The sequence below is a fragment of the Colletotrichum navitas genome (assembly GCF_030913465.1).
Source record: "Colletotrichum navitas strain CBS 125086 chromosome Unknown LY79scaffold_122, whole genome shotgun sequence".
In the NCBI taxonomy this organism is placed as follows: domain Eukaryota; kingdom Fungi; phylum Ascomycota; class Sordariomycetes; order Glomerellales; family Glomerellaceae; genus Colletotrichum; species Colletotrichum navitas.
The window spans coordinates 1-102,707 of record NW_026850668.1 but is presented as its reverse complement, the minus strand read 5'-3'; the positions used below and the strand labels follow the sequence as shown (position 1 = coordinate 102,707).

The 102,707-nt window shown below is 45.7% G+C and overlaps 24 protein-coding genes across 24 annotated transcripts; 11 read left to right on the top strand and 13 right to left on the bottom strand.

The window, feature by feature from the left end:
- Positions 1-16,953: 16,953 nt before the first annotated feature.
- Positions 16,954-19,127, bottom strand: LY79DRAFT_584479 (uncharacterized protein; the record flags this gene model as incomplete). Its single annotated transcript, XM_060560406.1, has 4 exons — positions 16,954-17,431; positions 17,471-18,134; positions 18,720-18,865; positions 18,952-19,127. 4 exons carry the CDS (start codon positions 19,125-19,127, stop codon positions 16,954-16,956), a joined length of 1,464 nt encoding a protein of 487 aa, XP_060408028.1.
- A 2,352-nt stretch (positions 19,128-21,479) lies between these two features.
- LY79DRAFT_674422 (uncharacterized protein) lies at positions 21,480-22,536 on the top strand (the record flags this gene model as incomplete). Its single annotated transcript, XM_060564300.1, has 3 exons — positions 21,480-21,623; positions 22,128-22,457; positions 22,513-22,536. The coding sequence occupies 3 exons, from the start codon at positions 21,480-21,482 to the stop codon at positions 22,534-22,536; spliced, it is 498 nt and encodes a 165-aa protein (XP_060408027.1).
- Positions 22,537-23,043: 507 nt separating this feature from the next.
- LY79DRAFT_478826 (uncharacterized protein) lies at positions 23,044-23,260 on the bottom strand (the record flags this gene model as incomplete). The annotated part of the gene is made up of 2 exons (XM_060553253.1): positions 23,044-23,124; positions 23,156-23,260. Coding segments are annotated over 2 exons (186 nt in total), but the record flags the coding sequence as incomplete, so codon positions are not given.
- Positions 23,261-23,540: 280 nt separating this feature from the next.
- On the bottom strand, positions 23,541-24,348 carry LY79DRAFT_584476 (uncharacterized protein; the record flags this gene model as incomplete). Its single annotated transcript, XM_060560405.1, has 2 exons — positions 23,541-23,957; positions 24,238-24,348. 2 exons carry the CDS (start codon positions 24,346-24,348, stop codon positions 23,541-23,543), a joined length of 528 nt encoding a protein of 175 aa, XP_060408025.1.
- A 4,204-nt stretch (positions 24,349-28,552) lies between these two features.
- Positions 28,553-33,457, top strand: LY79DRAFT_674421 (uncharacterized protein; the record flags this gene model as incomplete). Its single annotated transcript, XM_060564299.1, has 6 exons — positions 28,553-29,282; positions 30,558-30,947; positions 31,065-31,269; positions 32,358-32,472; positions 32,499-32,552; positions 32,603-33,457. 6 exons carry the CDS (start codon positions 28,553-28,555, stop codon positions 33,455-33,457), a joined length of 2,349 nt encoding a protein of 782 aa, XP_060408024.1.
- An 861-nt stretch (positions 33,458-34,318) lies between these two features.
- On the bottom strand, positions 34,319-36,147 carry LY79DRAFT_66909 (uncharacterized protein). The gene is made up of 4 exons (XM_060563595.1): positions 35,416-36,147; positions 35,073-35,356; positions 34,616-35,006; positions 34,319-34,524 (listed from the first exon to the last, which is right to left on the bottom strand). Exons 1-4 carry the CDS (start codon positions 35,935-35,937, stop codon positions 34,372-34,374), a joined length of 1,350 nt encoding a protein of 449 aa, XP_060408023.1. The 5' UTR covers positions 35,938-36,147; the 3' UTR covers positions 34,319-34,371.
- A 535-nt stretch (positions 36,148-36,682) lies between these two features.
- LY79DRAFT_674419 (uncharacterized protein) lies at positions 36,683-38,032 on the bottom strand (the record flags this gene model as incomplete). Its single annotated transcript, XM_060564298.1, has 3 exons — positions 36,683-36,694; positions 36,963-37,426; positions 37,741-38,032. The coding sequence occupies 3 exons, from the start codon at positions 38,030-38,032 to the stop codon at positions 36,683-36,685; spliced, it is 768 nt and encodes a 255-aa protein (XP_060408022.1).
- Positions 38,033-38,107: 75 nt separating this feature from the next.
- On the bottom strand, positions 38,108-38,701 carry LY79DRAFT_674418 (uncharacterized protein; the record flags this gene model as incomplete). Its single annotated transcript, XM_060564297.1, has 1 exon — positions 38,108-38,701. The coding sequence occupies one exon, from the start codon at positions 38,699-38,701 to the stop codon at positions 38,108-38,110; it is 594 nt and encodes a 197-aa protein (XP_060408021.1).
- A 2,969-nt stretch (positions 38,702-41,670) lies between these two features.
- Positions 41,671-42,682, bottom strand: LY79DRAFT_679386 (uncharacterized protein; the record flags this gene model as incomplete). The annotated part of the gene is made up of 5 exons (XM_060564519.1): positions 41,671-41,699; positions 41,910-42,210; positions 42,255-42,277; positions 42,343-42,567; positions 42,628-42,682. 5 exons carry the CDS (start codon positions 42,680-42,682, stop codon positions 41,671-41,673), a joined length of 633 nt encoding a protein of 210 aa, XP_060408020.1.
- An 8,264-nt stretch (positions 42,683-50,946) lies between these two features.
- On the top strand, positions 50,947-53,126 carry LY79DRAFT_528020 (uncharacterized protein; the record flags this gene model as incomplete). The annotated part of the gene is made up of 3 exons (XM_060555984.1): positions 50,947-51,462; positions 51,608-52,086; positions 52,154-53,126. The coding sequence occupies 3 exons, from the start codon at positions 50,947-50,949 to the stop codon at positions 53,124-53,126; spliced, it is 1,968 nt and encodes a 655-aa protein (XP_060408019.1).
- Positions 53,127-55,175: 2,049 nt separating this feature from the next.
- Positions 55,176-55,958, top strand: LY79DRAFT_679384 (uncharacterized protein). The gene is made up of 2 exons (XM_060564518.1): positions 55,176-55,452; positions 55,510-55,958. The coding sequence occupies exons 1-2, from the start codon at positions 55,218-55,220 to the stop codon at positions 55,632-55,634; spliced, it is 360 nt and encodes a 119-aa protein (XP_060408018.1). The 5' UTR covers positions 55,176-55,217; the 3' UTR covers positions 55,635-55,958.
- Positions 55,959-56,559: 601 nt separating this feature from the next.
- Positions 56,560-57,552, bottom strand: LY79DRAFT_674416 (uncharacterized protein; the record flags this gene model as incomplete). Its single annotated transcript, XM_060564296.1, has 1 exon — positions 56,560-57,552. One exon carries the CDS (start codon positions 57,550-57,552, stop codon positions 56,560-56,562), a length of 993 nt encoding a protein of 330 aa, XP_060408017.1.
- A 1,063-nt stretch (positions 57,553-58,615) lies between these two features.
- Positions 58,616-60,161, bottom strand: LY79DRAFT_679380 (uncharacterized protein; the record flags this gene model as incomplete). Its single annotated transcript, XM_060564517.1, has 5 exons — positions 59,957-60,161; positions 59,245-59,279; positions 59,080-59,198; positions 58,878-59,019; positions 58,616-58,817 (listed from the first exon to the last, which is right to left on the bottom strand). The coding sequence occupies exons 1-5, from the start codon at positions 60,014-60,016 to the stop codon at positions 58,616-58,618; spliced, it is 558 nt and encodes a 185-aa protein (XP_060408016.1). The 5' UTR covers positions 60,017-60,161.
- Positions 60,162-60,973: 812 nt separating this feature from the next.
- LY79DRAFT_528017 (uncharacterized protein) lies at positions 60,974-61,589 on the bottom strand (the record flags this gene model as incomplete). The annotated part of the gene is made up of 2 exons (XM_060555983.1): positions 60,974-61,244; positions 61,300-61,589. 2 exons carry the CDS (start codon positions 61,587-61,589, stop codon positions 60,974-60,976), a joined length of 561 nt encoding a protein of 186 aa, XP_060408015.1.
- A 2,007-nt stretch (positions 61,590-63,596) lies between these two features.
- On the bottom strand, positions 63,597-64,424 carry LY79DRAFT_584464 (uncharacterized protein; the record flags this gene model as incomplete). The annotated part of the gene is made up of 2 exons (XM_060560404.1): positions 63,597-64,181; positions 64,416-64,424. The coding sequence occupies 2 exons, from the start codon at positions 64,422-64,424 to the stop codon at positions 63,597-63,599; spliced, it is 594 nt and encodes a 197-aa protein (XP_060408014.1).
- Positions 64,425-64,934: 510 nt separating this feature from the next.
- LY79DRAFT_594676 (uncharacterized protein) lies at positions 64,935-65,501 on the bottom strand (the record flags this gene model as incomplete). Its single annotated transcript, XM_060561711.1, has 1 exon — positions 64,935-65,501. One exon carries the CDS (start codon positions 65,499-65,501, stop codon positions 64,935-64,937), a length of 567 nt encoding a protein of 188 aa, XP_060408013.1.
- Positions 65,502-66,790: 1,289 nt separating this feature from the next.
- On the top strand, positions 66,791-67,944 carry LY79DRAFT_584462 (uncharacterized protein; the record flags this gene model as incomplete). The annotated part of the gene is made up of 2 exons (XM_060560403.1): positions 66,791-67,460; positions 67,703-67,944. 2 exons carry the CDS (start codon positions 66,791-66,793, stop codon positions 67,942-67,944), a joined length of 912 nt encoding a protein of 303 aa, XP_060408012.1.
- A 1,389-nt stretch (positions 67,945-69,333) lies between these two features.
- Positions 69,334-69,924, bottom strand: LY79DRAFT_653761 (uncharacterized protein; the record flags this gene model as incomplete). Its single annotated transcript, XM_060562615.1, has 2 exons — positions 69,496-69,924; positions 69,334-69,436 (listed from the first exon to the last, which is right to left on the bottom strand). Exons 1-2 carry the CDS (start codon positions 69,684-69,686, stop codon positions 69,334-69,336), a joined length of 294 nt encoding a protein of 97 aa, XP_060408011.1. The 5' UTR covers positions 69,687-69,924.
- Positions 69,925-70,231: 307 nt separating this feature from the next.
- LY79DRAFT_528021 (kinase-like domain-containing protein) lies at positions 70,232-71,368 on the top strand (the record flags this gene model as incomplete). The annotated part of the gene is made up of 4 exons (XM_060555985.1): positions 70,232-70,332; positions 70,397-70,671; positions 70,734-70,954; positions 71,009-71,368. The coding sequence occupies 4 exons, from the start codon at positions 70,232-70,234 to the stop codon at positions 71,366-71,368; spliced, it is 957 nt and encodes a 318-aa protein (XP_060408010.1).
- A 3,392-nt stretch (positions 71,369-74,760) lies between these two features.
- LY79DRAFT_584460 (uncharacterized protein) lies at positions 74,761-75,418 on the top strand (the record flags this gene model as incomplete). Its single annotated transcript, XM_060560402.1, is given in 3 exon segments — positions 74,761-74,811; positions 74,828-74,970; positions 75,088-75,418. The coding sequence occupies 3 exon segments, from the start codon at positions 74,761-74,763 to the stop codon at positions 75,416-75,418; spliced, it is 525 nt and encodes a 174-aa protein (XP_060408009.1).
- A 5,818-nt stretch (positions 75,419-81,236) lies between these two features.
- On the top strand, positions 81,237-82,927 carry LY79DRAFT_707771 (uncharacterized protein; the record flags this gene model as incomplete). The annotated part of the gene is made up of 2 exons (XM_060565060.1): positions 81,237-81,789; positions 82,194-82,927. 2 exons carry the CDS (start codon positions 81,237-81,239, stop codon positions 82,553-82,555), a joined length of 915 nt encoding a protein of 304 aa, XP_060408008.1. The 3' UTR covers positions 82,556-82,927.
- Positions 82,928-84,492: 1,565 nt separating this feature from the next.
- Positions 84,493-85,355, top strand: LY79DRAFT_571147 (uncharacterized protein; the record flags this gene model as incomplete). Its single annotated transcript, XM_060559219.1, has 2 exons — positions 84,493-84,624; positions 84,792-85,355. Coding segments are annotated over exons 1-2 (308 nt in total), but the record flags the coding sequence as incomplete, so codon positions are not given.
- Positions 85,356-93,099: 7,744 nt separating this feature from the next.
- On the top strand, positions 93,100-93,264 carry LY79DRAFT_528026 (uncharacterized protein; the record flags this gene model as incomplete). Its single annotated transcript, XM_060555986.1, has 1 exon — positions 93,100-93,264. A coding segment is annotated over one exon (165 nt), but the record flags the coding sequence as incomplete, so codon positions are not given.
- A 2,699-nt stretch (positions 93,265-95,963) lies between these two features.
- Positions 95,964-97,431, top strand: LY79DRAFT_584457 (uncharacterized protein; the record flags this gene model as incomplete). Its single annotated transcript, XM_060560401.1, has 3 exons — positions 95,964-96,193; positions 96,991-97,086; positions 97,353-97,431. 3 exons carry the CDS (start codon positions 95,964-95,966, stop codon positions 97,429-97,431), a joined length of 405 nt encoding a protein of 134 aa, XP_060408005.1.
- Between the last annotated feature and the right edge of the window lie 5,276 nt (positions 97,432-102,707).

Genomic DNA, 102,707 nt, shown 5'->3' with positions numbered 1-102,707 from the left:
GCACACTATAATACTAGATTAGAATAGGATATAGTAAATAAAGAAAATAAGGAGAGCCTTAAGCTAAAAAAAAAGAAGAAGAAAAGTAGTAGGAAGTAATTAAGGGTTAATAAGTACTAAATTAGGGTTAGATTTTTAATTTTATATATTTTCTTCTCTTAGGGACTATAAAAAAGAAACTAGGGAATAATTAAAATAAGGTAAAGTAATTTAGAGATTAACTTAAGCTAATTAGAAGCTAGAAGATAAGTTAATAAGGAAAAAGTAGTTAGTCTAATTAAGTAAAGAACCTATATAAGAGAGACTAATTATATAGATAGAATATTAATAAACTTTCTTTTTTTCTTCTTAGACCTACCTTTTAGCTAGATTAGACTATAAGCCTTTCTTCTATAAGCTAATTACGTGTAATAACATAAGATAATTAGGAGCTTTTACCTTTCTAATTATAATAAGCCCTCTTCTAATTAGACGCTTTCCCCTTGTGATTAAGACATTGTTTATTACTAATCTAAGGGATTTAATGCTCTAATTAAGGCAAGTCTTTAACTAATTAAGGAAGTATCTTGTGTTACCTTAGGGGTTATTAGTGTTTCTCTCTAGATTACTGCACTGCTTTAGTCCCTCCTACCCTATATTTTTCTACTATAAAGTAGTAAATATTTATATAGTTCTTTATATTTTCTAAGGTATATTTTAATTTATATAGCTTTATTTTAGCTACTTTATAAAGAATCTTAAATTATTTAATAAGTAAGTATACTTATAAGTTAAGGCCTTTTTATAGGTCTATTAAGTCTTAATAGTCCTTATTATCTAGATCTCTAAAGTACTATTTATTAGCTATTCCTCTAAGATAAAGGTAAAGATTATAAGTAACTACTAGCTAATAGCTAGTTAATATTTATATATAATATTTAGCTAAGTCTAGAAAATAGTATATATTTATTTATATTATTTTAGTTTTAACTAAGTAACTATTATTATTATTTATAAAAGAAGATAGTAGATTAAACTATTTAATCTTTTTTATCTAAAATCTAAATAAGCTAGAATTATAACTTAAAAAAGCTTTACTTAATTTTTCCTTTAGTAGTTTATTTACTAAGGAATTACTAGAATTATCTAAGGGAAATATTAGTTTTTTCTCTTAGGGATCTTAGGCTAGCTAATAGCTACCTTTTCCTTTATATTTTTTACTACTACCTCTTTTATAGCCTATTATTTCTTAACTAAGGTACTTAAAATATTAGTCCTTTTATAATTGTTTTAGTTTTTTATAAATAAATTTAAGCTTTATAGCTAGGATTAATATAGTAAAATTCTATATTTCCTAGTTCTAGGCCTATAATTTACCTTTAGTAATATATAAAGAGGCTTTTAGATTATTCTTAACTTTCTTATTCTCTTCTCTTAGTAGTTAACTTTATAGAAAGTTCTAAATAATAGTTTTAGGTTATAAGGATTTATTTATAGAATTCTTTAGTATTTTATTTATATTATAAGATTCTAATCCTTTAGGATCTTTATAGCTTTTACTCTCTAAAGTAGACTATAATTCTTTTTCTTCTCTTAAGATTAAAGGAGAAGTATATTAAATTACTTTTAACTTTTCTTAGTCCTTTTACTATAATCACTTTATTTTATTATAAATATTTAGTTAAATAGATTTTATAAAAGATTTATTCTTTTTTACTTAAGAATTAATACCTTCTTTATATTACTTTAGATTCTTAGGCTAAGTAATAAGATAATTCTATAAATTTACTAAGAATATATACTTACTTTATAGACGTTAATAGGTTATTAATAAAAGTACTTATCTAGCTAAAGTAAGTAATTTACTTAGAGATTTAAGGTATTATAAATAAGTAGTAGTAAGCTAGGTAGCTTAAAATAAATCTAATAAAAAGGACTAAGGTTACCTTAGTAGTAATTAAGAAGTACATATAGGTAATTTTATCTATAGTAACAAGAGATACCTTAGACTTATATAGTTTTATATAGTAAAACTGTTAGTACAACAGGTAGGCTTAGGTCTCTTAGAGAGAATAATAGCCTAAGAGTATATAAGAGAGTATATCTCTTATATAAAGATATATCCTATAGAAGCAAGAATATAGGATAACAGGGGTAAATATAGAGATATAAGGATATAGATATAAAGAAAGTATAATAGTTAGTCTTATTATTTTATTACTAACTATTCTATTTTACTTACTTACTTAGAAAAAGAATAAGATAGACTAGAAACAGGAAGAAATCTAGCCCTTATATAGATATATCTAGCTTACTAGAATATTCTATACTTGCGTAAGCTACTTATAAATTAACCTAAGATTACGTAACTTAATAACCTTAGTTAAATAACCCTAACTTAAAGCAGTAACCTTGTTAAAGAGATAGTGTTAAGAGGAGGTTTCTTAGATATTCTAGTACCTTCTCCTATCTTCTAGTAATTATATAATTAGACATGCTTATATAATTAATATATATATTAATCTACTAAGTTAGTAGATTATAAATATATATATCTTGTATATATATAACCTCTATAATAGAGGAAATATAAGATAAAGAAGTATTAAGAGTATAAGAGATACTCTTAGTTCTTATACTTCTAACACTCCCTCTTTTACTCTATTATAGAGTAAAATAAGTAGAAAAAAGTACCCTAGACTAGAATATAATATCTAGATACATGTCTTAATAAGTATAATAACTTATTAAGAAAAATCCTAAAAATATTAGAAAAATATACCTATATATAGGTATATTATATAGGCTTATTTTTATTATATAAGCCTATTAGCTTAATAAATTCTTAAAATTTAACCCTAGAAAGGGGCTTTATTAAGCTATTAGTAGATATAGAAGAAGTAAGTATATATTCTACTTCTATATTACTTTTTTAACCTCTTGCTAAGTATAATAGTAATATAAGGCAGTATACTTAGTCCTCTAATAATACTTAGGGTTATAGGCTAAGCTTAAGGCTACATTATTATCTGTTTTAATAGTAATAGGAGTTATATTATACCCTATTTTAGATAATAAGCCCTTTAACTAGACTACCTCTCTAATAGCTTCCTATAGGCTATTAAATTTAACCTTAGTAGTAGATAGAGAGATAGTTAACTGTTTTTTTAACTTCTAACTAATAGGCCCTCTAAGTAAAGTAAAGAGATAACTAAAAGTAGATTTTCTAGTTTCTTTATAACTTGCCTAGTTAAAATCAGTAAATCCTACTAGGTTAAAGGTATTATTAGAGCTATTATTATTTATATTACCTTTATAGGTAATATTATAATTAATAGTCTCTTTTAAATATCTTAATATACTTTTTCTTGCTTAAGTAGGAATTCTGTAGGGTTATAAAGGTAACAAGAAGTAAAGGATACACTATAGGCTATATCTAGCCTAGTTATAAATATAGCGTATATAAGAGAACCTATAAGTTATTAATATTCCTTTAATAGGTCCTTAGAAGGAGTATATCCTTTTATTTTATTACCTAGAGGGCTATTTAATATACCTATTAATATAGGTATATTATTTATTTTTGCTTCTAATAGGTTAAACCTTTCTAGAAGCTATTAGATATAGTAGGCTTAAGAGATAGTTATAGACCTTTTAGATCTATCTCTAGTTATATATAGCCCTAAAAACTTAGAAACTTCCCTTAGGTCTTGTATCTCTATATATTTAGAGATTTTACCTTTAATATTTTCTATATACTTAATATCTTTATTAAGTATAAGAAAATTATTAACGTAGGTAATAATATAATAAAGATTATGTTTATCCTAGTTATAATAAGTGGCTTTATCTAACTTTAAAGATATAAAACCTATATTCTTTAATATAGATTTTATCTTTAACTACTATTACCTAGGAGCTTATTTAAGACTATATAAAGCCTTAAGAAGTAATAATATCTAATCTTTATTTTCTTAACCTATAGTATTTAGATTAGGATATTTAATAAAGAAATTAGATAAAGGGATATTAGAAGGTCTATATAGACCTCTTCTTCTAAGTCCCTATATAAAAGGCTTTAACTATATTTATTTATTAGATTTCCTAGTCTAGGGCTACTGCTAGAGCTAATAATACCTTATAAGTAGTAGGGTTACTTTCTGTAGTAAAGGTTTAGAAATAATTAAGCCTATATTTTTGCTAGAAACCTCTAACACAGAGGTAAGCCTTATATTTATTAATATTACTGTTAATATTAAATTTTTTCTTAAAGACCTACTTAGTAGTTAAAGGTACTCTAGAAGACTTATATACTTCTTTAGGTTCTACTGCTTTTAAAGTGCCTCTTTAGATAATAGTAGCTAGTTCTTTATATATAGCTTCTAGCTAGAGGTCTTTTTAGGGCCTTCTAAAGCTTGTTTTAAAGTAGTAGGCTCTAGAGGTTATATACTATAGTTATATTCTATAGTATTATTATAGGCCTTATATTTATCTTTTTCTTCTTTAGATATAGAAGGTATATTAACCTCTATATTAGAAGAAAGAATAATTTATTTATTTATAGAAGTACTAGAAGGAATAGTAGTTTTTTCTCTCTCTCTTGTAGTACTTTCTATAAATTTAATATATAAGGTCCTTACTATAGAGGACCTATAAGGCCTAGAAGGAATATATATAGTATATATATTATTTCCTTCTATAGATAAATAAATACCCTCTTATATATAGGTATTTAGTTTATTTAACTAAATACACTTTTCTTTAGGTCTATATACTAAGACCTTAGAGCCTATTTTACGTATATTAGATAAGTCTAGCTTATTATCTTTATTAGGATAATAATAGTCTAGAAAAGCCTCTATAAGGGTCTTATCTAGGCGTTTTATAGTAGTATAATTTAATAACCTAGTAGTTTCTTTAAGAGTTATATCCTATAGAAACTTAGGTAAGTTATTTACTACTATAATAGTTCTAGACTTATCTAGAATAGCCTTATTAGTTCTTTCTGCTATACTGTTTTATTCTAGTGTATAAGGTATAGAAGGCTCTAAAATAATACCTTTTTCTTTAATATAAGTAGTTAATTCCCTTATATTAAATTTAGTTCTATTATCTAAGCGTAAACGCTTAGGATAATTATACCCCTGATTTTTATAGTATTCTAGCTTATTTTTAAGGATATTAATTATATCCTCTTTAGTTTTAGAGAATTCTATTTCTCTAAGGCTAAAATAACTATCTATAAACAAAATAATATAGTTATATTTGTTAATAGAAGTAGAGGTTATTTTAAGAGTATTTATATATACTTTTTCTAAGGGAATAGTTACCTTATTATAGTTAATTTTAGGCTGTTGCCTAGTTAACTTAGAAGAAATATAGTTAGGGTAGTTTAAGTCTTCTTCCTTTAGTTTATCTAAAGGAATTCCTTTAGTTAACTTAGCTATTTTAACTAAGTAAAGGTAAAAAGGATAGGCTAGTTTTTAATACTATTCTTTTATTATAGTAGTATATACTTCTTCTTCTGTTTTTAAAGAGGTATTATCTTCTATTTTAGAAGATATATTATCTCTAGTATCTTCTAGAGATAAAGAAAGGCTTTTTTCTTCTATATTATATAGTAGATTACTCTTAGGAGGTCTAGTAATATTTAGATAGAAGCCTCTTTTTACTATATTAATATTAGTAAAGGGCTCTCTATTACTATTATAGAGATTCTAGTTAATAAGAAATCTGCCTCCTTTATAGTGTAAAAGGCCTAAAAATATAGATATAGAAAATTCTAGTATATATAAGGTATTATTTAACCTTATATAGTTAATTTCCCCTTTAAAGTATATAGGAAGTATTATAGTTCTTATTCCTTTAGGTCTAATAGGTCTTACACCTATATTAACTATAGGAATATTTTCCTTAGTTAATAGGTCTATAAAATAGTCTTTATTATTTAATATATAGACTATTAAACCTATATTATATAACTAGTTATCTTATTAACTTAAATAGTTAAGATAGGCCTTATAAGTGTAATATTAACCTTCTTAGTTGTCCTCTTCTAGAGGCTAGTTAGTCTAATAGGTTATAGTAAAAGTTGCCTTTTTTCTGCCTTTAATAGGCTATAGGTTTAATTCTAGGTTATTAACCTTCTCTTTAGGTCTTTTAAACCCCTTATTTCCCTATTTATAAGGTTTCTTGTCCTTATTAAAAGGATACTTATATTCTTTAATAGAATTACCTTTATTAGAAGAAAAAAGGCTTTTATTATAGTTATTAAATATAGGTGTATTATTTTTACGCCTATTTTTATCTAATATATTATTAATAAAGGCTTTTAGAGAAAGAGGCTCTTTAGTTCTTAAAGTACTTCTTTATTTTTCTACTTAAACAAAAAAATAACTACTTAAAGTAGCTATAAAGACTGTTTTTTAGTCTATATCTTCTATTTTAGCCTTTACATTATTAAGCTTAGAGATATAACCCTTAAAAAAGCTAATAAACTTGTTTAAAGTATTATAATTCTTTAGTTTAATAGCGTAAAATTCTAAGTATAACTGTTGCCTTAGAACAAGGCTAGTTCCCTTATAGGAAGACTTTAGTATATTTAAAGTATCCTTAGGATTCTTTAAGTTAAATACTAAAGATAAGGGTTCTTTTTAAAGGTTTTACCTTATAATTAATAAGGACTATGTTTTCTATTCTTTAAATATATCTTTATATTTATCCTCTTCTTTAAAATAGATATTTAACTTAAGTAGTTTAAAGAAGAGATAAATAGAAGTAATCTAGGAATTCTAATTATTAGTTCTTTAGAGACATTATTCTTAAGGTATTAAATAGCCTATAGTAGCCTTAATAAGATCTACTATTTTCTTTTAGTATTTTTACTAGAAATAGATAGGTATTTTTAACCTATAGAATAAAGGTCTTACTTTTTCTACCTCCTTAGATAAATATATATCTTTATAAGATATATAAGGTAGTTAAAGGGTTTTATAACTACTGCTAATAGACTTATATAACCTTTGTTTAGTAGATATTAAATACTATCTCTTAGTTACAAGAAATACTAAGGGCTTACTTTTTTTACCTTAATATTTTTATAAAGAAAAAATAGTATAAAGGATCTACCTTATAGATAAATAAATAGGCTACTAAAGAGTATATATAGCTCTTATAGTAATAAAAATACCCTAGGTATATAACCTAGGCTTATAACCTATTAGTATAATAGGTAGGCTTAGGTCTCTTAGAGAGAATAATAGCCTAAGAGTATATAAGAGAGTATATCTCTTATATAAAGATATATCCTATAGAAGCAAGAATATAAGATAACAAGGGTAAATATAGAGATATAAGGATATAGATATAAAGAAAGTATAATAGTTAGTCTTATTATTTTATTACTAACTATTCTGTTTTGCTTACTTACTTAGAAAGAGAATAAGATAGACTAGAAACAAAAAGAAATCTAGCCCTTATATAGATATATCTAGCTTACTAGAATATTCTATACTTACGTAAGCTACTTATAAATTAACCTAAGATTATGTAACTTAATAACCTTAGTTAAATAACCCTAACTTAAAGCAGTAACCTTGTTAAAGAGATAGTGTTAAGAGGAGGTTTCTTAGACATTCTAGTACCTTCTCCTATCTTCTAGTGATTACGTAATTAGACATGCTTATGTAGTTAATATATATATTAATCTACTAAGTTAGTAGATTATAAATATATATATCTTATATATATATAACCTCTATAATAGAGGAAATATAAGATAAAGAAGTATTAAGAGTATAAGAGATACTCTTAGTTCTTATACTTCTAACAAAAACTAAGGTAATAAAGAAGAAAACTAAATATTAATCTTATTTTATTTTATTTACTAAGATTACTATAAGGATTAGATAAAATCTTATCCTTTTATAGTCTTTTAGTACTAAAAAAAGGCTAAGGTTATACTCTTAATTTACTTTCTTTTTATTTATCCTAGAGAGTTATAAGTAAAGATAGCTTCTTTAGATAGTAATAATAGTTATACTACTATTTATTATACTTTAATATAAGTATATTAATTATAAATTTAATACCTCTCTTTTTTCTACATAAGTAAAGGATTTATTTATAAATAGTAGTAATTTCTAGGTATAAATAGCTAAATAATTCTCTAAGAATTCCTAGAGAATTCCTAGAGAATTCCTTTGCTAATGTTCCTAATATTCCTAAGGCATTAGCTAGCTAATAGCTAGTTAATATCCTATATATTATAAAGTAAATCTTTTATAGAATAAGTATTCTATAGTGTAATATAGCTTATGTTTTACTTTTATTATATTAATAACCTTTTAAATCTTTTTTTACTAAGTTTATTAATTTCTTTTAAAATTACTATTTTTAAGAGGGTATAAATATTTTCTAGTAGCTTAAGTATATCTTTATAAGCTTTTAGTAAAGCTAGAAGTTTTAATATAATATATTTTTTACTTAGTATAAGTGTTTTCTAGGCATAAGATATACCTTAAACTACTTTAATAACTATAGTATAAAAGGTTTAATATTCTTAGTCTACTTTATTTTTAGCTTTTTACTAATTAGGTAAATATATTAAAAAGAAGTTATTTTAATCTTTATTTATAAAGTAAAGTATAGTTTTTAATTTATTTACCTAAAGTAAAGTATTATAAGTAAAGTTAGATTTAAGTAAGGTTTTATATTTTAATAGTCCTATATTTTATCTTAGGCTAGTAAAGAAGTTTTATATTCTACTTTTTACCTTTTAAGGTAACTCTTAGTTATCTTTAGGTAGTAGTCTTTTAGCTTTTTTACTTCTTCTTACTAGTTAAGTATAGTCTTTTATATCTTAAGCTAAACTTACTTAGGATAAGTATTTTATAGTTCTTTTATTATTAAAGTATAATAGCCTATTTACTTTAGCTATAAAGTCTAATAAAGTTACTTAACTAATAACTTTATAGTCTTTATTAAGAATATTAGTCTTTATATAAATAATATTTTTAATTTTCTTTTTAGTTAAAGATTAGTTAGAATTACTATTTATATATATAGTAGTATTTATAGTGTTATCTTTTTACTAAAAATCTTATAAAGATTACCTTTTTAATACTCTCTTAGTTAAGGTAGTAGTTTTTAAATATACCTTTAGCCTAAGTATAGATTTTAGTATTAAAAGCTATCCCTTAGGAAGCTTACTTTATATAGTAGTTTTAGTAATAAGATTAGCTAGTTTTATTTTTTCTAGGCTAACTAGTGCTTCTATAAGGTCCTTTATTAAGAGATCTATTAGGTTTTATATACTTAAGGCTTTAAGAACTAAGTTTAAGCTTATAAGTAGTATCTTTAGTTTAATAATCTCTTTTATAACTTATTATTAAATTATTAACTTAAAGTCTATAAGTAAATAGAATTTTATTTTATTAAATATTATATTTCTAGTAATATATACTTAATAAAGGATAAAAACCTAAATCTTATATAAGTTATATATATTTAGTATATATTTTACTAAATACTTAATATACTTTTAAAGAACTACTTTAAAAATTCTTTTTTTAAATTTTTTTTTTCTTTTTTAGAGGGTATATATAATACCTATATATATAAAGTTAACCTTAGTATAGTTATAGATCCTTTATTAAACTTAATATATAAGAAAGTATATATTATCTAAAATATTAATAGTACTAAGCTTTTTTTACTTTAACTAAAGATTTTTAACTATTATATTTTTATAAGCTAATACTAATTATATAGGCTACTACTATAACAGCTTTAAACTATAAATTAGTTAGTAAGTTAGCTATACTTATTATTTTAATTACTTAGGTAATAAGTTCTTAGCCTACTTACTTACTTCCTCTTACTAGTTCCTTAGCAGAGATTTAAAAGTGTATTTTATATAGAATTTGTATTTTTTTTAAAATACAAGGCTTTTTAGACTAAGTTATAATTATTAAATTATATAATTAATATATATTATAGATCTTAAAATTATTACAAGGGTTATCTAATATAGTTTCTATTTTTAGTAATTATATACTAAGATATACTAGTAAATACAACTTGTATTTATATTGTATTTTTTGCCTAGTACTATATAATACATGTTAGTGCCTATACTAAAAATAGATTTCTTAAAACTAGAATAGAAAAGCGGGGCTATTTCCTAAAAAGGAAATAAAAATATTAATAAATTAAGAAAAAAAGCTTTATCTAAACCTTATTTTACTTTATCTTTATATAGCTTATATAAGCCTATATAATTACTAATACGTTTTTACTACACTATAAAGGTCTTAACACTTGTATAGAAACCTTGTATCTTTTTTTAGAACTCTATTCCTTAGTATAAGGTAAAAAAAGCTTTATATTAATACTAAGTTCCTAAGTCTAGAGTTTATAAGTAGTATAGCCTTAGATTATAATTATAGTATATTTAATATTTTATTTAATCTTATAGATTACTAGCCCTTTTTACCTTTATATCTACCTTTTAAATAGGTACAGTACTTTTAAAACCTTATATAAGGTCTTTTATACTTAAGAAAATATAAATAAATAGCCTAAATATTTATCCTTAATAACTAGTATTTAATAGGCTTTATTAAAGCTTACTAGGTAGTTAAAAAGGTCTTATAAAATATAGTAGTAAAGTTATATTAACTTTACTTTTAATATCTATTTAAATATAACTTATAAGGTATATATTATTATATAATATTTATATTCTAAGTAAAAAAGTACTTAAATTTTAACTTCTTTTATATTTAGAACTAATTACTAAAGTATATCTAGTCCTAAATACCTTAGATAAAGGTACTAAATATTTATATTATTTATTCTATTACCTTATATATTATAAGATAGTTTTAGGTATTAACCTTTTAATTTTAAGATAAAGAATATACTTATAAGGCTATAAAGGATAAATAAAAAAAAGTATAAGGAATAAATATTATATTAGAGGAAAACTAGGTTAAACTTTTATATAAGGTAAATAACTACTTTACTTTTCTTAATAAGACCTCTTTAGAGAGTATAGTTATAACTATAGTACTAAATATTTACTTTTTATAAATATACCTCTAAGATAATATTTATATAGAAATTCTTAATATAATAAACATTAGTTAACACTAGGTTAACTATATTAGGCCTTTTTAGTCTTAATAAAATCTTCTTAAGAATATACTTTTTTTTCTTAATAACTAGAAATAAGGATAATCCTAATTTAATATACTTGTTTATCTTAGGATCCTTAAGTAAATCTAGCTTAAGGAGGCTAAGATTATTTACTAGGTAAGTAGTACTATAATTATTAAAGACTATATACTTAGAAAGTATATATAGACTATTATAGCTATAAATAAAGACCTTATATAATATAGTTTTTACTTAAAGTTCTTTTTTAATTAGTAATAGGTTAATTAATATATAAACTACTAAGTTTTTAGCTCTTTAAGTAGATCTTAAATTATTCTTATTCTTAGCTTTATTCTTCTTAGGTAAAAATTATTTCTTATTTAAACCTTTATTTAGTAGCTTTATTTAACCTTTATTAATAAGTATATATTATACTAACTACTATTTATCTTTTTTAAGTTTTTTTTTTAATTTTTACTAACTTTTCTTAGGTTTATTTAAGGTTTATTTAGTATAAAATACCTTATATTACTATTTTAACCTATAAATAGTTAGCTAGGTTATATATTATAAAGACACTATATAAATATTTCTTTATCTTTAGTAAATTAGCTTTAAAGTTTTTATTTAAGTAGTCTAAAAGTATTATATAAACCTCTAATACTTTTTTTTTTTTAGTTAAGGTTTTTTTATAATAAAGTATAATAAAAATTACTTTATAATTATTTAGTAAAAGGTTTTTTTATTAGCTATTTTATTTTTTACTATATAATTTATTACTTTTTTTTTGATATAAGAGCTAGGTAGTTTAAGATAGCTTTAAGAAAAGATTTTATAATAAGATTCTCTTAGACCTTTAGAATATTATACTATTTTCTTTAGAGATAGTATTTTTACTATTTAGTATACTATAAAGTAAGATTAATATTTATATTTACTTTTATAAGTACTATAAGGTACTTTTTATAAACTAAAGTAAGTATAGTAAAGTTATTTAAAGTATAGTATTATTTAAGAACTTTAATTAAAGCCTAAAGTAATATATTCTTTTAGTTTAAAACTTTATTATTAGTTATTTTATTAAGAATCTTTATTTAAGCTAGGCTAAGTAGTACTAGGTTAACTATAAATTAAACCTAAGCCTTAATCTTTTTATATACTTATTTTTTATTAAAGAATTTATTAATATTCTTTTTTTTATATATTTTTAATTAAATAAAGTATAATAATATTTATAGTTCTAATTATAGCCTATTAAGATAATAGCTTATCTTTATTATATTTTACTAGCTAGTTATTAAATAACTAGTATTTTAGCTTATCCTTAAGGTTCTTTTAAGAATTACTATCTAAGTTAATATAGTCTTATAAATTCTTATTATAAGTATAATATTTAAGTATAATATACTACTTAGGCTAATTATACCTAGTAACTAGCTTAATTAACTTATTAAAGTTTATTAGCTTCTTAGTTTTTATTATAGTAACTTAATAGATTAAAATTAACTAAGAAATAGTTCTAAAATAAGAAATTAAGAGATATAAATACTAGATTTAATTATAATATCTAAGGGGCTTTTTATATAAAAGTAAGGCTTATAACTATAATAAACTATAGTGTCTTATTATATAAAAGAAAAGTAGTTTACTTATTAAGAAACTATATATAGACTAGAGAAGCAGTAGAAATACCTTTTTTACATAGTCTCTGCAGGTGGTATGCTATATCCTGTGGCAGCGCTGCTAGCACTAGCTACACAAAGCTATTCCAGCTTTACGACAGAGACACAAAACCTTGACGGCAAAGTTGGCAACAGTACTCCTGGCTACAGCAAAGTCAAAGGACACCCGAAGCCACAGGAGCATAATCGGCCGCGTCGCCTTTTCCTCCGTTCTCCTGGCCAGGGAAGCGACGTGGTGGTTGCCAGTCCTCCAATCGCTACGGGATGACGACTTTAGGCTTGACGCCCTTATCATGAACGGTCGCTTCGACGTCGTTGGGGGGAACATGCGGTTGGCTACAGCGGCATTAAAAGAGAGATCGGCTCCGGAGGATGACGGAAGAGAGACAGTATACTGCCAATGATCACAGGCTTAGAAGATGGTTGCGTACTGAGGCGTGCAGTAAACAATAATCTAGGGGTTCAGCCTGTTAAACATCCTTGATATATGCGCAGGTAGTGAATAATGGCGTTGCGGTGATAAATGGGGTTTTATTGTATTAAGTTAAGTGAGAGTTGTGACAACACCTGTAGGTGTACCTTATGTTGTGAAAAGTCTAACTAAGCTTTATTACTTACCTCCCTAGAACCCCTACTCTCCACTCAAACCCTAGGTTGATATAGGTTTTAGGTGAAGTAATAACAGAGAAGGCAAGAGGAAGAATACTGATATGCTATTGCTGCTTATTACCTGTGATGGATTCTCTCATGGAAACATGATGAAGTTGATCTAGACAACACAAGGTGCGACGGTCAGGTGAACTTGACTTTGGTATATTTCGGACAAGTCGCAGACTAGAAGACCATTCAGGCTGCTTACAAGAGGTTATAAGTAAGGAACAATGCAGGGCCTATCACTTGGGCTGAGTGGTGGCCTCTGGAGGAAGGCTGGCGCAATGAGGGTGCAAGGTTGCCGTATCTCTGAGAAGCTGCAGGCTTGTGGTGTTGGACATGAAGATGTAACAACCGCTGGGATTGACTGGAAATCATGGTGAGAATGAAGCGGGTGTGTCCTAAGGTGGGATGATGGATGAGTTCCATCAGAGCCCCGGGGCTTTATGCTAAGTACCAACCTACCGTATCTACACAGCTTGAATTTCAATCAATTCACATTGACCGGTACACTGGGAATCTATCTTTTCTGCTTCTCGGTCTAATCAGCACTCTTCAAATGTGGAACCTACCTTGTCTCCTCTGCCCCTACCTTCTATGGGCAGAATGTACACAACTCTAGCTACAACAACTCGGGTGTGGGACTGTTGAGGGCATATAAGCTTAATTATTTGTGTAATATGGCCAAGCGTTGCTCATCCCAACCAGACTTCTCTAAGGGAGATTTAAGCACTCTAAAAAGGGGTGTTTCGCGCACAGGATGTCACAGGATGTCACAGGATGTCCCGTCATCAATGTTGTTCTTCCTTTTGATCTTTCTACCATCGGTCAATGTAACCAGCCCTCAGCCAACAGAGAACTTGTTCTGAAGCGGCTCTGAGGCAACTGACGCCTAGTAACAGAAGCCGGTGCCTCCCATCTGCTGCTTTTCCATCAAAAAGTGTTGCAATGTCCCCGGCCTTTCATCATTATGGTGAATACCGCTGTTGGTGTGCGTTGCTAATGTAACCGACCAAGCCTTTCATTCACTAACAGGCTTGATGCGTCCTATCAGACGCTGGGGAAAACAAAGCTTCAAATAAACGCAACTTTGTGAATTGGTACTTAATCACCAGAACCAACACATATTCCTCGGTTCCTGGTGCTCACACTCTCGGGCCATCTAATACAGACAGAATAGACAATACTGGTTGACATGCTGCCTGCCACAAGATCACTCGTTATGGTTCTGAAGCAGGCTCTCGCGACTTCAACAACAAAAGTGGAGTCAACAACGCCGTTAGATCATGTCTTAAGCTTCTTTAAAACCGATTAAAGTGTCCGCCCGGCTTACCAACGCCACATATGACAAGTTCCGAGCGGTACGAAACGACCGGGGCTGACGGGATAGAAGGGAGGTGGTAGGGGCTTAGATGCCTACAGCAGAGATGATGTGGATAGAAGCTCAAGAATAACACGGATGGCTTTGAAAAGTCATGGTCGTCACCATCGATGGCGGTGAGAGGGTAAGGGAGAGAGAAAGGGGAGAAGCGGCCAAGTATGACGGAGAACTTTGACGAGGACTCCTTCGGCCGGCTGTTAGTGGTTCAAACCAGTATGATGTTCAAGATCAGGCAGAAGATGAGTGCAGACGTACCAGATGCGTATCAAGACCCAAGTACTCTCTTACCTATGTAATGAAAAGAGCAATGGATTTTATGAGTGCGAATATACTGTCACTTTTCTTCTCTGCTGTCATCCCGTCGTCCTTCGTCCGTTCGTCTCATCTTCTCACGTTCTCCAACTCCACGTATGTTGGCCCTGCGAAAGATGCTCTGTACACAAACAGGCCAAAACCCGCATCACCAAGATGTACCTACATAGTAGATAATCTTGAGTAGTAAGTAGAGCTGGTGATGTAGAGAGCGATGTATAGATAGAATTAGTTCCGACAGCTTCACCTCCTGCAGAATACATTCTAGGTACGCAGCTTGGTGAATGCAAGCAATATTATCCCTCAGCAGCATGTATAAATGCGTCTTTTCAGTAAGACGACAATCGCGCGCTCCCCTGGAGGCTTACAAGTACTTATAGCTCAGTATTAAAAGCCTGGCCACGGCTTCCCGGCGTCCGCGACACGAAATTGCCATCGGCATCAACATCAGTACCGGGGCACGTTATCGGTTCTTTTGCTGAGTCATCGCTTTCTTGTTTTATAGGCTATCTAGAGATAGTTGGCTGACAAGGTTCTCGAAACATAACCAAAAGGGTTATTTATGTTCCGGATGAAAGGGCCTAGTGTACTGGGGATGTATGGAGGTCTGTTGGTCAAGTAAGTGTTTGACTCGCTCAAGGCAGAATGAATTAATTATCAACCAAGCACCTATGAAGAATGAAGTGCAAAGAAAGTCACCAAGTTGTTTGAACAAGATGCTCAAAAGGCGTCGCAATACGTTACAGCATTGTGACTCTCAGCTTGTGACTCTCAGTCACTATCAATAACAAACAGCTGTTCCACTCGTCAACATGACTATAATAAAGCTAGGGACAATACATAAGCCCCAAGAGTACACCTAGGACTGCCCGTCATGTCTCGACGTCTGTTCCTTCATCTTGCGACCAAGTAAAAGAAAAGCCAGAATTGTCACCTAGGGTCTAAGCCCTCCCTAATCCTCTTCCTCTCCTCCAACACCTGTGTCGACATCAACCACCCATCGACAGACAGCATGTCATATTCTCTCACCTCAGCGGTTCTCACCGATTTTATGGCGCCGCTATCCGATTTAACCGAATCCCCCCTTCTCCCATGTGCGGCGGCGGCACCATAGTCTGGACACACGTCCCACGCTTTTGGCCGCTTCGTGTATGCAGACGCCTCTGCCCTTAGGGCGGCCACCTCAGCCACAGCATTGGCTATGTATATGACACGACCGATGCTAACAGTGGTCGTAGTGGTCGAGGTTCTGTCGTCTTTTTCATTGTCTTGGTCCGTTCCAGGGGCTGCTGGTGGCAGGGTGATGACACCGCGCCGCCTCAAGCATTCGTCCAGATCGGCGATAACAGCATGAAGCTCGACCAAGTGGCGGAGCAGGACACTCAGGTCGCTCTCGACATCAAGGGTATCAGATATTACGGCGTCAGCCTTGTAGAAGAGATGCTGGTTGATTAGGTAGAGGGGCTCGTCGTCAACGTCCAAGCACGCGTCACAGAGAGCAAAAAACCAAATTACAGACTGCCGCCGGCCCCAGTCGAGAAGGATAGGCCCTACGCACGATGGCAAGGCTGTTTGGAATATGGGATCAGAAGCAAAGTGCCAATAGAACACAGCTACGCCGAGGCTGCTGGCCGTTATGTTGTTGCAAGTATGCTGTTATTCCTGTTGACCTTGGTCACGAGAGACGCCGGATGACTGAGGAGGAGGACGTGATGGCAGTCTGGGCGTGGGACAGAGGCGGCACGCAGCAAGTCAAGGAGCGCGGCTCGGGTTCAGGATGCCTATCTATTACGCGCGGGCAATAGCCCTATAATTGGCACCAGCCTCGGTAGCGTCACTCAGCAACGATGCAGTAAAGAGGAGGTTTGTGTTTGATGAACGGTTGGGGTCGGTATTAAGCAGTCGGCTCCAGGGGAAGATGGCGTTGTGTATGTGGATCTGGACTGAGTAACAGAGAAGTCTGATGTCAGCATCTAGGTTCTCTGACACATTCCCAGCAGCAGCAGCAGCAGCAGCAGCAGCATAAACGGGCCGAGAGGCCATGTAGACTGAGGCGTCCTGGCACGTATAGCCAGCAACACGGTCAAACTCGCCGAGGAGCGGCGGCAGCCCCTCATCGGCGAAAACATTGGGGACTTGAGTCGAGAGCGAAAAGTTCTTACTTTCGATAGGCAGGAGCTCGTGATGGAGGTTGACAGGCTCGATCGAGGTGCCTTCAATGCGGACGAGATAGGTTGAAGAAGGGGGGGCATGGCCGGCAATGCCGCTATCGGCGGTGATGACGAGGGTCGTTTGGGAGGTTTACAACGAGAAGGGGGAAGAAGAGATGTAAGGTGAAGGGAAGCCTAGTAGGTAATAGACAATCAGACCGATGAGGAGGAAGTCGGCAGAGGGTATGAAAAGCAGCAACAGGACAGATGGTGATGATGCCTTGGTATCTTTGGCATCGGTCAGGTTGAGGAGTTGGGGCAGTTCGTGGATGTAGAAGGGCGGCGGCGGCGTCTTCAACAAGGGCGCCGGCTTATATCGATATAAGACGACACTTCTGGCGTCGGATATGATGGAGGACGGGGATAAGATGGGAGAGGAAGAGGAGGAGGAGAACAAGTGCAGTGAGATGGGGTCGGGCTTGCCGGCAAAGTCGGCATGGAAGCAGAGTTCAAAGCTCTGGCTACGGGACTCTATTTGGACGTCTTCGTCGTCATGGTATTCAGGCGGGGGCGAGAACGAGGTAGAAGACGAAGGGGGACCCCGGACAAGATGAAGACGTAAGAGACTAGCGGAGGCCGGGAAAGCGAACCGAGAAGCGGATGACGCTGAAGTGCTCAGCCAAGTGGGTAGAGACGAGCGGACGGCGACGAGTAGTCGAGGACAAGCATGACAGTTCCATCGTCTTCTGTCTGTCTGTCTGGTGATAAAAGGGTCATTGGTCACCATGCCAGGGACCGCGCATGAGGCGAGGGCGCGTTCTAGAGATTACATATTGTTGGCTTAAACACATGTTGTCATCTCCTTTTTCCGCTGTTGTCAAGGGGACAACAAGGTACAAGCGCCCGCTTAGTATAATAAAGGACAGGGGGGCAACACGGCTGATAGCGTTTCCCTTTGTTTGTTTAGTAGTAAATCAGCACCGTTATCATTACACAAGCAATTAACAAACCCTGATGCTCAACACGCACGGCCTGTCTGCGCGCCCACAGGGGGAATCACTTAGTTTGCAATCAGACAGATAGATAGACAGACAGACAGACAACAAGTCTGTTTAAAGGGGCTGCCCAGAATGAAACGAAACCAGGCCGTCGTCTTGATATGGAGCCAACGCACAACATCTTACAACCTAGATCCCCGCTTCTCTTCCTTGCAAGCTGGATGATGGATGTGCCTGTACCAGTCTAGCCAGGCCTGCCGCTCAATGGGTGTTATAGCACGCCGAGGCCCACTGCCATCGGTTGCCGCAGGCTCAACGGCATAATTAAGCAGTGCTGTCTGCGTTGTGGGAGCCGGCTTTCATGACAGAGGCATCTATCTCGACCGTTGGGCCCAAGTCCAAGAACCAGGAACCGCAGGGTTCTCATCCGTCGGCGTGTCGTCGCCTTGGATGAACCTGCACCTGGGCTGATGGCCGTCAACAGGCACCACCACCGTCTCCGTCTCTGGCAGCATGGGCTCGGCATCAGCATGAGCGGCAGCTTGTCTGGAACTAGTATTGACCCGGAAGTCTTTGGCTCCCTGTGGCGCTGTTTTGAACATGTTTCTCTCTCCTCGTCATCCAACTCCTTGCGCTACTTCTTTGAATTGGTGGATATCCAAGCCTTAAATTGGCCACCGCTGTTCCATGTGGGGATCCAGGCTTCTTCGCCAACCTCGCCCTCATCCCTCCATCCGTAGTACTCAAGAATCTTGTGCACGGGTTCGACATGGTTAACATGCTTGGCTAGCCCCTTGGGGTCGTCTGTGCGCATGAGCTTGTCGCATTGTCGTCGGACCTACCGGCAGCGGAGCCTGAGGCCGACCTTCTTGCCAAAGTTGAGGGGTTTTGGGGCCAACGGTAGTGCCATGGTCGCCTGGAGTAACTGATGCTCTGCGGCCAGTTTGTGGGTGCTGCCTATCAAAATTAAGGACGAAGTGTTGTATGGGTTAGCTGGGCTTATAATTAAAGTAGTTAAGCAACTGCTGCCTTGCTTGCTGTATAATATCTAGGGACTTGCGAGCGAGCGACCTTCTGGTCTTTTCTGTCACGAGACGCGTCCTTAGCTTCCTTGATATGAAATGCCACATCTGGAATGGAGAGTCGTTTGTGTGTCGATGTAGCGGTAGTAGATGTTCTCAGCGCTGGCTGGCGGCATGGGGACGAATGTGGAGACAAGTCAAATGGATGGCCCCCTGTTGGAGAGGCGAGGAAAAGAAATAAATGAAAAGAGGCACGAGATAGAGAGAGAGAGAGAGGGGGGGGGGGGGGGGGGGGGGGCTTGACTACTTAGATAGATATTGGGAAGAAACTGATTGTATCTAATCACACTCAACAGTGTTTCCCGTCATATTTACCTGTCTGAAGTAGACCAGACTGTGCATCAAGACAAAGGAACTCGGCGGAATACAACGCGAAGAAATTCTGATTTCAGATAAACCCTAGGCATCCTCGTGGCCGTTTCTAGTTACTTTTTGCTATTTGTTTGATATACATGCAACAGCTGGAACTATGAGGAACGCCGGCTGGATCATTCTGGGACAGAAAACAAAATCCCCGTTGCCGTCCTGGGACAGGAGCCCCCTGTGCAAACACCATACTCTTCCATCAAATCAAGGACTTGCCTGCCAGCCTGTTTCCTCCCAATAAGACCTGCAGAAGCCGTCCACGGCTCCGGCCCGGTACTTCCACGACGCCTTGGGTCCGAGCCGGGGCTATACGTAGCAGAGGCATTCACCCCGCGCCACGTCGTCAAGCAGTATGTTGGCCACGAAGATGCTGGCCTGGATGACATAGCTAGTTTCGGCATCTCCACCTTTGGAGCGGTTCTAGAGCGGTGCCCGTACCGTCTCGCCGGCTGACAGAACTACGTCGTGCACGCTCTCCTCCAGAACGGTCGCCACATAGCAGGGCCAGAAGGCATTCTCGTCACCAAGGTTTAGTAGTCCAAGGGATGTAGGCGCCATACCTGGGTGGACAGCCTTGATGTGGCGGACGCTAAGGAGGGTACTGCAGATCTTGTGAATAGAGGCGTCTGTTGGTGGCGGCGCGGGCGGACTGGACGGCCTGGAAATATGGACGGCTAGGAGGCCAGCACCTGCAACCCCGGCGAGAACCCAGGGCAGGCTTGCGAGAAGAGACAACGACGAAGATGACCATCTTTTAGGTCGGTGATGTTCCACTTTTACACACAGCGTGAAGAAGCGTGAAGAAGAAGCGTAGTTTGAGAAAAAGTGTGTACACGAGAGAGAGATGGGCTTGATAATGCTTCGCTGGCTTGTGGCTGCTCTGCTGTGCCAAGGTCCTAGAAGCTCTTGATCCATACGCAGCCAGAAAAGATGACAAGAGAAGACGAGACAAGAGAAGAAACTGAGCTAAACAACATCCAACACATAATCTCTTGATTGCAAGCACACATGGGGCGCTGGCTGGGTGACGTGTCATGAACGATAGGATGTTTCACGAACATGGCCGACCCTCACCGATAGGTCGCGATACTTGATCGCATTTGATGAGTCACATACGTTTTTGCAGCTCTCTATACACGGATGTCGTAGTACATAAGGCGTTAACTGCTGCTTGCGATTAACGGCGTCATTTTTGCGACAACTTACATGTGCGGTTACCTTTGCGTTGGTGAAAATACCCATAAGAATGTCTAGCGGTCCTCAGCTTCTCAGGTCAAAACGAGTTCCATCACCACCTTTCATCTCTTTAGCCAACGTCAGAGCAAACACACAGCATTCATCACCATGAGCAGCATCAACCACAACGGCCGCCACAAAAGCAATGACGATGAATACCAGAGATCCGGGTGTGTGTTTGTCTCTTGCGATGCTTCTGGTCCATCGTCTCGTGGTGCGGTTCCCGTTGCTGGGTCCGTGCCGTCGCGTTCCTCGTCGTCTTCGCGTGGCTACTCGCCGTCGTGTTGGCCGGGTCGCTACACCAGGCGTGGGATATCACGTCCATCTTGTGGTTATGGCAGCCCATCTCCGTCGCAGCGGCTTGGATGCCATCCTGGCGGGCGGCCCTCCTTACAGATTCCCGAGACCCGGCAGTCATACAAGTCGCCATACCAGTCAGCGACCTCCAATTGGGAACAACGTCCTTCTCACATCTGACCGACATGGAGGGGCACATCAGCTCGCTTGCGCAGATTCAGTACAGTTCAAGCGCCAACGGAGATGTGGTGGCTCACCTCGTCAACCAGGCGTTTCAGGCCTGGCGACCGACAGGCGGTGGCGGTGGCGACAACGACGGGTTCGTCGCGGTACAGCGGCCAGAGTGGGATGACTTCTAGCGGGGGATGGCGGCAGGGGCCAGAGCCATGAGTTGCCAGAGCAGAGCGTGGCGGGTCTCCGCTTACAGCAAGAAGCAGGCCGTCTTCCGGCGAGCCCGTCTCCTTTTACGTAGGATCCAGAACAATCCGGCCGCTGGCGGCCTATCGAACACGGGAACCCCAATAGCCTTACTGCTGCGGCCTGGAGGCTGGGCGGGTGCTCTCTGTTCTTGGATCGAAAGGCAATGGGACATGTTCCATTGTTGGCTTTCTGGAACCGTCTGGACAACGTGGCCACAGCGGAAGCTGCTCGCTCGGCTGGACGAGTTTGGCCGTATCATCGACGAAGATTCGGCAGAGGGAATGGAGCTAGGTATATTAGGCATGATAAGTGCTACTCAAGGGAGACAGGCGCAAAGGGACAACAGCAGCAATTGCAGCAACAGCAGCAGCAGCGACCTGTCTGCGTGAGCGGATAATGAAGCGCTATGCAAGGTCGAATCCGAGCCCCCAAGCAATGGTGGTCCTGTCGAACGGCTGTGCGGTATTGGGATGATGTTCAGGGACGCCATTGATCTTGGCGACTATGTGTGGTCCATCAAGCACTGGAGCACGAAGTGGGCGGCGCTCCAGGGAAACAACCAAGTCGCCACCATTGCCAGAACGAACCCGCAAGCACTGACTGAGGCCAAGACTGCGCTGTCAAGCTACCGGGCGTCTGGCGCCATGCTGTGCAGCCAAGCGAGGAAGATGGCGTCTTTGATGGAGGAGAAGCTGAGGGCTGTCATTGAGTGGGACCAAAGGCTCCGTGACATACGCCAAGACGTGAGTGTGCTGCGAAAGAGAACGGTGAGCGTTGGTACAGATAACGCTGAGGTAGAGAGTGTTGAACAAGAGCTTGTAGAGCTTGTAGAAAGCTACATAAAAAGAATGACCTATGTCGTTACCTAGGAAATGGTGAATGATTAGATGGACATGTTTTTCTTGTTCATAGCATCAGTAGAATTAGTAACATGACATATAATCAACAAAGAAAGACACTTGGGTCAGACCGGAAGACAAACGAGAAAGGTTGTTGCAGCTTTACTTACCTCCATCAACAATCGTGGTGTATGCCCACTAGACCAAGGATACTTGTGCAGATAAGATCGTTTGGCGCGGCATCCTTGGATCCCAAACTTTGTTGTACGCCAGGTTTCTAAGAGCAACAGAAATCGATTGCATCTTTGACTTGAACCGAAGCTTTGCTTCCTGTAGGCGTAACAGACGCCGCAGCGGCCCGCATTCGCCCCGATCTGGAATGACGGCCGGGGTGCCGAAACGGCGACGTCGGCGAGGTTACGCAGAACGGCGGCAGTGCAAGACAAGCGTGATTCCTCAGTTTATGGGGGAGGGTGATGATGATGATGATGGTTGTCGTTGTCGTTGTTGTTGTTCCTGATATTCCTTGGACAGAGGAGGGATTGAACGGCGTAGCGAGCGTTGGTTTACTCTTTGTAGATGGAGACGAGGTGGGTGCATACGCGGTCCAGGTTTCGAATTAGGTCGAGGTTCGTTCTTGCCTCACGCGACGTCTGTTGAGTGGTGACGACGGGACAGAGACACGACACACCGGGCATGTCATCCATGACTGTTGTTCTTAGTACTCGGGTGGGCGTATGACGAGATTGGCGAATAAGAGGGGAAGGCGGCGATGGGGTGGAGGAAGACGAAGGAAGAGGGGAGGAGGGCGAACGGGAGGGAGGAGACGAAGGAGGAGCAGACGAGCGACGAGACGAGCGAGGAGACGACGACTGAGAAGGGCGATAGGAGGAGGACGATGTTGACATGGACTGCGTGGACGGGCTGAGGATAGCATCGTCGTCGCCAAGCCAGGTAGAGCCAGGTCTGTCTCACGGTGTCAGGCCATCACAAACGCCTAGCCCAGGCGGCAACGTCCCAGTAGTATTCAGGACGGAGGTCTCTTGTATTGACTTTGAGAATGTATTGCATACAAGAATACATCTTGGTCTTGATGGTGTCCCACTTGGCGTCAGAAAGGGAGGCGAGGTCGACATTCATACGGGCGGCAAGAATGTGGAGGTCGGGGTCGGCATCGGCATCAAAAATATCTTGCTTGATACGACAAAGGACATCTCGGTATTGGTCAACGGATGAGGGTGTGGAAATAACTGATCGCAGGTTATGGGAACCAAGGCGGCAAAAGGAGAGGAAGGATTTCATAAGGACGCGGTCGGAAGCGCGCCATTGGAGTCGAGGGGGTGGAACTGCGTGTAGTAGTATCTCGCCAAGGGTGCGGCCGGGAAAGAAGAACGAGAGACGTTCCTGAAAGGGTCCATCATCATGTTGTTGGTTGATGTTTTTGACATGTTTTCGGTGGTGGTGCAAGACGGGAGGGAGGAGGCAAAGCCACAAAGCACAGTATGAGCAACAGTGTACTGCCACCGTACTTGCCACAGTGCCCACCCACTCACTCACTCACTCACTCACTCACTCACTCACTCACTCACTATGAATACTCACTCACTTGTTCGTCAACAAGAAGAAACTAAGGAAAAGAGGAAAAAGACAAACAACAACTGTAACGTACACCACAGCTACTCACCTTGACATTTCCCTGTAACGGTGGGACCGGCTCACGGGGCGCAAGTGCCACCGCATCATCTTGGTCATCCAAGTTTTTGTCGTCGCCTTCGCTCTCTCGGGATGTCACCATTGATGATTTGTGTCTGTCAATTAATCAACTATACAGGCAGAAATACGATCGGATCGTCCGGGGGGAGAACATGGTAGACGAAATTTGATCAAGATGCAAGAGATAGCAAGCTGAGACGAGATCTGCAGAGTCCGTGAGCCGCGGCCGAGATGAGAAGAGATGAGGAAATCCGAAAGGCCATCCATGGACGGGAGAGGCCGATATTCTATGCATCTATCCACAGCAACCGGGATACCAGAGCGTAGTCAGTTTGACTACAGTATGACGTCACACTTCGGGCCGAAGGGAGAGAACCTGTGCAGTTCGTTGCGCCCAGGAGGTGATGGAATCCCACATCACCAGCAAAAGTTTGTTGTAAATGCAGTCGTTCTTGTTTTGCGTACAATGACACAGGGCATGCTAGACAAGCCCCAGAGGCAGGCGTGGCAGGCTTTTGCGGCGGCGCTCGTTGCTGGCGTCGGCTGAGCGCAGAGGGATCTTCCTCCCTCAACCAGCATGTTTCGCCAGCAGTAATAAGTAGAGTACAGATTAGATGCGGTCCCTTAGTTGCCTCTGTTCGCCTCGCAGTGCGCGCACACTCATAGTGCGTTAATTACATACCCAGTGCTTGGCCATGCATGTCGCCAGTGATGTCGCTAGTCAAGATTTAATTGAATCCTCAGTCACATTGCCCTTAAGGGCGCACCGAGTTGGTAGGTGTGTGTCACCACTATTGGTATGTGCGGCTGGGCGGCTGAGCCTGGGTGCTGACTTATACTATGGGCGGGGGAGTTTACATCACAAAAAGTGATGCAAATTTAGTCGCAAGGTACATAGTACATAGTGCACAGTATTCGAGGTACATACCCCCACACTGCCTCAGTGCGGGGCTGCTTATGTCATTTTGTGCTCCGTAGGCAGCTGTTGCTAAAAGCAGCATGTTGCCCAGTGTGGCTTAACTGTATCCAAGACTCTGATCCCGCCCACCTAACAACCGCTGGAAGGACCGGGCGTCCACAGCGAATTTCCCACGCACAACGCGGTCGCCCGTCGCCGTCGCTGTCGCTGTCAGCGCACTGAGATTTTGCCCCACCTTCGCTCATCGTCTTTTGCCACACTTTGACATTTGTGATGCGGGGCAGAGGGGGGTGCGTGCGGTTGCGCAAGGAAGGCACGACATCATGTGACTGTCTCAGGTATGTAAGCCGCTACCCGAGAGGAAGGAACGACCAAAGGTAGATATTTACATGGAGGTCCAGATGATGTTCGCAGCGTGCAGCGAGTGCATATCATAGCTTCATTACTGTTGGCATTAGAATCGATTTATTTAATAGGCTATCGCAGTCGTTGATCACGGCCTTCATGGCGACACTTTGGATGTGGTTGTGGCGGTCGAAGAGGTCATCAATTTCAGAGAATTGATGAATTGAGTTACGCAGACAGACATACTGGCCGGTTCGCCGGTAGGGTTGGTCGTGGTCGTGGTCGTCACATCGTAGGCGACCGCAGTGTGCACATACAGGCCGTGAGCAAGACGGAGCGGCGGACCGTGTCATTAGTTGTGATAGTCAATTGATCGAATGGATGGGAGTATCTGGGAGAATTTAGGGTTGGAACAGGCTTGGACACAATCATGACCAAGTGCATGAAGCAAGGCAAATCCATCTTCATGCTGGAAACTGCCGGTTGCAAACAGCCGGAAGAATTACGAACCTATGGCATGAGATGATGCTGTGGCGGTGCTGTTATAATACACCACTTTTTGTGATGTAAAGCCCCCCCCTGTTTGGGCCTGAGGCCAATTGGAGCCTGAGGCATGGAACCCACGGCCTCCAAAGTGACTTTTCCCTCCCATCATTACGCACAGAACCTAGTTTTAGACACACCACAACTTATCCGTTTTTCACAGGGTTTTGTCCCATTCGTTTTGCTCCGATCGATTTTCTCCCCCCCCTGCCTATCTGAACCGATCAGAAAGTTGGAGTGGGGAGCTGCAGGGGGGAACTCTCTGGCAGTTCTCCACAACAGATCTAGATAGGTATGGAAGGTGGGGACGTTGTGACCCCCACCGCCATAAGCCCGATGAAAACCGGCCGGTGGAAACTGATGCTAGCCCAACTCACCACTCACGCCATGCAATGCCATGCTATCTATGTTCGCACTCTCTCGCTTGACAGCACAAGCTGTGCAACAACTTGCCAGTTGAGGACGGCACATTCAACGACATTAGCCAGATGTAAGTTTGGTGGAACACAGTGATTACCAGCTGCAACAGTCAGGTCACTGGAGATTCTAACGGGGACAAGATTTATAAAGCGGTTTTTCAGAATACTAAGCTATTCCCTCAAGGCGAGCCTTTCTTCTAGGTGTACAAAACCCAACACCATGAGAGTCAACTGGATATGGGCGTTAGCAAGCTTCCGACGACCATAAACGTTAGTCTGTGTCGCGAGGTGGCTCTATGCCTGATTCTACGCTATGGGGTCGACAAGGGGGGCATTGTTGAGAGCGAATACCACGATTTGCCAGCGGACACCCCGAAGCAGGCCATCGAAAATAATGTCCAACCGCCCTATCCCTTCGACCAAGGTGCTACGAAAGTCTTTCAACTGTTAGAAGAGAAGATACTTAACATCGAACGCGGAGACAGCCATGAATGGGCATTTGTCGACGTGAAGCTTGCAGACCAGAATAAGTCCAAGAAAAAGTACTGATCCCATCTGACATGGTTTAGCCGCATTTCTAATCATAAGTTGGCAGAAGGTTCTTTGTACTGCAACTCAGCCCGGGCCATCCACAGATCCTTCGAGTGTTTCGATACAGGTTGCTATGTTGTCAGCGCAGACTTCACTCATGGACATTCTTCTCCCGCCACTCTCATAGGTCTCGATGCGGCCCTACGTCAGAAGCAGCCACCGTCAACACCCGGTATTGTATATGACAACCGCAGTTGCCTCGACGTGCCTGCAATCGAAGAATCGGGCCGGCTTTTCAATAAAGACGGTAAGGATCTCGTCCTTGGAGATCATCTGGACTCAGGGTTCTGAGTCAAGCCACACGGTTCACTCTCGACAGTTCAAACGTCTCTGATACGCGTAGTACGGATGGCACGACCGTGGAAGCGTTGACTCTATCGGCAGATGGCAGAGCGAAGCTCAAGGGAAAGCTGCAAACTAACCCTTCCAAGATCAGATACGATGCGCTCACTCATCTTCTGGACGAGAATTTTGCATTCAGAGTCGTTGACGCGAGAGAGGGAAACAAGCATTATTACCTCGCTTTAGAAAAGAAAAGTCTGCAGGATGAGGAAAAGAATTATCGTTTTGCACCTCAAATCAACGATTACGCTGGGAAACAACCCCCCACCTTTCGTATTACCGAAGTATGGATGAACGCCAAACTTGATCAGACGCCCAAGCTCATCATCCAAAGAGGAGTCTACAAGCTCTAACTGAATGCCGAGGCTCTTGAGCGCCCCGAGAAAACTCTAACGGATGGAGTTTCAAGTTGAGGTTCAACGATAAGCAATTGAAAAGCAACCCCACATCAATAGACTCAGCTGAGCTCGACTCTAGGCTTTGGATATGATACACAATATTTTCCTAAGCGTTTAAGCTACAAGAAACCCAATAGAAATGCTAACAATGTCAACAATGTTGAATTTGAGTTCATCACGACTACAACGCTGGCTCTCGGAGCATTCAGGATGGCATCACCGCCTCTTAAACTGCCACTATGCGATTATCTCAACAACAGCCACATACCCGTTGATACGAATTCCACAATCTCAAATGCCATCGAAGCTCCGAGTGGCCCTGGGGCACCAAAAACGCTCAAGTTTCAAAGTCCCTTTGACAAAGCACTGTTACTGTCGCTTATGAACTGGAATATTTCTGATGCTGTGGCATCTGATGACACAATCGCCCAACTGAAGGCGACTGCTAGTGCACAGCTTCACCCTGATGCCCCAGTGACGTTCAAGGTCAACGACGAACTAATCACAGTAACGGAAGCCTTGATCAAACTCACATCTACCCAAGGCTTTGCGACGGTTTCTGCCGACAACGGAATGATGTTACAGCAACCCCTATATGGTAGTAAAGCAGGTCTTATATCGAACTTGGATTGTTACCTAAGAGCATTAGCAATGGTGGATGCCTACAAGATCTCCAGTCTTTCTGCGCTTGGAACTTTGGCAATCATGCTACAAAATAGAACAGCCCCGATGTCGCCAATCTTCGATCTCATTCCTCAGTTTCTTGTAGAGGCTAGTCTGGGGACGTTGAAGCCTGACTTCGCTGAAACCACTGTCAAATGCTGGTATGTGCCTCCTGGCATCACTATTGTCGAGACCGTTGGCATCGTTTGCGATCTCGCAAAAGCCGACAAATGGAGCGCAAAGTCAACGATGGCGAACATTATTGGCTTTGAAATTCAAGGTGTTGTCATGAACGTGAGGGGAATACGTTCTAGCGACGTCTCCGTCACTATCTCGGCTGTATTGGCTTTCAGCTCTGGAGGACAGGACCATTTGGGCATTGATCTGAGATGTCATCTTGTGGGAAGCCTTCCTCCGACGCTAGAATTCAACGTCCACAGCTCGACAGCCTTGGCCGATCTACTGTTTGCCGTCAATGTCAAGTGCTATCTTTCGAAGGTGGCCGTTCCCTTGACTAAGGCGAGTACTCTTGCAAGCCTTACGACTTCGTCGTTCGGTTTCATATTGACTCAGCAGTCTATGGCAGTAAACCGGTATGATCTCTCCAATATATTCGCCTCGAAGGGCCCACTAGACGAATGGAAGAAGTATATTCCATGGATCAAAGCTCCTTTGCGTCCCTCTTTTGGCATCTGGGTCGATAATCCTTTGAGAAACTCCGACCCAACTGTGTCTGCAAGCGTCAACTTTGAGATTGCTGTCCAAAAGCCTACCAACCAGCCGGGGGACTTAGTTTGTAAGAAATGCTAACAACACTGGGATTGCATAGTGCTGTGTCGGAGATCAGCAGTGATTTCCCTGTGGTCAACAAAGCCCTAGTCACTACGACAGTCCAAGCAGTGTAAGCTCATGTGGGCAACTCGAGCAACAACTGGGCAATAACAGAATGGAAATTAGATGTTACATTTGATTCCATTGAGATTGTTGCAGGTCTCATTGCAATAAAGAAGTCTCGGACGATTATCGAGAAGATTGACGGCCATATAGAATGTCGCGTCAACGCGTTTGTGGAAGTCGGCCAAAAGACCCTTAGCATTGGAGGACTTTTACCAACTGCAAGTCGATACGGAGTCCTCAAAATGCAAGACATCGACAATGTCAGCTCTTAAGGTCTCTTATCAGCCTTTTGATCACGCCTATTGTTACGAAGGAGGTTTAAGATGAGAGCTCTGATGTTTCGATATTGGAGATATCTCTCTAAAATGCGGAACTGGTAGTGTGCAGGGTCGATTCTGGCTATACTGTCACCGGCGCTGCTCTATCAACCTACATGGAAGCTTTGATCATCCGACCCTTTGGTTTGAGGAGCCTGAGCCTCGATTTCGCTTTCGGAACCGCAAAAGACCCGGACGCAACCGATAAGCAATCTATTCAGCCTTTGACATCTCGGTCACACTTGCACCACTGGGAATGAGAGCTTCTGTGAGTTTTTCAACGGGCGAAAGCACCCTTAAAGCGTCACTGAAGCCAGTCTTGTTCGGGAATCGTGTCAACGTAAGCTCGATTCTCGATACCTTTCTCATGGGTGTGCCAGTGTCCCTGCACGACATCATCAGCAATTTGGAGCTCCAAGACATGGGCCTCACCTTAGATTTTAAAGCGAACGGTACTACCACCCTACAAATTCAGGTCTCATGCATATCCCGAGATCTAACGAAGCGAGACTCTTTGGACTTTGAGGTCACGTCCAACACACGAGATGGCGTCTCGCTTCAGAACGTCGTGACGATACTTGGCCTCAAAGAATCCCACAAAGAGCCCCCTACCGGGTTTCCCCAGGACGCCTATAAGAGGAAGCAGATACAACTTCTTCTTAAGGGTACCGTCATACGGACGAATGCTCCAGACAAATCCACATTTGAGCTTTTAGAGTTCGCATTCTAACTGGATGTCGATGCCCGTGTCAATGTCTTAGGGCCAAAGGTTCAGCTGGATAAGTTACGAGTTGCTGTCAACTATCAAGCACAATGACCCGAAGCTGGTTTGGCGATAGCATTCACGTGCCGTCTAGCAGGATTGGCAGCTGAGTTATGGCTGGCCTACGAGAAGACCTCCGCTAGTGATGATCAGTTCAGTGGCGAGTTCGACTACGGCATGAGTTCTGGAACTGATTTCATACACCCCGGTAAAGCGGCGGGTATGACGCCGGGCCAGTATATCACTCGCGATGTGCCAAACTTGCCCGGCAATTGGGTCTTGGCAAAGGTCGGCGCCACCGTGATCCGGTCCAAGAGCATATCCCTCTGGGGCCTGAGCGCCGCTGAGGACACGAACGCCCGATTGTCGGTCGACGTTGAGGAGATTTACATCACCACTGCTGCTCTCGGTGTGGATTTAGACGTTCAGAAAGCCCCAGCGGACAACAACAAAAAGACCTACTCTGCCGTTGTCACTGGCATGTGTACATTGGCAGGACTTCAGTCACATCAATCGCTATAAGCTTGCGTAACCCTCAGCGTGATCTCTGGGGGAAGCAGGATCCTCAGCGGAGCTCTCATTCCAACTGACGACAATTCAGGCGGTGGGTTAGACACCATCACCACTGCTACAGACGCAACGCATGCCTTCAGCACTCTCTCAAGCGATACAAAGCCAATAGGCTTCGAGAAGGTGACAGATCCCTCTGCTGCCGCCAAGAATGGCCTTTACTTTCACGTCAACTTCACCTCGGACCATTCATCCTGTATTCTCCTGGGCCACCTTTCGGGTATTGGAGACGCCCTGTTTCTTTCCAAACCACTAAATATCGGGGAAGCAGGACCATTCCAGTCCTATGTGATGGCCATCCAGGCACAAGATCTTTATGCCGTTTGAACAGATCTCAGAGGTGTAACATCCAAATTTGTCTTGGGGAGCCTTTCAGTACACTTCAAAAGTCACGACTTGCTTGCCGAAAAGCTCAAACAAGACATGTCCCTGGCCAAATCCATGGCTCGGGACAAGATGAGTTGAGTTGTGTCATATCCGTTGCGAACGACATAGACAATTCCCTGCAAAGTGTAACCGAACAGTTGGTTATCGCTGCAGGAGGCTCTTTTCACACACGCATTGCAATTAAGAAGGATGACAAGAGGCCCTCAACAAACACTATGGACTTCACGACGGAAGCAAAGCACCAGGATCAAGCCGTTGTCACTCTTGATGCGTTAATAACTAAAGATCGCACGAAAAGATCTTTCAATATTTCGCTATTGAATCTTCTACTTCTTGGCGGTACTCTTCTGGTCGATGGAACTGGTTGGTACCTGGCGGCCTTATCGCCGGATCGACTGTCAGCTGTTGCAGTTGTGCGCGTGAGCCTGAGCTTGTCGGATCTTACAGCCACTCCTCTTACCTTCAGAACGAACTTCGTCATATCTACAGATGGAGTAACAGCTTCAGTAGAAGGAAAGAAAGACCAAGCTGCACTCGCACCGGTTTCCGCGTTTAACATTGAGATTTCTGAATTGGACATCAACGTGAGTTTTCTCAAGTCGAAGGGGAACTCCGTCACTCTCAGCGGCCTCGTCAAGATGGGAACTGGCGGAGGCGGCAATTCTGCCCTGTCAGGCACAACTCACTTCGACGATAGATTCAAGCCTCTGTGTGCATTGTGCTTTGTGGTCTAATGGAACAAAGACACCGCAGACACGGAAACAATATTCCAAGAACTGGTTAACGGACCTAATCCGGGGGCCGGCAACGCGTCATGGCCTATTGACTTTAAGAACTTCACGTTGAAGGAATGTCGCCTGACACATTGCAACGACCCCAATGGATACAAATTACGCGAAGGAGACGTTGTTCCAGAGGGATAATACGCGGGTGCTAGGCTTGATCTCTTTAAGCAGCCCTTCACCGTCGCTTTGACTATTCCCGCGAAGCGTAATGGCGTTAAGATCTTGGGCACTTATGATAAGAAGATTGATTTGGATGTTGTCAAGATTGTTGGTTATACTGATCATCGAAACAGCTGGTCCAGAACAGAGTGATTAAAATTGAGATTGAGACGACGAGCGACGACGTGGTATATGCCCCAAAGACAATTCTCTCATAAAGTAGCTAACAGTGTCACAGCGATTTTCAATCAGCGCAGGTTTTGTGCTCTTCGGTAAGCCAGGCTTCGAGCTTGCTCTGGCATACAGACCAAATGATCATGTCATCAACGGAACTGTAATCTATCAACCGGAGGACGAATTCCTCGGTATCAAACACATCAAGGTCGACGTAGCTTATAATGTGTCCAACCAAACAATCGACATCAAGAAGCTTCCAATCATTCGGGACTTCGCTAAAGCATTAGTCCTCCTGGAAGATATTATTCAAGCCGCCAACGCAGCCAAAAACGGCGCCTGTGGCCCTCTTGTCGGCATGGTGTTTAAGAATACTTTCTCTACCCGCTTTCATTTCAGCTTGAACAACTGGCGTCGGCAGCAGAATGGTGGCTTTCTCGTGGACACAGACTGGAGATTTGATGTTTTTCTTGGGAACGAAAATTTTCCAAAGTTGAAGGTATGCACGGTTCCTATCCTAAGGGTGCAGAACTGGTGGTTCGGACCTTCGCTGGTCGCGACGCTGCTTTGCAAGGGCGTCCGCACCAAGAGTCGCAATCTTGTCAATAAGGGTGTAGAACAGGCCGCCGAACAGGCCGCCGAAGAGGCCGCCGCTGCAGAGACTGCTGCAACTGGTGCAGGCTCCGCCGCGGTAGCGTCTGCTGCTACGGCGGGTGCTGCTGTCGGAGGGAGTCTTGAAGCTGTTCTCAGGGTGCTTGTTGTGGCTGCCGGGACTCTCACGGCCACAGACAAGATGATTGGCAGTGTTTCGGCACCGTCAAGTGTGCGGCAGAAGTTCAAGTTCAAGCCCGAAGACTTACCATTCGATCAGCTACAAAGAATCAAGGAAGCAGAGCAGAAGGCTAGAGATGCTATGTAGACCCTAGCCTTCCAGGACAAAATGTGGGTTTATGAGAAGCTTCATTGGGCTGGCTCACCGAATGCTACGTTCATCAGCAATGAAGAGATCGTCGTGGACTAGTCCAAGGTTCTTCCAAGTTATGGACAAGAGCCAGAGAAGTGGTACAATCACTACAGCAAATTTACTTAGCGCGTCAAGTTCTCTCTCACGGGAGGTGATGCGGCTCGCGATGCGGCCATCGAACATCTCGTTGCTGGCAAAGAACACAACTTCACTTATAAGGAGCCGGCATGGTCATTAGCTTATACTGTCTGTCCGGGTTCGTGCAAGCAGAACGTATGGCGAACGAACATATGATTCGGACTCTTGGTCCGAAGTCCAGGTGACACGCATATTATTACGGCCGCCAACCCTCATCGTCGACAGATCTTTCGCACGAGTAGAGGCACAGCTGGGAAGCTCTGTGATAAAGGCCACCATCCGCGGACGGAAGCCGAATCGAAACTATCGGCGAAGGAACTTCACCCCAAAGTTCGAAAACTACTCTGGCGCCCGTCACCGTGGTCAGTGCCTCTCTGCTCGGGCTACAAGCAGACTGGATGGGGGTGTCTCAAGCGGAATACCTCGTTATCAAACCGTCATCCACTGACATAGCCGGTAATTCGGGACATCCTGTGCCTATTCTCCCACAACGGTCCATCGTCGCCGGCCCGCGCCTCGCCGACTCTGACGCCACGAGAGACCAGACTTTCTTAGCCACACAGTCTTGTAACAGCTCCCAGCCTTTTATTTTATTTTATTTTTCTTTCTTTAAATGCATAACATAACCCTTCCTTAGTTGCGTGCCAGTGGTGCCTAGGTAGAGTGAAGGGCAAATGACCAGCGTTGAACTTGTGTCACTATGAGGAACGACAGGTGAAAGGGAGAAAAGTTCAATCGTCCCCCGAGAACCGCAGAACAGCCTGCTTGAACCATGGCCAGTACGTGTTCTCGATCCACCGTTTCAGGTATTGCAGTACGCACACAATCTGATAAACCCCAGTGACCTTGGCGCTGGAGCCAATGTGCTGGCTGGTCCATAAAGTCTGCTGCATGTCAGCTCCAAAGGCCGGGCAGGGGAGCCTCTCTTCGGGACGGACACGGGGAGGCCGGAGAAGAAAAAACGACAAGACTCACCACCTGATCACCTTGTTTTGTGCTCGCCACAAAAGACCAATCGTGCCCCTGGATAATAATCCCCGGCAGAAACTCTGGCAGCTGCATCTTGGGTTCCGCCCGGCTGACCAGCCGGTCCAAAAGACGCCACTGGGCAGCATGCCATGTTACCAGCTGGGCCTCGGCATTGTTCAGTCCTTCGCCATGGATCTTAGTCTCGATGGAGAGGGCGATTGGCCGGGCCTGGAGAGGAGGGAAGTCGGTGTGGTTTATAGAGACGCTCGCCATCACATCCTGATCGCGGATGGCTTGGATAGCAATGGAGGATAAGGCATCAGGGCGGATGCACACACAGAAGTCAACCTTCCGGCTGACAGTATCGGTGTAATTGCTCATGATGGTCGCGGATGTGCTGTGACAGCCGTGTCAGTCAACACAAGCTAGATCTAGGCAACGGTGATGAGGGAGAAGGACATACCAGGGACTAAAGACGACAATCTCGTCATTCTTCCGCCACAAGCCGGCGAATGCAAGCTCCAGAATCTGGCCATGAACGATTTGGTTCCATCCGGCTTCGTCCATCTGCTCGTCACGGCAGCTAATGCCCCGTTCCATGATGTCGAGGACGGAGGCAACGGAGGGAGTGGGGCCGAGTGCACTGCGCGCACCCTCCCCGACTTGTGGCTCTTGCTCGTAGAAGAAGCTCTCGAAGATGTCCTGCTCGTATTCCGGCGACGTTCTTTGGGCGGCTTCGACTGCGTCCTGCACACCTGAGTCAGTATGTAAAGAAACGGAGAACGGATTTCGGATTTATTAGTTACCTTCTCTGCGAGGCCGATGGTGCCGATTCCCTTGTCGTATCGGTCAATGTCCCTCCACATGCTCTTGAGCGAGGTAGGGATGTCCTCCTTTATGGTAAACTGCCGCGAGAAGGCCTTCCTAACAGCCCAGTTCTGGGCCAGCTTCTTGGGCGACACGGAAGCGCTGCGCCGTGTGGACACGGTGGCAGAAAGAGTTCCCCATTCTGGCACCAGCTTTGTCTTTTTGCTCTTGGGAGTCTGTTCATCGTCTCGGTATGAAGAGGCGACGCTGGAGGAAGCCGCGCTGGGGGTATTGGATTTGTCGTGCGACCGTTTGGTTGGCGAGGCGGACATGATGGTCGATGCCGGCGGGGTGAGGTGGCACCGACGTTTCGGTGAGGGCTGCTCAGCGTCGAAGCCTGGAGCTCGGCTTTTGCTGCGTTTTCTGCCGAACGAGGCGCGACAAGATGGTGGATCCGGGCGAGACGAGAGAGTATCGAGCCAGGCCAGAACGTTCTGTCGCAGGTGGCAGGGTGAGGTCATCTGGCGTGCGTGGGTTTTGGGGTCGCGCTCGTGGCGTCGGTTTAATCGTGGGTTTAATCTTGAGTAGGATTTGGATTCCTTTAGTTGTAGTGGTAAGGGGGCTCGGTTCGGGTTCTTGTTGAGGCGGCGGCACAATGACGGTTTCGTTATACATCGTTGTTGTCGCGATGAGTGATTGATGTTGAGATGTTGAAGATGGAGTTGATGTTGGGGGTCCGTGCAGTTGCGCGGGGCAACGTGGCTTGATGGCTGTGGCAGGTGGCTGATATGCTCATATCAGATATGCAGGGGTGAGGGGTGCTGACATTGAGCCGTGGCGCATGCTGACTGAGCCATGAACTTGCCCAGACCGGGTGTCTGTGTCAGGTGACATGTCAGGTGACCGCACTGATGCTGTCGATGTACGGATACAGCTCCGCTCTTTAATAATCATTGCTAAGTAAGCGAGCGATCTATCTTGGATGGGTTGGGTGCGGTCGCGTACACATTTGATTGTTTAAAAACCCGACATAGAACCTGGAGAACGCGGCCGAACCTGGTGCAAAACAGCTACCTCTACCGACCCGGCACGGCGTCTGGTCGCTCTAGCGAGCTCAGAGACATCCTTGCCTTTCCAAAGCCGAAATGCATTGTAAACGGCGAGACCAAGGCCCGTGGCTGTCTGCAACACGCCGGGTATCATTTACGCCTGCTGGATGGGGGATAAATCCCCAAACTCTTTCCATGCATCCAAGGTCATGAAAACCTACATGCCAGCCTGAGAGTTGTCAGCATGAAAAGAAACAACCTCCGGCATTCTGCCTTACCGATATTATGGCCATCAAACGATTAACACTCTGCGTGTGAGGTGCGTTGGCGAATTTCTACACCAGCTTCTAGACACCCTTGTGCGCCCAAACCCGACGTCCCTAACGTCACACCCTGTCGGATGGAGTCTCCCAGCGCCGCTGCCACGTCGTTGCTACCAGGGTCTGCCAAGTTGGTGAAATTGTTTGTTTAACTTCTGCAATTAGTTCCATGTTCACGATTTGCCCCGGAGCCTGGCCTTGGAGAAACTTGTTGGTCTCAAGAGGGTTCTCCTTCAGTTGCTTGTGAAGGACTTCCCCAGAGGAGTCTTGATCCTTGAGGATCATGTACACCCAGTCGCGGAAGGCATTGACAACACTTTCTTGCAAATCGGCGACGCCCGCGATGTAGGCACCGAGGTGGGCTTGACCTGCCTTAATCCATCTCTTGACAAGTTCTGCGTATCGGAGGTCCAATGGGATAGTCTCGGGCTTCTTGTCGGGATCTGCGATCGTCATAGGATACAAGCATTGCAAGACCGTGCAGTGACGCGTGAGTGGGTTATTGAGTGACTGAGGAGAGGTCTTGAGCTTCTGGCCTACGGATTCGACAAACTTTGGTTCGATGGCGTTGAAGTAGAATATTTTGGCCCATTCCTCGCCACCAGTGAGTCCACGTAGATCGCCAACTCTTGCCTTCAGGTCTGGATAGTTTGTTGAAGATAGAATCTTCGTCATCAAGCTCTGTAGCATCGTTGATGCGGTCCATGATTCTCGGACTCTGCCTTCTCAAAGCCAACGTAGCTGCAAGCCGATTCAATTGCTTGTGTTCTTCCTGATAGGCAAGGCATCTCTTGGACTTTCCTTTCCACCAGTACTCAATGCGAGCAACGTCATCATCCGTGAACTCGGCTTTTGCTTTCTTCCGTGTCTTTGTCCTGTCTGGACCAATTGAGTGCGAGGTAAGCGTTTGCATAGGTATTTCTCAGCCAGGTTTTCAGCTTTTCCGGTAGGTCACCTGCCAGCTCCTTGGGAATCTTTTCCGGACTGTTGACATCGTTTCCGACAGCGGGACGTTGCTTGTCAAAGAAATTGCTTCGATCGTCCGGATTCATGTGAAAAAGCATCGCCAAATGGAGCATGTCCTGAGAGTCCTTTTTGACTCTGTCGTCGTCGATGTCAAAAGTGGCCAGGTCATCCGGTGTCAGGGCGGTTGAATTGTCGAGATCCAGATCACCCAAAGTAAAGCCTTCAAGGGCGGCATGTGCCTGTCCCGGCAGTACCGCATTTGGCACCGCCGCTGCAGTCATACGGCGATGCGTGTTTGCGCCTTCGTTCCGACGTTCTCCACCGAGGCGATACCGGGTGCCAAAGGTTCCATCCATTTAAAGATCGTATGTGCGGATCACACCCTTGGTGATCTTGTCATTTTCGTAATCCAGCGGAAAGCATAATCCAGAGAAGATAAATGGAAGCTTCAACTGAGAATTCGCCTTTTGGAATGTCAAATCGCAATAAACCATTGTTTGATCATCAGAACCGGTGTATTGGTCCAATGCCATGAAGAGCAGGTCTGGGTTCTTCAACCTGATCGAACAAACATTGTTGTCCTTCTCGTTTTGATTGACCTCTGAGGCATAGTATTGTACATCCTCAATCTTATCGGCGTCATTTCCGGCGTTCGCCGTTCTTCGAGCGGCGAAAATTGCGTCCAGAGCCGGAACGTTGAAGGTAAATGAGTTTATTCCATCGGTACTGCCCACATTGGCGTAGGCGACGTCGAACAAGGCTTTTTGTTTTGTGAGCGGAGTTGAAGACGTATCGAACTTGCTGTCGTCATAGACCAATGTGTACATATCCATCGGCCTTGTTGTGACAGTAGGGCTCTTCTGAGGCCACTCGCCGCAGTCTGGGATGTCATCGACGGCGGATGTCTCGGCAGCTGGTTTTTCGCCAGCCCCATTTGCCATCATTGCCATTGCTACAGGCTATATATTCGCCATTCTTGCGCTTATATCCACTCTGGAGTAGGAAAGCTTCAGATCTTGCGTGGTGAAAGGTGAATCAGTCGGGGGGGCTGCAGGCTGTGTATTGGCTACTTCAGGGGAACTCGGTGCAACTGTGGCAGCTCGAAAATCCTCAATGTTCTCTAGCTTTGTCGTTTAGAGTGTACCGACTCCTTTGACCACCTCTTCAGGAGAACGCAATTCAACTGAGATGGCTCGGAAATCCTAACGCTTCTCTGTATCTTTCGGCTGCTTTTGCTGGGTGTGAATAATAAAACCAGACTCACAGAGCATTTTGTAGTCATCCCCAAAATTCACAACACCAAATTGCCAGTAGTTGCCTAGATTACGAAACCATGAGATGTTTGTGTGGGCCTATCTGAGCGTGCTCGTAGTAGGCCCCATCATTGAAAAGGACCCTATCGTAGACAGTGACCACAGGTAGATCTCTATCATCGGCCACTGTCGTTGTACTGAAGCGTCCGAATATTGGGACAAGTTCTTTAAGGTTGAGTAGTAGGGGAAGTCTAAGCTTGGCTGTTAACCTTCTCAACAGCCTCACAACAGATTTAATCGTAATTTCGGGATAGTTCAAATGAATCAGGTATCCGTTCGAGTGATAGCTTCGCAATCCCTCGCGCAGATACACTCCATATACTGAAGAGCACTCGACGATTGAAGAATTTATCACTTTGATTTCCACGTGATCGGAATCTCCCCCATCATTTGCTCGGAGAAGGTCATGACCTTCTTCCAGGGCGCCGACTTCGAGCCAAGGATTCTCCCGTATCGCGGCTTCTCGGCCAATAGCCCGAATGCCGGTAGTGGTAAAAAAGACATGACCCGGGGTGAACCATGAACTTTCGGAACTAAACCTGCAGATTTGCGTGCTTCCGTGGACTGGATTGCTGACAACTTCATCTGAGCATAACCCATATTGGCGAGGCTGTAGTCGTTAAACGACTTGATCCCCTTCGAGAAGGTCCTCGATAGATTTCTCTCTGTACTGCGTCAGAACCTTGGTGCCTGGAATGAAACAGTCAAAGATTTCGTTCTCCTCTCGTTTATTGTGAAGTTTTCCCATATCAAAGAGCTGGGTAGGTATAAGGTATATATTCCTCTATTATATACCTAGGTTATTATTACCCTCTAGTTACTATTTCTTAAACATTTAACGCCTAAAACCTCACCCTCTTTGCTCCCCCTGACTTATACTACTATCCCCTTGACCAAGACAAGTAAATGTATTACTAATAATCCTAACGACTTCCTACTCAACATTGGCTTCCCTTGCATATTAACCCAGCGACCATATTCAACTCAAGGGCAAGTACATGGAAGCAAAGAGCAAGGGTTAAAGTCAAGTTCTTTATTGTGTGTGCACCCAATCGTGTAGGCAAGTCGGTGTTAATGGTGGTGGTGGTGGTGGTAGTAACAAAATAAAGAAGAGCCAGCTAGTCGGCTGACAAAGAGATACCTAGGTAGGCAAGGGTGCCAATAGGCAGCTGTCAGTATCCAGTCTTAATAAAGTAATATGACTGCACTTTGACTCTACATAACGCCAGCTGCACGCCGTCACACTCACGGTCGCACAGACCCCAGAGTACTATCTAGTTCTAGTTTAGGGTAAGGAAATGAGGAGGCAATTGACCATGTAGTAGAGTTATAGTTGGCCGAATGATTCCAATCAATTGAATAGTATGGGTTGATTGACGCTGGATCAACCCAGCTGGGTCAAGAACGCGCTAGGACTTTTCCTACGCCGCACGCCACGCCATATGTACCGCGCCACGCCACACCCGCACCCGCACACCGCATCTGTCCTCGCGTGCATCTCTGCAATAAGAGCAGACTTGAGCTTTCATCTCAACTGCGCGGACCAGCCATCTTAACCCGCAGCACGTTGATGTACCTTGACTGGCGCCGACGCACACCATCCATGTCGCTCATCACAGCGGACGTTACCCAAGTGTTGAACTGGACTCGACCGCCCTGGCTGACACGGACAATGTGCAGGCTTGGTTGGCTACGACCACCCGCTAGTGAGTGGCATGCCCTCTCAGGGGGGCGTCAACCTGAGCCTCCCCGATGTGTACTCGCCATGTCCTATACTGACGTGGACAGGACCGATTCGGTAGACGCCGATAGCAGAATAGCCCGCCGTGACGTCTTGGACCTCATCAACCACTATACCTTCACGTCTTCCTGGCCATAGTCAGCCAGAACATGCCTACTCTTCCCACGCCGACGCTCACATGCGCCACACGATAGAGGCCCGATATGCCGTCTGAAAACCAGCCAAACGACCATACCTTCCCAGGTACAACGGGTTGCTTGCCCAACTCGAGCAGAATTTAACGAACCTGTCGTACTCCACAGACATGTCCACCGCCGTGCCACCCCATTCAAAGAAGCCTTAACAATGCGGCCCGGTACCCCCCTGGGACTTCATAACCTCGATGCTCTCCACCATTTGTCTTTGCAGCCAAGGCTGTTTCCCAGCACGTCTCAACCAGCACCAATGCAGACATACAGGCAAAAGAAGACAAGGAGCCCATGGACAAGGGGCAATAAGGCAGCAGGCATTGATCTTAGGTTAAAGGTCTGCCTTAAAGACTGTATGTTCGGTGCACTCGATCCAAGATGCTGTGATCAGCAGCTTATCGAGTGCGCCTGTTTTATTAATCTTGAATGGCCGGATTCGCTCCACTAGCAATGTCATTCAAGGTTAAAGCCATGGCTAAAACGTAGTCACTGCGCGGAAACTGAGCCGTGGAGATGATGAGTAATATGTGTGTAGAAGTTAATAGATTTCCCTTTCATGGGTCACTGGCCACAGGGTTTAGCACCCGCTCACCGTCAAATACCACATCCGCTATTGTTGAAGTATGTGCCCTATGCTGCACCATGAAAAGGTGGCTAGACCCCAGCTGGCTGTCCTTCTACGTCTTCACCTTAGGGAATAACGGGGCTATAGGTAAATCATTGTTAAATCAGTCATGTCCATAGCACACATAGCCCATCTCTTATAGGGGGGAAAACCTCTGTCCTATGGAAAAGACTTTGTTCAGTGTGCCTGTCTGTACCTAGTCTATTTCTGCAATCATCTGGCTTGTCCCAGATCGTGTCTGCCATCATTCTCCCCCAAGCAGGCATTTCTCCAATAGCGCAATTATCCTACGCGGCCAGCTCAGCCATGGGTTGCCGCCTGTGGGCGCGTTGGCTTCGGCCGAGCCCCTGTCCTCCAGGTTCAACAATTGTGTGTATGATGGATGCGGTTCAGAGGCGTAGATGGAGCTGTCGCCCGAAGAAGCATCATCGTGATACCGGAAGGCCGGTGGTGTGGGCGGCCTCTGGGTGTCTTGAAGGAGCTGTTGCATGTCCGGAAGGTCGAGTTCGTCGTGCCAAGAACGAGGCCGCAGCGGGGGCGATGCACCCAGAATGGTGGGTTGGAACAAGATGTCGTGGATCGTGGTCGACTGCTAGTCCGACATTGATTGGAAATCTCCGTTTGCTAAGACTTCACACCATCAGGCAAGGCGAGAACAGCTAAGAAACGGGGAAATCAACGCCCCCCCCCCCCCCCCTGGGGCAGGCTTCGCCAGCTTACTTACACCTGCTTTGAAGTCGACCCAGCTCAACCAGGGTTTCCGCACCTCGGGCGTGTTGATTTGTTCTGCGGGCGTGCAGCCGATCGAGAAAGACGGACCGGTAGGGCGAAAACATGGTCTTTTCTGCTGGCGGCGCAGGAACAGTAGGGAGGTGTCTGTCCAAGGGACGATGGCAACCGGCGGATCGGGGCCAAGATGGTAGAGATGGGATAGGATGCTTTTTAGTCCCTAGTTGTGAAAACAGGTGTCAGCAAACACGTTGATCAACGCGTCTATGGCTGATAGTACCTGGCAATTCCGAGTCTGCAAGGCACCGTTGATGGGAGCTAACAGGCCTCGGCATGTTATGAAAGACTTGAAGCTCATGTCACAACGGCGGTGGGGAGGTTTAGCGTACGGTGTACCTACCCAGTGTACCCTCCTTGCCAGCTTTATAGGCTCACCACGTGCAATGTTCCCGCCGGTTTCGCGCCAGGCAGACAAACCACACCGGGATACCAGGTACCTCGGATCAGGTAGACGGACAGGCAGCACAGACTGACCTACATTAGCCAGGAGGGACCTGCCTCAGAGGTGGCGGGTAATGTACCTGCAGAAACATAGTATTTTCCCTGTGCCGTGTGTAGTACCTAAATGGAAAATACAAGTACTGTATAATGTGGCGGCGCCTGCCACAGCAGCACAGCCATATGTACCACGGCCACCACAGCCACCGCAGCCGTGCTTATGTATGTCTCTCTCTCTCCTTGGTGGGGTGAGTCTCGTGAGGAGAGCTTGAGTTGGCCGAGTTTTGTCGGAACGTGACAGCTCTCTTGGGTTCAACGCTGTTTTATCCGACATCACCAGATCCCGTCTCTGTCTGCGCGCCTGGGCAGTACTGTAAGCTCTGCTATGCTCTCTCTCTCACACCTTTTACTATCAACATTAGAGTTTTAAGGCCGATTAATACATTCAACAGACTAACTCTAAAAGCCCTTATTATAAAGCATGAGTACATAGACATACACTCTCTAGTAATGAGTTAAAAAGCGCAAAGCCCTACGCGTAAGAGTGCATTAGATTAAAATAGGAGTTAAGACAGGTACATCTGATGTCGCATTAGAAATCCATAGCGCCATCACGGCAGCTTCTTAGGGGCATTCATCTTCAGGCACTCATCAAACCAAGTTCGATTAACAGCTCGCAACTCTTCGTCTAGAGGCCCAGAGGCTTCTTCAACCGCCTTTTAGAGCTTTAATATAAGCTCAGCCATCTTGTACCCAGTGCTGTTTCTCAATCTTCCTAACCACGTCTTTCAACCTTCAAGTAGCCGTTTACACGTCTCCAAACTTCTACTTAGCTCTTAAACAAAACTTGAGATGTCTACATCTCCCAGTGAAAGGCAGGCCATTAAGTCCACTTCATAAGTCCGCCGCCAGTGTTTAATGTACTTTAGAATAGCCATTTTGTTATCTTCCCTTTCCTTCTTGCCGTCGTTAGTATTTGCGACACGGCCGCCCAGGACCATCTCTCATCGGCAAAGGTACAGTCGTGTCTCTAGTAGAAGCCGCGCAAACGTAGCGTCCATCCTCAAAAGCCTGCAAGTAGAGAGGGAACAAGTGCCGTCCGTGTCTCGCATGCGCTTGGTCGAAACCGCAGCTGCGCATGTGGCCGTCTTTGCGGCTATTCAGCAAGACTTGCTAAGGCCAGGCTCTCGCTAGAGAACAGAGAATTCGCGATTCAATGCAAAACTTGCCATAAATCTCTCTTAAGGGTTTAGAAAATTAAAAAAAAAGTTTAGATCTAGGGGCGCTGGGCTCACCAAGGGATATTCAGCTAGCAAAGGTTAGCCAGGAGCCTACTGCGTTCCAACTTGCCTTCTATTAATCTAGGTAAGCTGTCACCTTTCAGGAATATTTGGATAAATAATGCCACAAACGTGCCATAACTGACACCATCTTGCTACTACAGGCAGACCTATACACCCAGGACAGTAAGAGCAACAGTTGGTAAGGGAGTCGGAGTAATAACTGACCTGTAAATAAACCTGTATGTTTCTCCCAGGGCATACCACGCGAAGCCATGATCTGACAACGTTGGTGGAAATGCTTCTCCAGTTCTACGGTTTCCCAGAAAGGAGGCTGTCACCGTGGCCGCGTATCTATGGCTGTGAGCGTTCTATACCACGATAAACAGTCTAGACCAGTTCACCCGGTACATGATAATCATGATACGTATAACCCGATATACGGCACCTCTGGCCTGTACCACATCTCAATCTTGAAAAACGGTAGAAATACCCGATGATAACGTAGAGCAACCGCCGTATCAGCCTTTAAACAAGGTGCGAATGACCTCAAAGACACCGTGTTAGCCGTACGTCAGCGTCGGCAGCCACAGCCCGGCGATAATGGTACTAGTAGTTGGACCCAACATCAAGGTCGTGACAGCTTCAGAGTCACTGCCAGCCATACGATGACTCCCTTCAATTCAACCCGTGGCCGTCTATATGGTCGGGCGATGAGTAAAACGCCACGGGCGCGGAAGCGGAGATCTTAGAAGGCTCATACCCACGGAGGAAAAGCTTGGGATCACTGGCCAAAGGCTTGCTCAAACGGCGGCCTACCTTAACGTCAAGGTTCCTGGAGACGCAGGGAACGTCAGACTTGGTGCCAGTAGGCACAGATACTGCGTCAATACAGGAATCATTAGGAGCTAACATTGTCTTTTTGACTGTTGCAATGGCTCTTTTGACCACGGTTCTAGTGAGCTTGGGCGGCTCTGTCTCCTCGACAGTATTGCGCAAGGGTACTCCTGGCTCTCATAAAGACGCCAGTGGTGTACCCAAGATGATTACAAGTTTAGTCACATCCTTAATTAATTAATAACTATTTCTTCCTTTTGCGCCTTACTTAATGGGTCCTTGGCAATAACTGTACCTAAGAGTCAGATCACCACCATTCACTCCCGCAGCCATCACTTTCCAGCCACATAAAGTATTGGGCAAAAGTTTTACGACATCCTTTACATAGCTCTTAATCTATTCTATTATATAGAATAGTAAAATAAGGGTTTGACCAGAACCAGAGATTAATGTATGGATTTACACTGTAGATGGTCTAGATGTTGTCCTATAGTATCAGGCCAAAGTTGAACCTCCTCGTCGGATAGATATGGTTATACTTCTTTATTTTTATATATTTCTAACACAACTTCAGGCATAGGATTCCTTGCGTATATAGCTTATAACTCTATAATACTTGTTAGGGAATTTTATTTACCTATCGCACTATAGCACGCGCTGAATGCTGTAACCCTATAGATAAGTCTAATATACCGCTGTTACTCCTAGAGAAGACAGGTTCACAAATAGGTCTAGATTTCCAAGTCCGCCCTACTAATTCCGTTACTGGCTAGCATCAACGGCGCAGTTAGGGTCACCGTTCATAATATTAGTAACAACAACTACTATATCACTAATACTGTATGAGAAGGGCAGAAAAGAAGGGCTGAACGGATAGTAGCAGTAGCACCTTGCTGAGCCTAGAAGCTAACAAACGCAGCGGTGAAGAAGAAGAAGACTATGACTAGAAAGACAGCGAGCGGAAGAAGAAGTACTAGAATAGACTACCACACTGGAGAGGTTGCAAACCAGCCACCAGACGAATGTCTATTGCTGCCGATGAGGCCCTGCCGGTGTGCAAGCAAGCGGAAGAAAGCCAGGGCGGTAGAAGCGGCAGCTAGCTGTGGGCAAGAAAAGGTCCAGCGCACCGCAAGCCACAGGCTAAGCAGCAGACCAGCGGCAAGAAGAGCAGCAGACTCACAGTCTAAGGAAACATGGCAGAGCATGCGACAGGGGATAACAAGAAAGCCTTCTTGTTAATGCATCAAGACCGGCACCGAGGGCCAGTACTAGGCTAGCCTGGGCAAGCTGGACGTCTCAGGCTGTGTTTATTTGGACAGATACGGGAATGGCGCTATGCCATGGCGGCCTTTTTTAGATTTGAAGGAGGAGATTTTGTTGAGGGTGGCAAGCTCGTTTGTTGACTTTGAGTTGTGGACGCTGGCCAGCAGCAAATAGGTAACGCAACGGCGATAGGCCTAGTTTAGTAGATCGGTAAGCGGAGGTATTAGACGACCCGTGAAAGAGGTGACGAATAAAGGATTAAGACTTATGATATCTGCTTAAAGATGGCTACGCGAATGGTCGCCAGTGGACGCTAGGCCACGTTCATGGTAACATTTGTTATATTTCATATTATCATGTTACTGCGATGCATGGCATGATTCCGCACTTATAGGCAGAGTATCTTGCCTACAAGCATGATTATATAGGTAGGCAACCTAAGTAATTAGTATATCTTGTGTGATATGGCATACGGAAAGACTGATACCAAGTGCTTGTAGTGCATGAAGCCACTGTGACATATGGCGACGTCTGACACACCCCACGTTGGGCCCGGAGGTGGAGATGAACTAGGCGAGATGAAATTGTCTAGGACGTGATTCTGATAAGAGGTTTTCCAGACTTGAGCCCTTCTACCGTATCCTCTCATCAAACACGAAGTCCGCACAGGCCACAGGCTGCTGGAAAGGGGTAAGCGGGCTGGCAGAAACAGGGATCTAGATGTGGCAAATGCAGGAATTCATTTACGTCAGCAGCAGGTAGGTGGCAAGGGTTAGGGTTATATGGGTGGGTGTGTGTGTAGGTAGGTTGACCGCCTGTTATAATGGGACTAGCGTATGGCCTGTGCGGACTTCGTGTTTGATGAGAGGATACGGTATGTCTACATGGTAGATGGTTCGTTGGTTGGTTGCCTGTTCTGGCATTGACGTTGGTTCTAATTGGGCCACGGCTGAGATTTGGAGTCTGTCTTGTGTGGGAGCGGGGTGCAAACTTAACGTGAAGATAGGGGCATCCTAGTTAGTTGACGCAAGGACAAAGATTGGGTAAAATTAACTCAAATACCCCGCTTTTGCACCACCCCCGCTTTTGCACCACCTAGAAATCCCGCATTTCTCCTCCTTCATCAACACCACTACCTTTTTTAAACTATTATAACAATTATTATATATAACTAAACAACACTATTCTTTCAAGATATATTATTTATTATATTATAAAGTTATATACTAAAGAAGAGCTTTAATAGGCACTTTAGGAAATAGATTCTACTTGTTTTATCTACTAGGTAGCTTATAGATAAAGAATACTATACTATACTCTTTAATATTAGCTTTATAGTACTCTATTTAAGAATACTATCTATACCTATATATAGTAACTATCTTAAGCCTAGGAGGATTATCTAGCTATATAGGTGTAAATCTAGAATTCCTTATATAATAGACCTACTTATTAATAACTAAAGGGCCTAGTAGAGTATACACTAGGTAATAGATAGTAACCTATAGGAAAAAAGTAAGTAAGCTAATTATTATAGTAATACTTATTAATAGTTAGCTTATAATAAATATATATAACTTAGAATTTACTATAGTCCTTATTTAATTTGACTAAGTACCTCCTAGGAGCTATATATCTTTGTTATAATCTTACTACTAGCTATATCTCCTAAACCTATATTGTTTACTTTTTTTAGTATATACTTTTGTTTATAAAAAAAAAATATCTTCTTAACTAGGAGATATTACCTCTCTTTTACTTACTGTACACCTTCTTGACTGCTTACTGCTAGCGCATCGCAGTGCACCTCCATTATGTTGGACAGATCTTCTAGCTGCTTACAGATCCTGTTCATCTGATTATGCGTCTCTTGGACTCGGTCAACTGTGGCCGAATAAACCTGCCCCTCCGGGGACCCTGTCAGTTGGTGGACATAGACTTCGCGTTGGAAACTCCTGTCCAAGTCCAGCAAATAGGTCGAGGATGCTTGGCACAGGGTCCGCACGATATGCTCGCATGCCACAATGGTTTTGTGCATCGCGCTCACTTCCTGTTCGTATCGAACCGCCCGAGCCGACTTCCACGCCTGGAGTCTCTCTAGTAGTTGGTCGGTGCTTGTGACATCCTGGTTCTCGCGAGTAAACTGGGACAGGTCGCCGCGACCTTGCTCTTGCCCGTCATGACCTGGGACCGGACACGCCAGTTCCGCTCTAAGAAAGGCAGCCAAGAGGTGTCTGGCGACTCTTACGTCGACTATGCCGCAGACCGGCTTACGTGATATGACCGAGAGAACGGCGAGAAAGGAGTGGATTCCAGAGTCCTCACCGCCGTATGGAGGTCGGTTGCGCCCCTGACGAGACGGAAGTTTCTTCTCGAGGAAGCCGGAAGATAGTGGTGAACAAAGGCGTCAACGTACCTCTGTGCAAGCTGGAAGTGCTCCCTTGAGCCCGACGGCGCAAAGAGGTAGGCTCCTGTTGCCCTTCGCACCTCTTGCTCGACGATGCAGACTATCCATTGGTTGTCAGTCGCAAGGATGGGCAGAATGGTGACTTCTGCCTAGCTGACACCTCTCGCGACGGGTGCGTCTGGCGTATATTCTTGCTGCAATATTGCATCGGCCTCCCGTTTATTAATGTAGTTAAAACTCCTAGACTACCTAGATTAGTAACATAAAGATAAATAAGAATATATACTATATTATAGGATAGTACAAAATAATAATCTAGTTTAGGGCGCCTCCTCTATAGGACAGTAAAGACATTTTTGCACAAGAGAAATGACGGCACAGCAAAGTGCGAGGCTTTGATAAGATTGGGTGTGTGGCACTGCACTATTGTGGCACTGCGCCGCTGTGGCTGGGGTTTTGGATCCACTATGGAGAACTGCCAGAGGTTTTTCTCCGGCAGTTCCCCACTACCTGTGTTTGATTGGCCAAGAAAAGTCCGTCCTCGTGGGTATTAGGGACACGACTGGATGCGATGCGATGCAATGCACCTTCATCTGGCTGGCTATCCCCCGGCGGAATCTCATACAAGGCCGCATAATGAAGACATCGCGCGCAACATGCTCCACGTCGTTATCAGGACAATGTTCAAGATTTAATCCGGGACACTGCCGCGACAACACTAAGCAGACCTGCTGTAGCGGGCTTCTTGAGGGCGTCGCCCCGAGTTATGTCTGATCGCTCTTATTGAATGCCTTGCTTTCTGACCGTCAAAGCTGCATTAGGATCAAGCCCTCTATGTCACCCACTATATCATAGACATTTGCGAAAGGGTAGATGGTTTATTTACTTTATAAGAGACCTAGGCTATAGCAAAGAGGACTAGTAGGAAAGGAACGGATAGGGGGATAACATCTCTAGCCAGATGAATAGCGGTACCCATCGGTTCAGGTTCAATTGGCGCAACTACCCTGGCCACAGATTGTGGTATAGTCAGTGTGATCAGCTACAGTATCTCGGTCAGTGACCAAGCCTGGCCCCCCTGTTCAGCAAATCTAACAGCTTCTTCTTCTTCTTCAATAACTCATCATATCATGTTGGTTTCACGTCGTCATCTCTGTATGTGGACCATGGAAACTGATTAAACGATACCACGCCTTCACACCATACCATACGTTAGTAGTATCTAAAACATTACCAAGGTCGTTAAGAAGCCAACATGTCGGAGAAAGAATTATATGCCTTGCTGTTTCCTGTCTGCTGCCCCCGCCACCACAGAAGTGCAAGCAGCAATACTCAGGCAAGCGCGTCCTAGCTGCCGTCTTTTGTTTTCCTTGATTAGGGCTATCTACACAGCCTCCTCTGGTAAGCCAGCAAGCTCCAGTATGTTTTGATTTTATCCTCCGCGTCTCTGACGTAGTGACTTGGAAGGCTTCCGCCAACGTACATAGGTCAGCTTTGACATGGAGCATCTTGCGAATCTAGGGGCCTGCTCAGACCTCGTCCATTCGAAAACACGGCTATACTGCACCTCGGCCCCATCGCCAGCTCCATCCCCAGACAATTACCCAAAAACAAGAACCTAGGTCAGGCCTAACCTCCTCCCTTCAGCGCCTTGAAACCTCGATATCTGGACGCAGCGTGCCTACAGCAAGAGAACTGTGCCTGTCGGAGGCTGAGTGCGGCAATGTAGAATGTGACTTGAAGATGATGCAGGAACCAACAAAATCCAGCAGCCACAAACACAAACCCTAACCTAATGTCGCCAGGGTCATTGTGCTGTGCGTTTATTTTCCACACAAACTCGCGTCATGTCTTTGTTGGCCCGTCCTATGCCATGCAGCTAAGGTAGCAAAACAGAATAGTCAGTTCACAGTTATTGTGGTTGAAGTACATCACATCAAACCGCCTTGTATACGTACCTGAGTTCCCACCTTCCAGTTTAGATTCATTATGGAGAACTACCGGAGATTTTTCCACTGCAGTTCTCCACCTTGTCTTATTAATTGGCTCAGACTTTTGTTGTGGGGGGCTCTTCCTTCCACAAGGTCACTCACCACTCACGCAGTTACCACTTTAGTAGGTACAAGTCTTTCAGCCACCAACAATCAGTTTCTTTTTCTCTTCTTCCTTTCTTTTTTTCTTTCCTTTAGCAAAATCTCCCTAATAAACAAACGCCAACATTTTGTTCCTTCTCTTGTTCGGTTTGATCAGACTTTTGATTCCGCCAAGACTTGGCAGCTAATACCCCATCACTAACAGGTGCCGTATAGACCAGATGACATTCAACGACGACAGTCAAGCTCTCATCAACACCTTCGTTGCCAACGCCCATCGTATATCCGACGCAATCGAGAGCTCGACCAGAGAGCTGGCACAGTCTCTCTTGGACCTAGATGCCAAGTTTGCATCGACCCTTGATTTTGTCGAGCTTCGCTGTCGCCTTCCAGATGATGTAATTGACATTGTCTCCCGAACCCTGCTTCAGATCCCCGATCTTCTCAACGCAGAGCACGCGAGAGCCAAGATCAGAAAGGCTGCCACCGCATGGGCCGTCACCTCCGGCCACATGGTGTACTTTTTCGGCTGGCATCACGGATACGACTTTTGGAACCAAGTCAAGCTTTTGGCAGACACGACGCCCGGCGCATTCACCGACACGTTCAATCGCCTCAGACAGGTTGCTCGCGATCGACGCGCACCAGGCGCCACCTTCGGACGGAGAGGTGTATGCAAATCCGCGCCCGGCATCATCAAACACGACGTCACCGTTGTCTTGAGGGAACATACCAACGTGAGTTGACACCGTTCGTCCGTTCGTCCGTTCGTCCGTCTGTCTGTTTGCCCGTCTGCCTGCTGGCGGCTGCTTTGTCTTTTTGCCAACCTTATTCCTCGCCACCTGTCCTGTGCCATGTCTTCATACTGACCTCAGCCAACAGCCCACGTTCAACAATCCGACCGAAATCGCCGAGAATACAGAATACGCTGCCAAGGCAAGCCACGCGACAGCTGCAAAGACGAATCGCTCCATTCCCCACATCCGTCCCGCCATAATCAACGAGGCTTCCGGGCAAAAGAAAGAGGTTGTTGGCTCGACACAAGAACGCTCGGACACCCTCAACCCAATGGTCCTCGAGAACAGATCGCCCAAAGCTCTCGACACAACCAAGCCTCCCAGGGAACAAAGCTTCGACGACTCACGGCGCACATCCCACAGCGATAGTGGCGTGGACCTGGGTTTCTACGATAGTCAATCGGAACCATCAGAGGTCGACGACGACCAACTACGTGAACTGTCCACAGCTCCGACGACCGTTATCAATACAACAACAAGCGAGATGCCTACCCATAAGCGCAAAGCCTCTGCCGTCACTCCCTTGCAAGGAACAGAAGTCTCTTTGACAATAGAAGAAGGCAAGTATTGTTATGCTGTGCTACCGATTCTTCGCTAATCATGATTTATGGCCAGACATGTCTCAGGCCAGCTCAAAGAAGCAGAGGAGCACCATGGCTGCTGACGAACCAACCGAGCTGGGCGACAAATCGGCGATTTTGAGTAATCCCGACTCCTTTCTCAAGGAATTCTTCGGTCCATGGAACGATTGTGCCGTCTTAGAAGCCCTCGTACTTGACTCCGACGACCCCATCAACAAAACAAACCGGAAGACACTACGAACCCTTGCCTCAGGCACCTCCACAATGTCTCTTTTTGTTCCCTTGCGCTCTGGGGACTCTCAATGGTCATTCGGTATCGTTCGACTAGTCAAGGGAGAACCGGCATACTTTCATCACTACGACTCAGACCCGGACCAAACCAAGACTGGCGTACTCGCCGACGTCATCAACAAAATACTCGATGAGTTGTGCCCAGAAGAGTGTAGCTCAGCAGCCAGCCTCATGTCTCGACGCATCTCTCCTCGCCATACGTGCCCGAATGACAGCGGCATCTACCTTGTCGCCAATGCATTGTACGTCTACGCCGGCGTCGAGCGACCCCAGCGTTTCAACGTCCAACTCTGGAAGTACATTGTCGACACTGTCCTGCAGCAGTCTCCTACCTTTCCCGACACATTCACAGTGCAACAGCCCCAGCCCATCGTCGTTGAAGACGTGCCTCGACTGAGTCCGGGGGCGACGGCGACAGAGTGGACTGAGTGGCAGCACCAATTGTTGGAGGTTTCAAAACGCAACAGCAGCGCAATAGCTGCAGAATGGAACAGCATGATTCAGAAGACGACTTCAATCAGGAACGACATTGAAGATGCCTTTGCCGTCATCTCGCACGCTGTTTCCAAGCGCACTCAGCTTGGTGAGCCATTCGCCGATGGCGCAAACCTTTTGGGAAAGCTCTTGCAGGAACTGGGGGAACACTCACGGTCAATTGGTGTTGCGATTGTGGACAGCGAAACGGAAAAGAAGAGGCAGTGCATTGCGTTGTGTCTTTCCCACAGACGATAGTGGTTCTACATAGATAGGAGTGTGTGGTAGGTCATAGATGGATCAAGATAGCTATAGATCAAGCCTAAATAATGATCTTGATCAGGGTTTGAGATGGGCCCTGTTGCGCCCTCTGTGTAGGCCGTTTGTCGAAAGCTGGCGACCAGGCTACGTGCTGGGGCGTAGTGATGTTGTGAGCTCTGGCGGGAGTCACGTAGTCTTGCGCCTACGCGAATGATCGCCTTGGCAAGCTCTGATGCTGCTTCGACGTTGGCTGTAGAGGAGAAGGCATCATAGTGCAGTGCTCGATGACCTATGTGGTCTGGCCAGTCTCGTCCGGTGAGCCCGCAGGCGCCCATCTTATGGAGGAGGCTCGTGCGGCCGTTGGCAGCCATCATATGGAGGGCGGTGACGCTGTGGACTCGACAAGACGACGGAGATTGTCGGGATTCACAGACTCTACGATTCGAAAAGTGTACGGGAGAGGCGGCGTGTCTTTGTCCGCCCCGGGGCGATGCGGGCCAAAGGGCGCAAGACTAGCGTGCAGAGCTTGGTCGTGCATGACGGCACAGGGCATGGCATGAGCTTGGCGGTTTGCTCTTGCGAAAGACGCGATGTCGCCCACAGTGACTTCTGCGAGGACTCGGAACCACAGCTTGAGAGGAAGCGTCATTATTTTCGCCGGCGTCGGCTGCAGCTTTCTTGCTGATTAAATAATAGGCGATTGTTTTGCGGAACTTGATGTTGAAGGTGCTTGAAGTTGTAGCCAAGGTTGAGAAAAGAAGAACGATATGCCACTAAAGCAGAATACCTAAGTACCTCTACCTACCCAGAGAAAGGTAGGTGGGTATCCACCCAGACCTACCCAGGTTACAACACAACACAGCATAATACAGCACAGTATTATACAATATAATACGGGTTGTATTTAGCCTACGCGTTGTTGTCGCCTTCTAACACACCTGCACCATTTCTACTGCTTGTTGTCTGCCTCTCTCTAAACGCCCTAACTGTTTGTGCGCGTCTGCTGTAGTCAGTAGGCAGCGCGCAGGGGCAGGCTTGGCCGAGCGACCACAAGCTGAGTAATATACTGTGTACCTTGCTCACGGACTTTTGCATGGTCACTATACGTACATGAACGCCTAATGTATCCGACCAAGTGCTGTGTGTTGTTCCGGGCTTCCAACGAGTTTTCACACACACTCACACACAAAAACTCGTCGGAAAACCCCCAGAGCCAATGACAGCCAAGCGAGGGTACAAATGCCGCAACCGTGCGCCCATCACCCAGCGGGTTGGGGAGATTCCAACCTGGACCGCCCTAGATCTCGGGCCTAAACAGCATGCTGCAGCCTCCCGTGTGTTCCCTGAGGGATTTACCCGCTAATCAGCGACAGCCAGCCAGCCAAACTCGCCAGCCTATTTAGCCGGTCTGCAAGGAAGTTCTTCTAAATCAATCGATCCACCAAGGCTGAACAATCTACCCCGTCATGTCATATCTGCGGGCGCCGAGGTTGAGAGGAACGAGTAAGAACCCGCTGCTATGGGGCAGCCCGCCTCTTTTCCGTCAGCCGCTCACTCATTCACTGCTAGTTTTGCGCCGAACACTAGAAGAACATACCGCGGCGTCAGCATTGGAATCCATCGCAACCAATGTCTGTCTCTGCGGGGGAAAAGAGCTTCTCAAACAATAGGTATGTCGGTCTAGGTAGTTACATGCAGGATAGAAAACCTACCTACCTAACTGGGAATGACGGGTTGGTGCACGTACGTACCTCTCTGGGTTCTCGGCGTCCGCCGTGCGATACCTAGACCCAAGTTCCCTAGATGCGCCTCTGTCTACGTAGGGAGCGGGAGCGGTATAAGTGGTGTTTGTTCGTTTTTTGATGGTGGGGATTAAACAAGCAACATATAACCAGACAGTATCTGCAAAGCCTATTACTATTCTCTCCTCCTGCCCTAACCTTACTTAACACGCCCGGCTATTAGGTAATAATTGAGTGGGACTATAACACCTTAGTATGCGGATCTCCTGTATCATCGCTGCCACAGCTGCGGCTTTCGCCGACGCTTAGTCATAAACCACTAGGGTATAGGCATCTAGACACGTACATGTACAGTAAAAATACTAATTATTCTTTACTACAGGCCCTTGGCAATGCCTTAGTCGTTACAAACCCACAGGATTTTGTATACAAGGCAAAACTGCCCAAGATGCCGTTCTTTAAGCAAGGTTCGTTGAACGGCAACGTCCAAGGGTCTATTGTCGCTATGACAGCTCTGGATGGCAACAGGGTCAAGTTTACCGTTGGCTTCTCAAACCTGCCTAACAAGGGCAGCCCTTTTAGTCCGTCGGAAACCACATGCGAAGATACCAGTCCAGTTCTGTTCTAACCTGCTAGAGCCTACCACCTCCATGTTGATCTGATCCCAGAGGATGGCAACTGCACCAAAGCACTCGCCCACTACAACCCTTTTAACCATGTAAAGACTGCGCCATGCGATGCCTCTAGGCCAGAGACCTGCTAGATTGGTGACCTAAGCGGCAAGCACAGGTCCATGACGCGTGACTATGAACAGACATATATTGACCACTATCTCTCAATTATGCAAGGACTAGGATCCTTCTTCAACAACTAGAGCTTTGAGTTCCACTTCACGAATAAGACGTAAATCAGCTACACTAACTTCAAACTAGTCCAGTGGCCTACCCTATACAGCAACAGTACCAGCGCCTCTAACACCGTTTACGTAACAAATGCCCTGGCTACAGTGACTCCTTATAGTAATGTACTATTCGTTAGCGCTGCTTCTATAATAGTTGTATTACTTTATTTACTTGGCGTAGTATTTACCTTTGCTGTTTCAAGTGCTATTGGCGACGTCTGAGTCAGAATTAAGGCCATTCTAAGCATTAGAGATCACCTGAGCCTGGCATTGTGGCGTATTACAAGGAAATCTTAAGAGCGGCTTCTGCTTTACAGGATGTGATCTGAGTGGTAGCGGGATAAACCAGTGCTTCTGGCTACAACGTCTTCACTGTTGACAGAAGTAGCTCTACTACTGGATTTGGATTAGCTATTTCTTGTATCTGTAGAACAGTTGCTGTTTTATTTCTCTTATAAAGTCTTGTATTATACTCTGGCTTTACCTATAGATGTAACAGTGAGTTCTGGTCAGCGACTTGCTGTGAATTAATATATGATTGCCTGTATATATCGTATTTTATTGTCTCTTGAAGGAGGTCTTCCCAGCTAGACTTAGACCTCTTAAAAAAGCCGGGTAGGTAAAAATCGCGTTCAAGAGACAGCGCTTTCTCCTCGATTTAAGCTTTTTCTTGGGCCCTGTCGGCTTTGGACTTGGCCCCGTCGACTTCTGCGTCTGCCTGCGCGACCATGTTACTGATACCATAATCGGTCTCCAGATCTGTGATTCCGGGCGAAGTGCAACCCTTCTAAGCCGCGGCGTCGTCTGTGTCTTTACACATTGTGCTGAGACCTTCATTCTCGTCGGGCTTTGTGACGCTTTCCGGCGCGGAGGAATTCTTCTCGACTGCCTCATCTCCCTCGTCTGCCTCGCCAAAAAGGAGACCGAGATGTGGGGGCTCATCCAGGTTCAATTCTCTCGCATCTATAACAGGAATGTCGGCCTCTTGTGGCAAAAAATGCGTGGCTTCCTTCACAACGGTGTCGTCTTTGTGGAAAGCGCCCTTTATTTCCATTTGGGTCTCTTTCAAGTTGTTCTCGGACTGTTTCTTGGGAACCTCTGTGACAGTGTCGAGTGTAATCGTCTGGCACCCGTCGGCAGTCTTAGTGGCCTCCGGCTCCTGAGTGTCGATCCGGCGACATCCGGAACGCGCTTGGCAGGCTTCAGAGGTGGCGGCGTGGTCCAAGACCTTCTTGCCCTTCTTGGCCGCCTTTCTGCGCTTGTCGAGAATCTGATAATCTGCACACATTGGTTTGTGATTGGCACCTTTGGCGATACGTTTCTTCTGCTTGCGGCCCTCTTTCTCCCGTTTCTTTGCCGCTACCCGATTCAACTCATCTTTTGTGAGCTGAGCGGTCTTGGCCTCTTTTTCTTGCCACTGCGCATGTGCAATCTGCTTCTTACTGGGAGGTTGCTCTGGCTCTGGAGGAGAGGGAGTCTGCTTAGCGAAGGAGAAGCCACGCAGCAGGAGATCTTTAGGCAGTACCACGGTGTATAGTCGCTCTTGGGCTGGCTTATTGAGGTTTATGTGGCTCTTAGATACAATATCGTCAGCAGTGACAGCGCAGCTGTAATCGACACTGGCGGGATTGTCATTGTCGGTTTCCAAGTTGGCTCCGAGTTTGTCGGTGTTGGTCTTAGTGGACATCTGGGTATTACCCTCAGCCATGTGATCCATCATTTCCCGAGAGTCGCTGCCATCCTCAGCGGCTGTTTTGGTGTTGTCATCCGTGGATACCATCGTGACGTTGTTGGTCTTTGTGCCCCCGGTCTCTTATTCCCGCTTGCGCACAAAATACTCCCTCTGCGCGTCTATGGTATTTATGTTGTAATTTTCTGGCTTGTATTTGGTATTGAGGGGAACCCAAACCGTGGGGAACTCCGGTCGGAACAGCGCCTTGAATGCATCGCCACCTCGGTCCTTGACACGTCGCAGGAGGAGGTTCAAAAGGGGTACCATCAGCTCTGGGTAGAACGCGTAGCTAAATTGCTCCTTTAGGTCGGGGCGGGTGTTCAGGGACTGCATGAACACGAGCAGCACGTGGAGGTACTCCTATAGCTTTGGGTCGTGGGTAACAGGCTGGCTCAGGATACGAAGATTGACGACCGAAAGGAGCTTGGCCGCTCTATTGGCCACGGAAAAGTCCTTATTTAACAACAATAACTGGCAGAGTACAAGACCTAATTCGGGGCTGTAGTCGGTTAGTACGGAAATGGCCAAGATATTTGGACACATACCTAGGGCGGACTGAGAAGCTCTGGACATATGCTTCCGGCCGAGGGGAAGGCTGGGATAGTTTGGCCATGAACCAGCCGAACAGATCTGTGAAGCAGCCGAATAGACCTGTTGACAATGAGGGTGCAGCGTTTGCCTTTTTGGCATATTCTCCTTTGGTTGCATGGGAAGCGGTTCTTCTGGTTGTCTTCCGGCGGATGTAACAAGCCGGTTCCACGTAGTGCGATGCCGGACTAACTAAGGATGGAGCCGAGTTGATTATGGCAATGGAGGTCTTCTGGAGCATTGACGTCTTATATACGTCAAGAAGCTTGGAAGGTAGAGTGGACATTGGGTCATCGAGCCCCGCTACAAGTCGAAGGAGCCTATTAAAAGCAGGTAAATGCGTCTCCTTGCAGGTGTTAAAATAACTTTATTGTAGGTGTTTAGAAGGGGCCGTAGCCAGAAGCAGACAGGCAATGGCTGTGTACAGGTTGTCCTTGTCTAACGAGAGCACCTTGTCTAGTGTGGTAGAGGTCTAACCTTCGGGTGCTACAAACTATGTCAGTAATATGGAGACTATAGTATCCTACGCCAACGTAAATAGCTGGCTGACAGTCAGGGACTTAAGAATATTGAAAAAGCGCAATATATAGTGACTTGACAAGATGCTGCTGTGATGGTAAAGCCGACCCAGGGTCAGGTCAAGATCTAAAACCCGACTGTACTGTTGTATCGCGACTCCTTTCCAATGTAGTCTTGCTTTGGCGTCTTTGTCTTCAACGGAAAATCTAATTCGGGCCGTTAATATATCTTTCGATCGGCTTACAACTGAGAGGCAGCTTACGAACCTATATCGGGCTAAATGTCCCGTGCATTCGGTAGTATAACTTCCACTGTTAGTAGTCTCCTCCAGCAGCTGCATCATTGAATACGCCTCGAGAATAAAAACGATCATGTGCTCGTAACTCTCTGGCAATCGGGGACACAGGACTTTGAGGTAGTGGTGAATGATGTGTCTCTAGAATCTCGCAGGCATGTCATATTCAGCACTCAAGCCCCTGAGTGCCGCCGAGGCCTTGGGATAACTTGATGTAAAGAAGAAGTCACAAACCTCGCGCATGCCGGTTATATAAAGGGCCATCAAAGCCCAGTATTGGTCGTCGTTTAGGCTAATGTTCATCCATCTGCCGTCAAAAAACCGGTAGTAGACTTCACCGATCTTCTTGTATTGGCTCATGTCTTCCAAAGGCCTGCTGTCGGTAGGGAGCATCCATGGTTCCACGTTATTATTCTCCTGCATTGCCTTCTCATCTTCACTCTTTTCGGTTTTAACGACAGTCTAGTGAGTGCAAAGGGGAGCACCACAACACTCGCATATCCTGTGAACAGCACTCTGTCTAGCCTCTTTCTCAGCTTTGCTTTTTGCCTCTTGATCAGCCCTAGTGGCTTTTCTTTTGGCCTCCTGTGCTCCCTCCTCTTCAGCCTATCTAGCAATGTTGCGCTTTGCCTGCTCCATCGACTTGTCGATAGCTTCAAGCAGTTCATATCCAACGTTAAGAGTATTCCGCGTAGCAGCTACCTTCAAGCGGCCCTGGTCGCCAATTGTCTTGGTGGTGAGATCGACCAAGCTTTAGTAGTCGGCAGATCTGGACTCTTCGGCACGGGACTCCTGAGCGACTCGATATCCATGCAGGGCTTCTTCGATGGTGGGGACGTCAAGATCTAAATCGGATCGCCCATTTACGCCATCCCAAGGCAATTACACCACAATGCCTTTGGTCTTCTTGCGCAAGGTGTTCCTGATTGTTTCTTCCAGTTCAACACCGCCACGCTGAAGTTGAATCAAGACGGAGTCAGGTTTCGCTTCTGGAAAAGGGATGACGTCGATGTCATATCTTAGAAGGCGGGAGTTCTGGACTTAGTCCACCTCTATGCATTTCAATTCAATTATATAATAACCAGCATAGATGCCCTCGACTTCAGCCATCAACTGTTATACCTAAATAGTGCAAGTATAGAGCTCATACAGCACCCACTCCGCAAAAGAAATACAGAGTTGGCGTCCATGGGACCATATAGGTTAGGAGTATAGCGGACTTTGGCCCCTTGCCGCCGCCCATCGCGCTTTCCGTTCGGGGGGTATGTGCGGTTTGGGATAGAAGTCGTGTGTCACAGGGGCTATGGTTTGATTAGCGACGTCTTTCGTGTAGCCGGTGCCCTGTTTATTTCAAGGACAACCGTCGTGCGTCGTAACAGTTTCGTCAGATAAAGGAGGTTAAGGTGACACTTCATCGCAATTTTCCGTATCTGATGTTGCCTAATGGCTAGTCTTGGGGTTAGCAAATTTTCAGGTAAATCTAACGTAAAGTTACAAGACCCCGACCAGCAATTACCTACCCAGTCAACTCTTTGCTCGTGAGCACAGCATAGATGTCCTTTGGTGCTTTGGCGTAGGCGTCTTTGGACAGGACTATGGCTGGCCGTCAGGCCCCGCGACACCTCAGAAACAATTTCTGAGCCCAAACAGCCTTCCCATTCGCAGAAAAAAAAGGGCTGGTACACAGTATGCCCAAACGTAATGCCACGAGTGCATGGCCTCTACGCGGGAGAGAACCGATACTTTACAAAACGATCGAAGCTCAGGTCGAGGTTACACCCGAAGCGCAGAATACTCTCAAGGAATCAGGGGCAATTTGTGTCGGCCTTCTTTTCCCTGGAAGGTCTATGCTGAAGCCCGACAAATTTGACAGAACAAATTGACGCGCAGCCTGGATCCAGGGCATAGATCTCAATGATATAGTGTGTGTTAGTTATTATGGATTGGCATGATAACGTTGCCTGTAATTTCTCGTTGAACGCTTGATCAACTTGCTTGCTTGTGACATTGTGACGGCGCCCAAGCTATAAGATTTGAATTTCTCATCATACACTAGGGAGGGTAGCACTAAATCCTCCGCTCAGCTACCATGTCATTTATTAGAGTACGATCCTGTGTACCCTTTTTATGCTGACAACATCTGGGCACTGCAAGAACCTTCTTCCCTGTATAATCACTTGTATTTACTGAGAAGGCAAGAACCTCATTTGCGTATTTCCCTCCGTCAGCATATCCCCCATTATTATCAACTTCAATGATGTTGATCACGAGGACCTCTGGGTTTTGATCATTGGGAGCAATGAGGTGATCAAATGTAACCCCATAGTAGTCAATATAGCTAGCGTGAGGCTGTTAGTTTAGGCGTTGCATCTCTTCTATAGTGGCAGTCTTACTCAAGTGGCCTCCTTCCTTCCATAACCCAGGCAAGGTACTCATCCCGCACAACTGGTGCGCTATCAATTCGACTTTGCCCATACAAGGTCTCATGTGTAAGCTTTGCAAGTTCTAGCCCCCCAGGCTGTGGGAAAGGCCGAATAGGATGCCATTGGACGTGGGGGACCAGCTTTTGAATAGACTGAAGCGGTCCCTGTATCCGGATTCTTAGCGGTTTATCAACGGGTGGAAAGTGGTGGTGATGAGGTGGATTGCGGATGCAGGGAGGAATGTGAAGCTGAAGCGCCATTGGAAGTTGTTGACATGTCCTTGGTCGATTGATAGAGAGCGGATTAGGTGGGGTCTATATACCCCGCTGGCGATACCGGAGCGGACCGTGCACCAGCCACTAAGCAAATCCGCGTGCAGGGGTTGATTAATTGCGCTTTAGTTCCACTATTGACCCTACCTAACATACAGTACGTAATGCCTCGTTCATATACCTTTTTGGTAGGATTTTTTTTATTAGGACAGCAGCTGCCCAATATTTTGTATATCATTTTTAGCTAGACGTGTTCTAGAAAGCGTAAGTGACAGTCGTCTGTTACCACAAATATATCCTCCTTTTTCCTATAATTGCATACGAAACCAAATATATTTCTTTGTAGATTGCGCTCCCTGTAACCAACAACGGAATCCTCTGCAGCAGTAACTTCCTCAGACTGTTCTACGAGGATGGTGGAGTGTTGCACTTCGCATCGCCGCAGTTTCCAGAAGCCTCACTCTCAGTGTAGCGCTTTACACAGTTGCTCGGGTCGCCGCAACTTGAGGTTGTCTAGGTTTTCTTAACATGACCGCAACCCCAATAAGTTGTGTTTATAGTACACATACTGCTTGTAAGATTTAGTCAGATCGCTGGCCCCCTTATGATGGTTTCGAGACATACTTGTTACTAGCGATGTTGTCCTTCTAGGCAGTTTAAAAAATTAAGTAGGGAGGTAAGTCTATGATTCAGATAATGGCATGATTAGCGAAGAGGAAGTAAACCGTGAATAGGATCGTGTGCATCTTTATAAACTCCTCGAATTGGAGCTACTGGCTCACTGTTTCGTTAAGCAGGCAATCATGCGCGGCAAATACGGTGTCACCACACAACCTCAACAAGCTTACGCCTATTCGACCGCACCTGCCGCACACCTCTGATCGTCGCCTTGAAATAGAGACTATGCATTCTGCCTCTAGGGAGCGCTCCAATTGATGTTGTGCAAAATGGCGCCTGACATTGCATCTATTAGCGGCGTTGATCGCATCTCATGTGGTGGGGCACACTTGGTACATAGTATGCAGCCGGGCGGGCCTGCTGCCATACCATTGGTTTCGGTCACATCGGACCAGCAAGGAACACAGCAGAGCGGGCGGCGCGTTCACTAGTGCGGGTGCGCCATTCCAAGCCATTCCGAGCCACACCACTCGTTTCCGACAAGGTTTCCCTTTGTGTAATCCTGCATTTGCTGTCTTTGTCGAATCGGATGATCCGCATGTTTGTGCTATTGCGTTATCTTCTTGGAGACAGCTTTTTCATAGTAAGCGCTCTGCTGCTCCGCCATCCTCAAGAATGGTTAGAATACGTGGCCTGGCCCTGCCCCAGTAAGAACCACGTGCTGAATCAGCTTGTCCTAGTGCAACAATTGTCTAGTTGTACAGTTATACTTAGCCTATACTAAGATATATAATAGTTATTAGTAGGATTAAAGGATTCTTAAAACTTAATATATTAACAAGGGGTAAGCCTTCTATTCCTATACTTTTATATTAGACTTATAAGAATAAGAATAAATCTATAATACTATAGTAAACTTAGCTTATAAATAAAATTAGCCTATAAATTATATTCATATAGCTTTTTATTAGAATAGTATAGTAAAAGTGTTAACTTTATACTACTAATCTTTATAGTTTATCAACCTTTAATATTTTTTATAGAGTTAAAAAATATAGTAAAATCTACAAGAGGTAAGTAGATCTACGTTATAGAAGGGCGCAGCACAACGCCTTTAGCCGCTAGCAAGTCAACACTTCTTGCGATACACGCTGCAATACTAATCTAGGAAATCTTGTCTACCCTTAGGCGTCACTATTCCTTCGTCTACCGCGCTTCTCACCTCTGCCTCGGTTGTCATTATGCTCTTGGCGTGCCGAGTCACCCTTTTGCTGCCGTTGACTGCTTTCGGGTCTGTTACTGACCACAGCACGGGCTTCCTTTTGTTCACTAGAATAGTACAGTCTCCTGGCACGCGTTCCCTTCCTATTTCTGTGGCTAAGCCGCTTGCCACTCGTGGCGCGGCCCTTCGGAGGCGGCCGGGGGAACGGTATGACTGCCAATGTCTGTTCCGTGGTCCCTACGATTCAATCTCGGGCTGTTGGCGCCCTCAGTTGGAAACGCCCCTGGCAAGCTGACGGGATGCTGTTCTGAGGTCTTGTCCTGCGGCGGTCCTACCTTGTTGTTGTTATTATTGCCGTTGTTAATGTCATCATTGTTGCCATTGTTAATGTTGCTGTTAATGTTGCTGTTAAACTTGCTGTTGATGTTGTTGTTGTTATTGTTATTGTTGTTATTATTAATAATGATGTTGTACTCGTTGCTGTCTACAAGACTGGCCTCGTCCAGCTCAATTCTCCACCTCCTTAAGTTGTTCTTAAGCCAAGTCATAAAGTGTCCTGGCAACTCCCACGAATCAGGCCACTTAGGTCCCTCGCTGCCATCTGTGACTATCTCGTCCCACCATTCAAGATCCTCAAGGAGCTTGTGGCCCAGGTCATATTCGTTATCAAGGTACTCAAGGGCGCCCGCCAACGTGCTAGCAAGGTCGGCGTTGTTGCCGTCGCAGAGGTGCTTCGTGAACTGTCGAACCTGTCGCGCGCAGAACCCCCGGTCGACTCAGCCCGACGATGCTCCCTCCTTCATTTACACTTATTAGACCTTTTAACAATTAACAAGGTCTATGATGCTGCCTTAACCACATGGTGTTAGTCAGCTTACCAAAAAGAAAGAAGAACAAAAAAAAAAAAAAAAAAAAAGCACCAAGAAGCAAACAGAGCAGAATGCTACCTAGAAGCCTAGACTATGTCAACTTACTGTAATCATTAGTGACAACGCAGGGTATCATGTAGAGGCCTCAAGACATAATCCTAATTCCTGTGCAATACAGCCAGGCCAGTCAAGGACCACCTATAGAAAAAGACAAGTAGCAGAGGCCTACAATACTTATAGCTACGCGCGAGCTACAATATCAATCTGCCTGCCCCCCCTTTCAAGCAAACAAAGCTCGCGTATATCCGTCCACTTCACCTGCATCCATATCTTGCGGAACAAAGGATGGTCATACAGGCAGGCAGGCGGGTGGGTGGGCGGGCATCTTTGTACAGTATGTCTCGCTCGCAGCGATATCAGATTTTATTTTCACGTCGGTGCAATGGAGTCATCCTATGCTAGATGTATTGCAAGTATGCAAAATGGACATGGACATACTGGGAGCTAACAGGGTAGCAATAGGTACGGTGTCTCTGTTAAAGTAGGTTCCCAAAACAAAATAAAACAGAATACATGGGTGTCACCGCTGGCTGATGAGCAGGATGTCTCCCCCCCCCTGCTGCCTCACAGCGTCCATTGTCTACGCTCCCACACCTCGCCGCACAGCCTCTCTATCCTCTCAGTGGCAACTGACCAAGACCGCAGGTGAGGCTGCACATCGTCAAGGAAAGCACACCGTGCCTCGTCGTCTAGAAGCATGTCGATGACAAACCAGGCGGCGCGCATCGTCCTCTCCGCACGTGTCTCAGGATCTTGGTCTTGGTTGGCGGTAGCAGCAGCAGCAGCAGTAGTGCGGACGCGCTTTCCGGCCTCTATAACCTCGCGTAGTACAGCGTCATAATAGCGTGTGCCAGGACGTGCCGAGTCTCTGGGCGGGTAGAAAGGCGGCGCCAGCGGGTCGAGCTCCAGCAGCTGGAATGGCATCGGCGCGTTGGACGGCTTATTCGGCTCCAGGGCTCGGAGGGCGTGGATGGCGGCGCAGATACGGACCGTCGTCGACGTGCTTGCTAGAGGGTGTCGGGGAGGAGGAGGAGGCGGTGGCGGGTAAGAGACCTTTTCATCGCCGCTTGGGCCAAAGTGAAAGCGGAAGCAGTAGACGGCAACGAGACACACGGCGATAACCGTAGCCATCTTTAGCACCGGCGAGCGAGTGGCCCCCTCCCTGCCTGGTGTTGAGTGATGTTCCCGTCTCGTGCTAAGCTCCAGCGGCAGATAGTACTCGTGACGACGGCGATATGACATGGCTGGAAATTGATTTCCTTGACTATGCATGGGAATACAGAATACAAACTCAAAAGACCTGACCTGAAAAGGGGACGGATATAATACATAGGGCTAGCCCAAACCAGACACGCATTTGGATATTCTTGGACAAGGAGAGAAACAGACAGAGCAGTTTACAATACAGCTGATCTAACAGGGTTCTACAGACCATGTCAAGAACATGGTGCATGCAGTGGGCGGCACGAGAGCAACCAGGTTAAGCGGCTAGCCAAGCCAGGCCAGGCATGACAGCAGTCCATCGGATGCCATCCATCTTGTGTCTATAAATGATGGACTCATCTCCGTACCATGTCATGTCTTATAATTCAAAGACAGGGGCCGTCGTTTGTCTAGTGTCCGCGCGCGCCTGTCTCATGTTGGATGCAACAGTTGTTACAATGGCCTAAACCACAGCCACATCTGCCAGATGTCCGTAATGGCCATCTCTCGTGTCATCTCTCGTCAGCGAGAGGATTCAGCCCAGCCGATGGATCGAATTTGCTACTTCGACGCCGTCTGTCCAGGGACCAGGCATCTGTGTTGTATCTGAACAACAATGCAACACTTACTGGATTTCAGATACTGACGATGATGCGCCCTTTGTCCTCTAAAGGAACGTCCTAGCGTTCAATACAACAAAAACATCATCAGGTACTAGCGATACTTGATTGTCTCGATCCCTGAAGCGCGGCGGTATATACTTGGCCTGTCCTCTTGCTAAACAACACCCTCTTAATCACTCCCTCTTTCTCTCCAGGTCATTCATTCCAAGTCTACTACATACACACATTGATTTAAAAGGCAGAGCAGCCAGCAAAACATATACACTTATATACACTTACAACATGCACACGGGAAGAGATGGACGTGGCTAGATGAAGAAGGATGCTGACTTTGAGTTGATCCTCGCCAAAGCCGAAGCCAAAGCTGCGGCCAGTGCCAAGAGGCGAGAGAAGAAGCGGCCGAGGAGCGGCGCGGGGGCGCATGGACAGAAGCCGACACCTGAAGCAACAGTCCAGCTCCGGGAGACATACGCCGTCGTCGTCGACGTCGTCGCCGCCGTAACATTGCGTCGCATTGTCAACGGGGCACTGTATGTGGTCAAGTCGCCCGTCGCCATCTGCCTCGCGAGATGCGTCGGGGTGTTGGTTGCCATCATGGCCTTGGTTAGCCTGTCTGGGGCCATACTCTGCTGGTGGCTCGATGGGCTGCAACAGATATCACTAGTGAGATATGCCATGTCTACATTCAAGTGGATCGTGAGTTGCTTCGGCGGGGGTTACGGTCTCGTTTCACAAGGCGTAGCAACATCACCTTCTGTCAGTCCCGCCAGCGTCTTGCCCACCAATGAACCGACTCCCACGATACGGGGAATCTTCCCACATGGTCATGACATTGAGGTGGGCGCCGGCTTCCTCTCCCGTATCCCCATCGACGTACAGAGTACAGTACACCACTACTATCGAGGACACGTGGCGGACTCGGCCGTCCACGAGGCTTTCTTGGGCGAGATGCAGGGCGGCGACGACAACGACGGATGGCCGCTATCCTGGCAAACGTTCTGGGACAGCGTTGCGACGACGCTCAAAGACATTGACAGCGCAGACAAGGCCTATGTTGAACGGGTTGCCGGATTCGCCTTGAAGGTCTTCAGGCGCATGTTAAGGCTGCGACGGGAGCTGATCGAGACACTAACTAGCGAGCTGGAGGCGATGCGACAACAGCGCGACCGGTCCACCGCTGCGTCCTGGCCGTTCTTGTCATTGTCGTCGTCGTCGTGGGGGGCCTTGGGGGCGTTATGGATTAAGCTGGCCAATATTTTGGGAGGTCTGCGGCGACTTGTGTCCGAATCATTGGGGGTATGGATGTGAAGGACGCAGGAAGACGGCCTGAGTCTGGCACAGCGACAAGTTCAGAAACGGGTGGAAGTATTCGCAAGCATCTTGAACGGGCTCTCTGACGTTATAGGGGATAGAAGCCTCGCCGTGGCGCAGCAGCATAGCCCAGTGCTCAAGAGGCGTCTGTGTATAGTCAGCAACATGTTAAGACATGCTGTGACTATTGGGGAGATGCGGATCGATCGGTGCCGGAGGTAGACCGGGGCCAGGGCCAGGGCCAAACGGCAGAGCCAGGGACACTATTCCAGTCGTCGTCTTCGTCGTCGTCATCGTTGGTCAAGGCTGGGCTTGGAGATGCAACACACCAGCTGCGGTACTACGGCGTCATTGGATCAGTACTGTGCTACGAATCAAGCCAAACATTAGCAGGCTTCAAGGCCATGGAACAAGCAGCTACGTGTTTTACGCATTAGATGGAAGGATACAAAAAAAGACGTGGCTGACCTGTCGGAACGGATTGCGTCGTGGAAGGCTAAGACAAACGACGACCAAGAAGCTGTCAGGGCGGAGTAGGAGCTTCTAGAACTAGTCAAGGCATTTGATTGTTTGCTCTGGGAGACATACTCGGATTGAGGCGGGCGCATGGCGAAGCGAGCGGGTGGGCGGGCGGGAAATGGAATTATGTTAGGACTATTAATATTAGTGATGTTTTTGTTGCTGTTATTGTCGTTAATACAAGATTAATGCCTACTTAAACCTTGTAAAAATTCCATTGTTTAAAAAACATATAGTAAGATAAAAAGATAGTGTTATAAAGACACTTTTTAGGTGGAAAAGAGCATAGGAAAACGGCTTAACTATCTACATGTAGTATTAGGTGGCCTAACGTAGAGAGGTATATATCTTTAAGTAGGTTACCTAGGCTAGAGTCATGTTATTGTGTTATTGTGTTATTGTGTTATTGTGTTATTGTGTTATTGTGTTATTGTGTTATTGTGTTATTGTGTTATTGTGTTATTGTGTTATTGTGTTATTGTGTTATTGTGTTATTGTGTTATTGTGTTATTATTCTATAACTACTTAACTACTATTAAACCCTTTTTAACTATAATTTTACTATAATATAGTTGTACTGTTAAATATAATAAAGTAAGTTTATATACTAGAAGTTTCTTTTAAAGTCTCTAATAAACTAAGTAAAATATAATAAGAAGAATAAGAAAGAGATAAATAAAGAAGAGGTAAATATTAGGATATTTATTACTAGTAGAAAGTAAAGCTAATCTAAGGTTATATAACTAACCTTAGTAGCTTACTTACTTATACCTCTATAAATATCTATAGTAGCTAATAACTTTCAACTTCTTTGTTATTATACTTTTTTATATTAATAGGTCCTTAAGCTCTGTCCTAGTGGGGATAGATTTGAATACTAGTCACGATATGTCTTAATACTCTACAAGAACACTAGCCTTTGACATAAGTCTACGTATACAAAAACTATCTACTTCTTTTCATAAGGAAGAGTTTTGTGGTGTCTACTAACTCCAAAGTCTTGAGATTGACCTTGGGCTGAACTTCACTACCTTGTCTAGATAGCTTCCAGCCTACATGAAATCGCTAGATGACTAAAGCATACCAGCCTTGACAATCATGGCTAAGAAGAAGAAAACAAAGGCAACTGTTTATTAAAGGCCTACTAGCGACAGCGTGAGTTTACACATCGGATTCAAGGCGTCATAGAAGCTTTAAGTACTATTTTTCTGTAAAATTGTTGAACATTCTAGCCTAGTATACTTCTATCCCAGTTTTTACATTCACCTATTAGTACCCTCCACCATCCAGACTGTGGTATATCTTGACTAAGGGTAGACATGCTTAGTCCTAATATGCTCTCCTTTCTCATCCTGATAAACAGTGGTGTAGTGAGGATACGAATCTTTCTTGCTGGGATGCTCAGTTTCACTAAAGTCTATGTCAATGCTTGACGCATGTTTAGATATACAAGTAAGAAAGAAACTCGCGTCATGATAGCAGTCGTAGCACCAGTAGGCACATCTGCCGTTTCCATGGCTTTACTGAATGTCTCCTGCACGTCCGTTGCAAGGTAGGAACGTGTCCAAGAGTCGGTTTGGGTTGCGTACTTGACAGTGATAGAACGGCCACCGTTCATAATTGTCTTGATCCTCGAACTACTGATCACCTTGTTGGCCATGTCAGATACTGTTCAAAATTTAAAGTTGGATAACAAAGGGATAATTCTAAATGAATCAAGGCCATTTTTCTGGGTAATTAACGATCGCTAGTATTTATGGACAGCAAGAAGGATACGATTGGTGATGAGAATTGGTGATGAGAATTGGTGATGAGAATTGGTGATAAGAATAGGCGATGACTGCAAGGGATTGGCGGGGCTGGCTGGCGCCTAAGCCCATGGTCCAGGGGTCTTTACACTATCTGTTGAATCTTATGTTCAAGGGATGAAGCCTAATGCAGAAAGGTGGGACATCAGGCTTTGTCCCCAGCCCGCATCCCTGTGCCGCCCCCGGTCTGTCGCAGCGGATGAACCTAAGTCCGAGCCTTGGCTGACGTAATAGCGCATCGTATGATTAAAAAGAGTTTTGAGCGGCAGTAACAGAACATACAAGATGACACTGACTAGCTGTCTCCTACCTTTCAACTATTTCTACATCCATGCTTTTCAGAAATTTTATTGGCTACACACCTTTAAGCCGTCTTGCCCATCGCAAGGGCATCAGGATGGTATCCACCGTAGTGGGCGAATCCGGTCGCGTTTATGTCAAAGGCGAAGTGCTTCAGCGTCATCATAAGGACCATAACCTCAGCATCTTCAAAGCTGAGTACGTCTTGAATTTCATGCACTCGTCTCACAACCTAGAGGCCTTACTGATCTATTTCACTTAGCTCCGAAAATGAGTCTTTTGTCGTCAAGCAAGTGCCAAGAACATTTTACAATCTGTCTCTACGTCTCGTTGCCGAGTTTGCAGGCTCCCGCCGGCTTCGAATGCACACCGACTGTAACCAAAAAGAAGGCGTTCTAGTGTATCCTTATTATAGAAGCACCCTGCTTTCATTGATCCAGGACAGTCCGGATTTTCCTACGCTAGAACGAAAGAAAATCCTACAAGGCACAGGAGAAGCAATACGAGAGCTTCACAGCAAAGGCTGGATACACAGCGGTATGTTCTGCAAAACAAATATTGCGACCGTATACGTCTAACCAATCAATCTATTTTACCAGATGTAAAGCCTGATAATATATTAGTCAATTGGACTTGCGATGACCAGGGCAATAAATCAGTCACTGATGTTGCACTAGGCGATTTTGATATTGCTTACAAGTTGGAAGATGAACAGTTTCGTCAGACCCCTTATGCAATAGGTAACGCGATGTGGCGAAGCCCAGAGGGACAAACCGGAATAGTGACCAAGGCGTCAGATGTGTTCTCGTTTGGACTGGTGGTGGGTACATTACAGTCAGATACTGTAAAGGTTCTTGCTAAGTTCTATTTACAGTGTATATACGCTCTGGGGGGCGGTGACCTCCTCCTCCTAAACGACTATGAAGAACTCGTAAAGAGCCGCACTACCGCAGAACAGGAGATACTAACTCGGCATTTTTCCTATTTCGGAACAGTACCGGAAGGGCTCTTTGAGCAGATTAACAACGAAAATTGGCGTCGCGCTTTGGAGGCAGCTTCAGCAGTGGCTGATGAGGCAGTGAAGGAACAGCCTGGATTAAGATTCGAACACTGGGGTGCCGAGCTTGGTCCTGAGGCACAGGATATGATATCTGGAATGACAAGCCTGGATCCTACAACAAGAACAACAATCGACCAAGTTGTGACGCATCGATGGTGGCAAGAAACCACTTAAACAGCTATTTGTATCATTGTAAGAGTGGGAGCAAGCAATCAATCCAGAACCCATGCCTCTAAGTCAGGATCTATATCATTCACTAGCTCGCTATTGTATGCAATGTTCCAATCAAGTTCGTGGGCTGCCCACCATTCATTTCCAGTTGTCGACGCTTCATTGCCGCCTTCGACATATGGAACAATTGACCAAGCAGGACCAAAAATTGACAGCATACCGTGAGGACCTTCATGTCCTCGCTGAAACATAGCCAATTCGCTATCAGATAGGAATTCTGCAGCAGGCTTCCCCTGCCCTGTCTTGCCAGTGGAAGCTCCTAAGGTATCGACGGTGCTACCACAACTGAAGTTCTCTGGTAGCGCCGGCCGACTTTGACAAGCTTGTTTGTGCCGGTTGCCCAGTTCTTGATTTAACGCCACTGTCAAACGCATACTCATTTCTGCCTTTTTCTTCTTAAAGACGTCGAGTTGGTGACGCTCGTCTTTAGTAATCAGACGGTGTGTACCGAATTTCTTTTCGCACGACTTATTCCAATGTGCAGAAAGCGCTCCCAAATTCCCTTTCGATTTGAAACAGCATGGGCATTTGAGGCTTGCAGCCTCTGAGTCTGTACAATCTAATCCCGACACACATTAGCCATATTCAAACGTTTAGGAACCAACCATTACTTACGGGTAAAGAAATGCCGTAGTAGGTTGGCTTTAGTCGAGTATTGTTTCTTGTTTCCACAACGTGGATATGGACAGATGTGATCAAGCTTACTCTCTGCCTGCCGATTACCATAATCTTTATCATCTTCGACTGATGCCCGGCGTTTCCTCTTGTTCGAAAAGGTAGAGGGTGTAAAAGCTTGTTCCCCCAGATAGGATGACACAAGGTGCTCTACAAGCCTTTCCGCATCGCCGCACGGCGCAAGGCAGTTAGGACAAGCCCAAGTCGACATTCGTATATGCGGGAGCGTGTGTGGTGCTTAGCAGTATAATTGAATTTAGAGGTCTTTCAGTTGGGCGATCTCAACATCCTGCGTCATTCCAGTTGGAAAAGCAACAGCAATATATTAGTGCGTATCCTCGTGGGAAGCCATGCCGCCGCTTGTGCATTGTTGCTTGTTTTAATTAAATGCAACCTGACTGTGTAACAATTACTGCAGCAAACTTGCAGTCATCACATCTGAGGTAGGTGCAGAAAGAGCCGCGCGGCTAACAACGGCAAGTAGCGACTTTGAAAATGCGAAAGGAGGGATTGCTAAGGGGGATCGATGGGTAGCGGTTAGAGGTACTTTGATGACTCAAATGCTGCCCCGCAAAGTGTCTGCCGGTTAACCGCTACCGATATATCTCCTATTGTTGACGGCCAAACTCTAAAGACTTTTCTTCTGGGTTTGCCCACCTTTGGTATGTAGTGCTGGGGGCTGCTGTGCTCGTTGGCCAATGAACACTCAAGGTGGCCGCCCGTTGTCGAGGTTAAAAGCCCTCAACGCAGCCTTGGCGAGACCTTGGACATATCCAAACGGGCACTTCTCCAATGGTGAACCTAGAAGAAAGTCCGCTGTGTTCCTTCCGCTACTGCAGGAATGTCATGGGTAGAGGAGGGCATGAGCCATTGCCAAGGATAGGCAAAAGAGCCTAGGTGCAGAAATGGCGAAGAACGGTTCATCCAATCACCATAGAGGGCGTATCGCAATTGCGGGAATTTCAGACCAACAAGTCTGGTCTCTAGCAAGGTAACCGCGCTTTGCACACAACCACCAATCAGATCGTTCGCAAAGTCACGCAATAATATCCGGAACTACCAACACAGGGAGGGTTACGTTCAAATGCTCAGAATCAGCCCATTTTCCTGCCCTGTACGCACGATTCGAGGACGCTCCTCCCTTCCATTACATGTTTTCGAGCGATATATACGTAGTATTCACTTTTTATATAGATAAGTATAAAAGTTATTAGATTAACCTAAATAACTTATTACTAGTAAATTATTAGATAATTAGCTATAGATCTACTTAGGATTTATAGTAATAAGTTAATTATTTACTAACTAACCTATCATAGTTATCTTTTTTTTAATAATAAAGACTATATTTACCTTAATTATCTATTGATTACTACTAATATATATAGTTAAGTATTCTATTATATCTCTAGCGTAACTAATAGATATAAACCTCTTCTGTTTAATAAAGAAGAAGATACTTATATAAAGAGTAATAAAGATAAAGACATAGGGATATCATTCTTTATATCTACTGTATTCTTTAGCTTTCCTATGATAAAGAGGCCTACTGTATTATTATTACTATATAACTAGTTAACTAGTTACTTTTTTACAAGAGATAATATATATAGTGACAGTAATAACAAGGTTACTAACGTAGAAATTTTTATATTTTATAAGGAATATTTAGTAATAACCTTCTATAGTAATAAATATCTAATGATATATTAATATAGCTTATGTAAAACTACTAAGATCTACTTTAAGTAGTGTAATATAACGCGCTAGACCTATCTTAGGTTACTTATATTTATTTTAGCGGTTAGTAAACTTAGAAGTAATCCTAGTATAGAAGGTCAGTGTTTAAACTTATAAACAAAGGAACAATATAGTCTGCTGTAAGCTGTATAATTAGTGATAGGCTTGCTGAAACGTGTTTGACCTCTTGGTGGAATACAGAAAGAATTTACTCTGGGCCACTCTTGTTTAAGAGACATTAATTCAGTTAGTCTAGCGAAATAGATTAACCCTCAACGCTTTTGCTGATTTGAATTAGATTGAGTGCAGCGGTAGTTTGGCCGGCGTTTTTCTGAGGAGACCAAGGCTTGTTGGACTTGACCTAGTTTTCGCGGGAAGGAATGGTATCTTTGTTGTAGAAGTCAGGTTAAGTGTTAGTTTGGTAGAATGCCTTGGCGCGACCAACATTCTCCATAAAGAAAAATCAATCTACGTCGGCGAAGATGACTTGTTGAAGGGAGGTAGTCTCAGGCGACTCAATTCCACGCTTCTTTGCCTCGTTGCGCAATACTGTTAGAACAGCCTAGTGGGAGTCGCTGTACTTAACACTCTTGTCGCTAATAGATTTGGTCTTCTCAAGGAAGCGTTCCTCTCCACTGTAAATAGTTATAGCACAGAGATAATCTTTAAAGTGAAGGCTATAACTGTTCTTTATACTAGTAAACTTGTTAGAGAAATACTTCTAGTATTCTACGTTATTTAATAGAGCTTTATTAGTAAGGTTAGATATAATGTAAAATTGCATGTTGACAGAATGTAAATAAAGAGAATAGAGGGTAATGGCTAGCAACCCTGCTGATATTTATCCAAGAAATGGCCAGCCGCTAATGGTGTTAATGTAAGTTGCGCGGTGAAGAAAGGGTAAACAATATGAGAAAGAAATGGGTAAACAACAGGATGAGACAAAAATAATCGTAGGCAGAAACACCATTGTAAGTGACCCTGTAGCCCCAGCTTTGGTTCAAGTTTTGTCGCGCCGCCTCCCTCATCTCCGCCTCGGACGCCTACCGGCTGTCTGCCGCCGCCACCAGCACCAGTGCTCCCACGGCCCCCGACCCCCAACACCCGCGAGCTCGTCCAGGCGCTCAACAGTATATTGCTTTTTTCCTTTTAATGCTCTACATGCAAGCGTAGATCCAATTCATAGTTGTGAGATCCTACAGGTAACTACTGTATATATGCACATAACGCTAACAGCATAATGACAGAGCTGGTACCACAGATAGCCTCTTGTGCGCCGTTGGTGGCGTCCTCCGTGGGAGGCACCGAGTTTCATTCGGCGGCCTAATCGCGTGTCAGCTTGGTTGCACTCCCCGACTTGCCAGAAAGCGCGCGGTCGAAGCCATTGCTAGCACTGCTGGCGCCACCATGGGCCTGCCTCCTTCCAAGAAGCGTCAGACTGCTGCTGCTGCCGCTGCCGCCGCCGCCACTGCTGCCAACGAGGCTGACATGAAGGCGCACGATAAGGAGGAGGAGATGGAAAAGGAGGTCGAGACTGGCCGTTACGCAAGTGGCAGGAGGGCTTATTTCTCCCCCTAATGGGGCAGTTGTCGCCGCTCAATCAGACGCCAATTTCAGAGCGGTGCAGGCGCAGGGATGAGGCCGCGGGGTTGGACGAGGGGACTTTGTGAGGAGGCTATGTAGAGGGAGAAGAGGAACAGGAAGGAAAGAGGGACAACACAGCGGCGTATATTGCCTTGTGTTGTGGGCAAGAGACTAAGCTGAGCGTCTTGTTGCAGGTTGGGTGTTATTGCGCATGACGCCCACAAGTGTGGGCATCTGGCTACGCGACTCCCAGACTACATATCGAAGGGGGCGGCTGCTGTCTAAACGAGCAAGGTAGGTACCTGCGTACCTAGATACCTACCTACTTACCTACCTACCTACCTAGGTAGGTAACTTCCTGCTTTAAGTTATCAACAAGGCAACAACCACCTGTTCTTTCCCAATCCCTAAGCCCCTAGCCTAATGACACAATGTTTTTGCGTCGGCGGAAAAGAACAACAAACCGTTGTATTATTAACTCGCTGTGTTCCATGGGCACAAAGCTTCTTCGACCTCCGGCATCGTCACCTCGACTGTATACGGAAAAGCTCACCATGCCTCCCATGATTGATTCCTCCATGCGGCGGCTCCAGCAGCGGTCAAGACCTATCAATACTGAGAGCACATGGGGTCCACGATATTCGGGAGCTGCACGACATTTGTTGGCAACAACCCGCCATGATAGTAACTGTTAAATCGACCATCAGGGTCATGACGTCACGCCTTCACGACGCAGTCATGACGTGGACAAGATTCAAACACCTCGTTCGCAATCCCGCATCAACCCCGTTACGATGCCCCTTTCAACCATTTAGCCTACCATAGCTCCCAGTCGGACAAGGATCTTTGTGCTCTTCTCACAATTACTTTACCAAACATGATGGCGGTTTCGTCACGCCCATATCGGTTCCTGTAGGTATCAATCACCTCTCGCCTTTCCCCTCTCACAAAAACACCTGGGTACCCATGTTTACTATAACTAACAGACACCTGCCACATTTGTCCAGCCGCTCATTCAAACAGCATCGCTAGCTACTCCACTCAACCATAAACCCGGCATCGTCCTCCATACACGCATCGTCTCCGTATCACTAGCAAGCAGCATTCTTTTCGACATGGCTACGAAACACCTTATCCGATGGGACCATCATCGACGGGGCTGCCGACGCCGCTAATAAATACAATCCCTGACACCGTGTCCGTGTCACCTTCTAGTAGCTGAGTATGAAAATGGGAAGAGGTGGACAAGGCCGGAGGCGCAAGAGACCAGGGTATGTGGCGATGACGGCACGAAATCATCTCGACGGCGGCTGCAGGGCCAAGGACGGGGAGGTAGGGCAGCCTAGGTTTTGAGTTGGTTCGGGCAGCTCAGGCTTTGGAATATCACTTGCGTCTCGTTACACTCCTAATGTCAGCCGAGAATGCCTGCCTGCCAGTCTTCCGTCTCATGGCAGCTAAACCTAGACACAAAGTCGTAACCGCGTCTTGCATAGAAGAAGATGCTATCATTCATCTCCTTAACGCGCTCTCCTCTAAGGCTTTATTCAGACAAGAAGAGGTTAGGCTCAACTTGGAAATCCTGATTCTGAAGATGCCAACCATGTAGAGCCTGGCCCAGAGGCAGTAGGCGACAACGAAGCCCGCGTGGGAGAGGCAGGTAGTTGAATTCTTTGACTTTTTCTTCTTCTTCTTCTTCTTCTTCTTCTTCTTCTTCTTCTTCTTCTTTGACGTCTCATGGGAGGCAGACCAGCTCGGTAAGCTGCGGTAGTACCTCCTTCAATAGCCTATCCTATGGATTCCTGTCGCAGGCTCACATGAATGTCAGACAACTCAAACAAGCTGTCTTGGCCTAGAATCAAGCTCCAGCGCCTCTTTCCCATAGCATCATGACGAAAGACTAGACACTTCCTGTAAACTCGAAATTCTATTTAACAGAACCTCCGTTCTGCTTGCAATACTTTGGAGCCGTCATTTCCTTGTTAGCCCTTTTCGAGTCAGCGGTTAACACCAAGTACAAAAACCTCACCTTGGCACCTAGCTTCTGTTCATGCCACAATAGCTATTAAACCAACTTAATGTAGCCCAAGATTATATTTCTTTTCTTCTCATCACAAACTTTTTTTTAGGGCGTCAGTTAGTTGTCTAACGCACTGAGCTTCTCTAATAGTAATTAATTGATTGTCTGTGAAGCCGCATGGCAGAACCACACCTCATCTTAGTCCGATCTTTTGCGCTGCCTGCACAAACCTTTTTTCAACTACCGTCGTCTTGATCAAACAAGTTGGCGGAGTTTGAGTAATTATACAGGCGGTGCATCTCAAGAGCCAGGAGCACCAGAGCAATAGGAAAGAAATCCGCCGAAACACCCTCATCCCCTTATGACCAACCACACTCGACCTCCTGCACCGCCATCGGCAATAATACGCCCCGTCATTGTTATTAGCCATCACGCCTATCTCTCTCCGTTTTTCTAACGTCGTTGTCAATGCCGAAAGCAGTAGGGTCCCAGTAGTAGGGTTTTGAACTTAGAGCGCCAGCAGAATTTGTTGTTTTCCTTCCCTTACAACGGTCACAGAAAATAGCATCTCTAAGCAACAAACATCCAGAAAGAACATAGACGCCAACGTAACTCAAAGACTCTCCACACCCCATCATTACTCCGACGCAGGCATGTTTATTCCAGCTAGCTGTTGCCTCCACGATGACTTCCGCGGCTGGCGGCTGATTCTTGTCACCACCAGCATCATCATCATCATTATCTGCCACTACTGCCGCGTGCTTTCCTTGCTTCTCTCTCTCCACTTTCGATAACTGATAACTATTTGGTCGCTATGCTGGACAGTCACTGACCGAGATCCCGTTTTGCCGGTTGACGCATGAGCAAACTTGCTGCTGTTGCTACAACAAGTTGCATCCCGCTTCCTTTCGTCTGTAAGCTTATGTCTCCAAGTTCGGCGTACCTGTTGATGGAATGATGATGCCTAGATGCTGGGGCGTCTAGGTAGTATAGCCGTAGGGAACAAAGAAACCCGAGCTTGTATTACCAAGTAACTACATACCACGCATTATCATAAAGTAGAAGTAGGGTGGTTGGGCTGTTACTAGATCCTGCCTTTATAACCGGAGATTAGCAGGTTGGGTTTCCTGTAATTTTTCTCGACTAGTAGTTTGCCTTACAGGCTGTGACTATCTACAACGTTTTGATAAGTTATATACAATGTCTTGTTGAAGCATTCCCTTTCTATGTTTTATTACCTAGCGGGTGCTATAACATCTTGGAACGCAGGACGTTATTGAGATTTTGCAATCAAGAATTGCAACGGCGGCAAAAGGGGTTGTGTTTAATTAAGGCATTAGTCTCCCATAATTGAATCCAGAATAGGACAAATATACCTATACTAAGAACACGTAACCTATAGAACAGGTAGAGAAAAGCTCGTCAAGGGAGGGTCTGGTCGAGGTTGAGTTGGTCATCAAACTCTGCAACAGGGTAGTAGATGTCCCTGTTACGTTCGTTATTATCAGCAGCAAACCCTCGCTCAGCGCCACCAACCTCTCGAGAGTTGTTCAACAGAGAGGCTACTGACTGCTAGTCCCCTTCCTCAGTGTTCCAAAGCTCAAGCATCCAAGTATCTATGTGCCCTTATGTTCACAAACAACGCTTCTCATGTTCCATCCGCTCTGTTTGGAGCAGAGCATGTCAACGGCTCCAGTTATATTCGCAGTGAATCCTGGCCGTTTCCTCCTTATTGGTCTTCTGACAGCTATGTTAAACCTGTGTTGATCTGTCAAATGTGGCGGGCATGGAAGCATCCTCGGCCACTGGTGTATGGGAGCCAGAAGCTAGAAAAAGCAGGATGAATTATCCGATCAACTCACATCAGTTAATTGCCCCATCTGCGCGGCCACAACTCGTTGACTTGTCGCACCACACGTAGCCTTCCTTTTGCTCCATTAACCAGGGCCTCTAAAGGTGTAGTGCTGGAACACAAGAGTCATATGCAGCCCTCTTCATCATTCAACTCTTTGTCGGCCTGCACCCTGATGCAAAACCCGATGCCTCATGGCCATTTCATCAGGAGGTTTCCCCTTGTGCCCTAGTCAGGCTGGCTTTCCTTGGAACTCTTTCTATTGGGCAAGGTAGGCTTATCTAGGGGCTTCATCTCTTATCTTGGATTTGGTTTAAAGTGATTTTGCTGATTCTTAGGGCCCCTAGGGCCTGGACTTGTACAATGTATAGTGGAAGTGGCACTTGGCATGGATGGAGGACAAAATCAGCCACAGGGTTGTAATTATGTAGTCGTGGCAGTGTCCTGACAGTGCGGCGACGTACTATGTCTTTTTGAGTTACCGCTGCTGCACTTTTACTGGGGCCTGCCTGCCTGTGTAAAAGTTCAAAGCAGGACCCGACCTTCCACGACATGGCCATGCTCTTCTGTAATTTGGTATCTGCTAGCTAGCTGGCTGTCAATTTGACGCTGGAAAAATTGGCAGGTACTCGCTTCGGTGGTTAGCGCACGATTCCCAAGTCCCTAGCGCACGATTTTAGGCCTAGAAATCGTGCGCGCTTGCAGCCCCCTCCCCCAAACATTTTTTGTACCTGCTGACTAAGGCGGCCAAGCCCCACCGAGTAAGATGGGCGACGCCAACAGCCATGAAGGACAATCATTTTCTCGTCTCTCGTCACCCCGAGACTTCTGCATTCGAGGGCCAACCTCGATCAAACCTGCGAGCCCGTTTGCATGGCAGGATCAGACCGAAAAAACCGGGCATCCAGTGCTGGAGGGGGGCCTGCCGCCAGCCGTTCACCGCCGCATCTCCCTCGTCGGCGTCGTCGGGGCCAATACCCGATCAGGCAGCGAAATCGTTGCCGGGTGGGGCGGGGTGCATTTCTTCAATTCCGCATGAGATAGACGGCGTGGTTTGCGGCCCGACGAGTTGCAGTAGATTTCACCTGGAGGAGGCACTTCCCGATCGTGCAATATGACAGACAGCCTGACAAGGGACCTGTTGGTTGAGTCACTTACGCCCTCTTCTCTTTTGCTGTTTGTTCTCTCTTCCATCATCTCGGCCTGCGCCTCACTGCTCCAATCAGGGCTGCTTACGCCGCCCATGCAGGTGATTCTGCAAAGCATCCTCGTCAACTCTTGCTGTGATGACTTGTGCGTTATCGTGTCTTGGCTGCGGGGCGGGCTGAACACATCCAGCGAACGAGGGCAAGGAGGCGTCATGCAGGTAGCCTTGTTGCATTCAAAAACATCGTTTCTGGTATACAACACCCGCATCCCGCTTGGAAGCCTGCGTACAGGGGTGGGTGGCAATGCAGTAAGTATCTTCTGCGTCATGGCCTTGGGAGAGAGCAAACAGCAGAAACCTGCCACGTCCTCAAGGGGACAGGCATACAGGCTACATTGCTTTCGGTGTCCGGTCGGCCTCTCTGGAGACAAACGAAAAAGGATTAAAGTCGGAAGAGAGCCGCATTCATTAAAAGACTTATCTGTACCTAGTTTCCTATAATTGTCGACGAGACAACACAATGTCACATGAGATGTGGTACATGATACGCACTCTGTAACGGTGCCGGGTTTTTCACTTCTGTTGACACTGCAAATAGCGAAAAGCAAACACGATGGAGCAAGACCCCTTGTATCTGCTTCAGCTGCCAGAGCAACAGTTCTTCTGGTCAGAGTCGGATCCGTCGTGTCCCGCCGACTTTACCTATCAACACCAAGACCAATTATTGCACATGCCTCAAACCCAAGGAGCCTTTCTGTCGGAATCTTATCTTACACGTCATGTACCGGGTGATACCATGCAGACCGACATCTCTCATATGATCCCTCTCGACCAAATCGCCGGGTTCGATGCCGTGTGGTGCACAGACAACATTATCACCGGAGGCTTCGATATACACTGCGCTTTGCCCCAGACCTCGGCAACTACTGTGCGCCCGCTCGAGTTTCCCCCTCAGATACGCTTGGTGACTCCCGAAAGGACTCCCGGAAAAGTCGATCGGCCGTTCGAGGTTGCACCAACCACGATTAACCCTCCGGGTTGCGTGAATCCCCTGCGGCCTCCAGCAATCGATCAACCCGACCTCTTTGCAGGGGACCCTGGCGCGATGCACAAGAACCGTCAGCATTGTGTGAAGAAGCAATCGCATCCCGGTGCTCCTTGTCGCGATACTGCCGCTGGGTTGCCGGCATCTCGTATTTTGTTCGAGAATGCGCCCGACCCGATTTCTGTTGTGCCCACCACGGCCCTCTCGAAACCTCGCCATCGACTCATCGCTTTGCAGGACCAGCGCCCGTCCAAGACGTCGACCGCCACCAGGGCTTCTAAAGCAGGTGGCGCTGCCGCTGGTTGTAGGAAACAACACCGAATGGGAAAGCAGAAGAACAAGGGAAAACACAAGATGACCAGGGCTTCTGCTCGAGTCACTCCATACCAGCAGCATGTAATGGAGCTTCTTACGATCATCAAGAGGGAATGCCCCCGAGGTTAGGCTAGCCACGAATAGTGTTTTTTTTTTTTTTTTTTTTTTTTTTTTTTTTTTTTAGATTTCTTTATTCTCTTAGTAGACAAAGTAACTCTATAAACGTTATTTGCACTACTGCTGTGGCACCAATTGAGTTTGCCTTTCGCCTTCCACCTGTCTTTGAAAGCAGCCACACTAGAAACAGCCACACGGAAACATGTAAAGCCACGGCGCGGAGGCGCGCATTCCCTGTTGACTGCTTACGTCATCTTCTATTGATTACCATGCCAGTTACTCCTGGCCGGGAACCTGAGGGCGTTGTCTGCCAGCTCACCTTGACTGGCTTCACTATTGATCCCAACCTTTCCGTTCATATCTGTCTTCCTAATGACACCAGTCATTCCATTCAACTTCGCCTTCGCGAGAGCCTCTGTCTCCCAGATAGACTGGACCAGTCTGACCTCTCGCGCGAAATTCTTGGGCTTCAGGACTCGCCTGATCATATCGACTACCGATCTTCCACCATGTCCCAGGAGACCACCAACCGGTCGCCAGCAATGCCACCCAACCCCTTTAGGGAAGAGATCAGGGAACAGAACGACATAGACGAAGTCAAAGTCGACGAGTATTCAACCCATTCCACAACGCTCTAACCTACGGAGCCCCAAGCCTCATCAATTAAAAGAGGCGCGTGCAGCTTAGATGGAAGCCATCGTGGCATGTTTCTTGTCGTTGTCGCAGAACATCGGGAGGGCCAGTATCAAGGCGTGGAGCAGTGCACTTCCAGCATTCTGCAGCCGCATCCATCGCATGTCAAGCCTGACGCGCGGGAAGAGTGCTGTTGAGAAGATTTAGGACCTGTTATTGCAGTACTTCCTGAGACAGGTTATAAGGTTGATGTGTCCTCCGTCAAGAGCACTAAGCACAGCGGTATAACGTGAGATGCTGCCCTGAGTTGAGGCTGCATGGTGTTGAGAGGCAGGTGGTAGTGTTAGTAGACAGGTGGTGTTAGTAGACAGGTGGTGGTGTTAATAGACAGATGGTAGTGGCGGTGGTGGCAGTGGTGGCAGGTAGGCCGTAAAAATACTAAAACGGGGTACCTACCTAGAAAAAGCTGCCCACCCAGGATGGTGTGTGCGTTTCTGCTGGGCACCTTAGTCAGCACCACGGTGTCACCTCTGCGCGACACTTGGATAGACACGCCGTAGGCCAAGGCCACAGGTTGTCCCTTGGAGAGCCTAGAAAGGTCAAGTGAGCTCGCTGTAGATTGCAGGGAGAAGGAAGGCGGGGGCTCACTAAGGAGGAGGAGGTTACAGGTTGCTTTGCTAGTGATAGCACCATTGTGCCTCCGCCGCTGACAGCTATCCTTTTGCCGTATGAGAAGCACCCTAACGATGATTATATGTAGGCCCTGGAGTTGTAATACCTGGCGCAACGGATCATGGTTGAGTCGAAGATGGCAATAAAGGAATACAGTTTGTTTAAGCCTATCAGAGAGTCTGTAGTCGTCCAGTTGTCGCGAGATAGATGCTGGTCTCTAAACACGATCAAGTTGCACGCCAAGTTGGTCGACCGCCTTCATCATCATTCCAAACTTCTGCTTCAGCGACCAGACGTCGCCCACTTGCCCCTCCTCCTTTCTCGCCTCGCCTCTCCCTCCTTGTTCTGCTCAATGTCCTTGTCCTTGGCTATGCTGTTCTTAACAACAACCAACGCCTCAATAGATAAAAACTCCGTCGACGAGGCCGCTCCTGAAGTTAACGATGCACTGATTCGGGAGATGGCACAAGTTGCCGTTCATCGAGATGGCAGGCACTGACTGGGATGACGCACTGCTTTCAGATGGGGACCTGCCCTTCGTACCTGTGGCAGTGGAGGCTGAGGCACTAGCGCACGATTTCCACGCCTAGAATCGTGCGCTTGCAGGGGCATATGTAGTACGTACTTGCCACCAAATCCCGCTCCAGGGGCTAGCGCACGATTTGAGAGCTGGAAATCGTATAGCCGCACGGACTGCCCTGTACACGCACACATCACGCAGCGCAACTTTTATGGCAGTCAAGATCTTGGTAGCTCGTCGTCTTGTAGGAGGTTTGGTTTCCGTCCTTATCTAGTGAAAACCATCTAAATCATTTCCCGTCATGTCTGACATCCGTCAGACAATCACAGTCGAGCCAGCTAGATGCTGTTTCTCATCGCCAGGCAGCTGCATTGTGTTGGTCATCATCTCTGATGGCTCTTGGGGTTGCACAGGAGCAATGGCGACGACGATGTGAAGAAAGAAGCTACTACTCCCCGCGAGGCCCGTCTCGGTTTCTAGCCAAGTCAAGGTCTGATGGCTGGATAACCGAGGCATTTGTAGTGTAATCTTAGTCACCAAGCGCAAAGATACACATACAATTTATTATATAATTAAACCTCACTTCACCTCACCTAACAAGGCAGTCGCTATGTCAACACCTCTGAAGCGTAACGCGTCTGGGTACGTCCAGCCGCCTACGCCACGTTTTGGTGGGGGTGGCAGTGCGCAGCTCCAAGACTCAGGTTCACTGACTACCTTACGTCCTCATCCATCCTTAATAAAAGATGCACCGCTCCTCCAAGTATTACTGTATTGTACGCTATATCGGTACATTCCTGCCGTTAGTTTGGGCAAGGGCACTTCCTCTCTATTGTGCCTGCCTTGCGAGAATCGTGTGCTCCGCTTCACTGCCGAGAGATGGTGCGTTGTATGTTAACCTCTCTTCTCCCCCATCTCCACTTTCACACCCGTCGTCTCACATACACACTCTCTATCTCTCCCTCTCACGCACGCATTCAACACTGATCTTTTCCTTTTCCTCTTTTTTGTTGCCTTCTATTTTTCTTTCGCTTACGAATTCAACACAGCAATTCACTCATCGCCCACTTTTAGTACCTTCCCTCTCTTACGTTACGCATGCATCCACCCTCTCGACCACCTCTGTGACCACTTGCGTACAGAGTTTGAAGCTTTTCCCAGTTTCTTGTCTGACCAGCGGGCTCAAATATACACGAGCTTGCTCGAGCTTGAGGCACGCCTTGCAAAGGCGCCACACTCAGCCGAGACGCACAATCAGATGGAGAGGATCTGCAAGCAGCTGGAGGATCTGTCCAACGAGACGGAGGCGCGCCGCGATGCGCTGGAAGCAAGCAGTCGAGAAGGTGTGCAGTGAGTGAAGGAGATGCGATGCTTCCTGGTTAAGAAGATGTGGTTTCTTATCGACGAAAGCATGTGCTAACAAAGCAAGGAATACGGGTTTAGGAGACATGGCTAGCGGCGAGATTGTGATAAGCGCGGGTAGCTACTGGGAGGCACTTGATTAAATCGAGAGAGGACTGCGGCGTATTCCGAATGACGCGCATTTGCAAGAAGCTGGTTGATGCCGTGACGCAGAGTGCCACTTCAAGAGGCGTGAGAGAGTGAGTGTTGGGTGATGTCGGTGTACGATACACCCAGTCTGGTGACAGAGAACTTTGGCTACAAACCAGGAGTCCTAGACGCGTGTGTATTACTATTACGTGATAAGCTTGCTGGCCTAGGCTGTCAGCGAACAACGCCACTCTAGAGATGCTGCTGCTGCTACTACCGACCATGTGCGCTCTTACCCCTTCCTCCTCCATCAATAGATTCCCCGTGTCTCCCCGATGGTCCCTTTGTGTACAAGGTAGAACATGAACTGGATGGATTCAAGCGCAGCCCCGGTTCTGAACGCAGAGGTGCACACGCAGGCTGTCCGAAGTCTCTCTGTGTGCCCTCCTCCTCGTCCTCCCCCCCCCCCGTCTCTCAAAAAATGTTTGTTCGGTTTTGTGGCTTGAATAAGCAGATGTGGGATTGTTGCTTCTCGCTCGCGGCGATGAGCTTGTATGTTTTAGGGTTCAGGTACCGTCGTGGGATGCTCCTGTTTAAAACAGCGTCAGCTTCTTATTGTATCACAGGCGGAGGAGATGCTTAAGGCATGTGTAAAGGGGCTTGCTGTTGTTAGACCAAACATTAGACAACAATCTCTGCAGAAGAATTTATCGATGAAGTGGGCCGAGAGAGAGGTAGAGATAGAGGCGTGTGTTTTGCTTGCTAACGGCAACGTGATTAATGATTATGGTCGTGAAGTGTTCGTTGTGCTTATGTTCGAAACGCGAGGTTCAAGATTAGGCAGGCACATTGCACACACCAATTAGTGCCCTACCTAGCACTAGGTAGGCTTGCTTCAGTGGCTAGCGCACGATTTTAGGCCTGGAAATCGTGCGCTAGCCACTGGAGGGTACGTACTGTACTACAGCCACTCCCCCACCGCACCGTTTTTGCGACCGTCCGTCCTCTGGCCACGCGATTCTCTCAAATCACCAACAAGAAGAATAAAATAAACTAAAAAGAATTCTTGTTGTTTATTTCCCCTCTTTCTCCTACCTAGTTACAGGAGGGTCTAGAGAAGACCGAGATACAAACCCGATCTTGATTAACCTGCCTGACGACTTCTCTCCCTCTACATACAACATCTGAAGCAGGATGGACGAAGCGAAGCAAAGCGAAGCGCAGCCCACATGAATGGACTGGAATCAAAACCTTGTCAATCTTGGCATGCCGTCGTTCTCAGCTGGAAAATGTTTGTTGGGAAAGCTGGCAGAAAGCCAGAGTCAATACTGTCATGGTGTTTTGGAATGAGAGCCCTCATCCAAATGTTCTACTATCCCATGCATGCGTGCTCTTTTCCTACCTGATTGTATTGTCGGAATTTCCACGGCATCCTTCCTTGTCTAGGGTGCCCCTATCTAATAATCTTCACCGCGAGTTCCTCATCAGGTTAGGGGTTTGCACCCCGCTTCTCCTACCACCAGACAGACTCCAAATCTCAGTCGTGGCCTAATTGGAACCAACGTCAATGCCAGGACAGGCGACCAACCCCTAGACATGGAAGGGCTCAAATCTAGAGCTGCTTACCGATCTACTAAACTGACTAGACCTTCGGCATTCTACGCTAATGGGCTTTTGGGTTGGACATCTGTACCTGTCGAACCAGTTGCTGCAGCAGTATCTATTCTTACATGATGTGAAATGCCTAAAAACGAAGTTTCTATCAAGGACAGGGTTGAGGCGAGCAGTTTCTACCAAGACTGTGATGAGAAAATCTGGGCTGTTCAATTCACTCGTTTGTTAGTCAAATTCTATCTAGTACGAGGCCATATCCCTTTGAAGAGGTTGACTGGAGCCAGTGTTGAATGAGGGGCTTCTTCAGATGGCGCTTTCTTGGATGAGGCTAACACAGGGCCTACTACGTATAGCTATATTCCTTGAGGGAATAGGCGTAGAGCTGGTGGACGAAGCAGAAGTGTTGAGATTAGAGTGTGCTTAGAGAAGGGGCGTGGGAGACGAGAGAGCGAGTGTTTGGCTGCTTTGCTGTTTATTAAACTGTTCTTTGGCCGCGAAGGGAAAGAAAGCCGAGAAGATGCATTAATTAGTGATGCAGAAAAACGGAGGAACGGGTGCGTAGGGGCAGGGGCAGGTACTAGGCAGGGGCAGGGGAGCTGCATGCAGGGGTGTAATCAAAGGTTCTATCCGTAGAGGGAAGTCAGTCCATTGACACTCTTGCCGCCAAGATTGGCGACTTAGTGATGGTTGTGGAAGGCACCGGGACAGGATGGATTGCCGTTAGCTGTGTTGCAGCAGACGCTGTAAGGCATCGGGCGCACGCTCTGCTCCGAACCTCGGTAAACGATGAGAGCTGCCTGGGCAATAGAGGCATATGAAGATTATCTCGTTGAAGAAACCGAACAGGAATGACTACGCCATTACAAAGTGTTCAAACTACTTACAGGCGTCATTGCGTAGTCGCAAAGGAAGTTTGGGGGCAGAGAGGTCTACATCAGGCCACAGCAGCTTGCATAGTAAGAGGAGGTAGGTACAGTACAAAGGTACCTAGGTACTCCGTACTTACCTACAGCTGCTGAAATGCATGCATGTACTCCGTATGACGTGCCTGACCTGGACTGGGTGGGGCGTCTTGATCTGTGCGTGCGTGGTTACCTAGGGTTAATCAGAGGAAGGCACACCCAGGTACACCCAGGCACACCGTACCCACCACCTGGGTACCCAACTCCCTCAGTCTTCCCAGGGAGGCCACACACACACAACAAACATGGCATCCAAAGTCTGCTAACGAGAAACATCGTTTTTTCTTTTCTTCCTTCTCCTCTACACACAAGATTGATTTGAGCGGGAATAACGCAATTCCCATCGTGGGGTCAAACGAAGCCGCCGCGGAATTTTACAAGCACATCGATCGAGTCTGAAGGCCTCACGGAACCGAGGTGGATGGATCAAGCAGCCAGTCCAACGTTGACCTGGTGCCGCGAACTAGCACTGACTGCACCGTCAAGTTATGACACTCTTCTTCTTCTGCTTTTTTCTTGCAGACGACTGTCTGTCACCGCCATTGATCCTTGCTTGACCAAGCCTCACATTCCGCCATCGCCGCGATGCTACCGTGATACACACCCTCTCTCGCGCCAACCACAGCCTCGGCCTCATCCATGAGCCCGAGCTTGGCAACCTACATGGACATGTTAAACGTAGGTATATACGCCACGTTGTTGACGCCTGATGAAGAAGTTGTGACAGCTGACGCTCAAAGGATCCATTCGCTTATACCCGAGGCAGCTAGTTGTCAAGACATTGGAAACGATACTCGGCCTGCATTGACATCCATCAACATTACCAAAAACATGGTCGAGAAACAGATGAGCGAGGTACTCGCATACAGAGAGTGCAACCAGCAAAGCTGGCTTCAGCACCAGCCCACCCCGATATCAACGACACTGGCGGTCCGCCAACCGTTCGAGGCACTTGAGCGACGTATCGAGAGTGAGGAGCGGGAACACGACGATACTCCGGTCAGAGGGGCTTCGTTTCTTGTTAGCTGCTTGACAGGCGAAGGAGACCGGCAATCACTTCGCGCTCAACCATCACCAGACAAGCGTATTGGCGCGACGACAGTCAAAGCTGGTGTTGGTGTGGATCTTGGGGACACCTCGCAGGCGATAAGTTTGACCAAAAGATTGACAACATTGGAGAAAGCCAGTTGTCTTGACTAGGAAATAGATAAACTCACCTAGTAACTGGCCATCTGATGACATGTACTATGCACACAGCATCGTCGACAAAGACGTTGTCCAAGGTTGGACGAGTCGGTCCTCCATCTGTGACATGTCAAGGTGACACAAACTCATGCATATGCTGCTTCTCATCGCCCTCTGAACCATCTGTGGAACTGGTCGGCTGGCTAGTGACCAGGACGGACGGGTCGCTGTCAACGGTTCCCTGGCTTGCTGGCCGAAGTTCTTGTTGAGCTCGCAACACAGAGGACTCGCTTTGAATGTCAAAGATTAGATGAGACTCCAAGGCCGTCACTTGCCCCTGTTAATCTATCGCGAAGCGATCAACATGGCGGCGCCACACAGTTTATGTTGATAATACTATGTTGCATGCAACACATAGATGTGTATCCGGTCTCAGGAACTTATGCACAGCTGCATACAGCTATTACATAGATACATACCCAAGGTAGCCAAAGGCAGCCTCCCTCCCTCTACTATTTCTCTGTCCACTATCTCCACCTCATCTCCATCTCATCTCTTCTCATCTCCATCTCATCTCTTCTCATCTCCATCTCACCTCATCTCCATCTCACCTCATCTCCATCTCACCTCATCTCCATTTCACCTCGTTTTCATCTCACCTCGTTTTCATCTCACCTCGTTTTTATCTCACCTCGTTTTTATCTCACCTCGTTTTCATCTCACCTCGTTTCCATCCCATCCTATCTCAATCTTGGACGACAATTGATTGCGGTCATTTTTTCATCGACTTGGCTTCACCCCATCAGCGGCTTGTTTCATTGCCTGCCTGCTGTCTCCCTTTCCCTGGAGCCGAGTTGGTCCGTCGCGCAGAACCAGGACGATATTTACGAGAGCGCATCCCGCCGTCCTTACCAGGACACCGGCCTTCAACATCACCTGTTCATGCAGCAGGTAGATTCTGCAAGAGGCCATCTTTCTTCAGTAATCATCTACAGCATCCTGGACGCCTACTCCATTGGCATCTTGCTGTGTGACTTCAAGGAGGCCTAGTTGTCAGCCTTGATCGGAATGGTCCCTAATACCGCGACTTCATCACGTATCTGGCGGGACGATCGCCTGAGGCTGACTAGTCTTTCTGGATGGCTTATCTGGATGAAGTAGAGCCCTGCCTGCTCCTAAGCTTCGCTGATGAGCTAAACAGCGATAACAGCACCAACGGCAGCTTCATAGTTGATGTGCCTGGTCTAGATGCACGCTTTTAGCACCACGTGGTAGATAATGACTACGGCGATTATCTAGACTGCATAGGTGCTGGTTCTGCAAGAGTATCAGAAATTCATGGTTTCTTGCTTTGGAAACATGACCTCGTGCCAAGATGCGCCTATTGACGGTGTGCAGGACATGTTTGGATCCCTGATAGGCATGATTCTAAGTTAGGTCTGACTGGACATAGAGCGTTCTGTTGTTGATGTACTACAGGATGCCTATGAAGATTACACAAACAGCCTGTCACACAGCAATTACTTCCCTGCGGCAACCAACAGAGCCCTCGCTGTTGGCACGACCGGGCTCTTCACCAGCATTCCGTCACTGCCGAAAGGGGGGCGACAGGTTACGGAATCGGACTAAGCCTATAGTGTTTGTTTCCGAGGCAGCGTGGACCCTGTGGAGGTAAGTGGCACATGGCATAAAGCTGTCTTTTTGAAGATCAGGGACCAAGCCAATAAGTGTAGATGGTCTTATAGTATGATATCGCTATTACTAGAGTTAACAGTGGTACATATGTGGCAATCTATATTAACGTCAAGAACGGATCCATGAGTGTCTTTCAGGCAGTAGTGAAGTCTTGGGACAGGAACCTTACATACTCTGAGCTGACTGACTGGTGAAGTAGCTAGCGCATCATCTCTTTAATCCCAGAGCGTACAAGGAACGCCTTGTGCCAATTTGCTTCAAGAAGTCCAGGTGTCATGGGTATAGTAGTTATACTAGATATACTCAAGGCCAGGGGCATCTTTATCCCCATCAAGCCGTTCTCAGGTGGCGGAGCGGAGGGATTGCGGAGACTGCATCCAAGGTTATACTCACCTCAGAACAACACACAGCCAGCGTAACTCCGTCTGAACGTTCCGTTGTCCCTGTTGGAGCACGGATTCTCAACACCCTTTTAGAAGAAGACAGGCAAAGACCTCTAGCCTTCTACCTACAGTTTGCCGCATACGTCTTCTTCACCTTAAGCAGCACTAGCTAACCAAAAGGTGTTCTTATCAAGCATTAAGCTGCTTTGACCATTTGTACTGCCTTTGGTAGGCTGATAGGATTTACTGACTACTCCTGTGTGTTGTAGTTCTTCTTATACGTTTTGACGTATGCATTATGGACATATTCAAACCTCTCTTCTATAGCGGATGTGTCTGTGTGTCCTCTAAGGAGCAGCGGTCGATACATCTTACAGAGATCATTCTACAGATGAATATTGACATAATCTTCCTTAGAATCACCGCCACTAGGCTTCTGGATCTCTAGTCTTCGACAAGCTCTTTACCCATCTTCACGGGAGGCGAAAAAGCCATGGACAACGACTTCGACCACTAGCAAGGTGGCACACGTATCATCAACGCATGCAGGCCGAAGGAGTTTACCGTATTCTCAACTTTAGGCATCCAAATTCTAGGTGTGAGCACGGGTACCAACATTGGAAGAGCCGTCGGCTCGTTGGCTTGGGTGGTAGATAGAGACGACGTGGGCATGTTGGTTCCTGTCAGCGCGTGCTGTCGGGGAGCTGCTTATGGAAGGCCCAGCTTTCAGTCGTGAATATACTAATGACGCAGAGAAGAAGGGTTGATCGTTTGTCTTGCATGTCCCCTCCCTGTTAGAAGGCAGCGCCAGCTTCGCCGGCCGCCATGACCGCTTGTATAAGACAGGTGACTTCGTTAGGTGTACTGCGGACGGCAGTTTGAGATGATATGTCGGGCGTAAAGATGACCGGGTCAAGATCCGCGGCCAGCGCGTCAAGCTGGGCGAAGTGGCGTATCAGGTGCGTAAATGCGTCCCAGGTGCACAGGTGGTGGCGACCGAAATCATCCTCCCTCGAGGAGAGGATGTCAGTCCCATCTTATCAGCTTTTATCAAATCCCAGCAACAACAGGGGGAGGTGGTGGTGAAGGATACGGACGCCGCCAATACTCACTTGGCAAACGAACTTGAAGGCAGATGTAGCTTACTGGCGCTCTACTCTCGCCGCTTTCGCCTCCAATTAGCCCTTCCCCCTTAAAACGTCAATAGCAGCAGTAGGCAGCACCAAGGTCCACCGACAAGCGGCAGTTCGCTCTCCCGCCTACGGGACCACATGATGTCACAGCGGCTACTCTTTTTTGGGCGGCTTTGGCTCTGGCTATATCGTTGTCTACTGGTGTGCCTAATGTCGCCTTCAGAACGATGGCATCTGGGCTCGATATTCCCGTCAGGGAAATTGAGCACATGAGAGGCCCAAAAGTCGAGGCAGTGCCAGTACAAATCAAGCTAGATCTAAATGAAACAGTGGCAGTCTCCCTCTAGGAGCTGCAAAGGGAGTCAGTCAACATGATCCCGCATAAGCAACTTGGATTACATAACATAGCGCACCTTAGCAACAAAGTCCGGCTTTCTTACCAGTTCCAAACCATGCTTATGCATAGCCAGTGCAGAATCTAGAGCCAAGGCTGTTTAGTACTATGGGACAAGGTTGGCATTAGAGCCTTCGGTACCTACGCCGTCCACCTTGTTCGTTTATTAGGCGTTGGGCACTAACAGGGCTGCGCAAATTGAGACCATCTTGGACGAGACTAAGATTAGTGCGGTATCTGTATTGAGACTGCTGAACAAGCTTGAGCTGTTTATTAACAAGCTAGTCCTTGATGAGGACCTTGACTTTCAACTGCTTTCCTAGAAACATCACGTACGCCGACTCTGATGCTGCTGATGATTAATGGTAAAGGTACCTGGCGGACTCTGTGTCTCTGTTGTTTCCTCTGCTTCTAGCTAACTAGGGTCTACCCCCGTAAATTCCTCTGTAAAGCAATTGTATAGGATATTGCCTATAAAGGAGCTTAACGCTACTATAGTAAGCCTCGTCCACGCTGCGTGGGGGCCGGCCTTGGCTGCATCAAGCGGGTTGGCGGACGTTGTGTTTGCTGCAACTGTCTCAGGAAGGAACGCCAGCGTCGATGGCATCAAAGAGATCGCCAGTCCAACCATGGCCACAATACCAGTGCGCACAACGGTTGACTAATACCAAACTATCTCCAAATCATTGCGACAAGTCTAAGAACAGTCGCTAGAGACAATGCCGTACAAACAGACTAGGTTACGAAGAATACAGGCCTTAGGCCCTAAGGCACATCAGGCCCCCTAGTTCCAGACATAGATCATTTAGCCGCTATCTCAAGTAGCCCAGCTAGAGTATTTACAGCTTGTTACAGTTAAGGGCAAGTTAGACTAGTCAGGCTTCTTTACCTGTGCGCTGAGCCTCACCTGCTCTTATTACTAGTAGAAGGTAGTTATAGACGCTAGTTTTGATGAGTATTGTATCAGCTAATGGCATACGGTCTTTCTCCTTAGGTGTTTCGACTGCACGCTAAATACACATGCAACGGGCAACAAGCCATTAGCCTCAATGGAAGCAATTCCGGCTCACAAATACCGCCAAATATAGGAGTAGACCAAGGCTGTTTCCCCCTGCTTCCCAGAGATACATACACACAATCATCAAGGAACAGGCTTAGGAAACACTGAATAATGCCGCCATTTACGCCTAGGATAAAGATCTCACCTATGCAAAAGTTAAAGAAACAGCCACTGCGCTCTTGCATCCTCTTATAGCCAGCGGTGTTAGCTATTGAGATATCGTTCCCATTTGTTTGCGGAAATCATACCTTACGCCAGTCGTAATGCTTTCTGTTCTCAAGTGTAGTGCAGCCTTTACCCTCCCGGAGCTATTGCACCTGGCATCTTGACTCCAGGAAGCTATACTCTAAGTCAAGGGAAGACTAGTTCTGTGATCCACAGGGCATACTAACCAGTATACCGAGTTTCCAGCCACAATAGTGACCGTCAATCATAAATTACTGTTAAGCACAAAAACCTAGCTAAACCCAGCAGCCAGCCCTTTCTCTCTACGTCAAATATCCCTATCATTATACCTATACGTAGTGTTTACATCTAGCAGCACTAGGCGGCCTAAGGGTGTATTAATCTTGTACAGATCGTTCTCTTCCGCCTTAAATCAACAATCAAAGGCACACGGCTTCAGCTCTCAAGAGTTATATAAATTCCTGTCATACTCCTTTGATTTGCCTACCGAAAAATTCTGATATCGCTTGCATTAGGCTGTTGTCTTTGTGTGCCTTCCGACACTGATCGCAAGGATATGCTGATGGAGTCTCTGAGATCCCTGGACGTCATCATGGTTCATATCACGTCGTCCGTGTCGCAGATCCTACACAGAAAAAGGCTGAGAGAGCTGGAGGTAATACTTTTTGGATGTGAGGCACTGTGCTTCGACAATTCCATAGGGTGGCTCATCACAGTCCGCGTAATCAACGGCTATAGACCGGCCGAGTGCACGCTGACGAGTGCGATCAACCGGATTACTGGGACACCAAAGAACACCACCAATATTGGAACCAGTACGGGTGTAGTTACTTGGTTGGTTCATCCGGAAGACCGCAATCGATTGGCGCCTCTGGGCATGGTGGGGAAACTGCTCATTGTAGATCTCTTGGTTTGCTTGGGATGTTTGAACAAACTGGAGAAGACTGCTACCGTTTTTGCTTAAGATACTGACTAGCTAGCCTGAGGATCTGATGGGTACGTAGGTAGACATAGGCATCTTTCCAGGATAGGGGATCTTGTTTGGTACGAAGAAGACGGTAGCATTATATTTATTAGCAGAAAGGATAGTCAGGTCAAAATCCGGGGTCATTGTGTTGAGCTTGGCGAGATAAAGCATTACATGCGTCCTTGCGTTCCCAGAGTACGCCTGTTAGATGTGCAGAAGTCAATGTAACCGGAGGAGCAAACGCTAATTCAATGTTGGCAGCTTTCCTAGTTATAGAGGGTGTCGACCGGCAGGCCGACAATGCTGCCGAATCACCAGCACCACAGATCATTGACGTTTCTCCTGAGACCGAGGTCACGCTTGCTCAAAGATAGTTGTCGCGTGTGATCCCGGCCGCGGTGGCAGTCCATATGTCTAGTTGCACGGCCGATGTCGTTGTCGGAATCATGGTTTTTGGGCGCAGTGCCAGGCTTGCCGGCATTGGGGACGTCGGAGGGCCAACAGTCGCAACGATCCCTATGAGAATCAAGCTACAATTAGCTCAAACGAGATTTAGTCTCCTTCGCAAGGTTCAAAAGTATTTTATTTAATTGACATGATTCCTCATAAGCAGCTGGGGCTTGCCAGCATACAGAATGTTACGTATGACGCTCACTACGGCTGCCAGTTCCAGACATTGGTGGCAGTGGCAACCGTCACAGTAATCGAGACCAGGACGGTATATAGAAGCCCTGGGACGATAGAAAGACATTTCTGGCGTAGAGGACTTCTCTACGTATACCCTTAACAGGCTGCTGTAGAGCCTGAAAGTCGTGGTAAGCCAGCTAGCCAACGCAAGCGAGAAGGTATTACTTGCAGATATAGACACTTTATTGGCAGCAGACTGCAAAAGCGTATGGTCGAGAAACAGGTCAGTGCCGCCGATAGTGGATCAGTTTATGCATGAAATCGTGATGGCGGAAGCAGAATAACGGCCAGACGCCACCGCTGTATACTCATGAGACAAAGATCTCACGTATACTAAGCTTAACATGCTATTAGCGCAACTAGCGCACTACCTTGTTCTTGATTTAGGAGTAGAGAATGGCTTTATGGTACCACTGTGCTTTAGGAAGTCAAAGTAGATCATAGTTGTAATACTTGCCGTCATAATGGTAAGGGCTGCTGTTAGTCCCGTTGATCAAGCACAGGCTGGAGACCGAAGAAAAAGAACTTTCAAAGAAGCAGGAGCAACGTTCGTCCTGAGATCAGATCAGTACCGACTGTCACTTCGACTCCCAGGTCGGACTGTCGCCTCCATTTGTATCGGCTTTTTCAACAAGCAAGCTTGGGAGAAGAAGAAGGCCGATGTGGTCCTGCCAGCAGATCTTAACTCTGTAGCGTACGTACTCTTTACATACAGAAGCACTAGAAATCCTAAGAAGGATTAACATTCAAAACTAGTACACACTCAGGACTAACAGTGCCGAAAGCAGTCCAAGACCGACATCTCGGGATTGGTTCATAGCACACAAACACGAACAAGGACTTGTATCATGGGATGGGCTTGGGCGCACTCAAGAATAGACTTCCAAATCCCTACAGCAATCAACTTGTGAGTTGTTTCATAGATATCCTTCCGCCTTGGACCTCGTATGAGCCCTTGCTGGATATCGCGGCCATAACCATAAGCTACACCTGGTTAGGTCCACCGCGGAATCCACGATCCCGACAATCCAACGGCCAGTTCGACATGGCCCTGATCATACCAGCAGTCAAGCAGAGATTGAAAGGTTTTCCCTTATGATCCTCATCCAAGGATGCTCGTAGTATTCGCCATAGCCTGTTGCAAACATATTTGCCTTGGACGGTTACAGCTCCGCCACGAGTAACGCGGGCTTCGAGGGACAACAGATTAATGGCTTTCGCAAGCTTGCCAAGTTAGTGAAATACATAAAGTGTAGCTACTAACCTCATAATGTGTATACTATTAACCCTGTAGTTTCCCATGGGACATCCCGCCCATTGCCTAATATAGTCTGTTGTAATGGCTGCGTCTAAATGTAGCGGAGAGTTTTGTCTCCAACAGTCTTCCTCTGGCTGCTTACTCTTGGCTGCATCACCTGCAAGTCACTTTGCTGATCCTCAGTGCAAGAAAGAACGCAGTTGCTGCCAGCGCTTTGTTATAATGGAATATAGGTATGTGTCGTCGGTTATCCTTAGCAAAGGTATCGTGAGGAGAGGTTGGGCCCTTTCCCTGTTTTCAGTTAAGATGATGGTCTATCTGGGCCTAATGTAAGCGGATTCGGGCTCAAGAGCCGCCAGTCTAGATATCCAATTGTCATATCACTTTCGCACCTTTCCAGATAGAAACCGCCTTGTATAGATATCTAAGGCATGCTTATCCGACCGGTTCAATAGATATATTTAATGCTGAAGATTAGCAGACCTTCTGTAGGAGACAGCCGTTGCATTATAGTTAGATCAAGTCCCCAAACTATTCAAGTTCAAGGTCTCTATTCCTAACCCCTTAAGATTGCAGTTAAATTCAATTAATATAGACACAGAATTACCGCCTACGCCGCCTACGCCGCCTACGCCACAATCGTCACAGCAAGCAATCTTAGTGCAGACTATTAATAAGGTTTCACAAACAAGGGACAAAAACTCCACTTGTATTAGAATTGGTCTAAGAGCAGAGTTCTATATAGATTAGAGCTGTTGCAGGGTATTTACATTACTGTGTTGCAATGAAGCATAGTAAAAATGGGGGTTAAATTTTCTCATTTGATCGGTCGCATGCATAACTATCATGGGTTCACATTTCTAAACACTTAAGTGCTGGGTGGTCTTTTAAGAAGGAGATAGGTGTTGGCTGGCATTGATCAGTCCATTTATTATTAGACATAAGTTCCAACACAAAATCTCCAACGACCACCGCCTAGACCACCCCATTTAGCTAAGATAACCAGGATAGATAGCCCCAGCTGAGTGCTTGCGGCTAGTTTCGAGAGTCTCATCGCCTGACTAACATCCGCACCAACTAGAATGATGGCTGGTTGATCAAGCTATGTTACCTAATGAGCAGTGGAAAAGCTGCAGTATTGTTCTTGCCACCGCCTAACCAACATCTGCGCCAACTAGAATAACGGTTGGTTGACAAGAATCCTTCTTTATGAACCATGCAGGGCTCTAGACTGGAGCTATATTATTTGAGAGCTTTTATGGAAGTTTTTGACTTTCAGAGATGTAGGAAGAAGACCTTGAATCTTGTGCGCTGAGGGGCTCGTACTGCGAGGTCTTGGGGTTGACGGCCGGGGACCACTAGGAGCCTACTGCTAAAGTAGCAACGAACGTCCTATACAGTTAGTTGCCTCTTAGGGAACCACTAAAGCCTGTTGGTGTAATATATAAGCACAATAACCCTTTAATGTATCTTATATGCCATTTACAGTTGAGACCCTGATGCTTGGTGTACATAAATTCCCAAGTTCTGCTGTGGATTTATCTCTGTTAGTAGCAAGAAACAGGCCAATAGGCCTTTTTTTTACCTGAGTCTTGGCATCTAGTTCTCCTCCTTCACATTAGATCCTAACTGCATGTCCCTAAGGCTAAGTTGAGAACCCTCTTTAAGTTCCTCTGGACAGTAACGCAGTCTATTCCATTGGAGACTCCGTTGACTGGCTGATCCTGGACCCTGTTCCCCAGAGGCAGGAGCTAGTAATCTGTGCCTACTTGACCCAGCATTGAACAGCCTTATGATGTGTGGAGAAAGTGGAGAAGAGCCTCTAGAACGATGTCAAAATAAGGAAGTCATTGTAACAAGAGAGGTATCCGAGAGACTAGAGCAAACATCTAGTTATATCAGACCCAGCTTTTTGTTCTTTCTTCGTGTGAGATAACCTTGCTTGTCCCATCCTTCGGTTTCTTGATGGGGGGTTCTTGCATTTATATGCCTATTTCCCCTATCAGCATTTGCAACGTCTCTTACTAGTCAAATTCTTCAACTTTACCTAATCCACAGTCTAACGAGACAAACCATTGAAAGATGTCTAAACTATCACTGTTCTAGCTATCGATATTGTTGTTCAATTTTCTTCACCGAGTCTTGAAACGATAGAGGAATGGGTTTGTAACGTCGACTATGCATCTTTAGACCTTTACTTGGCAGTCAAATCACAATCACGTCCAATGGTCCCATTAAAGTTGGCGTGGGATGTAGCCCAGTTTAACCATAGTGATGTAACGCTAATTGCTACGTCTAACCGTTCCGCAATGCATATTGTTGCAGAATCAGTATTATGCCAAGATGATGCTGAATGTAATTATGAGCAGCCTGGAAATGGAACGATGAGATAGTTTGACCTACTTATCGAGTGCAATTTGTTGCATTACGAAGAAACTGTTCTTTTTAACTATCTTAGGCTCTATGCTTGCAGACTCTGCATCAGGAAATAAATACCCTGTGCTACTAACTTCCACAGACCCACTATAAACTGACGAGTCTACCGATATGGCTCTGGCTGCACATATAAACACTGCTGTTAGTGGCTGAAATAACTCGACTTTCTACAAAAGCTTAAACGAATACGCACAGTCCAGTACGATACCACTAGACAGCAGCTTAGGTATTGCAGCAAATATACATACCGAGAAGAGTTTCGAAGATAGCCTCGAAACTGCTCTGTGGTACCTACTACCTACCCTGCTCTTTGAAAACTGCTTTTTACGCGAAGGTATGGCTTAAGCAAGCACTATCGTCTTTAGTTCGAAGATATCCTGGTCAAGCCCCTGGGTGTGCCTGGTCACATGAAGCAGGCGGCGAGGCATCTGCCATAGTAGGTTTTACCAGAATAAAGGACGAAAATTGACATAGAAGAAGTCACAATTCCCCCACTCTCTGCTCCGCCTGCTAACTGTTGTTTTATTACCATAATAATATAAGAGATCACTATTAGAGACTTCACGTCAGATAAGTCAAGTACTATTCAAAAGTGACGGTAGCTATCGTTTGTCCTTTCCTTTAACAGATTTTTACTGGATTACTGATTAGGATTAAGCTGTTTAATTGATCTTGCGTAAGATGAAGGATTTACAAATCAGGAGCTTATGTACTTGTATTAATACATACTAAACTATATAAATCTATCTACAGAGTTGAAACGGACGTTTTATTTTGAGGAATTAGTGAGTTGGTTAGTTTAATTCCAATGTTATAGCTCTATATACGCTTTAAAGTCTTATAGTGACGACTTAAAGTAGATTAGGAGAGTAAAGTATAGTAGGGGGTTTCAGATAATGGCAACATAAAATGGACTGGAGCCGCTTGGCGCCGAGGCTATAGTCGTAGACTCCTTAAGCCTTTTGCACGTCTCCTTTTTATTATCTTTCCTAAGGGCTATGTCATTATTCATGATACTAGGTGTTTTCTACATTGGATTTCCTGTTGCGGCAAGCAGCGTGCCTTTGGTGCCCCCCTCTCATCTTTGTCGTTTAAGGGCTAGTTCATCCTCCTCGGAAGCTATCACTTGGCTGTTGCATGAGAGTGTCCCTAGCTGTGGCGAAGAGCGATGCTAAATTGCCTTTGTAAAACCACTAAGTTAACAAGGTGTTGTTCTACCCTATTGCAGTCAAAGCTTACCAAGATCCCTTATAACTTTGGCCTAAACTGCTCTGGTTTAATAATACGACTGACAGTTTTTACTCTGTGTAGAGTCTTGACTTCTAAACGAGGTTTCTACGTATAATATATTGATAGGCGGACAAGATTTATCTGTAGGGTAATAGTAAATATCAAAATGCAATCGCAAAGGCATAGATCGTATGGTTGTCAGATCTTGAGGTCAGTCATAGAAGGGCAGACCACGTTATCTGGGCGCTGAACTAATACACTAAACATATTCTACCCGCTGACAGTGTGTAGTAGGTCGGTCAATGGCGGTACAACCGGCATCAACAGGCTGCCTAGCGTGGGCCAAAATGATGCAGGTATTCAGCAAAGATGTCAAGCATGCTTGTTTGAAAGCGTAGGTCAGTTCACGGTTAGTGGTGTTGATGTTACAGTGGAGTCTGACACAAGCGACTGTGGATTGGTTTTTGTAATTTCTTCTACATGGCACCTCTAGCGCAGCCTATCTGACTATCTTTAAGAGGTTAGGATGTTACTAATTCGATGATAGGAGAAGAAACGCGCAAGAATCAGACAGCCTTCATAGATTAAATGTCTAAGCAATAAAATACACGACAAGCATCGCCAGTCGTCTATATCGCTTAGCCTAAAACGCATCCTTCGTCACCGTGACTAGCAGACAATGCGTCGACCGACATTTTCAAGCCGTTAGACTGCCCCTCGGCCACAAGTTTCTAATTATCAGAAGCTGTGTTATACTAGGCATTAAAGACATCGCCTGATCCCCGATACGCCGGTCTAGTAGACCAAAGAAATTCACCCCCCAATACGAATTTTACTAGAGAAGAACATAGTAAGCAGCTAGACAGACAGACGCAAAGCGGTAGCGGCTTATCAATAAGCCCTGGTTTAACCAGGAAGCGGCCCGTTTTCCAAAGGTCAGACAAAGGTCTCAACAATGAACCTAATGACTAGAAGCGGAGACGCATATGATCTGGCCTCTAAACGACCAATTGCTTAGTTAGTGGTTATTTAGATACCTATACAGAATAGAGCTAAACGTCTACATCTAGAAAGAAACCTTTTTATTCTTCTTATTAGGATAAATATTACTACCGCCTAGCTAATATAGTATAGGTAAAGCAGGTCATTCCTGAATTCTTAGATAACACTTAGCCATTAACCATCCTCTAATAAAGCTTTGCGGGCACCCATTGATCTGGGAAGATACGCCAGAAAGGTTCACTTGGCGCAAGACACCCGACGCTTTGTCTTAGCCTTCACAGCCTGCGGATCTCTCATGAGAATATGGGCGTTTTGAACGGCTCAGGGGCATTGCATCCAGGTAATTTGGCATAAACAAAGATCGGCTGCAGTCTGTGTTGACAATCCTCGGGTTTCTCTGGATGAACAAGGAGCATCTTGGGTTAGATCCAACGTACTGGCAAACAAGGAGCGCTTTACTGCGATCAAGCGGAATGGCTTGACAGTGAATTATCATCAATGGGATCATACAACGCGTACGTTGCATGGCTGGCTGGGTGGCAACTTACTGGAAAGCTCGTTGCAAAGGCAACCTAGAGCAGCGTAGTATTCAGGACAACCAACTCAACTTTGGCCTCTAATTTGGTTAGTTGACTTGGCTGGGGGCACAAAGTCGTACGGATGGGTAAGGAAGAAGCCGCTCCAAGCACGACGGCATCGTCTCATGTCTCATCCCCAAGCCATTAAGCAAGCTGGAGGTAATTGACATTAATTAGCGCTTAATCGGCTCAACTTGACTTGCTGAAATGGCGCTGCCGGTTGTGTTATGTACACTTGACAGCGTTACGCCTTTGCGGGGATGTCACGTTGGTCAGCCTCCAAGCAGACATAAACGCTGATAGTGATATTTACCAAGTTGATCATTTCTAGTTCTGATGTCGAAAATGGACAAGACTTAGTGCAGAGAGACCCGAAGATGCAACATGTTATATCTGGAGTCACTCACTTGCCCTTGGGATGACTTAGGATGGACGCTAAACGCGGAAGTGGTTTAAGCCACAATGAATGTTAGCGACATTCTAAGAAGTTGCCTCTACTGCTAGGGATACCCTAGAAAGGAGAAGAGTTAACCGTAAAGGCACTCCTACTCAGCTGCCAAGTCATTTCTGGCTCCTGGGTCCTAGGTGTTAATTAGCATTAGAGAAAGGCCCCAGCTAAATTACTGATGGCGGTTTGGGCCTCTGCGTCTGGAAGAGTTGTATTAATGGTTGGAGATTTGTGGGTAGTATCTTGCTGACCCTCC

Coding starts and splice junctions, on each gene's coding strand:
- LY79DRAFT_66909 (XM_060563595.1), bottom strand. CDS start 35,937: ATGACCTCACCCTGCCACCTGCGACAGAACGTTCTGGCCTGGCTCGAT. Junction 35,007..35,072: donor ATTGTCGTCTTTAGTCCCTG/GTATGTCCTTCT, acceptor CGGCTGTCACAG/CACATCCGCGACCATCATGA. Junction 34,525..34,615: donor CAAAACAAGGTGATCAGGTG/GTGAGTCTTGTC, acceptor GACATGCAGCAG/ACTTTATGGACCAGCCAGCA.
- LY79DRAFT_679384 (XM_060564518.1), top strand. CDS start 55,218: ATGTACAGTAAAAATACTAATTATTCTTTACTACAGGCCCTTGGCAAT. Junction 55,453..55,509: donor TAACAAGGGCAGCCCTTTTA/GTCCGTCGGAAA, acceptor AACCTGCTAGAG/CCTACCACCTCCATGTTGAT.